At 37.9% G+C, this 144,179-nt stretch overlaps 2 protein-coding genes across 5 annotated transcripts; one reads left to right on the top strand and one right to left on the bottom strand.

The window, feature by feature from the left end:
* Nucleotides 1–3,417: 3,417 nt before the first annotated feature.
* Nucleotides 3,418–53,521, bottom strand: SYK (spleen associated tyrosine kinase). 2 transcript variants are annotated; one of them, XM_086869386.1, is made up of 15 exons: nucleotides 53,083–53,506; nucleotides 40,095–40,303; nucleotides 35,554–36,006; nucleotides 33,894–34,054; nucleotides 24,884–25,022; nucleotides 23,401–23,482; nucleotides 22,292–22,338; nucleotides 17,974–18,042; nucleotides 11,870–11,960; nucleotides 11,028–11,205; nucleotides 9,636–9,845; nucleotides 9,034–9,223; nucleotides 7,586–7,726; nucleotides 7,261–7,373; nucleotides 3,418–5,693 (listed from the first exon to the last, which is right to left on the bottom strand). In XM_086869386.1, exons 3-15 carry the CDS (start codon nucleotides 35,965–35,967, stop codon nucleotides 5,621–5,623), a joined length of 1,908 nt encoding a protein of 635 aa, XP_086725512.1. In that variant the 5' UTR covers nucleotides 35,968–36,006; nucleotides 40,095–40,303; nucleotides 53,083–53,506; the 3' UTR covers nucleotides 3,418–5,620. The 2 variants fall into 2 exon arrangements, with proteins under 2 accessions (XP_086725512.1, XP_086725513.1); XM_086869387.1 differs by lacking the exon at nucleotides 40,095–40,303 and having other exon boundaries at nucleotides 53,083–53,521.
* Nucleotides 53,522–70,039: 16,518 nt separating this feature from the next.
* Nucleotides 70,040–118,101, top strand: DIRAS2 (DIRAS family GTPase 2). 3 transcript variants are annotated; one of them, XM_023944886.2, is made up of 3 exons: nucleotides 70,040–70,381; nucleotides 72,103–72,186; nucleotides 114,035–118,101. In XM_023944886.2, the coding sequence occupies exon 3, from the start codon at nucleotides 114,074–114,076 to the stop codon at nucleotides 114,671–114,673; it is 600 nt and encodes a 199-aa protein (XP_023800654.1). In that variant the 5' UTR covers nucleotides 70,040–70,381; nucleotides 72,103–72,186; nucleotides 114,035–114,073; the 3' UTR covers nucleotides 114,674–118,101. The 3 variants fall into 3 exon arrangements, with proteins under 3 accessions (XP_023800654.1, XP_023800653.1, XP_086724096.1); XM_023944885.2 differs by lacking the exons at nucleotides 70,040–70,381; nucleotides 72,103–72,186 and adding an exon at nucleotides 101,459–101,666; XM_086867970.1 differs by lacking the exons at nucleotides 70,040–70,381; nucleotides 72,103–72,186 and adding an exon at nucleotides 101,747–101,849.
* The last annotated feature ends 26,078 nt before the right edge of the window (nucleotides 118,102–144,179 follow it).

Below are 144,179 nucleotides of genomic sequence, written 5' to 3' on the forward strand. Positions count from 1 at the left end.
GGGGTGTGTAGGGGTCTTGTAACACCAACATAATCTGATAACAAAGATCTGTACCATTTTGTATTTACTGTCTTAAAGAGGCTGTATCGTCTAAAAGAAACAGACATGCTGGGAGAAGGAGGTTGGGAACCTTCCTCATGGTGGTGGCTGAACTTTATTGTGCATCGCTTCTCTGTATTGCCCTTTGATCATCAGAGGGAGCAGGAGGGCTTTGGGAGAGGACTGTCTGCTGGTGCTCCTGTTTAACTCAAGCATGTGTTTGCAGAGCAGTCAGAAGAATGAGGCCCGTGGAAGCTGCTAGAACAGAAATGTAGCTGTATGCATAGAAACAGCCCAGTTTGGGGCATTTACTGGCAACAGAGGAAATCTCGCTGGAACAAAATGACATTGGTAATCTAGGTTTTTATAACCAACTATGGGTATAAAGATGTGTCACTTCTGGGGAAAATTCAGGAAACATTGACTCTAAATATATATCTTTTGGGGAAAGAAACATCATACCTAGCCAAACAGTCAATTTACATCTGCTCCAAAGTAGAGAGGGAAAAATGCCCTGAAGTGCTGCACTTTGACAAGATCAGTGAGCTTGTACCTCTCATGCATTTCTTGATGTATCCATGCTGTTTACTTCCAAGCAGTTTTCTTGTTATCTTCTAGAACTATCACTGAAAACCAACATTATTAATTCTTGCCAGCTGGTCTCAGCCTCAGATTACTGGAGGTGGAACCTGATACACCAGTCAGAAAGAAATTGTTTGGTAACACTGGTGAAAACTGCACATAAATTAGAACAAGACATGAAGATACAGCTACAATGTCTACACAGTAACAACTGAAGAAAACATCATTATTGAACTCAAGTACGAAATAATGACAAGAAATACATGTGCATATGCGCATTAAGTGTGTAATATTTTTAAAGGAAAGTCTTCAAGCTGTTCAAGAGACAGCTATTAAAGTTTTCTGCTACCTGTTCTGATGTTCAATCGTGCAATATAATCTTGACACTCTTGCTGTTGCTGAAACCGGCACGTTTTCTCTCTATTATAGCAGGAAGTAGGAAGAACAGATGTTGATGTCAATGCAGCCACTGGCAGGTGACAATGTAACAGGACAGTGTCATCGAACTGTTCTTTGCAAATTTTTTTCCTGTCGTTGCTGACATGTGTTGCATTTCTGACATGGCAGGGGCACCGGGAGCCTGGCTCTCGGCTGACTGAACCTCTGACACGTGGAGTGTGCTAGGTAGGCACTGTAGCTGCAGGTGCATGGCAGTGGCATTCCCCCACAAGCACTTTGACACAGTTAAACAAGACCTAACAGTTTCTTAACGTGACATTTTAAAGCATTTGCAATGGTGGACAGACGAGGGCAGTTAATGATCTCTGCACATTTACAGTGGACTGGTCACCCAGGGACTATTTACATTTGAAATAATGAATTTTAATGGACAGTACTGTAATGCTTTCCCCAGCTGCCTCCTGTTTCCTCTCTTCTCTGGTTACCAAGAAATGTGCACACCTCCACTGTCGCAGGGAAGCAGTCGTTATACTCCACGCAGAGTTAATATTATGCCAAGGAACCCAGTGAGTCTTTGTCTCAATTATCACATAAGTGACAGAAAAGAAAAGAATACCTATTTGGAGATATATGCACAGCTCTAGCTTGGCTTCAGGGAACTCTGAGTGACTGGAGGACTGTTCTCAGGATTTGCCTTACATCTCTCAGACAGGCTTTTTTTTTTAACAGGAATCTATTTTTTTCCTTCTTCTTTTGCATGCCTGGCAGTCTTTCTGTCCCCACTAAACTTAGGGCTGGTAATTACAACTGCTTGCTTAATGTTTCCCTATATTATTCAATCCACATGCTACCTTCCCTCCCTTCTAGGCACGTGTGGAGCATAGTCTGTATCTTTCTGCGTGCACTCTCTCACTGCTGCGATCACTTAAAAGACAAGGGCACACCGAGTCTCAGAAGCCTTTGTTAATCATCCACAGCTGACTGTTCACCATATAAATAAATGATGATTCGTCCTCACATGCAACATTGCTTCACAGCAAGGAGCAAAGAGAGTGTGTCCTCCGTAACACGCAGGCACAGCAACAGCCGGGGCAGAGTGGAGAGTGCCAGAAAAGGCCAGAGAAGTGCTTCACTCCAACCGTGTTCAGGCATTGCCACCTCCTGGCAGGGCTGGGCGAGGGAAGACACACTGCCTTGGTGCACCACCTGGCTGTGCAGGCCAGGCCGCTTGCAGATGGGCTCTCTGGCAAATTGGCAGTGCTAACTGTGATGATTTCAGGGGTGAAAATTATGGGTATTTCTCATTGTCATTGATTAAAAGTATTTTTTTTTTGCACATGGCTGACTGAGGAATTTAAAAATAGTACCTCATTGCACACTAGAAGCAAGGACAGGCTGGACCAGGGCTTTTAAGACGTTTGGGTGTGTCTTTATGGAAAAAGGCACATGCTTTCCTTACTTCAAAACTCAATGGTTTTGTAAATTTGAGTCCTAACCAAAGGTGTAAATACACCTTTGTTTTCCTCCAGTGAAAAGCCCTCTTAACACATTATCACCTGGTCTTTTTTCTCCACCAGCCTCCCTAAGGACATGTTGCAGTTTTCTACCCCTTAACTCTGCCATGTCAATCACCTGGGGGCCTACACCACCAAGTGGCATTTCTGAGACAAGTCAATCTAAATGTAGACAACCAGATCCAGACAGCCAAAAGACAAAAAGTCCCTTTGTATCAGTTGATGGTACAGCCCCGCAAGTGGGAAGGTGCAGCAATTAGGCCAGATTTGCTATACAGGAAAACAACCACAGCGTAACAGAAACAGTCAGTCACTGACTGATCCCCCCAATACCTGCTTGAAGAGTTGTCTACTTTTCTGCTTTTCTTGTTTATTATTCAAGTTCTCACACACCTAACCTTAGCTTTCCTGAGAACCTGAGCATGAAAAAAAGCTAAATGGAAGACTAAGATGTTGCTGGTTTTACTTCAGAATACTGACAACAGCTGTCTGCATCTGAGGGAGGCTCCATGTCATACAATGTGTTAAATCCTGCATAGCTGACATCTGTAAGGCAGAAATTCTTGTCTAGCTGATACACTGCACTGACTCCTGGCATCTCTAACTTTCCAGATCCAGCACAGTTTTGTTGCGAATCATTTTGAAAAGACTTAGGTGAAACAACAGCGTGCATATTTTGGGAATTTCCTGCTATTCCTGAATTGCTCCAAAAGCAGCCCAGGCTTGAGTGGGTTTAGCTATCCTGTTTTGTACCTTTCACTGTCAATAGGAAAATCTCAGTCTCCCAGAACAATCACAGAGCTCAGTACATACACAAACTGCACAGCATCAGGATTTTTTACAAAGCATGTAATTATGAAAGGATTCTTGTTAAGACAACATATTTTGTAAAAGTATCTTTAATTAAAATGTTAAAACCAAATCAATTTATTTCACAATACTTTATATTCTCATTGTAAACTTTTATTATGTAATAGTGAAGCTAAAAATAATCAAGTAACTCCAGAAAGTGATGTTGACATTCACTTGGAGGAGAGGAGAAGAAATAATCCTCCAGGCTTGTTGTAGCAGACATCACTTTTAAAGAGCATGAGAGATATAGAGGAATATATCTCCCATTCTGGGAAATTGAGTACTGTCACTTGCTGGTTCATAGAGATTTGTGCAATTTGTTTATAACTAATATCCCCATAAGTGTACTAATTGCACATGTAGAGATAACAACTCTCTGCAACATAACTGACAAAACACCTATATGTAACTATGGCTAACTTCTACACAAGCTAGTTTTGTAGAAAAATGTTTCTTAAAAACAAAACAGAAAGTAAATCATCTTCAAGGTAAGTCATGCTTGGTCACATTTGGAACACGGTCAATTGCACTCAGTAACTTCCAGTAGCCTGTGGTGCCTTGCACTGGACAGTCAAGACTAAACTACCAAAAGGCACCAGATATTATTAAACAAATAGACCGTAAACTTAGTAAAAAGGAAAAAAAAAAAATAAAAATCCAGTAGCTTCTACATTTGTTTATAGTCTTGTCTTTTATGAAAATTATTTCACCCTTTCTCAGTTAAATTGCTCACACAATTTCATTACTAGAGAAAAAAAATACCACTGCATCTCTAAAAATACTCTGTTCACACAAAAATCAAACATGTATACTCTAACCAGCCATATTAGATATAAATATATCTAACTCTAAATCTTATTCTTCATATTCTTCTAAAATCTCTATATCTAACAGAAAAAATGTATGTAGGTTCCTGAGATATAAGCAAATGAAAATAAAGTAGCTGCTTGTGAGTAGTAAGTGATAGAAATGTTGCTATTGATAATATTTAAAATGATATTGAGCAAGCAAAGCATAAGGGTAAAAACAGAATCAGAAGTTGATTACATTATTTGTTATTGCTCTACAATACTTCCAAGTTAATGACACATGCTGCTTTACAGAGGAGTGATGGGACAAATGCCTTTTCCTGAGACCCCCACAGGACAAATAAAATATTAAGATTTTGGTGCTGAAAAAGTAATCTTGTTGTCCATATACCCATTATAAAATATTTGAACTAGAAGTGAAATTTAACTTTGGAGGTGATAAGGTGTGGTGAGATTCTCAGATGCTTTTTAAGAAAGGTTTGAAGAAAAGTTAGAAATGATTGCTGCTCAAAACATAATACAAGGACCTATGGTATACCCAAATAGATGCATAGAAAATATATGTCTGGAGAAGGATGAAAGAGAACAGAGAAAGTTAAGTGCTGCTCCATCACAGGTGTATTTTCAGGAATGCAGTGTTGGAGTCTATGTTAAAATATAGAATCATCTTAGGTGCTGGTATGTTTTCTTCCAAGATGAGATCAAGCCTCTGAGTTCCCAGTTGTCACTGGGGAAAAAATAACTCCCTGGGGAAGAGCTGGGCTCCACACATGAGATAAGGAACAAAAGAAGATGGTCACATTTGAAGGATGCGATGATGTTAGACAGTCAGAACTCTCAATTCCCCTCTGCTTACTCTGCTACTAAGGATATGATTTGCTTTAAAGGGGCTTGGTGATAAAATCAAACACACTGTCAGTCAAAGTGTCTGACACACTTGCACAGTGAATTTGCTTCATAGTGAGAAATATTTATGCTATTTTTCCTTGAGGAAAAGGAAGGCTGGAACAACTAAATAGACTTAAAGGCTAAGAATATTGATGATAAGACTCTAAATTCCAATCTGCATTCCAATATAGGAGAAGAAGACAGCTCAAAGTCGGTAAACACGTTTTACAGGACTGCAAAATATGATGCAAATAAAGCTGTAAATAAAATGAAATGAAATGTAGCAAAAGTATAAGTATCTTATCTAACATCCTTGCTGAGCACTTTGAGACCATTACAATGACAGTTCCAGTATTTTTTTGGGGCTGGATTTTGTGCAGAAGGTAAGGAAAGGCAATCTTACAGATACAAGGCTCAGCTTTGAGCTTTGCAGGTTGAAAATGGAAGTACAAAAATCAAGGTTTCTTGGCTTTGGAAAATGAGCTGCCTCTCAGGGGGTGTTGGCTGGAGACGAGGAAGCTGCTGCCCTCCGCGCTGTTAGTGGGAAATGTCATAATAGTAGTTACGCAATCTCATCTCGACTGCAACAAATCCTGGTCGGTCGTCAATGCTGTGGAGAGATGACAAGTGTCACTGTGCAGAAAGGACAGAGCTGTCAAGATTCATGGGCCTTACAGCCCTCAAAACTCTACCTCAGTGACAGCTCATTTAAATATTTTAAGGCTACAAAAATAACAGTACAAAATTAACACCAAGTGCCAAATGCTACTACAGAGCATCCAGTCAGTGGATTTACTATCATGCCTGTTACTTTGTGGTTGGTGAAGGTACTAGAAGAAAGAAGTGGTAAATCAGCTCCATTTAATTTTCTACTTAATTTATCTTAGTAATAATCTGGAGAAAACAATATTTGCCATGCAATATATGCCTTATAATGGGTAGTACCATCACACAGAGTGGTTACAAGCACTCAGAGGAGCCTACCCACACATTATATATGACTGTACCATCTTTCTTTTATATCTGCAATTGTTTATTTGGAGAACACAATTAAACTGACAACAAGCCCTTACAATTTTACATTACATATTGGGATAGTTACTCTGCCTAACCTGAACCTTCTTTTTAAAATTTATTTTTTTCCAATAATAAAGATATTTCAGTACAAAAAATAAGAATCATCGTGCTTTATGATATATTTGTTAGTAATAACAAAACCCAATCCCTTTCACTGTAGAACTGTTACAGCATTCCTTGAGTCAAACCAAAATGCAGGGATTACTTTTTTGTTGCATGTTCTTTGTAGAGTTTTAGGTTTAATAAAGCTAACAAAGAAGCAAGATACCTAAAAGTGAATTACCAAGGCTCCTTAACCTTTTGGACAAAGCTATTCTCCAGATGGTCAACTGGAAGAATGAGTGATATTGCAGTCATTTCAGGTGCTTTCTGGAGACTTCCTACAGTTAAAAGTAACTTCAGCAGAATAGTTTAAGACAATAAATCATAAAACGGTTTTAATAACTTTTTACAACACACTAATTAAAAAAAATCAGGTAAGCTTTATTTTTTTCTATAGTTCATAATTCTAATTTCTAAATGGTTATGAAACAGAAAAAAAGCTTCTAATATATCAGGTATGACCTGAAAAGATGGTTTGTCTCTCACTGATAAGAAGTTAGTGTGGGATCCAATTTGAATATAGTCAGTTATGAGAGAAGAGATAAACAGCTCAAAACAATTAAATATAGAGGAATAGAACAAACATACTGGCAATATGACTTTGAAATTTCAGTAAAGCTAAAGTATTGGAAATGAAAACTAAATGAAACACAATTCAAAATGAAAAAAAAGTATTTGCTTAATTTCAAACATTCTTTTCAAAATACATTAGACTGACCTTTTTCTGGACTTAATTTTTTATGATACCCTGTATTTTGTATATAGTTATATACGGTTTGAATAAATTGTTCTACAAAATTGGGTTTTTGTAGTACACTCTATAATTCAGAGAGCTGTCACCTGAAAGTGCAATTGACTCCTTAGCTTGCAGTACAGTTGTAAGCTAAACTCCAATTGAAAAGATGTATTTAGAAGTAACCCTTACTCACGCCCTTTCTGGCTATTAACCATGTATACTAAAATGTACTTCTATCAAAAGAGCATCCCTTGAAACTCACTTGTATGTCCAACACAATTTCATTAGACTATAGACTTCAGCTGGGCAGACTTCAGGACGTTCCATTCGCTCTCCTCTTTCAATCATCTGTGCAACTTCTCCACCTTTCATTCCCTGGAACAGGGTGACCAGAACAGTTGCAAATGATTGCAGCACACATGACAGCATAAATCAAATAGAGGCCTGGAACTTATTTTTGGGCTATCCTTTGACACATTTGTCAACAACTCCTCAGGAGAAGCAACTCCTTTTAGTTAGGAAAAGATATTCGTTCAAACTTGCTCTGAACTATTAAAGAAAAAGCATTGCCAAATATAACCACTCACCTTATATGGTTTCTGTCCATAAGAGAAGGCTTCCCACATTAAAACCCCAAAGCTCCAGACATCACTTTTGCTAGAAAATTTGTAGAAATTCATGCATTCTGGAGCATACCATTTGACTGGCCATTTTCCATGACTTTGTGCCTAAAATATGTCATAACAGAAAGGAAAAAAAGCAGACTAGATACAATGGTAAGTAGTAAACAACACCTGAATGCACATAATTCACATTTACTTAGATCTGCACACATTTGTACTAAGTAAATAACATTTCTGATGCAGTTACCGTTAGAGAGAATGGGTAACGGTTTCCTCAAAAGTGTTACAAAATTGTTCAAATCTTCCACTTTCAAAATAATTCATTGAAATGAAATCTATGGTAAAAAAAAAGACTAGCTAAATGTATTTGAGCTAAATGTATCCTTTAGTGGCATTTAATTTAAAGTTGCTCTTCAGAATCTGTTTTTTCCATTTGGCTCTCACAAAGCGTAAGAGATGTGTCCAGATGGTTGAAGTGGGTGCTCCATTTCAAAGCACAGTGACTGCCTTGTGGCAAGCCATAGTTTACCTACATTATGTCAGAATACTGCATTATGACCATTCAAGAGTCAAGCTATACCAGCACAGTGCTGGATATAGTGACAGGATCCTACTGCATCCTGTGGAGTTGCAAAGAAAATGGACTTTGATACTAATTCTTGAGGCCCTGAGACTGGAATTGACAAGTGTCTCTGGCCAACCTAGTGGCAGTGACTTAAGATGCCTTTTCTGGCAGCAGTGACTACTGTTCCTATACAGGAAGGGCATCAGAAGGGAGCACATGCTTGCTTCTCCTCTGCAGTGTTTCAGGTTTTGGATTATTAGTTTCAAAGAAATGATGAAAGGGAATAAGCAAAGAAGTAACTTGAATCACAAGAGTGATATATCAGGAGAACAAATACAGGCATGGTAACAGACTTTGTCTCCCACCTTTTACCTTATTGAATGTTGCAATTATTTTAATCACTTGAGGTGTACAGAGGTCTAAGGAATTTAAAACCAAGATTAACAAATTTTGTTTAGGCTAATTTATTATTTAACAATGGTATTCTTTCAAAAACCTCCCCTAATTCTGTTCTATAAGACAGCGTATTAGTGCTAGCCTACATTTTTCTTGGACATGATGGACACGTTTTCCCCCTTTTATATAAGGTGGTATCTCATTCTCACAATAACTTTCAATCTTCTAATGACAAGTTTATGAAAAGTAAATGAAAGTAGACAAGTAAAAGGAGGGACAAGCCTTCTCTTCCCTACATGCCTCTTAATGATGATATCACATATTTTGAATTTGGCAATCTAGTATCAGGTTATAAAATAACAAATGATACATATTATTTCTAATTTTCAACTGATAATATCGTTATTAAGCTATGTTGCTAGACACTTTTCATACTGTGTTCAGACCTTACCTTGTAATAATTTTCATCAGCACTAAGAGCTTTAGAAAGTCCGAAGTCACTAATTTTGGCATAATGTTGGGTGACTAACAGCACATTTCTTGCAGCCAGATCCCTATGAACAAAATTATTCTCCTCCAGGTATTTCATCCCCATAGAAACCTGATGCACCAGCTCTGTTATATTCTTCTCAGTGACATGTCTGAAAATCACAATTGAATTTTAAAGAGGTCAGTAGTTAATTTTCATAACTTTTAATGGAATTCAAATACAAATCTTTGCTCTGAGTTTGTCTGCATTACACTGGGAACCTGATTCACTTACATTTAACCAAGCTTCAATTAGAAAAGGCTATCTAGGCTCCTGTCCTGTGCAAGATGATGTGATCACATCAATAAAGGAGAAGTTGAAGGATATGTGAAAAATCTTTCATTTATTTAAAATACTTTATTTTGGCAGAAATACGTGACAGTTTGGAGACATGTTCCAGTGAAAAATAACTGTAATCATTAATTATTACTTTAACAACATATCAATTTAATTGTTCTTAAAGAAAAATTAAAAAATAAAAGAAAGGAACTGTATCCTATGGAATGGAATCCAAGTTTACATACCTATTTTTTTGCAAAAATTTGTTCAGTGGCCCGAGTTCAGCCATTTCCATTACTAACATCCAGGCCTCAGCTTCACATATACCTATCATTCGGACAATATATGGGTTATCCAGTTGCTGCATTACATTTGCTTCTCTCAATAATTCATCCTTTATGGCTGGATCATTACTCTCATTCTTCAGAATTTTTACAGCCACAGGCTTGGCACCCCTGCAAAAGAGAATCCAGTTCTGGGACTGGCTGATGAAAAATCTGTGCACTAATTGCACACAATATTCATCAGATGTTTCCATTCACCTAGTACGAATTATGACAAAAGAGAATTGACACTCACAGGAGAAAAAAACCAGCCATAACAGGAACATCTCTCTATCAAATGCTCAGAAGACAGCTAAGCAAAAGAAAGAGAATGAAAAGAACCTGAGAAAATTACAGATTGTCATAAAAATGCCTAAGGAAGTCTGAAAAAACCCATACTGGACAAAATTTTCTTGTCCACTATGGCAAGGATGGCATGAAGCTCTTCTAGCAAGGAAAGCTATAAAGAGCTTTCTAAGCACTGTAGTGTTTTGGGGGTGAGCCTGGAACATGCAGCATTGCCAGGTGCCAAGGCAGTGCTCTGAAATCCTGAGAATATAAGCCTGCTTCTGCAACCTTCCATTCATACAGCAAACTGAAAGAGTGACTGATGAGATCAACATAGCTCAAGTGTGAAACAAGATTAAAATATACACAAGCTGAGATCAGAGCCCTTCAAATCCCTACAGCCTATACTGGAGAAATAGAAATCCTTTTTGCCTCTGAAAACCTCGGTTAAAGAAATGCCTTCAACTTCAAGAGATGAGAGTGTGTACTTTATCATTCCATGCACATAAACTGCATGCTGATAACATTTTACTATGAAAATGCCATGAAGAGTCAAGTATCAACAGGGTCTGTTCCTACTAACATGACATAGAAATGTCCTGAGATAGAAAATGTTACATGTTCTGTCTTCTTGAAAATCAACATTCCAGCTTCAGGAAACTGGTATTTATCACACTTCAGGCAAAACTCTCTTTGCTATAGGTAAACTGTCCATGGCAGTCTTCACACTTTCTGATAGAGATGAAAATACTGTGTAGCAGTACTTCTGCAAACCATGGAGGAAGGCAGTGGAATGTCCACCCTACTATCCCCATCAGGAGAGAAAAGTCATAAACAGCACTTTCCCACTTTAAAGACATATATGAGAGCATAGGTGTACATAGAAAGAGAGCAACTGGTGAATATTAGCTCAAATTAGTTACAGTCTGTCACCCTAAACGACATACAATAATTACTGCTGCTCAAAAAAGTAGAGGCTAGAGCTTTTATATATTAGATTCCATGAAAATAGAAGGTAACACTCACTTTTTCATCTTATAGAACCCTTTCTTTACAGTACCAAAGTTTCCAGACCCAAGTTCACCTTCCTCCAAAGTCAACAGTTTCCTGTCAAGAGTGACATTTTTTGGTTTAATTTCATCTGGATCAGCATACGGACTTTCATAGACCTCAGTATCCATGGGTAAGGCCTCTCTCTGATCACCTGTAGTTCAAACAATGAAAAAATTAGACATTATTTCAGACATTTTTTGCTGCCACAGCTAATACATTCACCTTTTCTATGTTCAAGATCATCAGTGTGTTTGACTTGCAAGAGCATTATAAAGAAACCACATGCAGTTCATCTCTATGCATTTTAGAGCACATGGAAAGACAGTGGCCTCCCCCTGGTGACATGCAGTAACTACTCAACATTTGTGCAGGGTGAAGCCAGGAGGTTCCTTGACAAAAGGAGGGTTAAAAGTTGGCCCTTCTCCTTAGTACTTCCCATTAGTTACTTCACACAATTCTTCTCTCAGAATGCTTATTATATGTACTTCATTCTTAGGCATCCAACTTTAATTGCATTATGCTTGGCACTGTGGATGCAACAGGGCACAATTCTTTTTGTGATTTGCAAAGATATAGTTTTTAGAGTCCAGAAAATAATTCACCACTTCAAAATGCAAAAAGGGGTTTCTGCTAAATTATTTTCTTTATAGATGGTGACATCTGGCATCTTCAGCTACCAGGCTTGAGTTATGATAGAGGCTCTACCAATACATAACAGAATGCGAAATATATGCAAGAAAAAAGAAATAAAGATAGGAAGAGAGCTCTGCCACAAGGAAGAAAATTGCATTATTGATATACATTATTCTGCCTACCTCTTTCTGCTCCTGTTAGACCTCTGTTCCTTTGCAGCACATAAGGATTAAAAGGTGCTTCTTCTGGTGAGTGGCCGATAGTTGACTGAAGCTGTAGCACACAAATTAAGATTTTCTGTTTAACAATGAATAGGTGAGTTAAAAGCACTTTCCCCCCCAACCCCAAGAATTCTGGTATAGTGTTTACAAGAGACCCATAGGTGAAAATCAGAAAAAAGGGATCCAAAAGAGGTGATTTCATTCTGGAGGTTATTGTTAGAGAAGGCCAAAAGCACAGAAAGATATTACAAACATTGCAGAGCATTAGACAAGAGAGAATTAATTCCAGTGGATCATGCACAAATCTTATTCTACAGATATTAAGTATACATGCTCTTTTCAAATTTGCCATGTAACACAAATAGTCAAAAGGATTTCTCCTTAATCTGTCCTTCCTCCTTCTTCAAGTTATCTCTCCCCTTGTTTAGGCCATAGAGAAATTACTAGCATAAATGAAAACAAAAACCAATTTCCTCTTTCTCTGGTGGATATTACAGAGGAACTCTATTTTAAAGAAGTGGAAGCAACTGTAGTAAGAAGTTACTACTTTTATAGGCTTGTGTAACATCAGGGACAGACATAATGGACCAGATATTAGGCTTGTCTGTCTGCTCTGAGGAGGGACAAGATTACTTAATTAATTAAGCATCTGGTTCAAGTACAGTTCCTCTGCCTTTACTCTTGTCAGAGAAATAATACGGAGTACACAAACCATCTCATCCATTGTGTGTTCTGGAGCTCCTTGCCTGGGTATGGCACAATAAAATATAGAAGAGAGAAGCTACTGATTGGTTGCTTCTGTTTGTGAGCTGTTGGGAATATGGAATTACAGAACCTATTTCTGCAAGTTAGTTTATTTTCTAGAAAAGAGCAAAGAGAAACAAAGCTCTAGTGGATGCTGTCCCTGCTGATGGCAAAGGGATTGTAATGAAATAATCTTTAAGGTCCTTTCCAACACAAACCATTCAATGATTCTCTGAAGTTTCCTATAGTGAACTATTGGATGCAATAGAAGTTTTATCATTTGGAAACTGCATTTAGTAGGGGAAGTGCCTGACCTGGGAACTACAGACTTTGAAATCATAATGAAGTTATATGCTCAGCTGGATGAAATAGAAAAGGTTTCAGTACATAGATTTTACTGCAAACCTTTTGTAGGAAGCCAGCTTTCAGCAATATTTTGCCCTAGTAGGATGAGCACATTTACATCAGGCACAGTAAAGGTCTATTTCTGACTTGGAACAGTGTTAAAAGGCCATTTGCTGTGAAGGCAAGCCACAAAACCCCTGAGACAGTTCTGGGATATGTAAAGGAACAAACTGACTGATGTTCCATTCTCAAGGCAAACAAAGGTATAAACCAAGACACATAGCTTTAGTTTTGTTCTTCTAGACTGATTCACTCTGACAGCTTTCTAAGACCTGTGTCACTCAGTTTCACACAGGCAATTCACTAATCCCCATTAAACTCCCATTAAGACTGGAAGTCATAACAACTCCCATTAAGACTGTAAGTCAACTGGCATACTTTGAACTGGCCAAATGTAATTAATGTACACAAAATTTTGTACACCTCAAGAATCCATTCACCAGTGAAGAACGGCTGGTAAAAACATAGCTCTGGCCAAGACATAGCTGAGTCCTCAAATTAGACACAAGAGACATTCCTGCTCTTTGCAATTCAAGAACAACAACAACAAAAAAAAATCAGAAAGGATTGTATACACTTGCTCAGCAAGTGCATTAAAAAAAAATACATCACTTCCATGCTGTAAATAAAGCTCTGCAGGTGTGAACTGGCAATCACACACCAGATATAACAAAATGGGTTTTCTGTCTCAGAGAGCTGTTCATGTTTAAGAAGAATCATAGTGTCTTATTTATCACTACTTAGCTTGGTTAATACATGTAGAATGCTATTTCTGAATGTTTCAAATTGATTAAATAGCTGAGTATTGTCTTTTTCATTGATATTCCTTCTTTTTTCTCTGGAAGGAGATGGGAAACCTGAACACCCTGGACAAAAAGAAGCCTGAGGTTCTCAATGACTTCCATACCTTAGTATTCAATGGCAAGTGCTGTAGCTACACTGCCCAACTTGAGAAAGGAAAATGTGGGGACTTGACAGATGAACACCTTAAGTGCGCTGTAGGAGAGGATCATCCTTTAGATGATTAATGATCATCTAAGGAACTTGAATGTGCACAAGCTCATGGGAACCAATGAGATTCATTTGAGGGTACTGAGGGAGCTGTCAGACAAAGTTACTAAGCCATTGCCACTTTTGAAAAATAGTGGCAGTGAGCTCAATTCTCCGATGATTGGAAAGAAGCAGGCATGACCCCTGTTTTTAAAAAGGGGAAAGCAAAAGACCCAGGGAACTACAGACCTATCAGTCTTTGTACCAGGCAAGGTCATGGAGCAGATTCTCCTGAAAACTAGGCTAAGTCACATGGAGAAAAAAAGGAGTGTTTGGTAACAGCCATAATGACTTTACTAAGGGCAGATTATACCAAACAAATTTGGTGACCTTCTATAGCAGGACTACAGCACTGGTAAATGGGGCAGAGAAGCTGACACAGTCTACCTGATTTATGCAAAATGTTTGGCACTGTTCCGTATGACATCCTTGTCCCTAAATTGGTGAGAGGTGGGTTTGATGGATTAACCACTTGGTGGATAAAGAATTGGCTGAATAATCACACATGAAGAGTGGTGGTCAAGGGCCCAATGTCCACGTGGGAAGTGGACAAATGGTGTCTGCAGGGGTCAGTACTGAGGTTGATGCTGCTCAGAATCTTTGTTGGTCACACAGACAGTGGGAACAGACAGTGGGATTGAGTGCAGCCTCAGCAAGTTCACTGACGACACTGAGCTGTGGAATGCAGTCACACAGGAGGGAAGGGATGCCATCCAGAGGGACCAGGACAAGCTTGAGAGGTGGACCTCAGTGAAATTCATTAAGTTCAACAAGTCCAAGTGCAAAGTCCTATGTCTGAGTCAGGGCAATCCGAGACACACCTACAGATTGGGCAGAGAAGTGATTGAGAACAGCCCTGAGAAAAGGACTTGGGGGTTATGAAAAAGTCAATATCCAAAGCAGCGTGGCAAGCAGAGTGGCCAGCAGAGTGAGGGAGGAGATTCTGCCCTTTAACTCCACTCTGGTGAGACCCCACCTGGAGTGCTGCATCCAGCTTTGGTGCCCCCAGCATGGGAAGGACATGGAACAGGTGAAGCAAGTCCAGAGGAGGCCACAAGGTTGATAAAGGGACTGGAGCACCTACCCTAGAAAGAGAGGCTGAGGAAGTTGGGGCTGTTCACCCTGGAGAAGAGAAGGTTGTGTGGAGATCCCATAGCAATATTCCAGCACCTGAAGAAGGCCTACTGGGAAGCAGGAGGGGGACTCTTCATCAGGAGCTGTAGTGACAGGACAAGGGGTAATGGGTACAAACTGAAAGAGGGAAAAATTGATTTAGATAATAGGAAAGAATTCTTTCCTGTGAGGGTGGTAGGGCACTGGAACAGGTTGCAAAGGGAGGCTGTGGATACCACATCCCTGGAAGTTTTCAAGGAGAGATTGGATAAGGCCTTGAACAACCTGGTCCAGTGGAAAGGGTCCCTGCTCATGACAGAGGAAGCTGTGACTAGAAGTTCTTTAAGGTCCCTTACAAGCCTTAACATTCTGCGACTCTATGATTTCTGGGTGAACTACAATTTAATATTTCACAGGCACATTTTCAGCTCCTATTACCAACTTGGGAAAATTGTTGAGCACTCAGAAAACCTCAAATATTTTTCTTTAGTCCTTCCAGTCATGTATTTATGGCATGTAGCAGCCTGTATAACTTTGAAAAGGATTTTCTACCAGGAATTGGAATTTTTTTCTCTTAAAGTTAATCACAACTGACTAGAAATGGGGCAGGAGGTATGCATCCTTACATATGCAGTGATCTGAGTGACAGTAAAATAAAATTTCCTTTTCATTTTACTACAATTTAAATGCAGAGTCCTTTCTTCCCTACACTTTAAAAACAACAAATATAATTCTGCAGATCTTTTTTGGACAAAAGGTCTTTAATACATCTAAGGTATAGGATAAGTGATTACTTCTTGTATTCTTAAAAGAAACAGAGAATGGGCAAGATGAACCATTAAAAATTAATTAAACCATTAAAAAGTAATACAACAAAACAGTCCTCTAGAGGAGCCTTTAAAAAATGTGATGTATGAATGAAATGGCTCCAACTACTCTAAATCTGAGTTTTACAGTGATGACTATAAGTTTATAGAAATAGTATAGTAATATTCTCATGAAGAAAATTTTTACAAAAAGTGCAATATTCTTTTAGGTTAATAACCTTGATTTAGAAAATTTCAGACCAAAAAGTCATCTTATTTTATTAAAAATTAAGAGCTAAATACTGCATGACAAGTATCTCATGAGCCATGAGATGAGTTTTGGCTAAGGCATCTCAGTTGCCACTAGGTGGCAGGATTTCACTTAAATTGTCTAAATTGACAATTTTACACTAGTAAAACAGACTGAAAAATTTTGACCTGGATCCAAAAATTGAATAAAAATAGCGCATTTGTGAAATTTAAAAAAAAAAAAAAAATCCCAAGAATGAGTAAATATAACATAACAAATAATATATATATATATTTTCTGGTTTACAGTCTGAAAGCTTTTGACATAGTAGAAGCAATTGCATAATTAACCAGGTCTAAAGTAAACTCTGCTCTTTGTGGTTAACAAATGATAAATCTTAGAATTGTTCAGAGCACAAATTTTGTCTAGAGTCTAAAATCTGGCAGTATGATATGGATGTGAGTATTCAGGGTAAAGTACATGTAAATGGTGATTGAATCATGTTTCTGAAATTCTTTTCTTTAATGATTTTACTCTGCCAAGGTGCTTCAGTCTCTACTCTGTGTATGTTGCCCAGAAGGCAGGAAATAGGTATTTGACAGCAGAAAATGACTAGAGCAAGACATAGGTTTTACCATGTTAACAGACAGCAGTGTGACCAAAAACATGTCTACAAAGTTCAGACCCCACATACATTTTAGCAAATCAGACCAAAGTGTGTGCTACTTTGGCATTGTACTTCAGATGGTTGAGAGCAGATCATGAGGCTGTGTCTGCATTTGTGTATGATAAACACACACTGAAAAAGAGGTGTAGGTCCTGTAGGGATACACAGCTGACAACAGCTGTTGGTACTTCAGTACCAAAGTGAACTGAAGCTGTACGAAAAGAATATTTTTTATTTATCAGGACTATCAAATACAGTATATATCAAACCTGGGTTTTCACTCCGATCAGTAGCACATCATGCCTGCTCATTTTTCTTGAAGAGCAACCGGAAATAAATCAATAAACAGAAAGAGAGACTCACGGATCGAATAAGGGCATATATATTATTCTCAGCATGCAAACAACCTCATAGTTACATGCTTCAGAGCTACACAAATTACTGGACAGCGCCATTTTCCAGCCATGCAAAAGCATTTACACTAGGACAGGGCTGGGCTCCCCTTGGTTCCCTGGCATCTTTTTCCCAATTTTCCCATTCTGCTTGGTCTTGTGACATCTTACGTTTGCTTGGATATAAGTGAACGCATAACAAGATTTGTGCACACAGGTTATGTAGGTATGCATTTTTGTTGTTTTTATTGTTCCCTAAATGTGTTCAGTAATAACATAATTGTGTAAGCAAGACAATTTTCTGATTAGGAAGGAGAGTAGAAATATAATTTTCTTCTGCAATAACTGAATGATTTTGAAAAATATTTTATCACATTTCATTTGTAGAAATGTTGAGATCTGCATTATTTTGGTATGCCAGAAATTAAATAAAGAGTCCCTCTATTTTTAAAACTCCTTCAAACCATTGCTTCAGTTATAAAATCAAGCCCGTAATTATGCAGATGATTAGGACAGATGCAGAAAGCTTACAAAACTGTTAGTAGTCAAGACAGCAAGCAAAAAGAGGGGGACAAGAAAGTGAAATTAGTTAAGTATTTTTAACTCAGTCAAAAACCTAAAAAAAGTATATGAGGCACCTTTTTGCTGCCGGCCTTTGGAAAGGTGTACGATTTGAGTCTTGAGATAATTCCACCTCCTGCCCAACTCTAGAAACCACAACGTCAAAGAGGAACAATAAATGTGTCATGAAAATAGCTAAAGGTATTTCACAGAACAAAAACACTCTAAAAGAAAAAAAACACTCTAAAAGAAGAAAACACTCCCAAACTCTCTGTTGCATGTGCCTACAAGTACATATATGATGCATCAAACAAATGCAGTACAGGAAATCTTAGTACTAAATTTTATTTCATCTATATTACTGTCAAATTATCCTGAACCTGTAACTTAAATATCTTAAGGCATTTTTTAAATTCAAATGCACTGCCTTTTTTCCAGATCTTTACTTACAGAGTAGGTTGTATGTTTCTCCTGCCTCTGTCACTGAACTTTAGTCTCCCTCCCCCCACCCCCAAACATATCTAGAAATCAGTGGATAACTTTCTGTCTGGAAGTATGAATAATGTATCAAGCAAAATTTGAAGCACACTGTGGCCATACAACAAACAATGTAGCTGTTGAAGCAGAAAGCACACAAGGTAATATTAATTCCAAACAAAAAGGAACAGCCTCTACATTTTACGCATATGCTTATGTTGCTTGTAAAGACACCTTTAAAAGATGTGCAAATATATTTTACAAGAGCACATTAACTCAATTAAAAGTTACAAATTAGCATTTCTAGTGGTCACTGAGAGATCATACCTGACTATTAAAAACTGAGGTGAAGCACTTATTGTTCAAACATTTACACTGATACTGAGGCTAAAACAATAATCTGAGCCACATTCTCAGTCACTTTAAACAGCTTTTGAACTCAGATGTTCTGAACATTTTAATAGCTCATTTGGACTTATTTTCTGAAAAGACATCTTTTTTAATTGATAGAATTAGTATATTTCCTCATTTTCTTTTAAAAGAAAATGTCTGATTTCACATTAAAAAGATGTCTTCTGTTTCAAGGCACCAAAGGTAGCCACGTGGTCCCTGTTGCTGCTGGAAAAACAGAAACCTTTTTGACACTTGACATTCTTCATAGCTATGATACATAAAAATTCAGTATACTGCATATTGAAAAAGGTTACCGAGTCAGTTATTTTCTTTTAGTTCATGAAATTTTAATTCCATATTGGGAATAAATGAAACCTGAAGTACTACTTAGTTACAGTTCTGCAACAGATTATTTCTCTAAGAGGTCAAGTGCTCCTTTGCACAAGCTGAGCATGGTTCTCATTATACTTTTTCAACAAGTGTATCTCCCAGCACTGGAGTAAGCAACCTCCTGTAGTGATGTTAATACTGCTTAACTCACATTTTGTTTACAGTTTGTATTAGACCTACAAATGCACACTGAGATGAATTCTTCATTAGGCATGGCAACTAGTTACATTTAGGCTACACTCTTAAAGTTTAGGTCTATTATTACCAGCTGAAACACTGTGACTAAACAAAATACTGAGAAAGGTTGAGAAGAATTTGGGAAATGGCCAGAATTTGGCAGTTTCACTATAATGTCATCAGCTGGAGAACTGAACTAAAGACTCATTTCAAAAGCTCCTCTGCCGGTTTAAATATATATTGGGATGGAATAGATGTCAGGGAGGAAAAAGTAATTTAAAAAATGGAAGGAGTCAAAATCACCTTAAACCTAGCCACGGTGAAAGGCAAGAAACATCCCAGGTCATGCATGTTCTGGCAGAAGCAAGAACAAGCAACTCTCCATATTCTGCATGGAAAATTATCTTCAGTACAGACATTTAACACAAAATTCTTCTTTTGCAGAGGAAGTGTATCAGTATGACTAAAAAGGAGATGTCCATATTATAATAAACTTAAGCATTTTATTACTCTGAATTTGCCCATGGAACAATAGCAAATACTAGACAAATCTGATGTTGATTTACATCCCTGATGGAAATTTTACTCCATGCCCTTATATAACCAACAGTTTACAGATAATCACTTGGGCAGTCTGCCTTGCATATCATCCACCAGGTCTTTCTACATTTCACACACCTTCTTAAATTGAAAACAACTTCAGATTGGACATGCTATTCCACTAATACTTTGGAATAGCACCACTGTACTTTAGACTGTAATATATATAGAAAGGAAAAAAAATATTGAAAAACTGGTCTGGATGGGAGCATCAGTATTAGATTGTTGCTGAGAACTGGCCATTATGTTTTGTTCCTCTACTTTCTCTCTTTTGGTTCTTTATTATAATTAATCATTTTTCACAAGTCATGATCATTCCCGTTGCCTTGCTTTGGATTTTCTCCTGTTGGACAACATTCTTCAGTGCAGTGTCAAAAACTGGTGAAAGTCTTTCAGCTGAGACCTTGCCAGTGCTGAACAAGCTGGGAACACATTGGTGTTTCCTTTTTACTCCACCAGCATGGTGGTTGCTCATCCTTGTTCCCATTCTGATTCATTGCAGGCATAACATCCTCTGAAAAGCTGTGTCTGCTCACTATTCTGTGATTTATATCTGACTACCAAAAGTGAAATACCTTGCACTAGTTTCTACTGAGCCTTATCCCTCTTTTTTCTCAGGACATTTCTCGAATTCATTACACTTATTTTGATACCAAATTTGAAAATTCATTATTCCAGTTTACACATTTTGGCAATGTTTTTCATAAATAAAAAAACCTGTGCAGAATACTAGAAATATCAGAAACTCCTAAATGTTAATTATCATAGTGTAAATAATATGAAGATAGATTGTACATCTTTCACATAGGATTGTGTTTGTAGTATGTATGGTTGTGACTGTATTCCTTCTCCTCAGGCTGGTTTGTTTTTGTGTAATCTGAATAATTGTATTTCAGGCATATTAAAAATCTTCATGAGTTACTGTTTTTGCACGAAAGTATTAATGTGCGAGAACCTAGGAATATTAAGTGAGGTCTTTGAGCTCCATAAGCAATAATAGTTATTTAAAATTTTCCATTTCTATGTTTTATAGTACAGGAAAGTAATTTAGCAAGCTCATTTTTAAAAAGTCCTAAAGAAAACACAAAATTCAGATTTCAGTTTTAAGAAGTTAAAAATGTCAAATATATTGAAGCTTAAAACAATGTTTTAGTAGAATATTTGCAAAATATACACTCTCACTTAGCTGTGGTGACTTTCTTTTTAGTTATCATGACAAGTCTTAAGCACTAGCAGTTAAATTTGTACTTATACTGTGAATTTTTCTGTGGAAATTATGAAACTTACATAGTATTACCACGCTAAATGTGCTTACCCTATCTCTGCAACTGTATGTATACCAGATGATATACATATGGTCTTGTGTGCTTAAACTTCATGGATATCCTCATAAATGACACAGATCCATGTCTCAAGGGGCAGTATTTTATATTTAATTATTTTAAATTTTAAAAATATTTTTATTTTTAATAATAAAGCATTCATAAATATAAAAATATTTTTAATTAAAAAGGGACTGATTTTGGTTGCTTAATTTCCAATTTTTTAAAAAGTTACCTGATTTCCAAAAGAGAAACTATGAGAGTAGTTGTTCACAGGCCTGGTAGGAGTCAATTGTATGGAAATAGACGTAATTGCTTATTTGAATAATTTTTTTTCTATAATGTGGGACTGCATCAAGATAATGACCTAGATGATTAAATTATGCTGGGAGACTAGAATTAACTACCTATTTCAGATGAAAGAGGTACATTGATAAAGATAGTATTATGTGATTCTGTGGATGTATCACATCTCAGGTGGCTTCTGTAGTCAATGGCCTTTGAGAACTTAGGTAATTATAATAATAGGTGGACTTGCTTACTCTTCATGGAGTGGATGAAAGAATCAGCCCTAATGCAGTGTATGAGAAATTAAACCCTTGTGCAAAATCCGCAACTGCACAGACCAAATATGAAAATAAATTGAACTTCCATTTCTGCTTCTGTCAGCAGATTCTCAAAGTGAACAATGTAAGCGATGTAGTATCTCTCCTCCTAGTGTTGATACAATCGTTATAGAATATGACCACCATTGATGCATCTTGCCTATGTAAAATACTGTTTTTTCACATACATTATACTAATGTTCACATACATAACATGTGCACAAAATTAAATTATGATTAGCACATCCAAAACACTGATTAAAGCAATGCCATGACAGAATATGTTACGTTTCTTCTCAATTCACTGTTTATAACCCTAGAAAAATAGACTGGCAGATGAAATAATAACCAAGAATTAGGATTCCCAGAACAGTATGTGACTGCAATCCTACTCAAATGAATGCTATTGCTATAATACCACCTTCACTTACCTTAGGAAGTGTTCCAGAAGAAGGATGAGTATTAAAACCAAGATTATCTGCAAAAGAATCAAATGTAAAATTTGATTTAGAATAGAAAGGTGAGATATTAGTGTAAGAACACAGAATTTTACAGAGGGGACCACCTATCTAGTTTTCAGATCACATTACAGTGTTTCTCTTGGACTATCTTCTTTACTTTTGTCTCATATGCAGCAGACTCTGGTACTTCCAGCCACAAAGACAAAAGTAAATGCAGAGCCTAAATGATTGAAAAGAGAAGGAAAATAATGGTGGAAAAAGCACGTAGTGCTTCAAAAGAATGGAAAAAGTAAAAACTTTGGGGTTAGGCTTGATGATCTTGAGTGTCTTTTCCAACCTAAATGGTTCTATGATTATATTCTATTATTCTATATCCTCACACCATGGCACTGGTATCCAGTTAGAATGACAGAAGGTGGCCCTAGAGAAAGAAAACCAGTTCTGGAAGAGCTGGAAGTTGGACACAGATTAGTGAGATTAGTGAGATGCATCGCTTTTCCCTTTTCAGTCAGGGCAAGATGGAGGACAACGTCTCTTCAGTGTGACATGACATTAAAGAAGAAACAGGATAGAAAGCACACCCCCACTTTTCCTCCTCATCCTCTCCCACATGGTGTCAAGGAATGCCTCACTGACCCCATTTTCAGTGCTGGGAGGAGCCAGTGGCTTGTTCTGCCCTTCTCCCCCAGCATGGGAGTTCACCTGTTGGGTGCATACCTCAATGCACCCAGCCTGAATTCCTGCAGCAGCACTGCTGCAGGGCCTGCTTCAGCTTGGACCACTGGAGCAGTGCTGGGAAGACCACCTTGTTTGTGCTTGTGGTCCAAGTAACACGCACTACCACTTTGAGCAGCAAAGCACATTTCTGATCCAACAATAAATTAAACCCAGCAGTAATTTAGATTTGGTAACCTTAAACTACAGGATCTACCTCCACCATGCACAGTCTGGCAGACATCACCTCATTTGAGAACGTGCAAAATCTGCACCCACCTATATGGCAAGTGGAAAAAATTCACAAAAATTTATCATAATTATCATGTCTTTTAACACATATAAAAATAATAGGAATAACTCACCATTTTCTGAGCCATGTTGTGGACAAGGAATGGTAAGAACTCTTAATAACCCATCTGGTTTGTATGAATAATGCTCAACTAACTAGCAGAAAGAGAGGGGAAGAAAAAAAAAGAAATAATGAGAGAAAAAGATATGAAATTATCAAGATGGTATCATTAAATATATTACGTCTTTAGGAATGTGTGCATATGTACAATAGTCAAAATATATTACAAAAATGACCTCGGAATACAGCAGATCTTTACTGCACATGTTGTTTATTTTATTTCTATTTAGCAGGGGTGCATGTTTCTGAAGTAACCTTGTAGATAGATGTACAACATGATCCAGAAATTGGATTTGTAAGGGTCAGGGCTCTGCTACTAAACATCTTTGTAACTCTAAGCAAATAACTTATTTTTATGTCTCTGAATTCCCACTCCCTCTCTCTCCTCTCTCTTTCTCCTTTTTTTTTTTTCTTCTTCTTTTTAATTTTTGGACATAATTACAGTGCAAGAATTTCCCTAATACGCAATGCTTTCTTTGGACCTCAGAACTACAATGGAATGTACACAGTTAATAAATGTATAGCACCAGAGGTTGTGGCCATTTGTGCTCCCGAATTGTCCTCTCCACATAACTTTCTACAGGTTTGTCACTACTATTTTCCACTTGGGCGTAAAGGAGAAAGTTTGTGAGTGTATGAGTTGCAGACATGTTCACAAAAACTGTAAGACAGCAGAGCTGCTTTTAAATTTCCAGTGACATCAGGAAAGTAGTACATAGGACATTTACAAAAATGCTAAGAATTTATATATGCAAGCAAAGATTCATATTTTAAACCTGTGACTCACTTTATTGATTTTAATAGATTTTTAAGCAAGAGGACATAAGAGATTTCTGCAGGGATTTCAATTCCCTTAGTATTTTCAATTTACACAGTCATTTCACCAGTATTCAGTTTTAGAATCAACTATGACAGAGTCAGCTATGGACTTAATTGCTTAATCTTTACCAGGGTTCAGACATATTATGGTGGTAAATCTCAGCAAGCCATGCTTATCAGACTTGAAGGTAGAGAATTTCAAAGGTAAAGGCTGCATTTTGTGTGCAACATCTTAAACCATCTTCTTTGTGCTTGCTAGAATTCTGTTGGTTGCTGTCATAAAAGACATAACCAAAAGACTAAACCAAGCATGGTTACTTGCATATGCAAACAGACTTTCATTCTAGAGAACTGAATAATTAATCGCAGTTTTGAACTTGGCCAGGCTGCAGCATCACTTTGAAAAATTATCTACACTCACACAGCTTTCCATATTAACAGGTATTTTCTTCATGTACAGTAACCACACAATGTTGGAAACATATGACAAATAACCTGCCAAAACCTGTTGGTTTTAGCCAAAGACTATTGTCACAAGGCAAAATAAAACAATGTTGCCTTGGTCAGTTACATGGAAATGTGATGACAGATATCCCTATGATACAAATTTAACAGACCTGCCACAGGGTGTCAAATCTTTTTCCATCTGGTATGGAGAGCTTTCCTGTCTTATCTCTGTCAATACGATAGTGCAGTACTTTTCCATCATTCAGTAGGCACAGGGCATAGGAACCATTGCTGTCCCTTTCTCGGATACTGTAGAAATAAGAAAGATTTTCAGAGTTACCTTTTACCAGGAATAAACATTCTTTTTCAATCACCCCTTCCTTAAAGCTTTTGAATTAAAAACAAAACAAAATCAGCACTGAAACTTTTGAAAACGTTTTGTTAAGCCTTTCATTTATTTCTTAGTGTAAGTAATTTTCTGATAGATTGCCTAAAGTTTTTTTTTTTTCTTCCAAAAAGGCAACAGACGGAAAAAAAATAAATCAATGATATAAGGCACTTTTAGGCAGCTACAGAACACTGTACACTGCATAAAACACTCTTTGGGCAAACAGACATTTTAAAGCTTCTGCACTACTGGCTTACCTCTCTTGTAACTTTAATTTTTAAAACAAAGAGATGACAGTAAGAACAGAAGATAAAATTCTAAAAGAATGTAATGTGAAAAGGCAAAATTTTTGTGTTTGAAATAGCTTGTTGTGTGGGTGGGAATGTAAAGAAAATAATATATTTCTGTCATCATAAATTCTTATAATTTCAGGAAAGACATTAATGTTTTGTTGCAGATTTCATATAAAATTCATATGAAACTTCACATGGTATTGAAGTGCACATATCTCATCTGAACTTTGCCATGGAGAGATCGCAGAATGTAATATAAAAACTTAGTCTTAAATTCATAGGTAGGATGATTGCCTTCTCCCAGGAGACCTGTGAGTGCCCTCTGAGATGCCTATAAAGCATGACAGAGTTGTTTCATGTGTGCTCAGGGCTAGCTGGCACTGAGACCAAAGTGTTCTGATGACTGGACCCAGAGTAGACAGGAATTTGTTACTAGGTCCATCATAGCTGGTGCAATGTTTCTGAGTTTAGAAAGAAGACCTTTTCTTTCAGCAGAGTTCTCATGCTCACTTAAAACTGACAGTGTGATGGCAATAGTTAGAATAAAATTTTCTGGCTTTGTTTCTTTTATTTTAATGAAAAGCCTGGATTCTGGAGCACTAAAACATTTCATTTTCTGGCATGCACAGAAATCTACTTACTCTCCCTCTAATTTTTGAACACCCTTGAAAAGAAATATAGCAGTAAATTCTTACTAAGGTATTAAGAAGCTTTGCTGGTGCAACACTGGTACCTGCTGTTATAGCTCAGGAGATTGCAGAGCCAAGTATTAAATTATTCTCCTCAGCTGGCCCTCTCAAGGCTGAAGTAAAACTGTTCTGTCTGAATTACTTATGCACCTTTTTCTTTCAAGTAGAGTGATTCTTGTTGCCTAAGATGTGAACAGGACACTGGCTAAAAGAAAAGGGAAGTAGGGTCAGTTTTTTGTTTTCTGAAACCAAAGTAACTTGTGTAAGTCTCTAAAGCAAATTGAAATACATTGTGGTTTTTTCATGGCATGTAGATATTTTCTTAGCATACTGATTTCCTGTGCTGACTGACCAGTGAAGAGCAACAAGCTCTGCTAAAATCAAGAGTGACTTTTACTTTGTCTTCTAACCTGCTCTAAGCAAACAAAGCTGAGAAATATATTTTCAGAATAGAGGGCATTATTTCTAAAACACAAACAAATGGCATTTCATTATAATAAGGCTTCTGTTCAGAATAAAGCACAAATAAGACTATGAAAATGCAGTGGACTGTTTCTTAGTAACAAATATCTCTCATGTTTCACAGGAAGAAATGGAAGCTCCAGTTCTACTGAAACTGGTTCTCATTTGCAAGAGAGGCATTGCAAACATTTCTTGAGAGCACAGGCACCCATGGGAGAGGAGAGAGCTGATTTCTGATGACCATGGCACAGACCCAACCAGCTCTATCACTCTTCGGTGGATAGATGGATTTAGGTGGAGTTCTGGTTTATAAGGTTGTAATTGCATTCCAGAGCCTTTCCTTCCCCTAACCCAACAGCTACACAGCTCTGGAACCATCTGCAGTTCACAGTCATGACACCTTCCATCAGACAGCTCTATCACTGTGTATCCTAGAAACACCTTCATCCTAACACACGATTAATCAGGGTCCAGGGGGAGCCTTGTTCCCTTAGGGTTATGGAGCAGCTGGGTTTTAAACTGTAGTCATCCAACTTCAGCATAAGCTAGACCCCTACAAAAGACAAAATCACTACCTGGATCCCCACAAAACATGAAACCAGCAAATACCATCTTTCCAATTATGTCTGAAAAGCAGAAGTATTGAGTGCATTGAATTGACAGCCTAAGTCTTAGTTTTGGCAAAAAGAACCTTACTGGGTGACATGCCTTGCCCAAAGCCACATTTCACATCATTTTGGTTTCGCAGACTGTGGTAATGGCTGTCTAGGTTAGGCTAAGCCCCTAGAACTGCAGCTGGGTAACAGTATCCCATTCTATGTCAGAAGTTGCTGTAAAAAATAGAATGAAAGGTAAATGCTTTTCAAACTAAAAGGTTGTAAACTGAAACCTTTTTGAATTAAAATAGAAGTTTCACATCTTCTTGATGGTGCTGCCCTGTGTTATCCTTCACATCAGATCTGGGAGCTCTCTCTATATAAGGAACTTTCCTTGTATGAAAAGTAATGGTTTTCAGAATGTTGAAGAAAAAAAGACAAAATTCCAAATGCACTCTGCTTTAAAGTGCTCTGAAATTAAACACAATATTTACTGTTCTTCAACAAAAACTGCTAAAAAAAATATCTTAACTTTAAAATTTTGGAAAGGAAGGAAGCCAGCCGTGAGGTATCACCTGGTCTTCCATTTCACGCTATTGCAGAGAATCACAATGTACAGAAGAAAAACATAAAGAAAATAAACACCTGTAAACAATCAATGCTATCATTTCATCCACTGAGATTAATCAGAAATATGAATAACTTCATTGAGAGCAGATTTGAATGCATAGCTATATTAGAAAATGTCAAGGTATGTGGATTTTTTATGACATACATTTTTAAAGCAGCAGAATAAGGAACGTAGACATTAAAACTGTTACCTGATACAATTCAGAGAATATTTAGGTATTGATTTTCTATTTCATGCAATACATGCTTGAGTATATTTTGTGGTTTGGGGAGTGCAACCCAGATAGTAACCAATAACAATTTGGAGCATTATTACAGACAGTGTAAATAGCTATCCATTCCTTCCTTTGTAATTTTCATTTGGAAGCAAAAAGAGCAATGTCCCAATATTTTCTGTTTCCATCTGAAAACCCAAATCATCCCTCTCTTTCTAAAGAAAAATATCCCTGAGGGTCAAAGAAATAAATTGCTATTACAACATGCCTCATTGACTGTGTAGAAAAAACAGAAGTTGCAGCATTCTGCAGTGGAGAATTATGAAGAAAATAAACAAGTAAAATTCTTGCTTTAGGAATGATGTGACATTATTCTTGCTCCCGAATCCCAAGACATGCTAAATTTTATTCTCAGCATTGCTTTGCCTTCTCAACAATCACAGCTTTGTTGATGCCAGCGATATTGACATTCCCCACTGCTGATGGAGCTCCAGCCATTCCCTGCTTGTCTTGCCCTCATGACCATCTCTCTGGTGATGCTATTAACAACATGGTTACTCATTATCTCTTCAAAGATCTGCTGCACATTGCATATGTTCCAAGTTTGAGGGTAATAAGAAATGAACTTGGTGCCATCTGTACAAGAATTATAGAAAGGGCAAAACGGACTGACTGCTGTCTTCATTTGCATCATTTCTCCTCCCCTGTTCACAAACACATCCAAAGCTGTTTCAGAAATGTCAGAACACCACAGAATTTAGGAGATATCTCAGCTTCACACTATTGCTATCTGCGATGAAACCCAAAAATTCATCTCCTGGTGAGTCTGCTGCACAGTTACAAAATGCTTTTTTGAGAAGGATTGCATCACATTAATCTATATAGTTTTGTTTTTTGGCAGCAAAATACATCAAACCCCTCTGCGGTAAAACTGCACCTGAAATAGGGGATCTTCTTAGTACAACTGTCTCAGTTAGACCACAGTTTTTCTTCACACCTCAGACCCACTCTGCTGTTGAAGCACCCAGTGTGGAACCCATCTTGAGAAGCCACAGCCCTGCCACACTGGGCTGCAAGGGACACCTAACACATACCTAACTGAAGATCAGTAAACTGCTCTCCCAGAGAGTCCCGAGTATCATCCAGGCTGCTGTGGAGAGGAAGACAGCACCTCCAGAAACACAGTTCATTGTCTGTATATTATAATTTATCTTGAAAAATGTTTATGGTCATCTAATCCAAGCAACTGCTTGGCACTTTCAAGAACTTCATCATTAATTAATATTTCTGAATTAAAGTCACATTTAATAGGATTGTTTTCATTTGCTATGATGTCAGCAATGTCCTGTTCGTTCTATGGATACAAACTTAATACTGAGAGAATTATCTAAAGAGTTCTCTACAAGGTCAGAAAGATTACCTAGCTCATTATGTGGTCTGGTAGCAGCAAACTCCTAGAAGAAGGTAGCAACATTAGTGTAAATTAGTATTTACTAGTATAGCACTAGCATTAATGCTACATATACCAGAAACAGAAATTTTTGGTCAGACAAGAAAACTCTTACAGACAACTGCACTTCAAACATTATTATTCTGAAATACTGCTACTAGTATTAACTATTGTGATAGTAAGGGACAGTTAGTTTCCAGTTGTCATGGAATGTCACGATATGGCATATTGCTGTCACTCATTATAACTGTCTAAATTAGATTTGTCCCCTTTAATATTCTCATTATGTGCTGAAGACGCTCTTTTGACACCAAAATAGTTTTCTACTTTCCATTTATAGAACTGATCATATTTTATATGAACTAAATACATCTATGAACAGATGTAAAAAGATTAGATAGATGAAACTTCTAATTTACAATGCCTTCACTCACAATTTCTCTAATATTGATATTTTAAGTTTAACAGTATTTCAGAATATTCTTTATCCTGCTCCAACTTTAGAACTTGTGGTTTTTAACACATGCTTGTATAACTTAAATGGTCATTACTGATGGTAAGATATGACAACCCTTACCACATACCAGATGTGTTTCATATGTGAAACTACAGAGAAAACTGCTGTTTGCTTCTAGCAAAGTTAGAATTTATATTTCAACTCTTCCACGCATGCATACATGAGCTCACATAGATATCAACAATATTATAAATATTTAATGACACATGATTAATCAAAATACTATTACAATATTAATAAAAGTATTGCCAGTATTAATAGATTGATCTATGATCAGCGTTCCCTACCAGGCAAAATGTAATAAACCCCAGAAGTCTTGTCAAGAACCATCGTTCAATATAGAATGTAAAATAGTGTTAGTCAAGTGGGGCTTCAGATATAAAGTTCTCTATTTTCAGTTTCTTTTCAGATAATTTTAGGGATCTTTTACTTCTATTCCATTATAATTTTTTCCTGCAAAGCTCATGACTAGAATAGCAATCTTATATTCTTCACAGAAGAGGTAGAAACTACTTCCCATTTCATGTCATTTTATGACATGGTTTCTGAGTTTGGGGTTGGAAACAAACTCTCTAGCATCCACATACATACTTTACTAACTTTTAAGCCATTAAAAAGACTTTAAAAATAGTTTTGAAAATTCCCTGGTAAAACATCCACATTTAGCTCAGAATTTTTCCTTGGATGCATTGTAGTGTTATTTTTATGGTGATATTCATGATATCTTGAACTGCAGTCAGGAAGCTTTTCTACTATTTCCATATTTAAACCATTAAAAATAATTCTAGATTTGATAATCTTGTATTGCTGCAAAGCAGTGCTAAAGAAATCTATATGTTAGTAGTATTATTACACAGACTGCTGTACTGAATTTTGTTTCAAGGTAAGTAGGTCAGATGGATAGCAAATTTCTGGTATAATGAAGTTTTGGAGACCCTTGTTAAAAATATACAAAAATATTCTAGCCTTCTAATATTTCTTTTTTTCTCCAAAATAAACAATATGTTTTTTGTCACATACAAGTATCCCCTTGTGGACTTGCTAAATAGTCTCAGAACACCCAATCTCTTCAAAAATCTAGCTGCTCTCATTGTTCCCAGGTTCCATTTCCTACCTCAAACACCACAAAAAAAAGCAAACACCTCCTAGAGATTAAATGTTTGAAAGATTTACCTTTCAGTCAGCTATTGGGCTTGATTATCTTGACCAGTGTTAGAAAAATACTGATTCACAGTCACAACTTCAAAACCTTCAATCCAGGGATGTACAGAATATTCTGACAAGCAATGCTGCTGGGTAAATAAAACTATGTCATGCCTGTGCCTGAAATGTAAAACAATGAACCACTCTCACACTGAACAGTTTTGCTGCTCCTGCTTCAGTTAGCCAGAAATGAGTGGTTTATTTCTCAACACTTGCTGAGCAAGCCCATGTTAGGCAACCCACTGCAGAAAGCAGTAAACCCCTCTGAATTAGACAGATCTTCTGTTATTTATGATGAACCTCTAAGTCTATGAGTGTGAGACGTAGATCAGCTCAGGAATGTAAAATAGCAGATTTCAACACATGAACAATACATTATTTCTCTTCTTGCACTGGCTACTGAACAATGGGGTACATGAAGTTCTCTCTCTGTGTCTTCCCTGAGACCATAGGAGCAAATGGCAGCTGAGTGGTTACTATACTCTAAAATGGCCAGATAGGAAGTCTGATAGCAAGAACAACTAATACATGAGAAAACATCCTACAGATGCACAAACAGTCTGATCCTTAATAAGAGGGACCCAAGATCAACACACTAGTAGTTCATATTACTTAAGTTCCAGTGGCACTTCTCATAGTTTAAACAGAGCCTTAAAATTAGCATTTTCTCCTCTATGGGAGAATATGATATCTCCACAATATGAAAGCAGCCACCTGAGTTCCATCAAAACTGTGTAAAATATGGATCCACTGACATAACCAGTCCTGTGGAAGAAGGTCTGAATGCTCCCCCACAACTCACTGAGCATGTCACTGCAAACAGCATCACATATGCCTCCTAGGCCATCTTTAAGGAACACAGGAAAATGCTGGGAAAATTCCAGTCAAAGAAGTAGGAATTCTTAAAGAAGATTAAAAAGATACCAGTGTTCATAATAGAGGCTGAAAATGTCAAGTCTCTTAAAAATTTTACTCCCTTACTCCAAAACCTATCCCTGTTGTTAGAGAATTTCTAAGTAATGGATCCTTTTATTTGAAGAAAAGCTAGTTTACTTCCCCTAGTCCCCCCTCCCTGCCTTGTCCCAAAAAGAAGTACTTTGGCCACAGAGAACCCAACATGTGCCTGATGCAAACTGGAAATGCTGCCAGTTTTAATATATGATCAGCATCATGACTCAGCTGATACAAAGGTGGTTTGGTAAAGGTGTTAAAACAGAAAGCAAAAAAGCAATATATTTTAGGTGTAAAATTGTCATTAAAAGAAAAGATTGCTTTTTGTTCCAACTACTAGACCTTGTGTCTAAAAAGTAGCAGAAGAAACCAGCAAACTCACAGGGCAAGAAAAAGGAAAGGCTGTGTGGTGATGCTGGGCTGGTAATTGCTAACAACAAATAGTTCATCAAATCCTATAAACTCTTTCTCAGGGGAAAGAAAGATATGGATCCACAAATTTTTTGTAACTTTTGTAACAGGTTTTTTTTTACTACAAGTATAACAAAATCAGTAACAAGTTTATTAGAATGTTTTTTCACATGTGGCATCAAAGGCAACTGGGTAAATGCCCCTCTGGATGTGACCCCCATCAATAGGTAACATGAGGCTGAAAATAGGCATGGATGGCTACTTGGGTGAGAGTGGCTATGAAACAAAAAGAATTCAAGAACCAAGGGAAGAAAAGAGAGTTCAAGAAATGAGATGTCACTGCAGTCAAAGTGTTTGTGCTTAAGACCTCACAGGAATTCACTCTACTGGGAATAGGATTTAAAGGAGTTACTGGTCCCTGTCAACTAAGGCTGGAACATGGAAATACGCGAGGGTTGCACTCATGTCGGCAACTAGTATGGCACAATTACAGAAAATCAGTGAAGTGAAAGAGTTGGTACTGAAGAAGCATATCCTTCCTGTACTTGTTTGTGCGGTTTCACTCTGCACTACCTCTAAAAAAGCCAAAGAAGGCCGAGTGCTAAAGAAAACTATATAGATAGGTAATGAAATTTCCCTCAGAAATTATACAGCTCTAAGTGATCCTTACTTGGCCATGACTCTTAAACCTAATTTTTTCTCCTCATATAAATATTTTATGGGTGGTGGGGTGGGAGCAACAAGAGACACCTCTGTTAAAACACCAATATTTTTCAAATGAGGACTCTCAAAAAAAAAACAAACCCTGTCTCTAGTCCTCACAAAATGATGATTGTCAGTCACTATCCCCTAATGACACATATTTGCTCAGAAAATATAAGATCATTAGGCTGGGTAAATTCAAAGGGTAAGCAGCAGACACAAAATAGTGCTGTCATTCTATTGCTTAACTACAAAAAAAGCTCTACCCCTGTCCCTTGGAGACTTGACAGATAGAGATCCCAACAGCTGCTAATATGGGTAGTATGTCTCTAATTGTACCAGTTTAATAAGCCTGTGTATTGGGTGCAGGTGGTCAGGCTTTGACAGTCAGGCTGCAAAGGCCAGGGGATGCTATGGCCTGTCCAGGACTGGATCCAGAAAGCCCTAGCAGACACCCTGCAGGTGTTCCAGGCTTTTGTTACAGTTTTCCATCTCTAGTTAAGTGAAGGACTTGCTTAGGGCAGGAAGCTTCATGTTGTGTAAATTGTGCTGAACTAGGTGCCCTCACTGTGGATGAGCCACATTTTAGGGCACAGTCTCATTTGTGATTTATTCAAAAGAGTGTACAGTAACTCTGAAGGCAAGCAGCAATACCACAGAAAAATAAACTCACAGAAATTTTCCATTGCTTCTTGACCCAATGAGGATACGGTGTTCTGACTCCTCCCGAGAGATCCTCCCATGGAACCATGGCATCTTCTCATGGGCTGTAGTGGCAATCAGCTTCTCTAGCTGAGGCTTCTGACTAATGATAGCTTGTTCAAGAGCATGCCCCTAGAGAACAGTGAAAACAGAGTGAAACAGTCAAACTATCTTCTGCAATAATAAGATGACAGGTAGACTCACAGTCTTTTGGGACTTTGGCTTTGGGACATCCAAAATCTGCATATATTTGTTGTGTGTGAAGGCATGGTTGCCGTAAAAATTTTAAACCAGAAACTAACATATGGTAATCTGAACATCAGACACAAAACCACTTTCTTTAAAGTTCTTTTAAACGTTCTCCCTTTACCTCTAAGAAAAAGAAGGAAAATTAACCATGGATAAAAGAAGCATAAATAAAACCATGGATATATCAGTATTTAAACTTAAAATAAAGTAATATTATTATGCTAATGAGACAGAGCTAAATAGAGTTAGTGTCAGTCTGAGATTTCAAACATACCTCAAAATTACATATCCTGTGGCAGTGTACAAAAATAAACTCAATGTGCTTTGCACTGTTGCAGCATGTCTGTGTCAAAGACATCAATGCAAATTTTCCCAGACAGAACAGTCCCCATTATAGAGTAGCTTATTTCGAGTAATATTAACTTAGACATTTCTAACCTTGTCTACTACCTACCACTTCTAAATTGGGCCCAGAATCTGAGGGCAACCCCCACTGGTTTCACCAGCGTTTAACCAGAGTTCATCAACTTCCCTCTAGATTGAGTTCAGACTCATCTGAAAAGACACTGTAAACCTCAGCAGTTACAGAAAATGTTGTATAAGTTTTGGGCTTTCCCAGTTTGGGGGTTGCTCCACATATTTTAAAGAACTGAATTCATAGGGTTACTTGCTAGCACTGAAAGGGATTAGAAACCTAATGTAACTTCCTGAGTTCATAAAGGTAACTCATGTCATCTCAAGGTGAAATAATATTCCTTTTGCAGCCTCCCACACTGGTTTTTCCATGCTAAGACTGGCTTCTTCATAGTCATTCTCAGGAAAAAAAATTCAACATCTTGTCCTCCACATGGAAAATTCCTGCTTGATCCCTGCAGCACTGAAGATGTATAGGCAGTGCTCTGCAGTGTAGAAACTGTTCTGTCGCAGGAACAATTTCTGTTTTGGACATAAACTAAATTAGCATCAGAGAAATAAGGCCAACTAAGAGACTAGGATGTAAAACAAGTCATCATGTCACCATGCCTCCTTGCATATCAATGCATAAATAAACAGAATTAAAACCAATGAGACAAACCATTTCTGTATCTTGTTCATTACAAGTACTAATCTTTGGTCCAAATCTGATGACATACATTAGTGCAGAGGTAGATAAGATTGTGCTAGCCCAGGACATTGTAGAAATTCTAAGGATTTAAATTTCAGGGTAACTACACATTGCCAAGTTACTGCATGTACTGGGGAGGAAAAAACCCTCACTGTTAAAACTCAAACAGTATGATTTCATTGTGAAAAAATACTATCTAGCAGCAGCAACAGCTGGAAACAAACACAGCGGTCTCTTTTTCTCCTAGCTCAAAGATTAATTTATGGCGAGATTTTACCTGCAAATTCCAAGTTTGCTTGACATACTCTCTGATGAGATTCTCTTTCAAATCTTCAAAGGGTCCTGTTTTGGGTTCAACGCCTGGTGGCCGGTTGAAAGGTTTTCTCAGCAGACAGATAAGGCCATCCGCTTCCCCTGAGTGATAGTTAATGAGTTCAGCAGGACTGGCATGCGACTTGCCTCCTGCAATAGCATATGAGCCACTCAGCTCCCTCTCAATTGTATAGTGGTGAACCTTCCTCCCATGGGCCAAGGATAGGGCAAAGCCCCCCAAGTAATTCCGGCTTTGGCGGAGCAAGTATAGTCCATCACTTGCTCCTCCCTGCATCAGATACTCCTCGGCATCTTCACGGGTGATATTACCAAAGAAGTATGGTAAATGGTTAGCAGGGTTTGATGTGCTGGAAGCCATGTTTTTTATTTTCCAAGTAGCAGACCCAGAATACTATATCTGAAAATACAAAGACATAGACATGAACGTCAGTAGAGGAAAGAGGATAAACCAGTAACATGGCAGTTTACCTGCAGCATGTTTGCAGAATCACAGAATGATTTAGGCTGGAATAGACCTCTAAGATCATTGATAAACTTGAACCAATCACCACCTTGTCAACAAGACCATGGCACTGAGTGCTGTGTCCACTTGTTTCTTGAACACCTCCCGGGATGGGGACTCTGTCACTTCCCTGGGCAGGGCATTCCAATGTTTAACAACCCTTTCTGTGAAGAAATTTCTCTTGATGTCCTACCTGAACCCCCCTGGCATAGCTTGAGGCAATTTTGCTAATACATTTGTTGGTGATATATATATTGACAATTTTTTTTTTTTTTTTTTTTTTTTTCAAATCAAGACCCCATTTTCATTTTTATCTTGTTAGAAGTTGTCTTTCTAAATCCCAGCAGCTCTTTTTTCCTGCTTCCTAGCAGCTTGGTTAGAAGTGGACAAAATGATCAGAAGAACAGTTTTTGCTTCTATTGTTGTGAAGAACATAGGAGTTAAAATATGAGTCCTTCACAATAAAATGAAGCATGATTTTAGGGATGCCAAGAAGCAATCTGTGGAATCAGCATTAAACAGTTCAGGCTATATGTGAACAGGGTTAATACCACATTTGTCTTGTAGCTGGCCAAAGTCTGCATCCAAGTTACATGAAGAAAAGTGCAGAAGAATTTATGGGTAACTATGTATGAACAGAGGGTCCATAATACAAAAGTGTAAGCAAGGAATGGGAGTCTTAATGTAGGGCCTTTTGGCACACAGCACGTCAGACTGAAGTGACTGCCAGCTTCCCTGGCAGTCTTGCAGCAGGCAGAGCTGTTTGTGCCTACTGCTTAATTCATATTTGATCCATCAGTGCTGATTTGCTATCATGTCTGCTTGTGTCAAAAAACAGTAGAGAAACACCTGTGCTTTGCTGTGGATACATAAAGGGTTGATGCAGGAAGGGAAAGAGGGAGAGTAACACCAAGTGAGATCAACAAAGTTCACACTCTAGTATAAAAAAATTAGACAGGCCACAGTCATGACAAACGACATGCTGTGCAGGTCTTCCAGCCTTCTCCTACTAACCCAAATAAGGAAGATATAGAAGTTGCAAAGATATTGCAACCATACAAAATAGAGATTTGCGCATCATGTTACTTATTACTCTTGTGGTCTGCAACTAAAGGTTACTGGTTTAAGTTCCCATACTAATCTACTAATGTAACTTTTGCTTGTTAATTGCAAAAAATGAAAAGCTGTAACTGAAGACACAGAAGGTAGTCCTCAGTTAGGCATCACCAAACATTTATTTTGCATGCAAAATGACCATTCTGACTCTACCAGGCACAGCTTTCTTCAAATAGAATAGATTCATTCAGTAACTTAATGCAGGGCCAGGGGACTGCTATCAGTAATACAATGCCCATTTGGAGGTCAGGTAATAGTATTGTAACCCAGGATCAGGACTGGGGTCAATATTATTTAAGATTTTCATTGCGGTGGTAGACAGTGGGGAAAGCACAGTTCCAGCAAGTTCACAAATAATACAAAATTGTGTGGTGGCTAAAACATCACAGGGCTGTGATACCATTCAAAGGGGCCTGGAAACGCTAAGGAATTTGAATGAAAGGAATTTAATGAAGATCAACAACGGGAAACATCCTGTGGAACAGACTGCCCATTTTGGAGCATCTGCCTTCCTGGCTAGGCGGTGTCTCACACCCTTGTGATGTTACCATGGAAGGAAGGTCTGTGACCTGCTGTTTTTCAGCAGTGTCTGTCTGCCCACAGTTTGTCCAGGAGCACACACAAGGCACACAGGCTCCATCAGGACTCTTGGCTTGCTCTACAAGCTTTGGCACAGGGGACAGCTGCAGGTCTGGCCACTGCACAAGGGCAGCCCCTGCCGGTGCTTCCCTTCCCCTGCCCAGCTGCACAGTGCTGGGGGTTCCACAGGAGCCTGTCCTCGAGAGTGGGTGCAAGAGTGCCAGTGCATTGGTAGCAGGGAACACTCACAGAAAGTCCCTCTTTTGTCCCTGACCGCCTCCCTGAGCTACTCTCTGCTGAGCTGGTGGTGACTGGGGGAAGGTATGGGGCATTAGGGCTGTGGATACACAAGTTCTTCTCCCAAGCCCTCCCGGCACCTTGTCAGAGCCTACCACATGCAACATACATCTCAGCCTGAGCACTTGGGAGGAGTGGAGGAGATCAGGGCTTTCTTCCTGCTCTCCACCTCTGCCATGCCTCCCCTTTCCTTCAGCGGGGTGCAGACATAGAGGCACACACCAGCTGAGCCCCACATCTCTCTGCCCTGTCCCAGGGCAGCAGCTGCTGCTTTTAGGCCTTCAAGAAGAACCATCAGGAGGCTCTTCCATCATCTCCCATCTCCCATAGCCTTCTGATGCCACCCTGACTTTTCCACTCCTAGCACAAGGCATGCCCCATCACTCTGTATGTCTCTCTTGGCAGGACATAGAATCAGGCACCTAGGAAGGCACAGGGGAGAGCAACTCTGCTGCAAGGGACAGTGCCATGGGCCAGACACCCCAGGCAGGGCTGGAGTCAGTCTCTTCCTATTTGTGAGATGATGAGAGGAAGAAGCCTTGTATAGTACTGAGGAGGTTTAGATTGGATGCCAGCAAATATTTCTTCACGGAGGAGGTTATCAAGGACTGGAACAGGCTGCCCAGGGAAGTGTTTAAATCACCATCCTTGAAGGGATTTAAAGACCTACAGACTGGTGGTTAGGACACAGTTTTGTAGTGGACTGGGTAGTCTTAGGTTTACAGTTGGACTTGATAATCTTAAGGAACTTTTCCAACCTAAATATTTCTATGACTCTTTGATTATATTTTTCTGAAAGTCATTACAAATATGGATGTTTTGAATGTTCTAGCTCCTGTTCCCTTCACCCCTGCTTACTTGTTTCCCTCATGCACCCCCATGTAATGTTTTTATTTTTTTTACTCCACTATGCACCACACATATTGCTGCTTAGGAGGTGAGTACACATCACCCAGCTACTAGCAAAACAGCGCTGGAAGGTAGGGTCCAAGTCTTCAATACCACTTTCAGGAATGGTGGAAGAAAACAGATTTATGACTAGGTTTTTAGTAAGAAAAGAATTTGGATGCATGACTGATCGACACTGGCTCCTCACCAGCAATATACAATTTGGAGAAAAGGACAAAATAATCCCATAATGTGTAGCATGCCAAGAACGGTACTGCACTGCAGTGCCTGCTCAAAACACTCCAGTAATACATACTGAACAAGTATCCAACAGAAAAATATTACCACACTCTTCATCTGTAGAAATTTATTTTCATTAATATAGTCCATTAAAGTTCATTTTTTTACCATACTTCTAATTTAAGACTTCAGAAAGATAAAGAACTTTAGAACAAAAAAACCCAGCTAATAAAATAAAAGTTGAGTGGGGACAGGGTTAGAGGGCATAAACACATCATCCCGACTACAAAAACCTTTATGGCTAATGAAATTTTAATTCACTTTAATTCTGATGTGTTTCAGATCAGGCTACTCCTCAGAGTATTGTTTTGTCTCAGATTAATCTCAGTATTTTCTACACACTCTTCAGGATGATTTGGCCAGAAGCAAGATCTTAAAAGGAAGGGTCTGTGTGTGTGTGTGTGTCTGTGTGTGTGTGAAAGATCCACTGGTTGCAATTTAGATGAAATGTCACTGTTGGCACTGGTGAGGGACTGTCTCTTAAATCTTCAGAATGAGAAGGCCTGCTATACAGCAAGTTTCTAAAATAAGAAGAATATTTCTCAGTTATGGAAAGAACAGCAGAAGGATTCTTATAATCTCTTATATTTCACAGACTATTTATTTATAATTGTTTCAGAAAACAATAGCCTGATTTACTTGCACAAATAGGTTACCATTGGTATATTTCAGGCCAGGTTTCTCTATCCCATTTTCTAATATGTGAAGAATATTCAATGTTTTGCAATAGTACAAAATGTTTGGACTGATACAGCATCTCTCTGGCATTCACAGAGGCAAATAATCACAAAAAAACTTCTTACCAATTTTGGAAGAATATCTGAATTTGAGATGGCTGTTCTCTTTGGTTGGAATTTCAAAATCTTGCCTTCTTTTTGGGAATGTAGTACCCTTCTAGGATCAGTAACGGAGTAGAAGTCAATGCTTGAATTCGGTTTTCTCCTCCTCTAAGTTCTTCCAGGTGCACAGACAGTGCAGTGGTTTTCAAGCCAGTGCAGTCAAAAATGTGAAGCTGTAAAATGGAGATTAAGCCCCATAGGGTTGAGTGTAAGGCTTCACCCTTAAATGTGCTGAAGGAAGTGCAGCTGGCTGCCCAAGAGAGGTGCTTGAGCATAACAGCAAAAGAGGGTCTTAGGTGCAGCTCTCCCCTTAGTCTTTAAATTTGACTTTTAAGGAAGCTACAAATGCATGCAAATATCAGACTTATCCTACATGAAAGAAAAAAATATTACGCAAATACGTAAGAAAAGCAGGCACCCACTTCCCCTCAGGCAGCTTCCTCATCAACCCAGCAGGGTACTCCTGACATAGCACAACAGTTTAGTACCTCATGCATTTCATGCATACTAGGAAGCAAAACATTCAGCACAGATGAGCAAAACTAAGGAAAATTCACCAAGAAGGTGTTAGAAAAAATCTGTGCTAACCATACTGCTACACCTAGCTTAATTCTATTTCACTTCATATGTAGACAAGGATGAAGGGATAATAATTGCTATGTTGAAAAGTTTGCCTAGCAAAGAGTATAATATTACTGAGGTAGCGATCTCCATTCCAACATAAAAAAAAAATAAAAATAGGAATACGGATCTTTCTAAAAAGACCAGACTGTAGTGTGGTGGGAGACAAGCATTTCTGATTGATTAATTTACTCCTTCATGTAAAGTGGAAAAATGACTGAAATGTGATAGAAGATCAAGAGTCTGTAGTGGTGAAACAGTGCTACCAAAAAATGTTCCTTATTTGACAAGTTATTTTTTTACCTTTTCTTGTTTTTCAAGGTAATATTCTGTGAGCAGAAGTAAAGTAGCATGAAAATAAAGAAGCATGGCTTAAAGCAAATGTCTTGCATGCATACTTCTGTACAAGGCTCATTAGACAGTGCTGAATGATGAAAATATGCTTACTGAAACAATTTGTTCCAGAACAGAGTGATATTTTAAGCACCTGTGGAACTTCAAATTATACACAGGAAAACATTAATAACAAAAGAATGTGCATTTTTCTGAAGCTCCTAATTAATTAGGATTATTGGAATCAAGATGTGTGCCTCTGAGAAAAGCAGTAAAAGTTTCTTTAAGATTCATCCCTACATTTTCAACTTATGTAATATACCTGAAAGCTAAAAGAAATTCAGCATGCATAGAATTGGAAATACACATTTGATGGTGACTCGATGTACTATATTAAATATTTTGGTAGTTTCAGGACTTAAGAAGAACCTTAAAGGTATACTCCAAATTGATGTACACTTTGACATAATTAGCATTGAAGTATTATAAATCCATTACTACTACCTCACTTTTAAAGAAACTAAATTTGAAGAAGTTTAACATAGAAAATGGATTTGAATTCCTAGTCTATTCTCATTTTTGCAATGTGTGTAGGCAGCTGAATGGTGGTCTTAATTTGATCATCAGATTACCTCTAAATGTCTCCTTTACCTTTTTGCATAAACATGAAGACTTAATTTCTATCCACATCTTAGGAGAGGAGTTTTTATGAGCAAATTATGCAGAAACAAAGGAAGATCACAGCAAGTGTCTAAAAGGAAGTCATTAGGGTAGGAAGTGAAGCAGAATATAACTTTATCAAGTAATTCAGACAAACTAGAATTTGATCAGGACATTAGAGTGAACTTACTGACCTACTGAACAACATTTGAAATCCTGTGTAATTCAGCTGATAATACTGGTGATTTTGCAACTTTTGTAGACATCTTCAAACAATGTCCTATTCATCACACTGAAGGGGATGTACTGTTGTACTGTCTAAAAGGGAAAAGTGACACATTTCTTTGAGTTGCTGACCTTCCTCAGGGGAGTGTCCTTGTTGAGTACTGATGCTTAGGGCACTGTGTCTCAGTCTGCACCTACTGTGTCTCAATTCAGCTTACAGCCCTACAGCGACATTTCCATCACTCACGCTTGGGCCTCCTTTTCCGTGTGTTTTCTCCAGCTTTTCAATGAAAAGTTTTCCTCATACAACCAAACACTCATCTCTGAATTCTGTAACCTTTTACTGACAATCTAAGCTATGCTGGTTTGTTTTTCGCCCTGTACTTCAGACTAAAAATACACCTTCTTCATGTCCAAAGACTTTGCTGCTATTCCACACATGCTCCTGGCCAGTGCTGACAGATACACAAAGCATGTGGTAGTTTTTAGCAAGTTTCATTTTTATTATTTCTTCAACACTGGGGTCTTTGCTTAGCACTTCTATATAGCAAAAAAACTTGTCTCTGGTGTCAAGTTCCATATTTTACTTTAACAGTTCAGTTTCAGAAGCATTTCCTTTCAGATATTTTTGATTTTTTGTGATGCTTTCAGGGTGACTGATGTTTCTGCTAAGGTTTTTTAAACACTGAGATGTACTCTTTACCAGAAACATAACTTAATTAAAATCTCTCTGGGAAAATTTGGGAATGTAGTAGCTTTGTCCCAGAAGACTTTTCGGATGGGGAATTCAAAACCTATATCTAACGATATGATCAGTGAGTTTTGGGATTGCCCAGTCTGTAACAGGTTCGTGTTTTATCATTATTATGATAGTTAGTGGCCTAGCTAGCATCTTTCTCAGCTTAAGAGGAAACAGTTTATGCCCTCATTCATGTAAATCCTTAGCATTTTGGCCATATCAAAACAAAAAATTGCCTACTAAACAGGTGGCATTGGTATTTCATCTACTAGATTTAGGGAAAACACCTTTATCTCCATTCCTGTACCAAGGAGCCATTCATAAAATGAACTGAAAAAGAGTATCACATACACATCTAAAATCATCATTAGTTTCAAAAAACTGTGATTTAAAAAATATTTTCCTACAGATTAACTTTCTGGAGTCATCTTAATCAATACTGAGGACAGATAGATAGATGTGTTTTTCTCCACTGGAACATGCCAGAATTGCCCTCATTTACTCTAAACTGCATCTGACATTCTGATACCATCAGACTACTCCAGGCACTCCAGCTACTGAAACATTTCCTGAGGAAAAACTACTTGACCTGTCAACACAATTACTGCCCTATTATAAGGCAAACAGATGCTTAGAAAAAGTACCACAGCATTCATGTTCTGTTCAGGGCTTTTCTATAAAAGCTTCTGTTCTGAGCTCATGCAGGAACATTCATAAGTAAAAAAGCATCCTTCACTGATGCTAAGACTCTATTGTCTCTCTTATACAGCACCTTTCTTTTGGGACTCTCATGTCTTTGGCAATCTTTTCACATAGTTTTCCTCTACTAAGGTTTTTTCTGCTTTCATCTTTTAAAAAGCTCAGAACACTACTGTGAAAGAAAAAAAAAAAGCCACATGTTTATAGATTACAATAATTCTTTCCCTGGAAGCAAAAATCCTATGATTTTCACACAAATTAAAAATAGAAACAAAAACCCAAAACCAAACCAATTTTTTTTTCTCCTTTTACAAAAAGAAAAACCAAAACCACTTACACAAGAATATGAACATTATCTTCAACATCTTTACCATGTAATCATCCCCTTACCTCCTTTTCCACTCTTAGACTGTCACAAATGCAAACACTGCCTCTTGCTAAACATGTCTCTCGTCAAAGCAAGAATTTCAGACCTCAAATGGGTGGCATTATTTGTATGGGGAAGCTTGCTCCCTTTTGGACAAAGTACTCGAATGTGATCGGTTCCTATTCAACCACCCTATAAATAGTGGAACCACTGGGATGAGACACATCAGCAGGAAAACATTTCAGATACTGCAGGCAGACCCCTTCAGAAAATCTCCCATTTTCCTGCTGTGACAAGATGTGAACAAACTTCTGTGGGCACAGACAGATTTTCACTAAGTCCAGCCGCAGCTCTGTAGAGACTGCAGAATAGTTACAGGTATAATTGCTTCTTTCCAAGGCTGGGGATAAAAAAAATCGGGGGGAGGGAGTGGCGGGAAGCAAGACTGTGTTGAGGTGCAGTTAGAAAAGTCTTACTCAGGCATCTCAAACTACCTCCCTTTGGGAACTACTGAGACATACATATATAAATTCACACACATACACATATATATGTATTGTTCCTTTATGGTTTTCTTTCAAACATATATTTCCTTTCCAGAACTACAGTAAAAAGTAAAATTCCTTTACATTCCATAGATCCCACTACGGCTGCACAGAGGGAGCTGTGACATGACCTTACAAAATCAGTGAAAATATGTGAAGAGCAAAACAAAAAAAATTTATCATCTTTCTTGCAAGAAATCACTAAAATCACTAAAAAGAGATTGAACTGCTTAATCGACGGCCTGCATATTTTCAGGTTCAAAGTTGCAGTGACATTAAATATGACAGCATAGCATGTTGCCAAGTGGAATATATTTTCATTTTTACAGAAGAGTTTTTACAGAGATAGCAATAAAAAAACTTATGGACAAGATAGTGATAGCACAGTAAAACAAAGACACATCTAACTATCTCTAACTTTCCCCCCAGCCCCAAATTACTCCAAAATCTTCTTTCAAGGTTCACTATGATCTATTGCTTTCCATAACTCAGAAAGAAGTTTCCAGACAAAGATGTATCAGAGTGTTATCCCAAAAAACATTTAAAACATTCTTCTTTTTCCAGGAAGGTGGAACCTGGATTATCTGTCCAATTTCCAAACACATACAAAAAGGTGTCTTGGGCGGGGAGCTGATGGCACCCTGTATTTTCATTATCATGAAAACTGAGAAAGGCTGGCTTCATCCAGAAGGATCAGTGTGGATGGATCCACAATCCATAACTTTGTTTTTCCTTTCTTGTGACATTTTTAGCAAATTTGCTGGTATAAAAGACATCTCAGAACTAAAGCATCATGAATTCTAGAAGGAAGTTGCTACAATCAAACAGAAGTTGAATGAAAAGCTTCATCCACTAAAAAAAACAACCCAGGAGAAATTAAACATTATTATAGTAGTCTCAAAGTTTTATAGCCTTACAGGACTAAGACAAAATGCTACATTTCATTCAAAGTTTCAGGTAAAGACCACTGTGGTCATACTAGACGGTAGACCCAAAAGATAGGTTTATTTTACATTCCGGTGAGTGTCTTCATTTAATTTTTTAAAAACCAATAATTGTTGCAGGCTGGCATTTCCAAAACGATTATGAAGGTATTAACTCCCTTTCTTTGTGCAGGTCTGTCTCTACTTAGTTCCAAGTCTAGAGGCTACAGATGATCTTAGTTTCTCAGCTATGAATATTAGCCTTCACTAAGTGTTAAGCACACAACAAGTCAACAGCACTTGGACCCCATCATACTTCATTCCTTATCTGACATTTACTGGTCTATCTTTAGAATTGCTGAAATCTTTGCTGAATAGATGCCTCAATGGCTGGCCCCATGAGTCAGAGTGGCAAAATTAGGCAGGTTCCTCTTTCAGACCAAGGTTATTTTGTTGTCTGAAACAGTCTGCAGAAATATATATAAAGTCTGCTTTATATATAAAGCACAGAAATTATTTCGGGAACAAAAATAACTTGCGTTTCATACTCCTGGAATAGGCAAGCTCTACAGAACTGGCCAAGCCTTCTCAGTGCCACTTCCTAGAATCTATAAAAACCACGCCATGTTACCTTTTTTTCGAAAAAAGCTCCTGCTAGGAACACAGACCAGGTAAATGTTCTCCTACAGACACACCGTAAGCACCATGTCTTAGTGATGAAGATAATTATACTCAGAAAGAATTGACACCCACACAGGTATGGAAAAAAGGCCAAGTATTTCTGTTTTTTGAAAGGAAGATGTGATACTAGCTCACACAGCCAGGCTGACAACATTAAGAATCAGTTTCTTAAAATCTATCTAATAATTAGAAATACAGAAACATGGCATTTTTTGGGTTAGAAGGCACCTTAAAGATCACTTGGGTCCAACACCCCTATTATGGGAAGAAACACCTTTCACCAGACCAGGTTGCTCAGAGCCCAATACAATATAGCCTTGAACATTGCCAGGGATGAGGCATCTACAGATTCTCTGGGCAACCAGTTCAAGTGTCTCACACTCCCCCAGTAAAGCATTTTTAATTTAACAGCATTTTTCTTAGGAAAGGAATGCCTCTCTTAAAAAGTACTATCATCCAACAATTGCACCAGCTCTTCCTGACTAGGGTTTATGAGGATACATAAAAGACAGACTGCATGGCAAAAGAGACTATCCATAACACAGTGCATCAGCCAATCACCCATCTAGAAGACTAAGTCTGTATCTCTCCCCATATCAGCCTTTATCATCAGGACAAACTGCATGGATAAAATATACTTCTCATTTATATAACTCATTTTAGTCAGCAAACGAACTGAAACCTAACCTCTCCTCTCACATAAAATACAGAATGTTCCAGAAACACTACACAGAGAGAGAGAGAGAGATAGGTGTTAGCCTTCTCCTCCCATCCTGCAAAGTAAGCCCATTTGTAACCCCCGGACCAACTAAATACTCTTGACAAGGCAAATTTATCAGTCTGGGCAGAAAGAGGATGCACCTGGCCTCTGTTTGTTCTGGGCCAATAGGCAGTATTTCCCTATCTCTTGCATGACAAACTGCCAGGCTGGAAAAAACAGCTCTTCGACAGGCCTCTTTATTCATGGTGTGTTCTCCACACAGCATCAACAGCTACATCTCTAAATGGTCCATTGATAATTGTCACTATGGATGGTTGCTATGTCAGGATAAAAAAAGACACCTCCATTTGGTGAAACTTGTCTCTTGAGAGTCGGAGGCAAGTGGATTTCACACTAGCAACATCCTGGCCTCAACACAATGCTGCTTCCAAGTGAACACAGCTCTGCATCCTCTTCAGAAGGCATGTTCCAGTGGGTTTGAGTTTACTCATCCCATACTGGGGTGTTTCCCCTGCACTTCTGTGCATAGAAATACCTGCAGACCAGATCTTTGATGCATTTATTGGATGATGACTGTCACACAGTTGTTAAGGGCAGCTGAGGCAGCATGAGATTTCTTGCCAACTGTGCCTGGTAACTGAGGACGGAAAGTTTACTCAAAGCCTCCCTCAATGACCACCTCAACTCTGGAGTGTCAAAACTGTTCAGAGCAGTGCTCTACCACTTTATACTTATTTTAAGTAAGTGATCGTTTTCACTTCGGAGCAGCAAAATGCTCACTGATTCAAAAGACAGTTAATCCAGTTATCTGATTTACAAAAATAATCTCAAACACCCTGGTTGCTTTACTAACTCTTGAGCAAAACACTGTGGAATTCATATGAATTCTATGAAATGCAGCAGTGTCATTTATAATTTTATGCCAAAGTGTACAATATTAGTGCTGCTTCCTTTGCTAAACATTCCCCATATTTCAGATACTGAGCAACTGGGTTTAACAAAAACTGTCCCTGCCCGTGGTAGTGCAATTGAAGACAATGATCTTTAAGGTTCCTTCCAACCCAAACCTTTCTGTGACGCTGTGATACCAAAGATTACCACCTTGACAAAATTTTAGGTTTGGAGTTTTTTGGGTAGATTGAACTACTTGATTTAAGTTATCAAATTTGGTCTCTTTCCAGAGTAGGAACTTAACCATAAGAAACTACTTATTACACACATACCAGCTTCATTTTCTATGTTCTCTCCATAAAAAAGAATGAAAACATTTTTCTTTCCTTTCAGTTGATGCTTTTCTGTAATGCACTTTACAAGAATTTTAGGGGGAAAGGATTGTCTTTATAGTATATTTCTAAACTCAGTTTTTGAATTTAGATGAAGAAAATCAACTTTTCAGGCAACCCTATCAAAAAATAAAGAAATCCATTTTGTGAAAAATATGTAGACATTATTTTAAAGTGAGCCAATTTTGAAATTGATACTAGAACTTTTAAAAGCAGAACTAAATACTAAGTGGTCGGCAGCAACACACATTTTAGCATTTAGATCTAGCATACCACATGTTCTCAGTCACACTGGCTTTAGCTAAGACACATACTGTCTCTATATGTTCTGGATTCTATTTCTTCTATAGGCTCTGGTCTTAGAAGTTTTGTGGTTTCCTCCTCTTTTTCCCCCCAGTAATTTACTTCATTATTTTATACAAACACAGGAGAAAAATAAGATAATGTCTCTGCAAGAGGCTAGGGATAGGCTGTGGCTCATGCATGAAATGGTGACACCCTACTTATTTCATTGAATCTGTTGTTTAAGATAAGGATTTGTGATATTAAAATATTTGAGCAATTGCCTGTTTTCTTGCTACATATCCTACTCTAACACTTCCTGAATGTGTTTTCTCTAGTTGCCTCCAATCATGATTGTATTTCCTGTCAATTTCAACTCCACCCCTAGCCTAGATATTGTCTCAGGAATTTACAGGGTTGGATTTACATACTACCATGCCAAAAGTCCTGCTTCTTTATCAAAGCTTTTAGCACCTCATATCTTACTTCTGCTCAGTGTCATTACCGAAAAATTTCTTCTGCTCCCTCTTTTTATTTTTAAAGTTGTTGGAAATTTTACTGGACATTTTGTCCACTCAAGACACCCAGAAATCCATATCTGTTTGGAGGAATGCTATCTCAAAGCAAATGTGGGCAAAACTGGAGAAATGACTAAGCAGCCCTAGCTGGTCAACCAACATATTCCAACCTCAGTTTACTACACACTGAGTGATAGAGAAACTGGACAAACTATCTGTAATCATACTCCTGTACACTGGTTATTTAGGTTCTAATACATGTAAATTTTAAATTATTTGCTCTGGTACCTGGTATAAAGGGAAGGCTTGCAGCATTTTACATACCACAGAATCATAGGGTGGCTTTTGTTGGAGTGACCTAAAGATCATCTAGATCCAATATTCCTTTCATGGACAGAAACACCTTTCACTGGATCAGGTTTTCTCAGAGCCCCATACTGAGGGCCAGCCCCAGCCTGGCCTTGGACACTTACAGGGATGGGACATACACAACTTCCCTGGGCAAACTGTTCCAGTGCCTCACCACCCTCATAGTAAAGAATTTCTTCCTAATGTGTAATCTAAACCAGCTCAGTTTTACGCCATTCTACTTGTCCTGTGGCATTCATTGTCCAGTCACTACAGGCTCCTGTAAAATATCTCTCTATCTTTCTTGTGGGTTTCCTTCAGGCTTCAATTGCAAGGCTGTAACCACGTTATCCTAAACCCTTCTCTCTTCCAGGCTGAGCAGTTCCAATCCTCTCAGCCTCACAGAAGAGGTGCTCTGTCAATCATCAATCTGTTGATAATCTTTGTGGCCTCCTCTGGACTCACTCCAACAGCTCCATGTCCTTCCTGTGCTGGGACCCCAGAGCTGGATGCAGGGTTCCAGGTGGGGTCTCACCAGAGCAGAGCAGAGGGACAGAATCCCCTCCCTCCCCTGCTGCCCACACTGCTTTGGATGCAGCCCAGGACACGTTTGGCTCTCTGGGCTGGGAGTGCCCATGGCTGGGTCATGTCCAGCCTCTCACTCACCAACACCCCCAGGGCCTTCTCACAGGGCTGTCCTCCGTCTGTTCAGCCCCAGCCTGTGCTGATACTGGGGGTTTGCCCTGACCCAGATGCAGCACCTTGAACTTGGTCTTGTAAATCTCAAGTTCCCATGGCCCCACTTTTTGAGTTTATCCAGGTCCCTCTGGATGGTATCCCAGCCTTCAGGTGTGTCAACTGCACATCTCAGCTTGGTGTTATCTAAAAATTTCTCGAGCATGCACTTGATCTTTTGTCTGTCATTAATGAAGATATTAAATAACACTGGTCCAAACATAGATATACTGAAGCCACTTTATAACATTAGGATCTCTGTGAGTCTCAAAAGTTTTTTTACCTTTTATTTCATTTTTAGAAGAGCCCCTCTTAAGAAGTATCATTAATGATTGTATGTAAAGGCACAGGAAGTTATAACCTAATTTCAAATTTGCAATGCATACACAAACTACAAAATTTTATTTCATTTCTATGAGGTAAGCAATATTTCTGTGTCAAACACAGTATTTATTAATTAATTATCATTTGCTACAGCAAATACTGTATTTTTTCTTTTTGTTTCAGGGGCATACGGGCTCCTTCACACTTCTTGCATTTGCAATGCTGATGTTTTCCAATCACCCCAACATACAACGAAGAAGTCAGTGGGAAATGTTTCCTTCTGCTTAACTGTATGCCTTCACATTACTCTGTGTCATGAAATTAAAAGGTAAACAATATTAGCTATGTACCCTTGCTGCTGGAACCTTAAAATAAAATGCAAATACGAAGCAAGAGGTTTGTGATCAAAATTATTTTACCATGCCTCAAATAAATATTAATAATTGTACACTGTACTATCCTATGCCGTACAAAAGATTAGGGATACTGCAAAGCCCAAGGTTTCTTTCTCTCATGAGAATGGTTGAAAGGTTTAAATCTAAATACAGAAATTAATAATGTTTTTCTGTAAAAGCAGTACAGATATTAAGAAACATTTTTTGTAAAGGCATTTTTAGAAATGCCAGCTGAGACATCTAGTGAGCTGCCCTCTCCTCCTCCACCTGCAAGTCCATCTTCAGCTCTGTAACAGATGCTTTGGGTGGGGTAGGTATCCTTGCCCTCGTGGAGCAACTCACTTAAGCACATGTTTACATTCAAGAAAAAAAGAAGTAATTTTTAGAAGCAGCTAGTGGTTTGTGTCAAGCACAACATAACAGATTAGAAGACTCATTTAGAATGATTTTTCTGTGACTATTACTCACATTCATAGATAACTCTTGTATTCCTTGTAAATATGATATAAACCCGGACAAGTTCCCCTTTTCAGCTGTGCTATTCTGGAGCTAAACACATGCAGCTGAAGGCAGATTCTGGCACAGTCTGTGTACACAACAGATCCTGGGCCCCGACCCAAAAGTCTACAAAGTTGGAAAAATGATAACACTACCTAGAGTTTTAAGTAGATTCAGATCCAAACAGAATTTCTTACACTCGTAGTGTTCAAACCAGCAGTGGCATTTGACTTACTGTTTTCTGCGAAATATTGGATCTTGGAAAAGGATTAGGAAGAAAAGAAGAAGTGTAATTTCAAAAAAGGAGAAAATTTTCATTGAGAGACCATAACTTCTGTACACATCATGCATTTCAGAAGTGATTTCTCCCATTTACAATACTTCTGTCCTAACAGATCCAGAAGAAAAGATGGGAGACTAAAGAAATTACTCTAGATATTTTCCTTTTTTTTTTTTTTGGCCATTGGTATCTTGAAAGGTGCTTAAAACAAGCATATAACTTCAGTCTTCTGTACTGTTATTTTGTGCTCAACATAAACTGCTAGCTAATTCTGAAAATAAATTTGTTTTTGTCTTCTGTAACTTCGGATCTAATTCTGCTCTTGTATTAGAATCGCAACAATGTGCAAAAGGGAAAGCTGCACAGTTCACCCTTGCTTAGACAGAGTGCTAAAATTTTTTAACTGAAGAAAAACCAGAACATACCACCTGTATTTCTCATGGTATTTTGTAGTGATTGCAAGAGATTGTGAAAAGTAAAAGAATTATATACTTTTATCTATTCCATCCATTTTTTAAGAATCACAGCTTTCAAACTCTTTAGTTAAAATATACATATCTATGACTATAATCTTTCTCCCTCACAAGATAACTGTGACAATACAAAGAACATTCAAACTTCCTTATTTATCTCTCAATGTTTAACAGAAAAAAAAAAAAAAAAAAAAAGAAAAGTCACAGTTCCTCAAAGGGAACTGTCTCAGTCTACCCTGCTACTCTGTATGGCCTTCAAGCCTGTAAAATTACAGAGCTTTTCATGCTGAAACCTCATGCATCTGTACTGGATGGCTGCATCCGTGGATTACTCCGTGGATTCAACCCAAGGACTCAGGAGATCTAATATGGATAAAAAGAGCATGAAAGAAACCTAATGGAGAAAAAACCAACATTAAAAAAATCCTATAAACTGTTAATGCCCTAAAAATTAATAATTTCATTTTAAAATTACTTTAAATAATTGTTTTACAAAATATCGAGTAACTTGGCCAGACTAGGACTCAACCTGCCACTCTTATAAGTGACAGTTTCATCTAACAATAGTCCAAATTTTGTCCAGAATAACATCAAACTAATCTAGACAGCTACAACATAAAGTGCATGCAAAGATAACTGCAGAAATAATGCTGGCAGAACGCAAAATGAAGTGAAATTTCTCGGGCACAAGGCTTGTAGAATCGACTACTTTCAGCGCTTCCAGTGATACAATAACCATAGTTGTTTTCTTGGAAACAAAATAGGGAAGTTTGGTAAGAAAACTCGCATTTTAAAAGGTTTTTTCCAGGCACAAATCTTTCACAGGCACCATTCAGCCAGTAGCCCTACTTTTGTGTACACTTGTCTCTGTCTAAAACCTGCCACCGCAGTAACGTCTCGAGACAAAGCAAAATCAATTTTCTTTTGCACCTAAGTTTTAGATTCAAACTTCTGAGACGCTGGGCTGGTGGTATTTATTTTTCGAAGCACTTCAGTACGGGAAGGTTTCAGGCTGGTGGTGCGTTTCCAGCCAGCCGCCCGCTCCCACCCCGACACGAGTGCCCCTCTCTGCCGCCGCTCCTTAGGACCCTCCTGTGTCCAAGCTCTTCACCCTCCTTCCCACCCGATACTGAGCGCCCCGGCTCTCCTTTCTGCCAGTGCCCGCGACACCCCAGCCCCGCAGCGGGGGCAGCAGCGCCGCCCGCTCCATGGCCCCGTCCGAGTCCCCGGCGGGGAAGGGGCGGTGGCGCCGGGCCCGTCGCTCTCGGGCTCCCTGTGCTGGCGGCCGGGGCCGCTACTCACCGCTGCCTCAGGGCCACTCGGCTCCGCGCCGCCGCCTCCTCCCGGCGGGCAGCCCTCGGGCGGACGGCTGTGCCGTGCCGAGCCGTGCCGAGCCGTGCCGAGCCGTGCCGAGCCGAGCCGAGCCGAGCCGAGCCGAGCCGAGCCGAGCCGAGCCGAGGTGCCGCCGGAGCGGGGCCGGACCCTCTCTCTCTCAGCGCCGCGGGACCCGCCGCTTCCTCGTTTTCGCTCGCAGCCGCAGCCACTTCCTCAGCGGTGTGGGCGAGCGCTCCCTCCTGTCCAGCGGGCGCGGCCGCCGTGTCCCCGGGCCCCTCTTTCGGGCGGTGGCCACCACCGCTGCGGCCCCCGGAGCCGCCGGCGAGGGACCGTCCGTCTCCTCCGGAGCCCGCTGCTCGGGACGCCGTGAGGCGGGCCCTTGGTGCGGCCTGAGGCGGCCGCCCTCGGGACCCCGCGGTGCCGGGTCCCCTTGGGACCCCAGGCTCGGGCTCCTTGTAGCGCCTCCCGGACATCTGGCTTTGGAGGATGGACGTGTCCTTGCCCAGCACCACGCTGGGGACACAGGATCGAAGTGTGTCAATTGCGGGCTTCTCGGAGGGGAAAAAACGAGTGTGTGCGTATTGGTGCACACACGAATTGAGAATTCTGGAATATTGAAGTGCTGTGTCCTTTGGTGCATTGTGTGTACTTGCCGAGAAAAGGACTCCCAGAGGGTTTCCTTTTGGAGCAGCACAGAGGCTTGCCGTAGCACAGTATCACCTTTGCTGCTATATTTCACACAAAAAAATTCTCCCATGTTTTGATCAAACTTTTGTAGCAGCTCCACGTCTGAAGGGAACTCCAGTGTCCCAGACAGTTAACTGGAAGGAAAGTCTCAACTCTTCAAGGCCTCCTCAGCACACTGTGTGATGCAATTAATTCCTGTGGAAGATGAGACCACACAGCCAAAAAGTGCCACTATCCTTTGCCAACGACAGCCCAGGGACCAACTGCTCCTGATATGGGTCACACAGGGCTGGGTGTGAGGCATGAGGGCCTCGGGTGAGGCCAGAGTGGGCAGGTCTCCTTCAGTGGTGACTGTGCTGCATGACACAGCCTGGTGTCCCGTGATGGGCAGTGCTTGCAGCAGGAAAAGTCCGCTTCCCTCTTCCCCGTAGTAAATCGGTGTTAGCGCTTAATGTGGGATACAGGCATTATTTTCAGTCAAAACACTTTTTTTCCTTATTGTAAAATGGTCTGTCCACCTGATATTCAAAGTGATATTGATATTGATATCAACCTGATATTCAAGGTGCCAAAGTACAAATCTCATATTTCATGCCATTTTAAAAGGTCTCTGGTTTTGCTTTGTTTCAGTGAGACTTTTAGCAATTGCTGTAATGGCAGTGCATTATTTATTGGTACTTTAATGCACTTATCACTGGTACTGTCTCCGTGTTAGAGAAAAGAGAGTAAGTTAGAAAACCTAGTTCTTAGACCTGTTTTCATGGTATTGTTATTTTCATATGAACATCCAAGTGTGAGCAGATCTGCAGAGAAAGCTTTTGAAAAGTCATTACTGGACCGTGAACTGCTCTTTAAGAGGCAGTCTTACCTTAAATTGGTGAAAAAAATCACCAGTAGTGCATAAGCAATTGTACTGGACCTTGCTGGGAAGGAATTAGCTTTCATTATTGCAGCCGATATGGTGCTGTATCTTTGATTTTGGCTAAAAGAGCATTGATACTATGCTAACAATTTGTCTGTTCCTGTATGGTACTTGCACAGTGTCAGAGCTTTCTCCATTTTCAATCACTGCTCCCAGTGTGTAAGGTAAAGGTTCACAAGCAGTTGGGAAGGTACAGAGCTGGGACACTTTCCTGCGACTGAACAAAGAGATAGCTCTTATCATGATTAGCACTCAAAACTGGGGATAGATGAAAAAGGGTGGAAGGATGTGGGTCTCTTCTGAGGCAGCCACCAATCTGATATTTGCTGGTCATCACTGCACTTATGGGAGGTGGTGTGTGACCAGCTCTGCATCATTTGGTGTGGTTGTGATCTTGCTGTTTTTCCCTTCGCTTATTACATTATGTTTATCTTGACAATGGCTTTTTTTGATCTCCCTACTCTGACATCAGTCCTGCTGGGCAGGGGTAGCTGAGCATTCGGCTGTGTGGGTGCTTGGCTGCTGGCCTGGGTCAGCTTATGGCAGTGGAGGGGAATTCTAGTAGGCAAAGCAAAGAATTTTTAGGCTGTCCACAGTTTACTTTCTCTTTCATTTCATATGAGAATTAATTCAAATAGCTGAGTTCTGCCACACAGATTTTTGATAAGGTGCTCACAACACTGAAGTATCTTATTTTATCTGTTACGTGTAATGTTGTATATTAGCATATCCTAACATACATATTATCATTCTGAAGCTTTCCTGAGATGTGTGGCCAGCTCTGTTTAAGGCCAGTAACCAATGAAGTAAAATAACTCCTCCTTTTTTTCTGGAAACATTTAATAAGTGTAAATCTGGATTTTATAGAAAGATTCAGTAAACTTATGGATTTTCCTACCCAACATGAATATATGCAGTAGAAATTAATAATTTTTACACGGTGTCCAACTAGTTGTGCATAATAACTGCAACAATTAGCTTTGTAATGCTCCATACTTTTTGAAAATATCGGAGGGAGTTTCAATGCTTTCGCTATGGCATTGAATATTTGAAAGACCTCTGCTTTCAGCAGTCATGGTTGTTTTCTTAAATGATTTATTAGAATATTCTCAAATCTCATTTCTTTACTATTCTTACTCTAAGATCAGTAAAACTTATAAGAACAAATTATGCAACTGAGCCTCTCCAAAATTTGCAAATCTGTAGTTAAAAAGTGTCTATTCTGTTGCTTTCCTACTGCTTCTGTTGCTTTTCTCCTGTCTTCATCCTTACAGGGACTGTGTGGTTTGAAGAAAATACAAGTAAGTATGTTGAAATAAGACTTTCTTCAGTGACAGAAGTGAAATTCAGTGAAGCTGCCATTCTGAGGCATTATTTTTTATTTCATTCTCCAGGAGGGAATTTTTAGGTTGGTTTCTGTCCTACAAGTGTAGGCAACTTTTGCAGACGCTGTTTGGCCTGCTAGAATTCTGCTTGAGCACAAGGGGTATTACTGTGGCTTACCCTTTGCGTAATTACAGGCTGAGGGTGGGTGTTTTCTGAAGTGACATCTTCATTTCTATAGCAGGGAATGCTGAAGATAAACTGAAGCTTTGTTGTTTGATTTAATGTGAGATTTCCTAAAATGCATAGCAACAAGAGATACAATGCCACTGATGGGCAATTTTATTTGAGGTTCAAGTTCTCAACGTGTGACCATATGTACAGCTAAAAGTAAAGGGTCTCTATGGTCGAAGAACTTAGTGTCAGTAAGATGGGACTGTACATCTCTACAAAAAGAGTGCAGAAGTGACTCATTTTACTTAAGGCATATAAAATTTCTGCATGGATCATTGAATTCCATCATGGCTTGAGCAAAAATATGCACTGTTTGGGAGTTATTTATTATCTGCTTCATTTTAATTTTGATGGAAACAGTGATTCCATGTTAGCACAATAGCAGTAAACAATATTTAGAGAAAATCAAGAGTCAATAGCCTGAAAGCAATATTGTGACACAAAAACAAATGCCATAGAATCATAGAATCATGGAATGGTTTTGATCGGAAGTGACCCTAAAGATCATTTCAACCCTCTGCCACAGGCAGAGACACCTTTCACTACAGATGTCCTGCACTAGAATCAGAAAAACTGAACTGAATCAAAAGCTTCAAAAAGTAAGGACCCTAATCTCAAATCTTTTGGCCTCCTTCTGTAATCCAAGGAATTGCAAAGATCCCTATTTTATATAAAGGACTTCCTACAGGACTGAAATATTTAATGGATTTTAAATAACAGCTGTATGTTTTCCATAAAATTTCCCCTTACTTATAGATCAATTTAAGTGGAAAACACTAGTGGCAATCCCTACGGGAAACTCAGTACAATTAAACAGAAGTAAACTGGGGGAGATGTCCAACAAATTAATTGAATTGCCTGCTCATTGTAAGAATCTATAAATTATGATTGTTGTGTTTGCATACTAATTTACTGTTTTGAACAGTCAGTAGCAATATTCTCTGCTATACGAAATCAAGACTAATATGAAAATTGTGGGCTGTGAAGGTATTTGCTTTATGAGTTCACAATAATTGTAATTATATCTGTGATATTTTATATAAATATAAATATAGCTATTTTAATACTGTATTTTTTGCATGCAATAGCCACATTTATCACCTTTCCTCTCTATTTTTACCTCAAAATAAGAAATGTGTCACACTTAAAAGTGTTGATAATTTTGCTCACCAGCGATTAAGAGTAGTTGTTGTATGTACTTTTTACACATTAAAGAGTGTGATATGAGAAGGTATGATGTCTAAATTTAAAATTTTAAGATTGTAGATTAGTTGGAAAAAGATGTGTTCTGAGCCTAGATGGCTTTACAAAAATACGTACTTCCATGGAAAGGAAGATTTGGGCTAGTCTGGTCTTTATGACTTCCTCCACTTCATTCCCATGACTAGTTACTGCTTCTAGCTTTTGTTGTTATAGAAATTATGTGTCTGTTTAAATGAACATTAAAGAATGGTGCATTGCATGACGACAATGGCTGAAAGAAGTGAAAGTGTATACAATAGCAAGATATAATTGGGAAAAAAAAAGCACAGGGCTTTTTAAAAATTAAATCTTTCTGTAAAATAATTACCTAATTGTGGCGCAGAAAATACTTTTAAGAAGATTTGAGAAAAGTTCTTAAGAAGAACTTATTAGAATTAGTAGTGTCCAGTTTGAATGAAAACCACATAAGGATGAAAAAATAAAAGAGGGAGAACATGTAATCACCTTTTAACTGTCGGATGACTGAGTTACTATGGGGGGACTCTGTTTCAGCACCATTTCCAGAGCACTTCAGTCTGTAAAATGCTGGATATGTATGTAGCCTCTGACAGCCATCTTGGACTGTCATAGTCAGCAAAAGAAGTGTTGGAAGGCCTTGTGTCAGAGCTCATGATTGCATTCACATGTAGTTACACCATCAACAGAAACCTTTTCTTTGTCATCACTGGTTGTGTACATAGAGCATGGAGGGCACATTTTCTTCATCCTGTTCCGTTTGTGATTCTCCCTGATTGCACAATCAGTTAATGGATGGGGTATTTCACCTTTCTTCCTCTTGGGTACTGTAATGATTAATGCCTAGATGGGCATTCCCCTGCTGCCATCTTAGAAATGCAAAAGCAGAGCAGTACTGGATGGAAGCAAACTGTGAGGGGGGACTGCACTGGGCGAGACGTGCAGTATTATTAACTGTCATGCCTCCTGGTCATATGCATTGACATTTAAGCATCTCCAATTCATTCCAAGGCTATTATATATTCTTATGGATAATAAAAGCAGCTGCATTTATACTGAATCAAGGACATAAGTAAATAGAGACAAATGGGTGAAATATTCAGGCCCTTAGGAGATGCAGAAATGAAAATAGTAAAAAAATATTCCTATTATAAGCTCAGAAGAGGTACACAAAACTCCTGATTTTTTAGTTTCAACTGAGACATGGTTGTCTGAGACTATAAATAGTACAAGTTATTTCAATGGTTTTATATATCTATATATCTATATCTGTATCTATATATATAGAAATAAATTCATAATATATAGAAATATACATATATATGTGTGTATACTTACAAATAGAAGAAAATTCAGTTTATTATCTATTTATATATTATAAATTTATAAATTATAAATTTATATATTTATAAATTATAATTTATAAATTATCTCCTAAATTCTCCTGTCATGCCTTTGTCAATGAGCCCCTCTCTAATCTCAAGAACAGTGAGGAGGCATGAGAGACAATTCAAGAATCAGCTTGGATGCAGCTGTAGTTTTATTCTCTGTGTAATATTTGTCAGCTGTTTCCTACAGAGCCAGTCACTCGATCTTTGCACTGTGGTCAAGGATCTTGTATTTGCTTAAATGCAGTGCTGGCACAGGCTGCATCTGTGCATGTATGCTTTAGTCTATGAAACACTTGTAGAAAATGAATTAGCTGTCACCCATAGTGCTCAGAACTAGCAATCTGAGATGGACCCACACCGCTTTCTGAAGAAGCAGAAAGGGTATACCAAATAGCAAGAAATAATCTTTATGAGAACAAGTTGTGGAGACACACAGTATGTCTTTTTGTGAAGCCAGTTTATAATTGTTTCAGAACCTGAGTGATGCACAAAAGGCAGATATATTATTTCTGGATTGTGCCAACTCTGGAAGAGCTATGAAGCATTTCCACATCACTGCACCTGAACTAATGAGTCCTGCCAGATCTGAGCTGACCTTGCATCCCAGTCATAAATATCTTCCAGCTGAACAGCGTGGGCACCTCCAATCCAGGATTCACTGTCAAATGAATCAGGCTACACAATACTATAAGATTAAAATCCAAGGTATTAACTGTCTGCTAACGTGACCAAAATTCCTGCCTTTACAGTCAGAATAAATATTTAGTTAATATCAGTCATCATGAACAACTTAGTTTTAATTCATTTACTGCTGCAAGGTACCTGAGATCTTCATGCTGAAGTAATATATCTGAGATTATGTAGTCCAATGAATATCTTGAAGTTGCACAAATTACACTTTTCAGTCTTCCATTGTATTTTATTTTCTGAGACTTTATTTAGCAGTGACTAACGTTTAACTTTTCCACAGCCTGTCTCTGCACAGAAACTACACTAAAGTGTGTTAAAAAAAATAAAAAAATCTGAACTCTTCCAGATACTTTGAAAACCACAATCTTATCCATGATGGAATTGATTTGGGAATCCTTGGATTGCAAGAATGTTAACATTCCTTTCAATGTACAGGAGGAGCAGAAGTTTGGCTATTTAAATGAATATGCCATTTACACTAGTACTTGTTACCTAATTTTGTGCACACAAAAGACTTTTACCAGAAAGACACCATACTTCTAACAGCTATAAGAATGCATGTCATCAAGAAAACAGATTTTCTACCAAAAAGCAGTATTTCACAGTCAGAGATTACTAATCCTGAAATTTTAGTCTGGTTTCTAGTTTTCCTTTAGTCCAGACAATAAGAAGGAAACTTGCTTGTTCAGGTCTAATAGCATCTTTTTCACTGTAGATGTACAAATACACATGCACACACACACACACAAAATTTTAAATGTATTTAAACAGTCTCTGATGTTCCATCTTGGACTAAATCAGTTTGAACTCAAACAGTAATTTAAAAACACACTTTCTTATAGAACTGTGCAAAGCCTTCAGAAGGAATTTAATCAACATAATACCTTTGGTTTTTTGTTGGTTTTTTTTTCCCATTGTTTCACCACAGAAAAGGTGCAGGTGCTTTGTGCAAGAATGGAAGCATTACATGGCCACACAAAAGCTTTTCAGCTCTAGGGGACAAGACAGGAGCAATATCCATTTTTTAAAAAAACTAAGGCTTAAAATCATGAATATGGGAAGCTGAAAGATCTTTTATCTTCCCTGAATAAGAACATGGAAAAAATAATCTCAACCAAATTTCTGTCAAATTTGACCCAAGTGCACACACAAAAGCATTTGTAGCACTTTGTGAACTGAAACTGCTTGAAATCTCATAGTTTTGAAACAGAAAGCAGAAGTTACCTTGATTTTAAACTTATTTACATTTATGTTATACAACAGTGACTTCTCTATGTCTGGTACACTTCTTAATTAATACTGTCAAAAGTTCCTTTATGCCTGTACTGCATGTTTTTTCTATCTATTTTTACAGTTAAACAAAACTCTTAAGAAGCTGCAAGAGAAATGGAATGAACAAACCTTATATGAAAAAGGAACATTTTTCTAGATTATTTTTCAAATGTAGACATGTGCTTGTGACAAAGAGAAAAAAACAAAAAAGTTAAAAAAAGCAGCACTTGGGGCATTTAATCAGACACTGTATTGGAGGTATCCTTCATTGGGATGGAAGTAGAGGCACTAAACATTAGCCTTTCAACATTAATCACATATGAATAATGTCCCTCCAGCAGAGTCATAATCACAGCACTTCTAACAGCAATTGAGGGGTAAAGAAATAAGGCATGCTATATGTGAAGCATCAAAAGCTGGTTCTTTCTTTTTTTAATTTTCTAGTTTTCTGTCTTCTTTTTTTATTTTTTAAATATATATCTAAATGTGTGATGCAACAGGCACAAATCATTCAAATAAAACAGTTTGAAATTCGGAGTTACTTAAAACAATAGATTTCCTTTGCCTTTCTGCATCTGTGGAGCAAGATGGGGTGGTTTTGTCAAGGGTTTTCCGTGAGCAAAAAACCTCTTTTCTGTATATAACATTCTTCAAGCGCAAATCATGAAAGTCTATGTGTGATGCTATACATATTTTCATAGGGAGAAACAGACCTTGTGTTTAAAAACAGGTACACTGTGGGAAAAGTTTGGAGGTAGATGTGCTCAAAAGACTCCAGGTGGCTCCAGACACCCAAATAACATTCAGACCTGGTCTGGAGTGTTGGAGCCTCACTGCAATACCTGGAGACCTGATGTTTGTTTCGTAATCCCTACCTAGCCTGATTCATCTCTTGCAAGTCAGTGTAAAACTCAGTGCTAAACCAAACTGTGTATATGACCCCTACATGATGTGCTTGCAAAGATGGAAGACATTCACTGTGGAAAACAGAAATAGTTGAATTTCACCAAGATTTTAGAAAGACACTGTAAATGGATACTATTGCCCTAGATTGTATTTAGTTATTCTTCCATCCTGCAGTCCTTCAAATACATTGAAGGCAGCTCCACGATGGCTGCACTTTTTATCAATCTCATTAGCCATACAAGAAAAAGTTTATGAAAAGATGGATGAAGGAGATTGTGATTGCAAGATGATAGTTAAGAGAAATATTTATACTGTAACAATTTTCTTTGGACTCTATTTTGAAAAGGTATTTTCATTGCCTCATTTGTGAGATGTATTGTATTCTTGCTGGGGACTGCACACTTTTTCAGACCTCACTTTTAGGCCTTCCAAAATCCATCTAGAACATCATTCTGTTTACATTTCCCCCCTCACTTATTCTTATAAAATACCACTTTATCTTAATTAATTATTTGTTTCTCTTTGGGGGCTGCAGTAGTTAGAGCCAAAGTGCGATTGCTTTCCCAGCTTATTCATACACTTTTTATAGCTTGAAAAATGGATCAATAGAAGCTGAGACAGGTGGTCCTAGTAGGCTTTTGATCTAAGGAACCACATAAGTTGTGAATTTCATTAGTTGGGTAATTCAGGGAATTCAGGGCATCATGAAGCTACCTCCAGGTTTCTTAATTAAATGCATTAAGAGAAATGGTGAACTACTGAGGTGATTTTGATTACATGAAATAAGCCTTTCTCATGAGAGTTTTAGAGAACTTTGAGGCTAGCCCTGTGTTCATATTTTTAAGAGCTGCTATTGCCTTAGTTTATAACATTTATATTGTTGTAATTTTCATTTTCTATGTTTCTGTTAGTATATCTTTTCTTATTCATGTTTCAGTGCTTAGAAATATGTGATGAGCATTGTTTTGAACTTACTAGGATCTCAGCTGTGTGTATCTATATTGTTATAAGGCAGTGGTAGATCCATGACCATAGGGAGAAAACATTTACTTTCTAAGATTCTCTACATCTGTTCATGCACATGTGCAGATTTAGAGCTCCCAGTGTGCTTCTCTCTCTCTTCCGTCTCTCCACAATTCTTCTTTTATCATGTTAGTGCTCTTGAACAAATATTTTCCAGTAAAGTAAATGTCCGTGAAAGGGCAAGCATGAGTTTTTGAACAGCTTGGTCGTATATAAATACAGGCTGCAAGTATTACTACCTTTGAATTTTCATCTCCTTAGTAGCACCATGTGGTGCATTAGAACAACTAAGGCAATATAATTTTGTATTGAACACAATAAAGCACAGAAAAATTGTCACAGCTTCAACGGGAATTCTAGAAATATTTCCAGGTATCAAAGAGACATGAGCAGTTGATGGTTGCTAGAAAGGTATTTATTGTATAAAAGCATCAGTCTCAAAGGCAAAGAGTTCAGAGAGTTAAAGTCTTTGCTAACAGCTTTTGGCATAAAGTCCCGAGTTCTGAGCAGCAGCTCTCTGATATAAGGTCCCAATGTTCAGGGCAGCAGCTTCTCGCATGGAGTTCCGTTGTCTTGGGCTGCAAAAGCGGTTGGTGATGATGATGGTGCTGCTGTTCTTCTTCTTCAGATGGTTTTTTTTGATCCCCAGTACAGGGGATTAAATTCATAAATCATGCAATCAGCTAAAAACACGCTTCTAAAACAATACTTTCTACACCAATCTGAACTTAATTCTAACAGACAAAAGCAATGCTCTTTTGACCTAAATCTTAGGTATAGGGTATTATCTGTTTACCTGAATAATCCTATCTACTCTTATCCAAGAATGCAAACTATATTTTCATTATGTCTAGAGCTCAGTTGAATCTGTGAAGGGTATTAGCACTGAACTTTAAACTGGAGAACAAGGATTTTCACTAGCTAACACAGATTCTTGGGGCACTTAAGCTGTACTTTTACCTACTTAAAACTAAAACCTACACTTTTACTCTGTATCTATGGTTTAATGTATTTTAATTCTTTTCTCTCTCTGAGGAACTCAGAGATGTTGCTGGAGATTTTGGTCTCCTCAGGGCTGAGCCCCTTGGGATACTCCCTTATGGGGAGTTACCCTTATCTCAGTTCTGTTTCAGGAATTATTCTCCAAAGGCTCATTAGGTTCTTGTTTCTCATGTTTATTAATATATATCAAAAGACTTGGCAGGTCTTCTCCAGATTTCTGCTCAAGTTCAACCCATCATCGCCTGGCTCAAGTTGGCTCGAAAGGCACAAAATGGCCTCAAACTACACAACTCTTTTACCTTTATACTTATTCTCACCCAATTAACTATAGACACGTAATTTATTTTTCTTAGTGATCCGATGATTTAACACCTGTGTGCTGTATTATGGCATTTTCTATCCAATCACTTACTGCTACCTAAAAACCTCTAGAAGAAGAAGATGAAGAAGAAAGAAGGAAAAGAGATGACACTCTAAACTCTCCATCTTGTCTTCTGTTCTCTAAACTAAACTCTAATCTTTAACTTCGTTACCCAGTGACTTAAGAAAACTCTCTAATCTACACACACTTTTAGTTTTTCAATTTAAAGTTAACAGTTGTTTTCATGATTTTATATGAAATTTAATGTTTTCTTGGATGTCAGAGCTAGTCATTAGAGACAAGGGCCCACTCTGTGCCTCAGACTCCAACAAGAGAGGCTTTTATTTTGGATTCCAACAAAAAATATTATGTCAGATCATCAAATTTATTTTTAATTTTACCAAGTCAATAAATACTGGTGTGAGTTGACACAGGTAGGCAGCACAAAACCATGGAGGAAATGCAAAGAGTAAATTTATTTCATTACCTCACTAGTGGGAGGATCCTGGAGCAATACCAGGAGGTGTTCAGAGACGCTCAAGCAGGAGCCCTGTCAGGCTCAGCCCACCCTAATGTCTGTCAGGACTCTTGTTTATACCCATTAATAAAGGACTCATGCACCCATAATTTAACACCCTGCTTTGACCTCCCTTGTACCTTTTAGTGATCTCTGAGCCTTGATCTTCTCTTTCCCAAGGAAGCATGTCTCTGAAGGCGCCTTCAGGCCTCTCCAAAGACCAGTGTTATCTGCACAGAAATTCTTCTTCTCAAAACAGGCAAAACAAACAGTAGTAGGCATAAAATATGGCTTTTCCCACATTATTATTTTCCAGGCTTTGGCATCCCCAGCTGCAAGGTTACTTGAGCTAATATATCACCCTCCTCACCATTCTGTTTTTAACCACTTCTTCCCAACAACATCGAAGTTTAACAATGCTTCATACTGGGACTTCACAAGGTAAGTTTCTGATTTCTTTTTTCCACTTATTAGTATTTATATAACATCATGGAGGTGCATGACAATTTAGGGATTTATAAGGCAAATCCCCACCCTGTGGATGTAAAAACAAACATGACAAATAATGTTAATGTGTGTAGATAGAAACAATATGAAAATAAAAAATAAAAAGAAAAAAGAGAAGATACTTTGCCTAAGGAACAGTATGCATTGATATGCACATAGAAATAATACAATGAAAGACCGTTGAGGTCACAAAATTAAATATTTCAAGGTAAGAAATGCTAGAATTGAAGATCCTGTGTAGTGTTTTAATTCATCCTGCTTGACTGCATCTCTCTTCTGAAATTGTATGACCTATAAGCTGTCTTTTCCAGGAACCCTGACTCAGAGCATAGATAGGGTAGTGGTGAATCAAGTTGGATAGACATTTTTTAGAATTTAGAATTTTAGAATTTTGCTGATAAAATTAATGTGTTTTTTTTTTTTTAGCTGGACTGGGCATTATTGATGAATGAGGATTTTTCCTAGGAAGGAAGTGCTAAATATTATATACATATGGACTTTTAAAGGAGAGTAATTTTGCACTGAGCCTTCTCTGTGGTCACTCTTCACCACAGCTGAGAGTGTTTTTCTGTGTGCTGGTTTATTGCTCATTCAGAGAGGAAGGTCCTTTCTTCCATCTGCCTCCCCCTGTACTGGGGGGTTGTCAGTGACTGCCTGCACAGGGGGGTTAGGAGGACAGCTGATGTCCTGTCAGCCTGGATTATAGCCTACTGCACTGCACATGGTAGATGAGCATTAATAAAAAACCCAAAATATTGGTTTATGGAATAACTGCCAGTGCCCTCATGAAATGAATGAAGCAGGGGTCTTGCAAAAAAACTGTGTTTATACAACTAGCAGTTTTGTACTATACAGCATGCACATAGTGGATTTATAGTCTCTTATCTTTTGGGATCCTAGCTTTGTAACTGTAATGCATAACTTAGCCAGACTAATCTGAGAAAACCATTAAATTTCCCATAAAATATCCCTTAACATTTACTGGATCCTTATTTCAGTTATTTTAAAAAATATTACAATTCATCACTGAATAGAAGAATAGCAAAAAAACCCCTTTATTCTAGCATTCTGAGGGGAAAAACAAGCTGCTTCTGATAATGAAATGAAATTTAAATGAAATTATGAAAGATCCAATTTTATGCAGACAATCAAGCTTGCAAAAAATCATAGTTAAAGGTCATGGTCTGATGAAGTTATAAACAGCTGACATCAAGGCTTTCTGGAAAGGTCATGAACCTCAGTGCTATACAGTGTTACAACTCCATCTACAGAATTTGCCTTTCTCTATGTTTTGTTTATATTCTTTTTTCCCAATGGGTAAAAATATTCAGAGATTATTTCAGGACTTGACTGTGAGAAGGAGGAAAAGCTAAGTAAGTCTTTAATATGACTTTCTTTTTTTCAAATGTTCTTTTATGTTTCACAAATGTTCTTGAAAGGCCTCCTTGTAAATTCAAGGGCCTACAAGAGAATTTGTGAGCTGTGTCTTCAGCTGAACTGTGTCTTCCCAGGAGCTCAAACTGAAGAAAGGCAATGTATACATCAGGTAAATATGAGTAACAGGAAATGGATGGTTGATGACTGGTGGTTTGTATAGAGATCTTTGTCTACTTGAAATAAATACAGTATCTGCAGAATGAAAATCATTACCTTTACAAAAGGTATTTAACTGATACCCCATTTGTTAGTTTTGAAGAAAATAGAGAATGATGGATAGAGGGATCTGCATATACTGCACACTAACAGCAATTGAGTTATCTGAGGCAGTTTCTTTGAATAGTGTCACCAAGCTGAAATGATGCTTGTTCTGTGAATCAGGCATTTTTATCCCATACTGTCAGTCTAGTACTAGTAGTTACTGCTACGTCCGTCCACAGTTTCTCTCCTTTTGATTTGTTTACTTAATGGATGGCAGTGCTTGATCACTTAATAGGTACTTGGATGTTAAATGCAAAAAGAGTGGATGAAATAGATTTTGGGATCTAAAACTGCTTTTGGAATGCAGTCAATATGAGATGACTGTATATAATATTTAGTTATGCAAATATTTGTTAATTTAGAAAAAGCAAATATCAATGAAGAAAAGTCAGCTGGTGTAGTGAGGAGGACTCCTCTAATGTAATTTTGTCCTCACCATAAGCATTACTCAGTCACAGAAAGAAAGAATCTGCCTTCTCACTGTGCACGCATTCCTTGACTAAAATCTGGTGCGACAAAAGGATCACCTTGAAAATGCGAGTGAGGAGAAGAGCTGTACAGCACAACAGCACACTTAATCACAAAAAAAATCTCTGTCTGCTGCTGTTTCATCTTTAAAATGTGGCAGCTGAGATAAAGAAGTAGTTGGGATAAAAAAGAACACAAAAAGCCATAGGGTGGTTCAACTGCGACAACTTCTAGGTCCTTATCTCATATCCTTAGAGAGGTGTGGTTGAGTACATAGTTACACAGAGCTTCAGGCTTTTGCTCACATGACAATGGAGCTCTTTGCATTGTCATTTTTCTGCACAGAGTATTTATCCAATTATGCCTGAATATGAATTGTATTTAGTAAAAATTGTGGGTGAAGTGAAAATGGAAGGCTTGAAAGGTTGGAAAACAGTATTAAATTTCAAAATAGACAGCAGATTGGAAGAATGTTTAGGAAAACTAATTGAATTTTTGACATAAATACCAGAAACTACATGTAGGAATGAGTATCAATAGCACAAATGAGGAAGAGTCAGCTAAAGATGTGTTGCTCTGAAAGTGATCAAGATGTTACATTTTACAGCAGCATCTGTGTGAATTTATGATACTACTAAACACATTGTATTGGAATTTAAGAGACGGACAACAACCATAAAGGCATCTGGAATTCTTCTACTCTAAATAGCATTACTACAACTGTGTCTGGAGTGCAATTTTCAGTTGTGAGCACATGTATTTCCAGAAACATGTAAAGATGCTGTCTAGTGCAGAGTGATTTAGAGGTAGTCCAGACCAGTCCACAGAACTGGCAAGAGACACAGGAGCCATGACCTGTGGGGCTATTAGCATGGACAAAAGACTGAACTAAAGAAAATGGCCTTTATGTAACAAAAGGAGTATGGAAAAGGAAAAGAAACAATCTATCCAGTCTGTCTGAAAAATAGCTAGGATGAGAAATAATATGCTTATAATATTAAATATTAAAATGCAAATAATATTTTTAAGGTACAGCAAAAATGTCCAGGATAAAAATAAGAAAAAAACATTTTAATAAGGATGGCAGTGAGTAACTGCAATAAATAACATGGGCAGGTTGTGGAATCACTCTCTCTTAAAGTCTACAGAAAATTCTGTGGCATATACCTCATCTGATCCTCTTCTGGGAAAGAAGCCTGACATGGAAGACCTCTCGCTCTTCCTTCCAGGTTTCATTTTCTAGTATTAAATTTTAGTTCTACAGTGAATTTGAGATTAATAGAGATACATAATAGATTTCTTTTTGTTTCTAGCAGGCAGACCTTTCTAGCAGGCATCTTATAGCACTCCTAGCACCAGCCATAGGCAAATGTTCACAATCCTTAGATGTTTCCTGACTGCGCATGGAGTAATTTTTTTGTCTTATTTTGCCAAAGAGATGTAACCTAAAAAATACTCTCAAGGTGGTATTTTGGTATCTGGAAGTTACAAATTGCATAAAATAAACTGGAAGGTGTTTCAGCAAACCCTATACATGTACACTGGTAACATCACTTTTTTGTGGATTTTTTCAGTTATCATCATATCTTCCAGCAATGCTACTGGAATAATGCATTGCTCCATCTTTTGGAATACCATGCCTGGGTGAAAATATGAATCTGTTGGGACAAAGTTCTGAGAGACAGAATGAGTGTGTCATTCTTGGAGGTAGTCTGCTTGAACAGAATGATTTGTGATATGTTGTGATACAAATTTACAGTTGTCATGGTTTTAAACTACTAAGAAAATTACTTACTTCTTGCTGTGAGATATGGATTAGAATAAGAGCAAAACAGGCATACAACTTAAAAGGGAAAAAAAAAGAAAGTTTATTGACAAACCACAATAATAAGAACACCAGAATAAACTTCCAGAAAAACCTTTCCATCCCCTATCTACCCACTATTCCCCTGTTCACATGACAACAGAGACAAAAACTCTGGAACTCTGATGGTTAAAACAGTCTCAATTCTTGCTAGTATTTTCACCAGTCTTTATAGAGAAACAGAAGTTTCTTCCTGCTAATTTATGGAGTTTCTCACAAGAAAACTACTTTTGTTATAGTTTTCTATTGCCCTAATGTTAGCTGCCCTGAGCTACTATTATTAGAGTTCACTCCTCCCATTTTCACATCACTCTGAAGTATGTATGGGCCATGAGTCTAGAGATAGCATTTTTAAGGATAAGTTATTCAAAGGCAAAAAAGTCTTCTTCATCTGTTTCTGTGAGCTTCACTAGAAAACAGTTTTCTCATTGCCTCTCAGGGCTTCAAATCTCCCAACAGTTTTCTCATGGCCTCTCAAGGCTTTTAATCTCCCAGCACTTCACTATACTATAATTACTCTTTACTCAAATTTACACTTTGAACACTATTCCTCTCTAGATCCTATATCATGAATTAAAGGAGTTCTTTTCAGGACTTCATTGTCCATCTCTATAGTTTTAACAGGGAGATATTTCAGCTTAATTAAAGCATCTTCTTAATTCTCTACCTTTCCTGAAGCTTCTTTTCTTTCCTGTCACTGGTAGTTTATAAAGTCTCTTTTCATGTTCATCACTCTCTTTTTCTCTCTCTGGATAAAAAGATTAATCCGCAAGTCTCATCTGGGTAATGAAAGAGTTAACATCTTGCCCAGGCTTTTGTAGATGGTTTGGAGATCTCTGCCGAACAGGAGCTGGAGCCGTCTGCAATGGAAGGTTCCTCATAGCTGCTCTGGAGAGTGTGGTCACGGCTCCAGCCTACAGCAAGTCCAGGGCCGCTCTCTTTCTTCACTGGGCAGTTTCTAGTGAATTAGTTACAGCAAAACCTGCAGCCGAGGCAGAGATCGGCTCGGCCCGGGGAAAACCTTCCCCAGGCCCCCCCATCTCCCGGCCGGGAGACGGGGCAGGCCCGGCCCCGTCCCCGCCCGGCCGCATGGCCTGGGCAGGGACGGGAGGCCTGGAGCTCCGCCACCCTCCACAGCCAGGAAACAAAGAGAACCCAGAGAGCTCTGCTTTTACATTTTAAGGTAGGGTTCACAAGTTGATCCCACTTTTCAATGGCCTAAACTGCTGTCAATTCCCAGCAATGACCGATAATTGGTCAGGAGAAAAGATTCCAAGCACTTCCCAGCAACTCCAACTCCCTTAAAGGTAAAGTAACTCCATGACAACAGTTCATATCCTGCATGAAGAATCCATGTTAATCCACAGCACACTGGAAGGGTGTGAGTCATCTCATCTAATTCCAGACATCTTTCATATGCATACCTAAATGGTATGCATATCTAGGAAAGACAGATAATCTCGAATCTAACAAAGAAGAAATGCTGTGCTGAAAGATGACCAGTCACTTAACTGGAAAAACTGATCTTCTGCTTACTTTATTCTTTTTCCCTCTGAAAATTGGAAACAGTTTAGGCTAAATATCTAACTTCTAAAAGGCTGAAATTATGTGAGTGGTGATTTCTTCTTTATTGCAATTGATGGATGAAATTCTAACTACAGGTTTACCTGCTGAGCCATCTCAGTTACAGTGTTTAGGAAGGTAGATCACACTGTTGGAAGAATACCCTACTAAAGTTATTGGACATACATATTGATACATGGGTTTCTCTTATTCATAGGCTTCTAAAATCAAGTCCTAACATACTTACATTTTTTTATATAAACAACTGAGGAAAGAGACCAAAATAGAGGAGTAAATTAATTGTATTTAGATAGGGACTTGATTAAGACAAAACTGCAGCTTGCTTGAGTTTATGAGTTAATCTCTTTCAGTGAAGTGTGGGACCATTCCCAATAATTAAATAAATATGCCTCTTCTGTCAATTATGTACATTCCTGTAAGTGACTACAAACATTTAAATATTTTTTTAAAGTTAAGGCATTAATTTATCTATAAGCTAAGCATTGATATTAAATATTGTATGATAAATTCTTCTTAGTATTATCAGATGTGAAGACAAGAATGCAACTACTACTTTAAACAAAGGAACATATTGATTTCTTCAATGCCCGAGTTAATTTGTATTGTCTAAAAATAAAATATTAACTTCTGCTTTGGGCTACAATTTTTGCAATCTGAAAGAAGGTCAGTGTACTTTTATGAAAAGTCAGATGGGTTTACAGAGTTTGTTTTGACACTGCATCTGCTTTCTTGGATGTCTTAGCTAGGAGGTGTGTCAACAACAAATAGGGATTCAGAAGACTCTGCAGGAATTAACTTGACAAGGTCTTATTATTTCTCTACTTTTTTTTTCCCTTAATATTTATTTTTTAACATGAATAGGAAGATCACTCAGCCAGGACAGCTGGCATTGATTGAACAAATGGATATTCCACACCATGTATTGCTGTGCTCAGCAGACTAGGGAAGAAGTTGCCATGAGGACTGCTGCTCAGAGGCTGGCCAGCCTTTGGTTGGTTGGTGTTGAATAATTGTTTTCAGCTTACCAAGTGACCTATCAAGTGACAAATGTCCTGTTTGGCTTTTATCGCTCTCTCTTTGTTATTTCCCTTTTCACTAAGGTATTATTAGTATTAACATTAGTATTTGTATAATTTCTATTATTATTTCATGTTCATTATTAAACAGTTTTTATCATTACTCTCTGGTTTTCTTACTTTTACCCTTTTGATTCTCTTCCCCCTTCTCTTTTGGGGGGCAGTGACTGAACAGACGAGCATGAGATTAGTTGCCAGGTGGGGTTAAACTATCACACTGAGTATCACTGTTTCTGGTTTACAGGGAAAGATTCTTATTCAGAGTATTGTCATACACAGCATGATAGCCAAAGTAATCTGAAATAATCAGCAAACCACCAGGTAAAGGGTAAGTTCTAAAGCAGTATTATGGAGTGGTCCTGTAGTATGCTAGTGAATTAATAAGAAATACTTGCATATATTATCCATAGAATAGAACTGGGTAAAGAATCAAAATATCCTCAATTCTCATTTCCCAAATGTAACCTCAGTTGCAATTTCACCTTCTGGTTTACAACTCTTCTAATACTCCTGCAAGTCCATTTTTGTTCTGTTCATCCCTCTATTGTTACATTCCACAGCAGCTACCAAGGTCGCTTTAAACCCATTTTAAAGGTCACTACCTTTATCTTGGGAACTACTGCTTTTGATGCAGTATCTTAACTAACATTTCACACTCTGTAGAAATCACTACAATAGCAAACTGGCACCTAGAAGGCAGCTTTTACAGACATAAAATTGTTGCTATTTAACTCTTGTATTAATCCACTGCTTCATATTGTACTCCACAAATTGTTTACCTCTTCTGTGAGCATAACGCATATTCTGCTGTGTCCATTAGCCTTTTAACAACATTCCTTCAGGGAGATATATTGATGGCTGCTATTCAGAAAAGGCTTGAAACGAGGACTAAAAGTTCTCAGTTCTAAAGGTCATTTCTTTTTTCATCTGGGTTAAAAAGTACTTCTACAATCAGATGTCTGTAACTGTTGCATGCATACACATATTTTATCATACTGTCATCAGTGAAGTACCACTTAATGGGCATCATGGTGTCTCCATCTTTCCTCACTCTCAGTGGGGAAGCATTTTCCTCAAAAAATTTTTTCGGTTCCTTTGTATAATTCCTTGTGGGGGGTGAACGTAAGCTACTATTCACGCAGGGGACATCATACTGAGATTTCTGTGGAAAAACTTCAGTGCGTTACCTGCAGCATTTTTATTCAGTTACAGCATTTTGTAGTGGCTGTATTCAGTCAGAATATATCAGTATTGTTATAAAGCATGACAACTGAAAATACAGTCCATTTACTTAATCCATGCCTTACTATTGTGGGCTGGTTAAAAGGTGAATTAATTTGCTAAATAAAGCTCTATTCAGAGCATGATAATTTAGGTTTTAATGTCCAGAAAAGCAGAAGTAATCCTTTTAAAATAAAAAATGCTTCCTAGCAAATTATACTTCAATGCTGAACAAAACTTGGCACGATGAACACTTAGTAAGCTTTAGCAGGAATAGGATGTCAGACTAGATAGCAACGAGGAGCTTCCCATTCACTTTAAAAAGCACAGGAGTCCATTGCAAGACATCCTATCCTTTTCCTGCTCCATGTGTCTGCACTTTTCTTAGCAGCACCACAGAGACAGATTTTTTTCACAGTGTTTTCAATGTCCATTTGATATAATTTAAGTACTGTGAAATCCTTTGCCAGAGTGGCTATAGAATCTGTTACTGCATTTGATGTCTTGCAGGAACAGTGTTTTCCTCTGGTGCTTCAGGGGGATTGTCAGAGATCTCAAAAATGTGTTGATTGAATGCATCGTTGTGACATGAGTGTTAGGGAGCAGATTATATGGTCCCTTACCTCCATTCTGCCATGCCAGCTGTGTGCACTGGGATTTAGCTCACTAGTTAGGTTTACAAGGCTATTGCAACATGTTCTCTTTAGTGGTGTTGGATCTCAGTTCCTCACTCAGAGTTAGATAAATACAATACTAAATGAGAGGTAAGCAGTTTGTGATCTCACTTTAAGCAAGCCTCAGCAGAGGAAACTTCCAGCGCTCCAGGCCTCACTGCCTCCAAATTGTTCCTGGTGCTGTAGGACTCAATAGCATTTTAAAAAGTTCATACTTCTTCCTTTTTTCTCAATTACAAGACTTCTGACATAGTCTTCTCTCACCTCTTGATTTTGGCTTCAGTACTAATGACATACAGCCTGAAAAAGCTCAGCTTGACCTGGTTAAATGCAAGTGTGCCCAGGGATTCCTCGATGGCATCCTCTGATACACTCCTGAAGTCCTGCTCCCTGGTGCACTGTTGTCACGTGGGGAACTGTGAGTTCTTTTAAAAATAGATAGTCTAGAAAGAAATTAAGTCAAATGAGACAAACATTGCATCTGAGAACCATTTATTGGTAACGAAAAACAAAAAGGAGTTGCCCAAAACAAAAAGAGCTGAAAAAAAAGAAGACAGAAAAGAAGGAAGGAAATGAAAAAGGAATGGAGGGGCAGACAAGAGCCAGTGAGGGCAGGAGAGCCAAAAGCCAGGCTGGGGCCAAGGCAAAAAGCACAAGACCCCAATAACTGCAGGCCAAAACATAGGTCTCCAAAAGCCTCAAATACAACTCTCAAAATGCCTGGTCACTAAGCCCAAAAGCAAATCTCAAAAGCCCCCAGAGCTTGTTGTGCACTTCCTTTTATGCCCCCTCTCCCGTGCTGATGGGAGACTGTTGGTCCAGCCCAATGTCCCACTGCAGTCCATAGGTGGAGACCTTTTCCCATCCTATTGGAGAGCCTTTCCGGAGGGCACAGTGTTCTTGGTGTTCCCGTGCTGACTGCCTGTCCCATGTGAGATATAAAAAGGCTGCCAGGCAATCTCTCCCCACAGACCAGGCTTCTTCCAGTTGCCTCTGACACGTGCCACATGTGCACCCCTGCTCCACACACCTCTGACAACCTGTGTTGGGACAAATCTAAACTAAATTGGCTCTTCATGACTGTGCAGTGAGATTATCTTGGGTTCTGTGAATTGTGAGCACCTGAACCAGAGCAACTCTATTCCACTAACAAACCTAGCAGTCTTCTTGTATACACAGCAGCAGGTTCAGTAAACCAGGCTGATAAACAAGCTAAAAAAATTTAATTGCTTTCATCAGCCTGCAGTTCATGTATCAGCATAGTCCTTTAGGATTCTGTTCCTGCTTGGTTTTTTGGCTTCTCTTCTTCAGTCACATGTCTAACAATGAAAGGTCTCTCTCAAACACTGCTTAGATAGATGATATAGAATATAGTCTGATCTGAATGTTGACATGAAGGAGAAAATTAGGGTTTCCAAAAACCTGGACAATAGTCCCTGTAAAAAGTACATCACAGAGGAGAACTACAATCTCAAATGGAATATGATATATACATTGAATATTCAAAATAAACATTAAATGGAATTATTTTGTTTCAATTTTACAAACTAATAAACTCTTTCTTTGAAAAAGAAAAGGGTTTCCTCCACTATTGTGCACATGTTCTAGAATAAAACTTTAATTTCATTCTCTCTATAGATCATGTTATAAAATTTATGTTCTACATCTGATCTATAATATAATTTTGTAAGGTCTGCAGAGGAAGCTGTGTCATATATTTTTCTTTTGGATTAATTCTCATTTTTACTTGGCTTTTGTGTAGTTACAGAATTATTAGGCTCTTGGTTGCACATATGTTTATATCATCAAAATAATATTAGGTGAATTTGCACATTGATGTTTATGTATGATCTATTTTTTAATTACATTTCTTGATTTTCATTTACAAGAGTGATATATGGTTTTTTAAATTTTGGTTAGTTCATGCCAGAAAGAAAATTCTTGTTCTACATCAAGAGGGTTTTTTTTTGAGAAAGTGATTTACCAACCAGAGACTTAGTGACAAAAAAAATCGTTATTTTATACACGTAGTCTATAATGACTATGCACTTCCACAGCACATGAATGTGTGTTTGTGTGGGTGTGATTACATCCTAAATCACTTGCCAAGGTTTGATGAAATCATGCAAGAATTAGAAGAAAAATTCTATTTGTTATATTCCATAACAGGAGTTCAGGTGGCTCTCTGGCTAGAAAATCAGAAGATAAAGTAGAAAGAAACATTAAAAGTAGATTCTGAGGTAAATTGATTATGACATTTTCTGTCTCATGGTTAGGTAGGTCAGGTAGGCAAGCACAGACTTTATGATTTTGTTTATGCATTTCTGTATCACTTAAGGGGAAAAAACTTTGGCTAAAAATAGCCTGGTTATATGAATGTAGAAAAACCCTTCTATTTTGCCACTTAAATGTTTTGTGCTGGGTCCTTATTTTTCATTGAATTTGTACTTTAAATGCAGCTGTTTACGCAATGAGAGCTACTGCAGTGAAGGCTTCTATCTTGAAAGCAGTAATTAAGATAGAGAGGAAATCACTAAGCCTCTTCAACCTAGCAAACAGTCAGACAGGAAAGATGTCATAGAGATCTATAAAAGATTGAATTGCATAGAATGAGTAAGGGTATCAACTGATGTTGAGAGGACACACTCAAAACAAAGGCACTGCTCTTCACAAAGTGTCGAACCTTGGAGCTGCAGGGAACCCTGGTACATATTGCTGTAGACTTCAAAAAGCTGGTTCCAGATTAAAAGGAAAATGGCCATGCTTAAAAAAGAGAATTCTCTGAAATGTTTTCAATACAAAAGTCTTCCTGCCTGAAGATACCATGTCTGAATCAGGACATCCCTCAGATTCAAGTAGTTGACAGTCAAGAAACTTTCATCAAGTCTGCCCTTTTCATAAAGGCCCTTTTCTTTCTTTGCTGTTTGTGTTTAGACATTGTTGTAATCAAGATTTGGAACTAATGTCTTTTTGCTCTTGTATATTCATCTTTTTAAAAACTATGAACTGCCTTCTAAAATACTTTTAATAACAGAGGGAAGCCTGACAGTCTCTGAATAATTTTCTTCTAGCAGCAGAACTTTTGAATGAGTAAGAGAGCTTGTAAGTGAAGATATATGGCCTGAGAATCTTGAAAAACAGAACACACATACAGATTTTACATAAATGCCAGAGCTGTCTACAACACTGCAGTTGGGGTCTCACCAGAGCAGAGCAGAGCAGAGGGGCAGAATCTTCTCCCTCCCCTGCTGCCTACACTGCTTTGGATGCAGCCCAGGACAAGTTTGGCTCTCTGGGCTGGGAGTGTCCATGGCTGGGTCATGTCCAGCCTCTCACCCACCAGCACCCTCAAATCCTTCTCATAGGGCTGTTTTCCATCCCCAGCCTGTGCTGATACCTGGGGTTGCTCTGACCCAGGTGCAGCACCTTGCAATTGGTCTTGTTAAATCTCTTCAGGTTCCCACAGCCTTATGAGCCAGGTTCCTCTGGATGGCATTCAGGTGTGTTGACATCACCATTCAGCTTGGTGTCATCCAAGGTTTGTCTGAGGGTGTACTCGATCCCTTGCTATGTAATTGATGAATTTATGAAATCACACTGTTCCGAATTAATTCCTGAGAAACACCACTTGTCATTGATGACCACTGGGATTCTGAGCTGTTGACCACTACCCTCTGGATACCACCTCCAACCATTTTCTAATCCATCTAACAGTCCATTCATCAAATCCATCTGCCTCCAGTTTAGAGACAGAGATCTTTTGGATGACCGTGTCAAAATCTTTACAGAAGTCTGTAGCCTTTCCCTTGACCACTGATGTTGTCCAGCTATCTCAGAAGGTCGCTGCGTTTGTTCAGGCAGGTGTTACCCTTGGTGAAGCTATGCTGACTGAACTGAATCAACTCCCTGTCCTCCATGTGCCTTGACACAGTTTCTAGAAGGATGTGTCCATGGTCTTCCCAGGCACCGAGGTGAGGCTGATGCTTTGGTAGAGTCTAAGGTTCTCCTTTCTACCCTTTTAAAAGATATGTTTCCCCTTTACCAGTTACCTGGAACTTCCCTGACTGTCAAGGCTTTTCAAATACCATGGAGGGTAGTTTGGCAACTACATCAGGTAATTTTCTGAGAACTCTGGGATATATTTCATTTGGCCCCATAGTCTCATGCACATTCAGGCTCCTCAAGTGATCGTGTGCCAGGTCTTTACTTAGAGTGGGAGAGACTTTGCTCCCTTGTTCTCCATCCTGGTTTCCATCCACTTGAGAGGTGTGGGAGGAGTGGCCCCCATTGAGTCAAAAAAGTTGTTGAATACCTCAGCCTACTCTTTACCCCTGGTTACTACTATTCTGACATTGTTTATGAGGCAGGTTCACCTTCTTTGACCTTCATTTTCTGGTTAGCATCCCTGTAGAAGTTACAGGTTCTTTGTGTCCCATGCTGGGCTCAGCCCCAGCTTCGCCTTGGTCTTCCTCACCCTGTCCCTGCACAGCTGAACTTCATCTCTATACTCCTCACAGGTCACTAGTCCTGCCTTCAACTGTCTCTGCATTTGGTTCATCCCCTTTAGTTTGACCAGCAGTTTCCTACTCAGCCATGCCTGTCTCTTGCCTACCTTGCACAATTACTTGCTTCTGGGGATTTCTTGTGCTCTTTGTAAGGTGTCCTTAAATCTCTGCCAGCTCTGTTCTGTTCCCTTGCCCCTCAGGGCAGTCTCCCAGGACAGTCCACTGACTCACCTCCTTGGGCAGCTGGAAGTCTGCTTTCCTAAAGTTCAGGAGCCTAACTTTACTACTTACCTGACCCATACCCTCAGATCTGCAAACTCCACCAGTGTGTGGTCACTGCAACCAGGCAGCCTCCAGTTCTGATGTGCCTGGTTCACTCCCTGACCTTGGTGACCATCAGGTCCAGTATCACATCCTCTCTAGCAGGGCTATTACCTGGCTCAAGGAGTTTTCCTCCATGCATTCCAGGAGTCTCCTGGATTGCCTACAGCTTGCTGAGCCACTTTCCCAGTGGATGTCAAGGTGGTTGAAGTGTCCCAGCGGGACAGGAACCAGCAAGTGTAATGTCTTCTGTAGCCTGAGCAAGAAGGCTTCTTTATTAGGCTCCCCTTGATCATGAGAGATGAGTTTGCCTCTGCAATATCTTGCACACAGACTATCATGAAATGTTAAAGATAATGGGAAAAGCTGTGATTTTTCTTTATTTTAAGGTTATTTTAACTGGCTTTCTCATTCACAGTAATTTCATCGTGGAGCCTGTTTATCATATTAACTATGCATAGAGGAGAACATAGGAACAGGAGGAAGATTTGCAAAGAAAGTTCATCAGCCAAGAGTAAGACTCAAGGAAGACTCTGTGGGTCCTTTTCTGCTTTTTTTTTTTTTTGTGAACAGCTCCTTTTCAGGGGGAACTCCTGTGAAATAAAATAATCATAAGGAGAGAAGGAAACACATCATGTAAGGTTTTGCAGCTTATGCTTTTGACATTTTGAAAAGGAGTTTGAAAACATAGTGAAGGACAGATTTTATGTAATAGCATATATTCAAACACACTGTGAAAAATCAAGTTCCTAATTCTTAAAAGTTCATGAATTAAAAGGTACTTGCTCATTTCTTCCTACGATTGTTTTGTTTTTTTTCAATTTTGGCTTTTGATTTTGTTCTGGGTATTTTTTGTGAATTTTTCTTCACTAAAATACACCATGATGGGTTTTTAGCACAGAAATTTCAAATTCTGAATAGGGGAGGGATTACGCGTTGCTTTAAGTAGTTGTTGGAATAGGTAGGTGTTTTTTGTGCAACACTTTACAGTCTTCTGCTGAAAACAATATTTTTAGTATCTCATTTTCCTGATCTCCTAAGTCTTATTTAATACCCTGCAGACAAAAAGAAAACAAAAGGAAATGTTTATCTGAGTTATAATACTTAAAGAAAATATGAAATATAGCAGTTTTAAAGCAAGGAAGTCTATCAATAAATTTTATTATTGTTTTACCATTTGGACAGACTTTTTCCCCTGTAGAAACTCTGGTTTGTCACTACTTTTATTGGCTGTTTCATACACTGTAATTTGATTGGGGAGCCTTTGTATCATATCTTCTCTTGATACCCATATAATTTTTTTAGAGTGTATATGTTATGAAACAAAGAATTATTTCTTTTTTCCCCAACAAGTCCAGTTTAAAATCACTGTTTTCTCCTATTTTATTGTACCCAAAGTGTTCAATTGTGTTCACATCCTACTTTCAGTTTTTGAGGCTGTTGGAAGTAGTTCTAGTTCAGACTAGAACGTTCTAATGTAGTCTAAGTTCTAGACTAGATTAATCTTCAAAGGCTTTTTTTTTTATGGCAGGGTGGGTTGGCTATGCTTATTCAACATCAGATATGCAGTATTGCATACTTAGAAATCATAGCACGTAAAGTCATTAAATAATGTATTACAAAGAAGTGAAATGATCCTTACCCATACTGTACCGGTGTTTTAACCTTCTTTCTTCTTTTACTTTTCTCTATACAAAGGTTCAAATGCTATTGTCTGTACTGCTGTGTTATTTTCCACAATTAAGTTGATTTTTAATTTATTTGACACCAATGTCAAACTGTTGCTTCTCAAACAAGCCAGAAGAGTTGCTTTCAAGCTGTGGAGGAAATGATTCATCATAGCTTTGATTATTTGGTAAAAAACATGAATGTGAAGGAACTCAGTATGGTTAAAGATGAATGAATGAAGGATTCCTCTCATATTTCTACATTATAAACCTATAGACAAATTTTTAGTATTCATCACTGATAAAAATTTAGAGACTTTTTAAAGCATCAGTCTGATACAATGACTGCATGCAAACCTTCTCTTGTCCATGTCCATCTGAATGGATGTGTCACAAGCCTGTATCTTGCCCACTGGCCTCTCAGGCTCTCAGCTGATCCTGATTTCTGTCACTAGCCTTGCCCTGCTCTCCCTTCCTGGCCACTGACTGTCCTGTTCTCTTTCTCCCATCTGTGCAGCTCCTTTCAGAGCAGCTGCTCTTTCCTTCTCCTTCATTTTTAAAGGAGAATTGCATGCACATATCGAGTACTAACTTTATTAAGGTTCTTTAAAGCCTTCTATGCAACCATCTGTCAGAAAAGACATGCTTGTCAAAGGCCAAATCTGCTGTCAGGAACTGCTAATGAAAAATAAAATATTAAAGGAAGAAGCCAAACTCTGCTTCATTAATGCCAATTTTCTTTGCTACTTGAAATAATATAACAGAAACTTCTGAAGAAAAATGACTGAAAGACTACATTCCACAATCCAATAACAGAATATTCCAGTGACTTTATAATTAGTTTTATAATTAGCATAATTATAAAGAATTTATAATTTTTACTTGTCTGTAGAATTGTTCCTATTTTGTTATTTTGGTTTTTTTTTCTTTAAGGTTGAAAAAGGGGAACAAAAATAAAAGAAGAAAATGAAAAAATGAAATGGTAGGAATTCTAGAAAGAGAGTTATCTAGTATAGAGATATTACAGAAGTCTTCAAAGAGATTTGCCAAGATTTCCTTCCATGGGTATTTTGATTAAGCAAAAAGAAGTTGCTGGAATCTAAATCTATGATTTTAGCTTTGGTATAAATGAGTGCACAAAAACTTACTGTTCAAGACATATCACATAAAAAGGAATGTACTTTAAAAATAATGGAGATTTGTATTTTTATGTGAGCTCTTTCTTGTTCTTCCTCTATTCCAAGAACTCTTCCCAGGAAATAGTTTGTCTCAGTATGAAAGCAAAGATGCTGCTGCTTTCAGTGCCCTCACACAAAAATATGTGTTTTGGTTTAGGAACGGTATGCCCACAAGTTAGTGTCCCCACTGAATTACTCCAAACCATGGACAGTTCCATCATTCCCCACTCCTTATGTGCCCCTGCAGTGGGATAGAGAGGAGAACTGGAGGCACAAAAGGTAAAGATCATGGGTTGAGATAACTACAATTTACTGGAAACAGCAATGAGATAAGACAGCAAACAGTAACAACAATACTGATGACAGAATGTACAAAAATAAGGTGAACAGTTCACATGTGGTTGCTCACTGTGGAACACCTGACAATAGGGAATACCCAATTGCTCCCTCTGCTACACTACATGGCCCAGAAGGGATCCCTTCCCCCGTTCCCAGAAAGTGATGTGAAATTGTATAGAATAACCTCTGGATCCTCCTTGATACTGCAAGAAATATCCTAGTCCTAGCTGGAACCAGGATAATGTGGGATAAGGGAAAGAGGCATAAAAATTCCTGAAGGTATTTTGCCATCGGTGACCATGAAAATCTATCAAAGTATTTTGTAATCCTCTACTCCCATGTGAAGGAAGAAAGACATCTGCTGAAGAATTAGTGTCCAGATGGCTACTCCAACAGTTAACAAGATGGCTTAATCAAATGCTAAAGGTGAAGGATGCTAGAGCCAGAACTGGATTTAATTCATATGCTGTCACAATGAATAGCTTGTAGAAGGGCCACTTGCTTAAATAATATGAAAATACGGCTTGCTAAAATTCAGCAATATATAAGTCAAGAACATAATTGGATGAGTGCTCGAGAAAGTCAGCTTTGTGGTTCTGCAAGTCAAAACCAAAATCATGTGTGAACACAAATAACATAGAATCATAGAATGGCTTGAGTTCCAAGGGATCTTAAAGACTATCTAGTTCTAGCCCCCTGACCTGGGCAGGGACACCTCCCACTAGTCCAGGTTTCTCAGAGTCCAGTCCAACCTGACCTCGAACACTTTCAGGGATGGAACATTGACAACTTCCCTATACAGTCTGTTCCTCACCATGCTCACAGTAAAGAATTTCATCTTAACATGCAATCTAAACCTACCCAGTTTTAAGCCATTCTGCCTTCTCCTATCAGCATGTGCTCCTGCAAACAGCTAGATAATCATTCCAAGACTCTTGTAACTATTTGTTCTCCATCCTTCCTGTAAGTTCCCTCAGGTGCTGGAAGGCTGCAATTAGGTCACCCTGAAGCCTTCTCACTTCCAAGCTTAACATCTGCAGTTTTGTCAGCCTTTCCTCATAGGAGAAGTACTCCATCCCTCTGGCCATCTTGGTGGCCTGCTCTGCGCTCACTCCAACCAGTCCTTGCTGGGGATCTAAGGCCTGAATGCAGGACTCCACGTGGGCCTCTTGACCTGCTGGTTGTGCTGCTTTTGATGCAGCCTAGTATGCAGCTGGCTTTTCTTTGTCTGTTTTGGTTTCATGCCACTTGAAGTCTCTTGGATAGAATCAGATAACTAATGTCCCTAACCTCTGCCAGGGCCTGCCACAAATCTGTGGATCAATAGTAGACTAAAGTAACCTGTGACTAGTTCCACTAGCTGCTTTCATCTAATGCATTCTAATATTTATGGAAGACACGCCAATAAATTCTATGAAATTCCTGGATGTCAGAGAAGACATCTTCAGAAAAGATAACTTTGATCTTACTAAAACACTGAGCGGATTATAAAACTAAAGAGTAGGTCCAAATTATTTTACACACATACACAAAAACAAAGACATAAAAGCATTCATCAGTATTTAACTAGAGAGTGGGGAATACAGAGGATGAAAAGATGTACCACAGCCTTGCTCAAGTGGTTTGCTGAAAGCAAGAGAGTACTTTTTAGTATCTCTCATCTGCCTCCTAAATATAATATGTGCTGGGACGAAATGTTGGGACCTGCAATTATTATTGCAGCTGTATTCAGCAAAAGATTCCCACCAATATTTCCAGGATGTCAGTGAAGAGACACTGTTTGCCATGGACAAGTAAGGATCAGGAAGATAGTGGTGACTGAGTGCTCTTTGTCTTAACAGGCAATGTTTTACCACTGAATATAGTGTCCTGTGATGTCATTGTAAGTGTGTTAGGCAGATGGAGGAGATGGAGGAGAAACAGGAGCATTTTTACAATCTGCAGTAGCACAGCCACAGCCATTGATCCAGAGACAGGAATATCTTTGTCAACAAGACACTTTTTAACAGCTGTTTATCCAGATGAAGCAAGAGATTCCTTGCCAATCCCTTTCTCTTCTCATAATCAGAAGTGGAGGTAGAAGTTCAGCTTTCTGTGGTAGTAGTTTCTTTTGTTTTTTGAGGGTGTTTCGGGTTTTGTAAACAACAGAATGAAAATGTTGAGAATCAGTAACAGGCTTTTGTGCATGGAAATGAGCAGAAAAGCTTCCTTTAAGTGAACAGAATAAGACCGGGATCTAACCGTAACAAAGCCATTAATTATTAACAGCAACAGCAAACAAAACACTCATGATATGTGGAAGTAAATAAAATTGGTCCATTTGCCTTTTTGGGTTGGTAAAATGTTAGTTCACTGTGTTTCTCTTTGGCTGGCTTTCCTCTTTAGCTCTGACTCAGTAACAGGTAAGCCAAGGATGAATTTGTTCCAGCATATATTTATGACTCCTCTTAATATTTTCTTGAGAAAAAAGAGGTGTGTTTTTTCTCTTTTACATCTTGATTAACCCATTTCATAAAAGCAAAGAAGTTTTCCAAAATATCATTAATTTCTAAGTAGCACTTTGGCAACTTGATATCTTGCTTAAAGAAAGCTGTTTCAGAGAGATAAATTTTCATTTTTTTGGTCTGGATTTTTTATTTTTTGTTTGTATGTTATTTAATTAGGGGAGTAAATGTCACTTCCCTTCTACCTGCTTACAGATTCCATCACAGGTCATTATGAACTATTATTCATTAGAATATGATAGAACTGTTTTGAAATAGAAGGTAAATAAATTTTAAAGAATTCTTAATTTTATTTCATTAGAGTTAATAATTTTCCATTTTCTCTGGACATAATCTTTTCTGGTTCTGTAAGATACCAGTAGGACTCATATGTCCAACTTGATTATATTCAGCATGACAGAGCTGAGCTGATATGAGATGAAAAAATGTATGCCATTTAAACAGTTTGATCTTTACAATCAATATTTTAGAGAATTCAAAGCTTCTTTGATTCTTTTTGTAACCATTTCTAGTGCTTACTCCATCTCTGACATGCAATGGCAATGGCTGTAAAAATAGATATGCAAAACAACTGACTCAATCTGAAACATGCCTGTTGCATGGGTTTGGGGAAGATTTCCCTGTTGCAATGGGATAGTTACATTTTATTCTGGTCACAGAATACGCCTGAAAGGGGGAAGGTAACATTAAATGCCATGTAGGATCCTGAGAATTTTCCAGTAATTGCAGTTGTAGGTGGGTGAAGATGAGAGTTTGTCAGAATGTTCACAATTAATTGGAGGGATTGGCCTGATGCACTTTAAGACCATGTTAACTTTCCAGCTCAGAAAGAGCATTCACCTTCAGTAACCTCAGATGATGAGATGAAAACTGAAAAGCACAAATTTGTGCTGCAGACTCCCATCTGACTGTTCAAGACTGACTATTCAAGACTAAATGTTTTCTGCCAAAATATGCAAATAACAATGAGAGTAATACATTTATGGATTTATTATTTGTTCATATAAATTTAGCTTAAATAGAGAGTGCAGTATGCTAGGGAGTTCTGACACACTAGTAGCAGCTGTTTTATATTAAAATATCAAGCGATTAGTTGAATGTTTCTTCATCATCATCTTCATAATCATCATCATCACCATCATCATCATAATTTATGAAAACCTGTTCTTCCCCCAAGATTTCTGATGTTCCATACTCATAAGTAGGCTTGGTATAAGAAGATCATGGTGATGGGCTTTGATACGAAAGTATCAAATCAAAAAGTACTTAAATCTATTTTCTGCATCTCCTATGCAGGGTTGATTTTGGGGTTGTTTTTGTTTAATTTATTTATTTTATTTTATTTTAATTTTAGGGCGGTTTTGCTTTGCTTTTTATGTTTTTTATTTTGGTTGTATTTACTAGGCAAATTTCCAAACCCTCAGGAAATGTTAGTTTATGTGGGTTTCAGTTCCTAAAAGTGTTCACATGTGATCAGTTTCAGAAGCACATGGTTGGCAGCAGCCCACTGGTTTCCAATTCAATTACATCAGCCATGTTACACTGCTTGAAGCAGAAAAAGACTTAACACTGCATTTTCTTACTTTCTGACCATCCTCTCAGATGATGAAAAGACTGTAAGGTCTTTTCTAATTGCATCTTCTGGACAAATTTTAAAAATTGCATTAACCATCCTTACAAAATGTGGGACTTTTGCATTGGTTGGAAGTTGAATATATAAATGCACAGTATCCAGTCCCTCCAATAGGTACAATCACTGTGATGTGGTCAGTAATCTGCACAGATTCGATGATCACTGTAGCTGAGATTCTCAAAAAAATCAGGCAGCAGCGTGTATTTAATGAATGAGCAAAAAGATAATTTAATTTAAATGTCTCTGCTTGCCTTGAACTTTGAAATGGAGGTAGGGAACCAATAAAAATAAACATGAATACAAATAAGTGGGGCATTTCGTACAGTATTTTGAGCATAGTATGGTCTGTTTACTGCCTGAATATACTGTAGTACCAGCAGCGCTGTGACACTCATTGTTGGAAATAAAGAATAATTATTTGGCTGATATATTAATTTCTACTATATGTACTGTTACTAAAAAAAACCAAACAACTGTTTTCAAGCTTTAAATGTACACCTAAAAAAATTAATTTATTTATATGTATACATGTAGTTACATACAGAGACGTACATATACAGAGAGAAATAAATGCATCATTTTAAAATGCAGTGTAATTAGGACTGAAAAATTGCATAGATATGAAGAAATTATTGATTCTGTGTTTGAGATGTCTAACCATTACAATACGTGAATGTGAAAAATAAGTCTGTTCTGAAAAACAATGAAATTGGTGGAACATAGAGTACAATTCTGCTTGGTGACATGTTGTGTTCACCTAAAACTGTAATTCAGACAATTATGGAGAAATTCTAGCTGTAGTAAAACAAATGCTCCCTATTTTGGCCTGCAGATTTCACTGCAGTGTAATAAAAAAAGGCAGCTTTTATACCAAGGTCCTTTCAAAGTATTTCTTTATCATCTGTTAAAATACTGGTAATCTACAACTTAATGCACTTTTGATACACTTTGTTAGAGGCAGAATGACCTTTACCACATCATTCAAGTCAAAGATGTTATTTTAACTTTGTTCCTGCAGTCTTTGTCCCTCAAAGGTCTACAGATACAATAGTTTTCATTTCCCACTTCTATTTCATTTTCTGATTGTCCTTTATCACATGTTCTCCTGTTCAGTACATTAAACTGGTCTTTCTGGGAGATGGATCATGAAACTCTACCTTGTTTGAAGCAATTTAGCCCTTCCTTTTCCTATTATGTAAAAAATTGATTGTATTTAATAGCTTCTGACTATTTCTGTTCATATACAATTAAAATCCTCACACATGTAAACAAAGTAGATGAAAAAATTTAATGTAATAAATAATTTTTGGGACTAATATAGAAATTTTATGATTAGGCTTTATCCATCACTTGCAGTATTAGAGGTGGTGTATATTTATAGAAAACTCACTTGTGATATTCTGTCAGTGAAAAGAGCTCTGATATGATTGCTGGTTTAACTTGCTCCACTCTAAGGTAATTTGTTATGTGAAAAGGCAATATAAAGATAGCTAAAATGAAAAAAAATACACTCTGATATATTACAGACCTGATTCATTTTCTCAGCTTTGTTTTTTCCTTATTTGCAATGCCAGAATTTTCACAGAAGGACAAAAAGTGAAAGGATCACTGAAAGACTAAATGACTACAACATTAGCTTAATTTTTTTAAATAGGATGCAAAAGCAGGAAAAAAAAACCCAAAAAAACAACAAAAACCCCATAACCCAAAGCACACCTATTGCATTAATGTAGGCAACACCCCTTAAAGACAAGAAATAAGTGAGGGTGCTGACAATCTTCCTTGTTGTAAAACAGGTACCCTATTTCACAATCTGAGTTTTGGGTCAACTGTTTTGACATCAGCAAGTAGTATATGCAAGAAATGATTTTTTGAATGATTAACTGTTATTTTCCCTGCTTCTGTTCCTGCAGCACCCAAGGAAATGCAATTAATTCAGTTTAAGTTTTTAGTGTTGCCTAAATTTTAGGCAACAAATGTAATATTGTCTTGAGCCATATGTATTTGATTTCACACAGACCGCTGTATTTACATGGACCATACTTAAAATGACCAGAAAAGAAGGTGTCCTTGATAATAATATTTAAAAACTACTAAAAAAGATATCGCTGGAGTCCTAGAGTCATATATTTGGCCTCATTCCACATCTTGTATGGCTGTGTGGTTAGAAGAAAAAGTGTTAGTGTTAACTTGGTCTGTCATAGGCCTGGTGATAAAACACTCCAGTGATGGTTAAAAGCTGGACAAAGTTACTAGTGTCGCTTTTGCAGCCCAAGAGATCCAGCACAGGCATCATAAAGGGCCTAAAGCAAGAAAATTGGATGGAGAAATGATCCAACCAGCCCTGCTGCTCGGAAGGGTAAGCTAGAAATGAGGTGTAACATCAGCATGTGTCACTCTGGCACTGTCTATACACCTGGTCAGGCACCAGCTAGCAGACTTTTTTTGTGAACTGAGCAGTCTGCAAGGCTTCCAAATGCAGTCACACTACTCCTGTGTCCCTTGCAGAGCCACAGCCAGCTGCTGTGGGAGACTCCACCTGGCATAGACCTGGCACTGACAGACGCCGTGAAATGTATTCCATGCATTTTGAATCCCACCTTACAAAGCGTTAGACCAAAACCAGACAGCCTTGCCCTTCCAAACCCCAGGCAAGAGGGACATCTTTCTGTTCCCACATTGCCCATATACATAATAGACATATTATGAGATATGAATACTCATAATTCAGGCTATTCAGTCAAACAGAAGTTTTATGAAAGCAGAGTCTGAAGAATCAGATCTTGATTTGCTGTATTGACTTGAAAGGAGGTATTTCTGAAATACAGTTTGAAGGAAGTACTGCAGTGTGTAAATCTGCTCCTACGTACCAAGAAACTCTGAGCCAGAGTAGAGTGCTAGTTGATTTGTTGCATATGGACCTCTGTCCTCACTTTCTTGGCTCTAATATAATAATAACATAATTAGTCATAATGTTATTACAGTAGAATATTTCTGGTTAATTTACACAATTGTTAAGAGATGGAACAAAACCATTAACTGGAAATATCTAAGCATATCAGCATGCTACAAATCCTGGTGATAGTAGGGCGGTCTGGTGTCAAAAAATACGCTCTTCAGGAAAGGTGGACAATGATACACCCTTAAGTGTTTTCTATATCTCATTTTATCTCCATAGCAAATATATTTTAAAAGAATATATTACTTATTTCAATTAGTACTTTTTTATTTTATCATTTCTGTTGGCTACCCAAATTCCTTTTCAGTAACTTTCAGGAACATTCAGCAGCATACTGCTGTAGTACATAATTTCTATGAGTTTTCAGAATACTGGAATTTCTATGGAATTTCCAGACACTTCAATGTTTTCAAGAGACAGTGGAGAAATATTTCTGGTATAACTGTGTAGTACAACATTAGGTCATATAGTACAGTGCAATAAGTTATCAAATTTATGCAATTTTTAGCAATACATTTCTGTGTTTTTCTGATTAAAAGTATTTTTCTTGATTGTGCTCCTGGTTAGTCATTCATTTGTCTCATAGGTTTCTAAGACAGTGTCAGTATTTTTGTTTGGGAGTATAAAAAGTGGAAATTAAAAAAAAAATCACAAAAACAAACCACAATTTATTTTTAAACCACTAAAAATTAATTTTAGCCTTAATGATACAGAAAGTTTGATAACAAGATAATTTCTATAAATATCCATTTTGCCTTTTCTGTGCTAATTACACTTTTGGGTAGTGTTTTATATATTTGTAAAACTATTTATGTAATATATGCTATGGGATAAATTTGTTGCTAGAATAAATAATTTTAACAGCATTTGTTTCAAAGGAGCTGCAATTGAACTGTTTGTAACATTGTCCTTTTAATCCTTTCTTAGAGAGGTAGAACCAAAATTAATATCTTCTCAAATATGACTTGGCAATTATAAAAAAAAAAATCTCCCTGAGGCTTACTCTTGTTCAGGGTGAGATATTTTCAAATAGATTTTTTTTTACCTCTGCAGCACCAGGGGACAAAGAAGGTTGTCATTATTGGCTAGACAGGCACTGATGAACTGCTGAAAATGGAACAGACAAAGAGGTTTCACTCTGTGAACTCTAACAAGGTGTAAACTAAGACATGGTATAAGCTTTCTTTCACAGCTCTCTTTAGGGTTTGATAAGAGGGGAATCAATTCTGGTGGCTTTGGCCTCTCTCAGTGTAGCTTCCTGTACTTAATTTCCAGACAGACGGAGGAATATCAAAAGAGCATTTATAAAAACGGTATTGGTAATCTCATTGAGAGGCTTCCTATTCCTGATTCTTGAGGTAAATTCCTGGAAACGGTGCTTCTGGAAATTCCTTTAACAGAAAAGTTAGAGCAACTTGTGTTGAGCCATGTCCAGCAAAGCCTGCATAAAAAGACTACAGTACAACTGAAGGCAGCCATGACCAGCTTGTTGAAGCCACCTCTCCTGAACAGAACAGGACTGCACTCAGATGCTGAGGCCAGCTTTTCCCTCTTGTGAAAGAGTTATCTCATTTTTTCATAGCATGAGGAATCACACAAGGCATTCATATTTAACATTCATATCCTGAGAGAACACCAACAGCCTGGGAGGGGAAGCTTTCAATCTGCAGATCTTATGCTACTTTCATACTGAGGGTACAGGAAGTTCAGTGTACTTAATTGTAGAAACTGTGTTATAAAACTTTGTTTTCAGCTGCTAAAGTGAGCTGTGAAGAGCTCAGGCCATTTGTGGTGAAGTTTATTGCCTTAGTAGTGGAGCGATAGTAAGGACCTCATCAGAATTTTAGATCGTATAAAGGCGTCACTGAAATACTGATTAATGCAGTACTTCTGGGAAATGTACATCAGATGTGCATGACTTTTGCAGACTTTTGAGTGTTGATGATGTCAGGGGATGAGTACAGACCTATACAGGTCAGTATAGGCACAGACCTATACAAAAGTAAGCAAAGAAGGCAAGGCTAGTGAGCACAGAGTAACCCTACCACTAATACTGTGAGGCCACAACATGAACACACATAATGCCTTAGTAAAAGATGCTGACTTGTTCAAGACTTAAAGGTAGTAAGTAATATTTTATTTATTGTTGTTTGGTTGGTTTATTTTTGTCTGGGGGGAGTTTTTTGGTACTTTATAAAATGGTAAGTAAAAAAATGTGTCTTTGGCCCAGGCTATTCATGCTTTTTCCATGTTACTGCCTCATGAGGGTGAGATTGGAAGTGCTGAGCCTTGCTGACAAGAATTCACACTTGCTCAAACTCCTGAACTGAGTTCTAAGTTTTACTGTGTGGAACTATTGTCTTTTGACACTACGACAAGGTCTCCAAATCTGACACTGCTGGGCCAATATTTATTTTAAAAACCCAAATGAACAATCATGAGATTACTGGTTTCATTATGAAGGGAGAATTGTGACAAAATCCAGATAATCTTTTGGCAATAGAAATTTAGTGAGTTTGGGGTTATCGCGTGGTAACCCCGAATATGGCCCTACAGATCAGAAGATCATGGTAAAGCTTTGTAAAGTAATGATATAAGCCCAAAACCAACAGAAAAAGAAGCTGGCATTTAGTCAAATTCCCTGAAACAAATAGGCATGTATATTTAAAATTGAAATAACAAATTGCAGACTTACATGGAGCAGCTTCTCTTTTGCAAAAGGGTACATAAAGAACTCCAATGAAACCTTTTAAACTATTCTCCTTTCTTGCTTTCGCTGGTAGCTTTCCTCCCTAGGGAGAATCCTTTGTGTTTAACTAGAACAGATTAAGAATCCATCTCTAAGCAAATCTTTTCTATGCATAGTGTTTCCAGCCAAAATTTGATTTAATAAAATGTTTGCCTGATTCCAATTTGTATTCATCAACATAGTTCTTCCTGAAATGACAATAGGAGTATTTTATAAAATGAAATATTTAATGTCAATGCAGCAATGAATTAGAGTTCATCTGTGAGGTATCAGCAAATTTAGCAAGGGAAGAGCATTTGCTCGATTTAGTGAGATTGTTTTACTCACAGAATGATGAAGTGGTAGTAGTTAATGCAAGTGTATTCTCTCTGTCTATGTCAGCACAAAGGATTTGGGCAGAATATTCCTGCATTCATCCTTGTTCCAACACTGCAGCAGCATTACAGGATAGAGGGGGCCCATTTATTTAGAACCATTTTGCTCAGAAAGGATCAGAGTCTTAACTCTGCTAACTAGTGCATCTTGAAGTCAAATTTTGATGAAGATAGGCTGCTACCCACTGAGTGGGGCTCAAGTTTGCTTTACCTCTAACAAAATAATTTCAGTTTATTCAAAGAAATCCAATTTTTCAGCAAGTTACAGTGAAAAAAAAAAGAAAAAAAAAAAAAAAGAAGGGTTACTAGACAAATTCTGTCCAGTAGTTAAGTGGGCTTTCAGGAAAATTGTTTTCTTATGCACACCATTTATATGCCTGAATGGCTTGAATGAGTGCAGTAGTGTTAGTGGCATCTATAGTATATAGTATATAATATATATAGAGTAGTATTGTATGTCTACACAATATGTAAACTTCTTTTAGCAAGACAAGTCTTTACTTTTTTGGTCATTGTGTAGGCTGTGGGTTCTTTGGACACATCTACATGCAGGATATTATCTGTGCAGCACAGGATCCAGGCACTAGCAGAGGTCTCAGGTGTGCAGGCGCTGTGTCACTGAATTGCACTGCACTTTTCAGCAGAATGAATTACTTTGAGAGAACTGATGAGCCAAGATAGTTGTACTGGTTTTGACTTTGCAGCTCATTTACCCAGCACAGGCTCAAGTTTCTCTGTACCCTCCACACTTGAGACACATTCTAAATGACCTGTAGCCTAAAAACAGAAGTCATACACCCACCATCCAATTCTACCACCTTTCTTCAACAGAAATGTTCAAACAACTCAAGTTTTGATTTAGTAGGTGCCTAGCCGGTTGTCTGCACAAAGACTCTCATGGCCACAGTTACAGTCCAGCTTTTTTGAGGCTTTAAAAGCTTCAAGCAAATCCATACTTTTGTACATTGATAAGAATAAGTTTTACAATAAGAGTGGCAGAGAAAAGGGAAGAATCAACCTGCATATGGTGGTATAATTATTTTAATTTCTTATTTCTTTTTAAAACACTAATTTTCTTAAATAAATATGATTATGCTACCCTGAAAGTGCTGCACAGTAACATTTCTTATTTCTTTCAGGGAAAGTAAATTCTGTCTATTTCTACATGTTGCGCTGTATAATGGCACGCAGCCCACACAGTGGGTAATTTGAATGAACAGCAGGCCTTCAAATTACACTAAAAGGGCTGTTATATTTCAAGCAGGGAACATTTTTATTACAGTCACATACTTGACATCCCACAGGATGCATATACATTTTTTCTTCTCTACTGATATCAGACCAACAGGCAACTAGCTGGAATAAACAGGCATCTCGAAATACCCGTGAGCAGTTTACAAATACAGGTACCTCTTCCTTTTTGATGCTGGGATATTTTGTACTGAAAGAAAGCTCTATTTTATACTCAGGAACTGTACCATGAATTGCATGCAGGAAGCCTCATCACATACAATCAGTGATTCACAGTTTCATTCAGAGCAGACAGCTACTAATGGCATTATTCACCCCAGTGAGCAGGGATTTGTGTAATGGGGCTTTCCAAAAGTATTAACACAGCAGTGAAGGGAGGTGGCAGCTCAATATTTTCTATTAGTGTTTGACCTTTTATCATGCTTTGGACCTTGATACAGCCTTAGCTGCTTCCCTCTTTCTTTGGAAAAACCGTATCTTTTTCCTATAGCTATGCAAGGGCTCAAACACATGGTAGACCTACACCCATATCTTTAATCTATGTTTGCTTTCTCACCTCGTTAGCACTCTCCTTCCTCATCCTCACTGTCTCTTTCCACTGCAAGACTACAGAAACTGTAGTTCATTATAAAGAACTGCAGTTCATTAGCGGTGCTCTCCCAACCATGGAAATTATTTTCTAAAGACCTCCCACCCAAATAAAGTGAGATAAAAGACAGGGAATTTCAGAGTGTTCAAATGACAGTTTGAAAGATCTCTATCTAAAAAAAAGAAAACAAACACACCTTGTGACTCATAAAAATGCACACATTTTAATGCACTAAACACAGGGCAGTGTAGCTGTCTAGGCATTTTTTTAATCTTTCAGTGTGGCTTAGGTTGTGTCTTTACTGTCAACTGATATGCAGCATACATGTAGTCAAGAGAGTTATCCATGACTTGTGGAAAGGGCTAGTGACAAGAAAGCTCTCTAGGACTCAGCAAAGTCTATTCTTAGCATTGCTGCCAGCAGAGTCTGTGAGCTTGGACATGTGAATTCACCTCTTCAGACCTCAACTCTACTCACTGAAGTACAGTGGCATCTAGATGTCCTTGGGTTCAGATATGTAAGTGGGAAAGTTTTAACGCCCCTCTTATTATTAACGCTTCAGGGTAAGTGAAAAACATGCAAACTCTGCTATAACCTATTCAAACTTAGGCAGTGTTCTAAAAATTGAAGGTCTATAGAGTCAATTACTTGGCATATTGATTAGAAGGGTAAATAACTTCTGTCAATGAATGGAGTTCGCTCCAAATGCATGGAATCTCTGCCAAGAAATTTTGCTTACTCAAAACTGTCTTTTGGGAAGTTTTACCTGACACCTTGGCTCACATTGTTACAAAACTGACTTTGAATTTTGTAATATCCACTAAGCAACCTTCCCTTTTCACATTGTCTAAGACAATTCATAAACAATAAAGAAAAATTAGTAAATATTTTAATTAATCAAGCTGTTTAGTATTGCTTGCTAATATTGTCAAGCTACTTAAGTCTGTTGTGGTTTTCTGGTCCACTGTGGCAATTCCATGTTTTTGTGTGGCAAAAAAATTTACTCAGGATTGTGTAATACTAAGGCTAAGCAGAACCATTCAGAAGAGAGACTGTTTTTGCAAGGAGGATAAATGGGTCTGACCTGTTGGCTTCTGCAGGGAGTCTACAGTGACATGATGAACATGGATCAATGGCAATTGGTAGGAAGGATCAGGTGTCATTGGTGCCATGACATTTTGTATGGCTCTACAGATACGCATAACTGTATAAATAGATGCCAGCAAAAGATGTAAAAATGCTAATACATCTCACAGAGAAATATGTAGTAAGGCTCATGGAGGAAACTGAAAATTCTTCAAAAAATAAAGGGCAGGTAGAAATATTTCCATGACTTACGTGGAACTCACAGAAAATTTACTAATAAGGTGACAAGGAGGAATCTGATAATAATGTTAACAGTTTTTAATTCCCATTATTTATACGAACACAACCTTTTTCTTGACTTTGGTTGGCAAATGTAAGGAATCTTAGAGGGGAAGGGGTGGATCCCTGTTACACGACGTAGAACGAGGCTCCTGCCATTGCTTACAAACCCTCCTGATCAATGCCAGGAGGAGGAGTATTCTGCTCAGCTTTCACTCTGACAAGTGTTAGCTGAGCAAGCTGCTGCAGAAGCAGTGAAGAACACAACATGCTTTCTGCACAGATTGTCAGAGCTGCTGTCCTAGCCTGCGTGTTCTAGTCACCCGGGAGATTGTAGCAGACTTGCCCAACCATGCTGGAACACAGACAGGTGGCTGTGGCATTCAATATCTCTCTTTCAGCCTTGACAGATAAAAATTAATTTCACTTGAACAGGTAAAGGGCAGAGTTTCTTCTAGCTGAGAGGGAGTAATCTGTAAAATCATCAGCTATTCTTGGCAAGCTGATGGAACACTGCTTGTTGAAAGATTTCTAGAGACACACAGGATCTTTGCAACAACAGAAATGCTGATGAGAGTGTTGATTCAATGGTGAAAAGGGCTGACACAGTGGGACAGGGAAAGTGAAGCAGGTCGGTCTATCACTTTATCACTCTATTATGTGTCAATGAAGAAGAAATAGACATGTTCTTAAACTTACTTCATGCCAAATGTCTTATTCAGGGTCTAGTTTCTGATTGATGTTGATTTCAAAAGGTTTGTTCACTGTATCAAACAGTCCTGTAGATTTTGACATTTCCTGACACAGTGAGGAGAGCAATCCACCTGGTGTTCAAGCAGTAAAAGACCATAGGGCTCAACTTAGCAGATGCCATTGGCAGGCAGTTAATTAATAAATTAACTCTGTTAATTTATTGTCAGCCATGAACAGAGCTAAGATCAGTGAATGACATGTAGTTAATGTCATTCATCTACACTTACTAAGTCAAAAGTTTCTTAACCTTCCTCCTTCAATTAATTTTCCTTCATGATGACTGTCTGATTATGAGTCAATCATACCGTGGGGCTTAGTGCGAATAGTGACCAGTAAATGAAAAGACTGTTCTTAACAAACAAATTTATATCCAGTATATTGTGCCATGGGTGCTTATACCTACTAATAAAGACAGAAATACTCTGATTTTCTACAAAGGGTTCTTAACATGAATTTAGAGATTCCACCAACTTCTAACAATTTTACTAATAACAGTAAATATGGTTTATGGATTTCTAATAAAGCTTACTTTTTTCTCCTCAAATAAGTTGAACATGACCCTTTTTATGCTTACAACAAAGAAATTTTCTGTTCCTCTGGTTATTATAAATGCCATCAATATTTCTTTTTAACAGTCTTGTTAAATACCGAGCAGTGCTACACTCTCTTACCCTTTCACAGAAAATCAGGTTAAAAGCAGTTAGCTATCAATTTTCAGTGACAATTACACTCTCTCCTGCATACCCCAAAAAAATATTAGAGAATGCACTCAGTGGCCTATCTCTTTCAATCACCTTTTTGACATTTGACATCCCAGAAGCCAACGAGGTTTAAACTTTGTGTTGCTTTCCCTCTAAATCAACAGCAAATCTCTGGCTCTCAAGTGTTCAGAAGCAAGTTCTGGAGTTGTGACCCTCAATACAGACAACAAGGCAAAAATGTCTTGTTCCATTCCGTTTATCAGGAATGAGATTAAAACTTAGAAAATTTTGGTTCAGAGCAGTACAGTCAATAATGGAGACTGCAAGTCAAAAATGTGTATTCGTCCTATTGAGGCTTTTGTTGAGAAAGACTGGCTGAAAGCCACTGAAAGCTAGCAGACACACACACAGACACTCTGGAATCTGACAATATTTTCTACAAAACTACTAATTTCATTTATAGTCTGTAAAGAATGACGTCTTGCAATTTTGCTGGAGTAGCTGCTTACTTTTATTGCAAGCTGAGAGCTAGGCAGGATTTTATTGCAACAATATTTTTTTAAATTCATGTGTAACTTTTGTGTGCAACACAAATTTTTTCTTCAAAAAACCAAACAAACCAAAAACCTAGAAGTCCAGAGTTTGCAAATGCAGTGTTTCATCTATGGCCCACAGATAGATGAAAATAATACAGCATAATATGCCCTTCTCCAGAAGAATAGCTTTCTCTACAACACTAAGCAACACTGGTTGTCAGATAAAAATTTGCCATTTAATCATATTGGGTAAGGACACATCTTTCTAATCCAATCAAGTCAAGAGGTAGTCTGAGTCCCTCCAACATAAATGAGAACCTCAATTACACCCAGGAAGACTTTGGTCCCATCATCTCATGGTTTGGGTGTAGACAATTTACAGCCTGATATACTACATATGTTTTAATCACATTTGATTCACGCAGAAGATGTAATTCTACAAGATGTAGTCACCTGCTCTAGTGCATTGTAAATTGGCTATGATGCACTTATATTAATTGCTGAAGTACAGTAAGTAATTTTTTATATCTTTTAACTATACGCAGTAGTTTCTTGATAACTTTTTTTTTTTTTTTAGTTTTTCAGGTTTAAAGCAGTATGCAGGCACTAAAAATACCATGAAAATTTTATACTTGGTTTACAAAATGGTGTAAGTTGCCTAGTATTCAGATGCAGTGCACAAATACAAAAATGTTTTTTATGATAAGCTGTCCTGTACCTCCTGACATATCATGGCAGGGGCAGGAGCAGGAATCTAATTACTGCACCAAATAAAGGACATTAAAAGATCCACTGCTGACAATCAGCTGTCCTGGAAAGTCACTCCTAATAATTTTTTTTTGAAGACTAATTTTTCCCTGTTGGGCAAAAACTCCAGTAAATATTTCTGATGCTAAAATCTTTTGCAATGTCCTCCATACTGGTGGACAACAGATTAGCTAATTTTTTAGTACAGCTAAATAAAGTATAGGAAGATACCAAAGTATTATCATAAATTTACAGTATTTGCCATTTTGTAGGATGGTTGGAAGGAAGAACTAAATTTCTTTGTGACATTGCATAACTAAGACATTAACTTTCCAAACACGCAGTAGAAGAGGGATATATTTTAGCCAGGCTGTGGTTTAGTGAAAGCATTCCAGAGAAACAGGTTAACAGGAGGAAAACCATCCTAGAACAGAAAAAAATGAGCTTAGTCCTGCTTTCTGCTGACTTCTCTTTGTCAAGATTTTGTTCTGCCTTGGAGAGAGAAAATTTTTCCATGTGAGCCAGTTTTACATCATAAACTTTTACAGGGAAACTGAAGACTTTCTCATTTTCCTATGCCATATATAGGCCACAGATTGAATTTGGACTCAAAAGCTGTACTTTCAGTGCTCATGCAGGTTTGTGCTAAATGTGCATTCAAGCTTTAGGCAGCTCATATTTTGCTAACTAAGCAGATCTCTTGTTCCTTAAATGCCCTCTCTAGCTTGGAAGCAGCACAGAAACCTGACAATCAGGTAGCTTGCCTAAGACTTTCCTTTGTGAGGGAGGCTTGTAAAAGAAATACTCTGGTAGAGCTTTGTGCCCTTGCCTGCCCTTTCCCTTCTGTCCAGTAAGAGATGATGCACACTCCTATGTATTTTATGGAGTGGGGCTCTGTGTTGCCACTGGCAGAAGGGAAGATCTTCACTGCAAACAGACCCTGTTCTTTCTGCCCCACATTCACATGCATCAGCACCCAGAGCAATGCAACCTCACTGCAGCCTGGGGTAGGAAAATACCCAGCTGCACCTCTGCTGGCCTGTGTGGGACTGACCTGGCTTTAGTTCTGTGGGATTCTCTGCTGGGACCACATGTGAATAATATTATGAGGTGAGGCATGCCCGAGATTTTGGAAGTTTGTCTTGCCTGGCACACCTGAACAATGCCATTTAAAGCAGAAATCTAACAAAACCCTCATTAAGGGCGGTAACTGCCATGTTAGTTTTTGGCAGAGATAGTCAGGGAAATCCCACAAAAGAATCCTCTACAGTGAATTATAGCATGACAATTCAGTACTGTGCCTCTGATGAGAAAAATCTCCTGATGGTTTTGGTGGGATAGAGCCTAGGTGGAAGCTGTAGAAATGGACATTTTCTTTCTCAGTGAGGTACATATCTGCAATCTGTACATGAAAAATCTCAATTCTTTGGACAGGCAAAGAAAGACTGAAGACAGGCTATACCCATACTTTTATTTGAAATAAATTCAGTTTTGGAAAGAATCAGCAATTTGAAAAGTATGTTTTCAACGTCTGAATACCCATCCTGTTGGGATACGGTGCAAGAACTATGTATTCCCAGATCTGTAATATGTACTGAGTGAGAGAAAGTTGTGGCAAGTCATGACTCTAAAATTCTACAGATGCTTCCACTGTTTTTAAGGAAAAATTGAAAGGTGTATTCACAATAAGGGTGCTCTCACTGAGGACTGACATCTTCAACCTTTGAAAATTATTGAGAAGCCATATTCTTTGTAAATGCAAGCGCAATTTGACTTATTAAATAAATGGGTCTGGATTCTGAACCCATGCTACTATGAGCAGAATCGGGAAAAATCACAATCAAAATCCCTGAGCAATATTATAAATTTTATAGCTTGCCCTTTCCTGTGTTGCAGTAATTATACTATGATTTTTAAGTTATAGTACAAGTTCCTTATTTTGAGACATTAATTAGCTAGTTCTCCATGCACACAGGTTTAAGATATTGCTGAGAAGGGTTCACAAAGGCAAAGGCAGGGCTTTGCTGTCAGACTCTGGGAGCAAGCCTGCTGTACATGTTTTGTTCCACAGTTTGCTGCCCAGGAGCCTGTGGAAACAGGGCTCAGGATTAATCTGCAGCAGAACTGCATGTTAATGCAAATTATTTCCTCAGGCCATATTTTGCAGGTCATCATGTATCCTAATAAACATATACTCTGTAAGACACACACATAGAGGAGAAACATCTTCGTTTCTGTCTTCAGCAAAAGCATTAACACAATAAATGCAATCAAAACATAATTTTTTCATAAAAGCAATCAAAACAAATCCATTTCTAAAAAGCAAACAAAATATATTTTAAATGACACCAAGGGTGCCATTTTTAAAATTATTGCACCAGCTGTAAGAAGCTAGCTACTCAACTGGTCAGTCACAGCAAGCATGAAAACTGAATTTTTTCCTTGCTGCTGTGACGGGTTCTGGGTGCCACCAGCCATCCACAGGGCAGTGCTCCTCCAGATGGGCATAGAGCCCTTTTATGTCACAACTCAGCTACCTGGGTTGGCTACCTGCCAGTTGGCAGCTGGCTTAGAGAAACCATAGTCCTTCATATCCCTGCTATTTGGTTTTAAAGGTAGCATCTCAGAGATCACACAATATTCTGAGCTGGAAGGGACCCACAAGGATCATAAAGCCCAGCCCTTAACATATTTGTTGTGGGATTGAACCCACAGCCCTGGTGTTTAAAGCACCATACTCTAAACAGCTGAGCAAATCTCAGGGTCCACACACCTTCCCTGGGGATTCACACAGATTTGTAGGGAGACCCTGAAAGGAAGCGTAAGCTTCCTTTCTGCAGTGACAGTTCAAACACCTTCAGTAGACATCACTTCTAGCCTAGAAAGGTGTTAGAAACTGCTTTAAAAATAAACAGCAGAAGGAAACTTTGGACTTTGCCGTTGGATTTTTCACCAAGGAACCCCAAAACACAAACAAGCCCACAAAAAAACCCCAACAACAAAACAAACAAACAAATGTAAAAAACATACAAAAAACTGGACACCACTAAAAGTGGAGAAAACCTCTTAATTTATGTTTGTCCATAAACCTTAGCAATCCTGTTACACAGTGCTTTCAGGAAAAAGATTCTGATCTGTTTCAGATGAGTGAAATTCTGAGAGTCTATGTTGGACAAAAGCTATTTTTTAAGGCATATTTTTCTTTCTACTGTGGTTTTTTTTTGGTTTTTGTTTGTTTTTTCTTTTTGTGAATAAATATGAGACCTAAAGGATTAAATTTCGAAGTAATAAAAATCAGCACTGCTCCGTTGATCTGAATAGGGCTGTGCTGTTTTTTGCCCTGGGGATTAGCTTCACCAAAGGCTTTGTAAGCTGTTTTAAGTTAAAGAGACAGGCTCGTTCTCTGTTTTAGTGCTGAAAGAAATGGAGAGTTGCGAGCGCAGATTAATGTAATCTACAGCTTTAAATGATAAACCACAGGATGTCTGGAGGCTTTAGAGACTAATTGTGAAAATCTACTACGTTGGTTGAGAAAACCAGAACATTACCGCTTCTACGCGCATACACCTATACATATACATATATATATTCCACAATTATTCAGTAGGTGGCAGTTAAAAGCCTAGATGAGCTTTGCAGTCGCCATTTAGGCAGCAGCACTGGCAGGGGCTGGAGCCAGTCGGTCCGTAAGAGCAGAGCGGGGAGGGCTGCGATCCAGGCGGGAGCAGCAGCCAGGAGCCAGGTACCGGGGAGCGGCGGGCGGGCGGCGGGGCACGGGCAGCGGGGCACGGGCAGCGGCGGGAAGCTGCAGCCCCCTGGCTTAAGGGGCTCCCTTCTGCAGGGAGCCCAGGGCAGAGAGGGGGAAGAGCTGGTGCAATGACAGGCAGAAACTGAAGAGCGTTTGAAGCTTTTTGTTCCTCCACAGGTAAATTTCTTCCCGTTGTTTTTCTACGCTGCCTTGCACAATAGGCAAAGGTTTGCGTTGAATTTAGAGGTCTTCATTTTCTTCAGCCAGAACGCACGGTGCTCACTTGGGCAGAATTTCCTCTGAAGTCGATAGAGTTTTGCCTGAGTTACAACTGCAAGATGTGCTCTAAGCTAAGATCTTGTGTAGAGAACATGACATGCTGTAAACTGGGGCTAGCAAGGATGCCAGACGCTGGTCATGGACACACTGGCTAGTTAACTATAATTTTCCTGTGTGCTGGGATGCTGGTAATGACCTTTTTTTTTTCAAGCTGTCTTTCATTAAAACTCAATGTGCTGAATTTTGTCCTAGTTTATAGCACTGCCACTGCAGTGGCTTAAGGAGAGATTAATTTTTCATTTCTTTTAAATGAAAGCTACATTTTAACTTAGCTGATGGAAGAATACAGAAATGTGGAGTATAGAAGAATACAGAAATGTGGAGTCTGAATAAAATAACACAAGGTGTTTGTTGCTCTAAGACAGATACAACTTTGCAGCATCCCACTGACAGGCAGGATTTTTTTCTTTTTTTCCTTAGATTCTCCCTCTCCCAACTGAATAAAAGAAAATAAATCATGAAAGACCATTCTCAAGTGCCTGTGAGCTGATGAATTCAGATTTGATGGCACTTTATCCCTTGCTATCTTCCCCATGAAATGTGGAATGCTCTGTGTGCTGCACCACTCAGAAGGGTGAGCATAGAATGGAGCAACAAAACTGGATGCATTTTAATTTCAAAGAATTTTCTGAATATCCTGTTCTCATGAGTACCTAGTAATTGAACTCACATATGCCTGTTTATAAATGCACAGACAGCTGTGTATGCTGTGTACAGCTAGGTACACCCCTGCTCCTTTAGAGGTAAACCAAGCTGATGAAACTGATTGTTGTATCTTCGCCAAGCTTTACAGTTTACCATTGTCTAGAATGTTTGCGGGTCTCAACATATTTAATTCAGGCTTAGAAGGCTGTCTTGGCTTGCCACTCTCCCTTCCCTTTTTCTGACTAATGGACTTCAGTTATGCTCAGGAGCTGCTCTCTGGGGCCCTTCTGTCATTACTAAACGCAGTACTGCCCAGTTCATGCAGAATGGGTTTTGTGCCATTGTTCTGGAGCTATGAAATATGATATTCCTCCAGGCTTTGTGCTCTCTCTCACACCACACACATTTCTGAGGCTATTGCACGAAGAACTGTACGAACATGGAACAAGTTCAAGCACACAGCTGCTAATCAGTGGTCCTGTGGATCTGGAAGAATGATTGTGATGTACAGCTATTTATCTTTATTCCTGGTAAGAGAGAGGAATGAATTGGTATAAATGAACTGTGAATACACTTAGGCTGGAAGATTTCAAACCATTAGAGCAGCAAGGTTCTTTAATTACATTCTACTTGAAGTAATACATAGAAAACGTTTTAAGTGCCTTTTAGTTGTAACTTGATGGAGGGATTATGTGAAATGGTTGCCTGCAAATGCAAAGCACTGGGTTTGATAATCCAGAAAGTCTCTTTCAGTACTAAGTGCCATTTTCACTTTTCTCTGGAAGTTGCCTGCACTAAAGAGTCCCTTTGCAAGTGAGTCAAGGTCTTCGTAAATACAGTTTTTCCACGTATCTCACATCAGTCAGATGAAAGCATATTTCTGCTCTGTGCTGCACTATTGTTTACACCAGCAGACTCACAAGCCCTGATGAACCTCAGGCTGAACAATATCCCTTTCTCACAGCGCAGAGCAGAGCTCTTTGGAAGTTGATTGGACTTCAGAGGCTCCTTCTGGCCAAGTGGTCATGATTATATTACACCAGCACTGCAGTCTCTGTAGTACCAATAAAAATAGCGGACTATATATAAACTGATACTGCTGTTCCTGAAGTCATTACTAGCACTGTTTCTAGTTTCCTTTGAGGATAACCTGACAACTTTGTTTTCTGTCCTTCTCTTGTGCTAACCAACACAGCTGCTAATGTAGAGATCCAGCATCATGTGTAAAAAGTCAGACTTGAACTTTCTTTGAGACAGAATATGTGATATTGATTCCAAAATTAGATTTTTAAAATAAATATATAATAAATAATATTCTGGCAAAGATGCTCCCACAGAAAGACTGCATTCAATTCTATATAATCCCTTTTTCTCTCTTTTTTTATGTTTATAGACTTATCTTTTTTCTTCTTTTGTTTTTTTTTTATGGTTTTGATTTTTTTCTACATGGGATTGCATTCAATTCACAGTGTTCCTTGGTAATTCTTGTAATACATAATAAGCATTTGAATGTTCCCTCTCCCACTCTTTAAGTGAGATTCAGGACATTTGTACACGCAAGCTGAAACACTGTTCGCTGTGGGACATTTCGTTTGATACCTAGACTGATTCCAAAAGTTTGTTAATTTCCCCTTAATATTTAATGTTACCAGTAATAATTGAACAATAATAAATATTAAATAGAGGAGGAAAAATGGAAATTTTGTAAAACATGGATGGGTATTACCAATACTAATTTCCCTTTAAAATGAGCAATTTCCAAAAATGTACCAGGAGAAAATATTTCTGGAAAATTTATTTTCCATTTGGTATTTTAACTTTAAATACAAATATTTCTGAGTATCAGCAAACAGATACTTTCACTGCTTTCTTATTGTGACATTAAAATTAAAACAGACATTAAATTATCTTACCTTACTGCTGGAAAAGCAGTGAAAATGACCCCCTGAGTGTCACTGCAGCTGTACATACTAATTGAAGCAGAACATACTCTAATTTACCTTTTTGAGAAAACAAATATTGATTACTTTTCAACCACAAAGTATTGACAACAGAGTAATTCTTGAGATGGGTATCAAAGAAAGACAAGAGGAAAATGTGAAAAAGTGTGTGTCAAGTCTGTGACAAAAGCACTTTTGACATACTGGAGTCAGCAACACCTCCTCTTGAGAAATTAATGTTAAGCTGAATGTTAAGCTTCTCTGTCTAAGATTAAAATTAGTCTCTCTGGCTATGCAGGTCTGCAATATGCTATGGCAGGAAAATCCAGTCAGCATCAGCCTGACTGCAGGTAATGACATTGGTTTTAGTTGAATCTGAAAAGGTGTCTGAAAAGTGAAGCTATGTCAACCTTTCAGTTTCCTCATTCAAAATATGTATATATTAAAGAAACCATATGAAAAGGGAAAATCCATTCCTAGACTGTAGTTGTTTCCTTCCCAAAAAACCCAGTAGCTCTTACTTAAAGTTAATCTGATGCAAAGATCACTTGTCCTTTTTTACTGATACTTGTATATTTTTTATTCTTCCCTGAAAATTTAAACTGACAACTTTTATCTCTTCTGAAAGATTTAATCATTTAAATAATCAAATATTAGCTACTATCAGTAGCTATAATAGTAACATTGTGTTAATAGTATTAATTGTGTTAATAATAGTTAACACAAATAAATAACATTATCATGAATCTAGAAATAATCTACTCTTATGGCTAAACATACCTGTCTTACTTCAGAATTTAAAGTATTGCAAGTTGGGGTACTGAACATTTATAAACTATCAGAAAGCTGCTGTTACTGTATTGTTCTTCACAGTTATAATTTAATTGCTGGTTTTCAAAATACTCTGATCTGCAGAAAAATTCCAGTGGAAGAACAGGCTTCTTCCTAGTGCCTGGAAGCATAACAACACCCATATTACATTGTTTAATTAATTATCAGAGATCATTTTGGGTCCTGAAACCCACTGCATTCAGCTATTCCCAAAGTATTGCCCAACAAACCAGTGGCAAAATGTTCTGTTTAAGTCATTTTTTTGAATTAGATATTTCTTGGGCTGTGTGAGGGCGTCAGAAATATTCCAGTGTTCAGGATAGCAGTCTAGCTATCCTTCCCAGCCAGGCAAGGAAAATTAATGACAGGAATTATAGCATAAAAAGAAGTCACAAGCACTTAACCTTTAATAGTTTTGCTTCTTCAGAAGATTTACATAAGTAGTCTCAAATTAACATTATGGAACTGAGAATTACAGTGAAAGGCAAAATGGCCACCAGTCTTCTGAGTTTCCTCAGCTGAATGGAAAAGAGGCTTTCATGAATGTAATATTCTTCTGTGTAAATATACATATTTATATGGAAATAGTTTGTTGTCTATGCTGGGATTTTTGTCTCACAATACTGGGATTTATGAATCTCACAATATATAGAATCACTGACAACTTCTAAAGTAAAAGGATTGCTTGGGAAATGTTCTTTCTTGCCTTGGGGTTGTTTTTTTTTGGGGTTTTTTTTGAGCACTTAGTACTTTTCCATTCAGGAAAACTTAAAAAACCATACCATTATCCATAAGGCAGAACCTATTTTTTCCAGTGTACAGCTGGGGAAGCAGAAGTTCACTACAATATGTAAAGTCATTGCTCAATACCAAGAAATGATTCTACTATTAGAAACCAGAGGGAATGAAAATTCATACTGAGCCTCTGATCCTGCATTTGCAGGAGTGACAAATTCTGGTTTATAATCATACTGCTCTGTCCAATGGCTTTATGTCTTACTTGTTGAAAGGCACACATACAATGTTCATGCATGAACAGTGAACATTGAAAGGCACATGTACAGTGTAGATCTTTCCATCTTTACTTGGTTAAGTTAAACCTATTGAAAATTGAGGAAAAACTGCTGTATTTGGTTAGTTAAGTTGGGAAGAAAACTTAAAAAAATTAGTTCCAAAGGGAGCTGAATACAATGCTGCTATTTTGACATTTTTATTTCTATGTGTGCGTTAATGACTACCTAACTACACGTATGGAAACTCTTCAGAGTAATTTCTCTGAGTTTTGATGATAAGCACTTAGAGATTAAGACACTGGTTTACCAAAATACTCAAATAGCTAAATCAATGAAGTATCTAACTTACATAAAGCAGAGCCTGAATTTAGACAGGAATTTTCATTAAATTCTCCCTTTTAAATTTTAAGATGAACTAAGCCACTAAATAGGAAGGAACAACAAGAACACCTGTCCACCCTGGACAAGCTTAGCTTAATATTTCTGTTTCTGCACAAAAGTAAGGTTTTTCATGGGATAAGTGCATTCACCCGTCCATCCTGGATAAATTTAGCACAACATTTCTGAGGCTGAATGAAAGTAAGGTGGGGTTTTTTTCAAATGATAAGTGTGTTCAATGAAGCTGAATCTTGCTTTCCAGTAATGGTTCATTAGTACATATCTGTTACTAAAGGGTTAGTTCTGAAAGCTCTCAGGCAACAACAGAGCAAACAATTTCAGTGTATCCCTATGTGCATCTTTGTTGGATCAGATCCAGCATTTTCTGCACATGAACCCTCATCAGGGAAGGGAATCAACAGCTCCTTCTGCGTCATTCATTCTTCTGCCACTGTCCTGCCTTCTTCAACAAGTAATGCCACTTTAGTTAAGCCTAGTTCCAAAAATCCATGCCATCTGTTGTTCCTACAGGAAATATTGTCTGTTTGTCTATTTGTTTTTCCCTTTTTTTCCAGTTCTTTCCTGCCTAGCGAAACTCTTTCTGCCACAACATCCACTGGCTGTATGTTAGCCAAAGAACTAGTAAAGATTTTGTTACAGTGACAACTATGCCTGTGGGATTTCTTTGTTTTACCAAGGGTTCCATAGGGTTTCCAACCAGTTTTGAAAAGGCATTGTTTTGGGAATGAGATTTTCAGCGTAAGCATGACAACAATATGACAATTTGCTAAAGTAGAGAACAGCACTGTGACTACAGGACAGCATGGAGGCGGGATTCTACCCCTTTTATATACAGATGCTCTCAAGACAATAGTCTCCTGTAAATACAGAAAAAAAAACCTGCAAAAAATTTATCTGAAAGTCTCCTTTTTATTTCTCTTCTGTGTTAGGCCAGGAGCATGAAGGAAACCCACAAAACCTCTTAGGGAACTCTCTGAAAGGCTTTGTAACATTAATTTCAGTTTAAAGATTCTAAATTATTAATTTTCCATGAAAATTCATACATTTTCAACATTGTAGAGAACCTAGCTCTAAAATGAAATCTGTTTCAGTTTAAACAAATTGAATTTTTAGTTTGAATTTTTGCTTTCTATGAATACACTGAATAAGAAAAATATCTGATTTTTTCCCTTACTTTCAGATAATCAAGCAAATTTTACAATAAAGACAATGTGTTAGAATAAAAGCAGATTTATTACACAGTACTTATTTTCTGCACAAGATGCCATTTTCTAAGGAAATCACTCTGGTCATCTTTCTATAGCTGGAAAGAAAAGCTATAAATGTTTTTCTCTCCAACTGTAGTTGAGAAAAACATAAATAAAAAGTGCTACTGCATTTATGCAGTGAAAAAAAAAAAATCATGATTTAGACTAGCTGATCATCAAGAAGCAGACTTTCAAAGAACATTTTGTTCCACATGAGAATAAAAAAGTTCTTTCCATGTGGATTAGAACCTCATATTGTAGGAAAAAGCTGTTTTAACAGTTATCATTTGGTCTCCAAATGTGTCCAACTTTCCACTGTCTTGAAAAGACCAAAGAATACAAGCAAAAAAATAGACTGAAAAAGCAATTCTTATCTTAAAAGATGAAGGCACTGGAAGTAGGAAAGCCCCCAATCCTAAAGTACATATTCATTAGCAGATAAAGTGAAAATACTCCCTGAGAAGTGCCTCTTTATATGCACAAGAAAAGGTTCCTTGCAGAGCTCTCTTTCCCTCTTTTATATAAATAATGTGACATTTTTCACCTTTGGTATTGGGAAATGGACATTAATCTTACAGCCATGTTGAAATCCATCTTATCTATAGCTACATTCTTCACCTTGCACCTTGTATCCTTCTATCGTGGTGTCATTACTGGATAGCCTTGTGTACTGTTAATTTAAATTTAAATGAACTAAATGCATTGCCTGCACTTTATTGGTTTTTCACAATAACAATGACAATATAAACAGAGACATCGCCTTAGAGCTTGAAAAAAAGAAATTGAAAGAAAAGATATCCATGACTGACATTAGATGCTTTTATAGCTGAGGGAAAAAAAAATATCAGGAAATTAATACACAGCATCTAACAATTGCTGAATTTCATATCAGACTGGCATCTCAGTAGGACATCATAAGACCTCAAGAAACTGGATCAGTTAAGATGCAATCAAAGCCTCTGACTCCAGAAAGCAAAGGTAACGTCACCCTGTAGAACTGTAAAATTAATGCTACACTAAAAGATACAGTCTAGTAAAAAAGTGTCAACCAAACTTAAAATTTGTGATATTTCCTGGTAGTCTTGCAGTGGAAACATGGTGAAAATCTTTTGCAACAAAGCCAGGACTGGGAACATTGGAGGTAGGCTGATTTTTTTCTGTGCTTATTTTCAAACATAAACTGAAAGATTTCACCAGCTGTGAGAGTCTAATCTCATATTGCTCTAAGGATAGATATTCAAGTAGATTAGTTTTAAGAAGTTATTTTTCTGCCTTCCTGTACCTTTCTGCCTGTTATTGCATATGCTATATAGAGCTTAAATACAAACAGGACAGGCAAGTCATAAATATGAAGAGAAAAGTTAGTCTATAAAAACCCAATTGATGGTAAGAGAGAACTGTGGAGATCCAGTGGCTAAGTACAATATCAGTGACATTGATTTAGTAAATGCTAATATACCCATATGTAATTAATCAATCAAAGAACATTAGGTATTTCAACTATCAAGAACGTAATTTGTAACAACAGGTTACTTTAAACATCTAAAATGCATGTTTTCCCCACTATGTTATAAAATGAGTGATTTTGTGTAATAATTACTCAGACCTTGAACTGTATCCTTCTGTCAGAAAAACATTTCAATTCTTTCACCAGCATATCAGAAATCTCTAGGGAAAGCATGAAGACTAACATAAAGGTGTGCAGCTGAGTTTGACCTGGAGGCAGTGGTTTGCCCCAGTAAATAGCCCATCAAGCTCACCTGCAGCAGCTGAACTAGAGAAGCTCCAGCCTTGTGCTAGCAGAGCATCTGCAGAAAACATATCTAAGTCAGCAGAGGTATAGACTCACTGTTTTGCTGAACTTTGTAACCAGACAATTCAAAATGAAAGGTATGAATTGTATGAAAATTGCTTGGGCTTTTCCAGTAAGGATAGTGTTGATAAACTGACACTTTAGAGGATGATAGCAAGTTTTCACTGATGTAGTTTGTGAAAGTAGCAAAGGCAGCAAATGAGGCTTCATTGCAGAGTAAGTCCATCCTAACATGTAAAAACCAACTCTTTTTTTCTTTGCAGATTATGAAAGACTGGTTTTCTGAATCAGAAATGATCTTGTACATCTGAAAAGTCAGACTTCCTTCCAGTTAATTTTTTCCATACCCTCACTGGCCATTATGCCACAAGCTGATGAAACAATGCCATACTTTATTTTGCCCTCCTGTGTGTTTCAGTTGAGACATTTTAAGAGAAAGAAACATCAGTAAGGTAATAGGGTGGTATGAAAAGCATTAACAAATGAACACTTGTGTGCAAGCACACCACATTCATAGAGAATGATTGCAGGAGATTGTTGGACCAGATCCACACAGAGAACACTATGGGGAATCCTTTCTCCAGTATGATTGCGCGAGTTGTTTGTTTGGTTTGTTTCTTTTGGTTCCTGAGCAGGACAAGTTTATAAAAATCTGTAATTTTTATTTTGGCAAAACTGAGGATCTTTAGGACTGACAGACCAAATAGCAACTGAGGTTGCTGCTCCTTTGCAGTCGCCCAGGCTGGAGAGAAACAGCTCGGTAGAGAAGGTGCTGGTCAGTCACCTGGTGATGTTCAGCTGCAGCAGAGCCCCCCGGTGCCCCGGTGTGTGTGAGCAGCAGCATGGCCGGCCGGCCGAGGGAGGTGATAATCCCCCTGTGCTCAGCACTCACGGCACAGCAGCAATGCCGCCTGTCCGGTTTGGGCAGCCCCAGCAGGGGAAACTCATCGATAAACTGGAGCAAGTGCAGATGAGGGCACCGAGGTGTCCAAAGCTGCGGCGCTGCCCTGCTCTGCAGCCTGAGGGACCAGGGCCAGTCAGCCTGGGAAAGGCAGAGGTCGAAGGACAGCAAAATGTAGCCCTCAAAACCCGCAGGAAAGCCATCAAAAAGGTGGAGTTACACTCTTCACAGTAGATGCTGGGAGGAGAGACAGCAGGTATGAGCTATTTTAGATTAGGTATAAGAGGAAAAAAAATCGTCCTGATGGTAATTTTGCATTGGAGTATGTTTCCCAGAAAGACTGTGGGAAAGATTGGGGTTTTTCACATCTGTACAGGACAAAACAATCTCCTCTGGTGTCATGGCTGACCCAGCTGTGATAAACAGTCTGGACCAGAAATTTACTCAAGTCACTTCCAGCTGGAATTATCCTTTGATACTATGGTAATTTCTAAAAAAAATATCTGCAAAATCTCCCTATAAAATTAGTCTGCTATTCTTACCACTGTGAAGTTTTCCTATTGTCTAATGTGAATCTCTTCGACAATTCTAGCACATAAGCTCAATTTTTTTTCCACTATGCTCTATGTCTTTGCAGCAACTTGCTATGTTTTGAAGACTGTTACCATGCTATTTCAGGACCGCTTAGAATTTTTCTGTGTGCGTAATACTTCAGGCCATTAAGTGCCCCATTTCAACTTGTTCTATCTTTTGGGCTACCCTCTGTGTCTGTTTTCTTGGAGATTCCTGAGTATGTTTAGAGTATGCAGTGTAATAGACCAGGATTGCACTCAGCTAGATTTAAATTTTTCTCTAGTCCATATTTCACTGATTTTCTTTGTAAAAGTTTTCACAGTGCATTTTTTCTCCTAGTCCTGTAGTTCCTAGGCTACATATAAAATGATTGTGCAATGCTTAAGCTGCTTCTGAAGTGAAACTCACAGATTTTGCTCTCTTGCCTTTTTACTTACAAGAAATGATTAAACTATAATTATTATGGTAACTCATTCTGTGCAGCCATCCACAACTGTAAGCCCTATGACTGTTCCAAATTTGCATGTCTGCAGCTCTTACGTACAAGTTTATTCTCAGTGGAACAGCATTAAGCTATATTCTTCCTTCTCCTCACTTTTTTTCAGCTACGTTTTTTCCTTTCTTTTTTAATGAGCTTCTCACTCATTTTCTTTGTTCCTCAGAAGGTTTTACCTCTTCTATAAACACAAACATGAGCATTTTTTCTGAGGCTACTTTTTCTTTCCATTGCTTGAATTCTGCTGTCAGAAAAACAATTTTACTTCAGTGCCTCAAGATGAACGCTCTTATTTATCAATCTTTTCTATATTTAAACAAGCCTCTTAGAGTGACAGTGAATGTAGCACAGGAGAGATTGAAGGAGTGAAGCTGCTTTCTGCCTGAAGCCAGGCTGGGTAAACAGAGCTATGTCAGCTCTGCACTTTGCCTTGGGATCAGCATCCCCAGTTGCACTGGTTATTCTGCCTATGGTATGGCCAGATGAGGAAGTACGACTCTTTCATCCAACATATTACGCAAGGACAGATGTTTTCAGCTTACTCAGACATTAGAATTAGGACACTATAGGATGCCCTGTACAAGAAAGATAGCAACATCAGGATATGAACAAGAAATTGAAGACATTAGTATGGCATGTGTTGCTGTAGCTGAAGCCTAACTGGCATAAAGAACAACAGCATCAAAATGTGGAAAGAGAAAATATGGAATGAGCTTGCAATTGGAATAAGGGCATGGGGGGGTCCACTAGGATCCACACCTCTAAAGCATCAATATTGCCCTGCTGCTGGACAGGTAAAACATAACTTAAAATCACCCCCTGCAATGCAGTCACTCCTCCTTCTGCATTGAAGAAATTGCTTGGAGGCTTTCTTTCAAAAGGGAAGAAATTCTTTGGGTTGTTCTGGATTTACTGCTACCCAGGCAAAATTACAACAGGCAAATTCAATCACGTGGTGCCACTAAGGCACTTGGACAAAGTTCCCTATAAAACCTACCCATTTTCTTCAGAACAAGTACAGATGCAGCAAATTTTGCAGTTTTTTCCACACATACCCCTTATATATATATTGTTTTGGTCTGAAAAGTCACAATACCCCATGTTTACTTCAATTTTTAGGGTTCTTTTTACTAATCTCACTAAATATAAAAAGAGTTGTATGTACTCTCTGCCTATTGAGCTGCTACTAATGGGAGGACAAATTAAACTTCATTTTATTTAAGTTAATTCTAAAACATCTACATCTTGTAAACATGTGAAAATTTTACCATTTCTGTTATTTGGCAATTATTTTAATATTTGTGATCCTACTACATACAGATGGGTTTTGTCAAGGGGAACTGACTGCAGGAATCACAGAATTTTGTGACCTTTGACCTATGCCATTGCCAACCTTGGAAATACAAGCCACTAAATTGTTATGAATATGTCTGCAGAACCTCTCTGATAAGTATAGCCAGTCTCGTGCCAAATATCATCTGCTGCAAGATAAATATTGGAATAAAAAGGCAGACTGAATGTGAGCAATCTGAATTTATCAAAATGTACTCTTTAGCCTGAAATGCCAGTGCCAAACCACACTGAAGTGGGACATAGAGTCCCATGGAGTTAAAAACCAAAGCTCAGTAAATGCTGTTGCTGAATAATCTACAAATATATCTTAGTCGTCACTCAGAACTGTAGCCCAGTCATAGTGGAGATAAATTCCTTAACTATTGAAGAGCTGGAACATTCAGAGTAATTGACTATCATGCACCTGCAAAATGATCAGTTTCAACAATTATCTTAGATCTATTTTTGATATAGAACAATAATTCCCTGTCTACAATTTGTTCAGGCCAAGGCCTTGTTGAAATTCCCAGGTGGAACTTCTTAGTTCTGTGAATATTAGTCCAGTAGGAAGAATACTGAAACACACGATGTTAATTAAAAATCAGTCACAAAGTGACAAAGATGGTATTTTGCTACCAGTCCAGACTGGTTAGAAAACCCCAATTTACCACTAAAATAAGTTGTTCTGTAACATCTTGCAAGACTTCTTAAATTACTACAAGTAGTAGGCCATCATTTTCATTTATTTCTCTTATTGGGAAAGATATCACAGCACTCTACAAATCTGCCTGTACTAATGTCTATCTCCTTGGTTTCGTTGTTTTCTCTCCTAGGTTTTCTCTCTTATCTGAGCAAGTGAAACACTGAGAAACATGCCTGAGCAAAGCAATGATTATAGGGTAGTTGTGTTTGGAGCTGGAGGAGTGGGGAAAAGTTCTTTGGTCTTGAGATTTGTGAAGGGCACTTTCAGAGAGAGCTACATCCCTACCATTGAAGACACCTATCGGCAGGTGATCAGCTGTGATAAGAGCATATGCACTTTGCAGATAACTGACACCACAGGGAGCCATCAGTTTCCAGCCATGCAACGTCTCTCCATTTCTAAAGGACATGCTTTTATTCTGGTTTACTCTATCACCAGCCGACAGTCCTTGGAGGAACTCAAGCCAATCTACGAACAAATATGTCAGATAAAAGGAGACATAGAAAACATTCCAATAATGCTGGTGGGGAATAAAAATGATGAGAACCAAAATCGAGAGGTAGAAAGCAGTGACGGAGAAGCCATGGCTAAGAAGTGGAAATGTGCCTTCATGGAGACCTCAGCCAAGACTAACCACAATGTGAAAGAGTTATTCCAAGAATTGCTAAACCTGGAGAAACGCAGGACTGTGAGTTTGCAAATTGATGGCAAAAAAAGCAAGCAACAGAAAAGGAAGGAGAAGCTGAAAGGAAAATGTGTGGTGATGTGAAATTGCACAGTCAGAAATCAACTGTGAAGTCTCATCTGACACTACGCATGTACAACCCATAGACAGCAAACAACCATGCAAGATCCTATTTCTTAATACCTGTTTTAAAAGAAATATTTGTAAATTGAAAAAAATTAGGTACTATGATTACTATGAAAATAACTGAAAAATGAAAATATATGTACTCTCACAATTAATTTAAGTAAATCAGGAAGAAAACAAAAGATGTCCCAGAAGACCTTATTTTGTAATTAACAAAAAATAGAAGAATTTTTATCATTCACATAATATGAAAGATCTGGAAAATCAACTTAATATTATCTGCATTTGCATATAATTGCAAGAGAAACCAATGCATAATATCAGAAGAAAAACAAAGAAATGGTTGTGAAGAAGCCTAGAACATACAATTGCATGCTGGATGGTGTTAATCATTTCCTTCAAGAATGCTGTGGATGAACAATTCTATTCCATTTCATTACTGACTGGTAGGAGAGTGTGCATAAGACAGCCTTGGATCACCTGAATAAGTGAACTCTTGCACAGTTATAGGAAGTGTGGGGATAGCAGTTAAATGGAACAGATGTTGCCTCTATCTCCCCACGTGATACTACTTTCTCGTGTGATGCAGTATTTTAACTTAAGTGGAAAAGCCAATCCCTGCAAGAGAGTTGGAGATCATCTTTTCTGGGCTCATTGCTTCAAGAATGACCTGAGTTCCTGCCCCATATATATTTCAGAAGAACAGACATCTGTTTGCGGAGGCTGCCAGATGGAATGGTGTAGGTATAAAAGCAGAAAGCTTCTCTGGGGAGAACTGACTGGGAAGTTCCCTACAAAAGCCTCTGTGGGAGAGACTCAGTTCTAATGCTGCTGCTGGTTAACTGAACACGTGGTGTGGTTAGTGAATGAATGGAATGTCTTTTGAACTGGTGGTACCCTTGGAGAGGGGTTGGCATAATATACAAATTATCAGATTAGCTGAGTGATGCTTCTTTACATTACTTTATTGGAAGGGTTTATGTTCATGCCCTATGAGATCTTTTGCCTTTGTATTGTCTGAAGTATTTTATATTTGCCATTTAAACTCATGATTTGAACTGCTGTGACTATTTATAGAACCAAATATATGTCTGAAGTTAGTGCCCATAGTCTTTAAAAGGATTTTTGGGGGTAAATGCTACAGGTTCTGGCATATTAAGAGTTGCAGTCAGGACTGTGCTATGGTGCAATACAAAGTTCAGAACAGAAAACACATTATCTAAAACATCCTGTAAGGGGAAACTGCTCTTCTCAAAACCTTTGAAAGGGGAAAAACACTAAAAATTGTGAGTTTTCCTGGATGTCTCTCCAAAGCTTTTGAAAAAACTAATATGAATGACTGAAGTATGTGTCCTAGTGATGACAAAGGCCATATAAGATAAAATAAGCACATACAATTTTTAAATGACACATTAAAATTGTGTAAGTCACAATTTGTACCTTAGGAACTGCTTTGAACAAATAAAAAGAGCCTACCATATTTTTAGTAAATGTTTATGTCAAGAAACATGGCAAAATGAAGTTGAATACTAATATTATTAGCCTGCATGCTAGTGCATTATAAATATATTCCAGGGGATGCTCAAATGCAGTGGTTGCATTAAAAATTGTTACCTTGTTCCTTTCAGAGTTATTGCTTGCTTTCCTTCCACCTTTCTAACAAATGTGCAGACATTTCAGAGGTAGAGTAATATCATACACAAGAATTGCTACTAGAAAGGAGCACAACTTCTGTCATTCAGTCAGAAGAAATTCTGGCAACAGTAGAATTCAGTGTGAAATTCCTACTGATTTCAGAGACCTTTTTTTTTGTGTTTATTTCATTGCATTAAGAAGAGAAAACTGGAAAGAGCATGGAAAAAGCTAATGCTCTTCATAAACAGTAAATTCCAGGCTCTTACACAACACTCTTTCTTCATAAATCTCAAAGCACTTTGCAAAAATGACAACATCATTTTCTTAACTTCTCAGGTGGTGAAAGTGAGGCACAGAGGGAGGTAACAACTGCACATAGATTGCCCAGCAGGATAGTGACAGACCCAGGAACAAAAGTGGATCTCCTCTGTCACAGTCCAGTGCTCATTCTGTGTTTTGTCAGACTGTCTCCTCACATTCTTAAATAATTCCTGAAACACAAAAAGGAGCCTGGTTTGACCTATCCAGCCAAGTGCATCTTTCTTGACAGTCTGTCAATAGATCAAAAAGTATTTCCAGATCAGGGATGCAAAACACTTAAAAGCACTATGTTTAGTAAGACTTTTATAAATGTTTATACGTTTAATCTGTTTGTAAGAAAACTTGCTGATGATATTCAATGTCACAGCAATGGATTCCATTGATGAAGCTGTAAAATCAGAAAAATGATCAACTTTAAGGCATAATGGGTCACATACAGAGGTCAAAAGTAGAGAGGTTGTCCTCAGATGCTAACACACCAGTGCCAAAGGTCATCATTTGTGGCACATGCCTTAGCAGCCAGCATACAATTATGAAAGAATCTCAAAGAGAAAAATAAAAGATATATATAGAACCTTTTAACATTATTGCTTGAACTGGGGGAAATATTTACATAGTAAAATATCTTGCAGAAGTACAATATAGGGGATCTGAATTACTTAAAATGTACTGACTGCAAAGATATTACAGGCTGAAATTTTGCCCTGGACTTTTTTTTTTTGAATGTGCCTCATAGCAAGAATAGAATAATTGTATAGCAAAGATGGAAATTAAACAAGTAGCTGCCAATGTTAGGCTTGAGGACCATATTTCTTTAGTTCCCAGCTGAATCCTCACCTGCTACATAATAAGCCATGAAGCATTTCATGGACTTGCATGTATCAAAGCAAGGCCAGAACAGAAGCAATATTACTCAAGGACCACAGACTCAAAAGAGAGCATATTTTATACCCTTGCATTGGCATCCTAGTTTCTACTATTAGATTTTACATATCTTGCAAATATGTGAGCTGGTTTAAAATGTTTGTTTTGCTATTACATATAGAATTATTTTTTTTAATATGGAAAAAAAATAAGCTAGATCAAAAATATATAAAGCTTTATTACATTTTGTGTTTTATTTGGGAATGTGGTATCACTATAATAACCTGTTTAAAATGTATATACAAAATGTTTAAAACATGTAAGTTCTGCAGTGAATTTTAGCACCCAGAAAAGAAAATCTAGCCAAAATGAATCTTTAAAATGCATGACTTTTATATGTAGATACGAAATATTAAGATATAGTGTTGTCATGAAAATGTGTTGCTGCAATTTCTTTAGCAAATATTTTGTTTTAAAACTGGATAGGAAATCATTTGTGTCTACTAGTTTCCATGTTCGTGGTGATGTTCTGAGTATTCAAAATAAAGTTTTAAATCTTAACACAAGTTTGGAAGAAGTCTTGTTGGCACCTGCACTTTGTTTGCTTCACATTATATATTTTTTAAAATTGTAAAGGTAACTCTCAAAATCAAAACAGACTCTCAACATGCTAGACAGTGTCCCAAAGTCCTCAGCTATACAAATCAGTTCTGAAAGAACTGGAGTGGTATTACCTTAGCTAATACTTACTCTTCTTCTGTTTTACTCTGGCAAAGACACCCCTTTCAAAACAGTCTACCTTCATAAAAAAAAAAAAAAAAAAAAAAAAAAAAAAAAAATCCAAACCAAACCAAACCAAGCCAGCTTCTCAGTGGGTGCTCCTTTTGGCCAGTAAAAAGCAAAATAATTCTGGAATCTACTCTATATTTTATTATTTGCTTTAAAATAATGGCAGATAGGACTGTGTGCTTGTGAAAAATTGATACTTTAGGTATGGATCCTGCTATTCCTGCTCATTTCTAAAAAATCCCTAACGTTCTTGCAATACTTCCTACTATTGCATTCTATATTACCAGCTGTTGCAAAAAATGTCCAAAAATAATACTTTATTATTTCTTGCAATTCAGAAGATGGAGCCACAGTAGTTCAGTTAAATAATTAAATAATTGCTTCCATTTCCAAGCAATAATTCAGATTCAACAGAGGAAGGGATCAACAATCTGGACTACATAGACAAAATGATAGGTATTTGAACCAGTGATGAAGTATAGAGCAGTTAATTTCATGTCACTGTGAAGTAATTGCATTTGTCAGCCAACAAAGGTTTTTATTTTTAGTAAAGAGCTCTTACTAATTCTTACTATTCTTTTTTATTTTTTTCTTTCAATATGCTATAAGTTACTGCTCTTGTCCTAATTCTAACACAGTCTATGGTAAAGCAGTGGATGTGCCAATTTATTTTTCTAGGTTTTACAAAATACAGTCCTAATTACTTTATAGATGTTTATTATATCACATTCCACAGAAACACCAGAAACATTACAAAATTCTCCTGTTTGTTTTTTTTTTTCCCCATTGGTTACTACTCTTGTTTCCCAGTGGAAAATATTTTAATTTTTAACTCATACCCTCATTCAAATCTGTGAATATCTGCCACACTTATTTCACTGGCATTTTAACTGACATGTTTCGTCCACCTTCAAAGCACATTTTCTAATTAATCCATGAATTTATTTCATGTAGTCAAGTGTGTCTAAAGTTTATCTCCACTACAACTGCAAAGAGAGGGAGAGCAGAGCTTTGAAAATACAAATTGGATGTTCCCTGTGAATGATGCAGACTCTTCAGTAAATTAACCAGATGTATATGCAGTTTAAAGAAATCATTAAAACTCTTTTGTTTCATATAATTTATCTTTGTTGAGTATGCTATTTTATAATGAGTCATAGGGGTCCCACTAAAATAATAATAAAACAAGTTCAAAGGAGTAGTTGTTATTCAGTCTGATGTATTTATTTCAGACTCAGGTGCCAACAAGTGGCCCACAACAGACCCTACAGGATCATCTCTATTCTCGGATTCTCAGATCATCGTGCAGCTGGCAAGGGGAGGGCAGGGACACAGCACCACAGTCCACTCCAAAACTAAAGTCACCTTCTCAGCCTCTACACCTGGTTCTCTAAAAGCTGTGGATGAGTGTCTGTCACATGGAAATTACCACTGTATTTGTATTAATTTCAGTGGAGAAAGCAAGAGAAGTAGAATTGGTATTCTTCCATAAGAGATATATGGAAAATATTTCTTCTGATATATAAGAGGAAAAAGATTGTTTTACATTATCTTTCAAAGAGAGATGGGGTGACCATTGAGGGGCAGTTCACCCTGATGTATATCTGGTTTCCTGCAAATTCTATTCAGTGTTATTGTAAAGATGCTTTGCCTTTGGAATTTCCCTTCCTTCTTTTCTTGCTGCTGGTCAGAATGGTCCTAAAAAATTACTCTTGACATATTTATTAATTTATAATTACAATAAAATAATGTTGTATGCTTAAGCACATGATACCAGATTTCTCCTGTAGGCCTGATATCTCCTGTGCAGTGGGGTCATTGTAACGAAGTAGGAGAAAGTAGGAGAATTATAATTTGGAAGGGAAAGTAGACCCAAAGAAAATGGGAATACCAGAAAATTTTACATTTTACAGAACTAACTATTTTTCAGAAAATTCTGAGATCATCAAGGGCTCCTAAAAATATTTTCAAAAGAAAAAGCAATATTGACTGGTCATGCTGAGCTGCACTAATGAACACGACTCTTTGGAACATACTAGGTCCCACAGGGACAGCAATTGCTTCTCCATTTTGAGGGAGAAAAAAACAGTTGTTTCTTCCTTTTCATCAAAAGTGAGATCACTTTTGATGAGTGACCTCATCAAATCTTTAACTCCTTATAAAAGCAACTTTACTCTGGATGACTGACTTACATGCCTGTATGGGAAAACACACTTTATAGCCGCATGGTATTAGCTCTCTTTTTTTCCCCTCTTGCACTAGTTTTGGCTAAGGTAGAATTAATTTTCTTTGCAGTGGCTGTTATGGGTCTGTGTTTTGGATTTGTGCTGAGAACAGGTTTGATAGTATAAAGATGATTTTTGTTATTGCTGAGCAGACTTACATGCGGCCAAGGCCTTTCCTGCTTCTCATACTGCATGGAGGAGGGTAGGGGTGCACAGGAAGCACAAGAAGCTGGGAGCAGAAAGCTGATCCCAACAGACCCTGCCAAACCATATGGCATCCTGCTCACTATATAAAGCTGAGTGACGAAGGAGGAAGATCTGGGACATTTGGAACGATGACGTTTGTGATCTCAAGTCACTATTATGTGATGGTGCCCTGCGCTACTGGAAATGGCTGAACACCTGCTTGCCCATAGAAAGCTCTGAATTAAATCCTTGAGGGGCTTTGCCTGCACAAACAGCTTTTGCTTTACCTGCCAATCTATTAATGTCTATCACATACCATCATTTTTTTCATTTGTGCTTTTACAACTCTCTGTGATCCCACTGGTTGCAGGAGAGAGGAAGCAGCTGCTATGGTGATTACTTGCCTGCTGGGGGTAAGCCATAACACCTATTTAGTCCAGGCAGTCCTCTTTCCCACTACATGGAGAGAGACAGATGTTCTCCACAATGAAAGGAGATGACCTACAGCCATGAACGCACCCTTTTCTTCTACAAACCTCACACTGAATCAAGGCTTGCCTTTTACAATGAAATTAAAACCCAACTAGAACAACAAAGCCTAATGCAGAAGCAAGGGAAAGCAAGATAGTTTTATAGAAACATGTCTGTAAGCATCTAATAGTGTCTTTATATGTAGTTCTAGGAAGTGCATGTTCACGTGCCAACAAATGGTAGAAGATTGTGTTAGAAGAAAGAGGCAGAATTATGGACAGCTTTTCTGGGGATGCTGAATGCATAGAGAAGGTGAATGTGTTTTGTTTCAGTGGTAAGATTTCAGAAGATGTAAAAAAAGGAAGAAAAATCCAATAATATATCCTTGGAATTATCCTAATAAAATCCATTAGGTCACAGAAGAATCACTCAGAGCAAGTAGCAGCCAACATGAACCTCAGAAAAAGACTGGGATAAAAGGAACAGTCTTAAATCCTGTGCTTCCTTTTTACTGCCATAACCATATTTGTCCATGGTTGCTCTCCTGTTTCTTTTCAAACTCAAATCTGAATCTAAGACTGCTTAATTCTGAAAGTTTCACATACACCTAATTGTTTCATTACCTTTTGTTTGCTTAGTGAAAAAATCTTAATACCATTTTGAAAAAACACCATGTTATGCCACTGTGGTAAAGAACAATTAAATTTTTTTTATTACTTACTAGAAAACAGTTCAAAACAAAGTATTATTAAAGTAATCAGAGTGGTCAGTAGGGAGCCACTCTGTTAAATCCTTCCCATGAAAGAAAAAAAAAATCCTATCAGTTATGTAACTGCACATAAAGTGTGACCAGATTGTAGATCTGGAAAATACCATGAAAGCCAGATGGATGCAAATTGAGAATTTTATTATGGTGGGATGGGGGGGCTGGCAGGCTGGAGGGAGGGTGGGGCTTGGAGAGGGAAAGTGCATCTGTCTGTCTCCTTTCCCTGCCTCTCCATGCCCTGGGAAGAGCAGTCAGCCAGACTGCCTTTCCCACAGCCAAAGCACTCCCTTCCTGCTAGAAAAGATTTATAGAGCAGAGAGAAAAATCCAAAGAGCACAATTTGCAGTCTAAATAAGTGATGCTTGTATAATGTTGGCGAGTATGGTGATGTGAGGGGATTCAAAGATTATGTGAGTCAAAAGTAATTAACATTGTGGTATGGCCTCCATTGGCTGTGTATTAAGACATAGCTCTGCATCTCGCAGAAGTTACCATGTTGAACATTTGGGTCCATTCAGTTACGCAGCACCACTTTTAACTATTTGTGGAAGCCAGATTACTTAATTTTAAAGAATCAGTTGCAGTCAAGAAAACATATTATTCTGTACTATGTAGATGTAGGAGTTTACTCACAACTATTCCTGTTGTGATTTTTTCTACATGTCAGTTGTATTTCATCAGGAGCTTGAAATTAGTGCTCTTCTACTGGGTCCTAATATGAGTTAGGTTGGGAAAAGAAACTCATATTAACATTATTTTCAGTAAGAGATTTTTAGATGACATTCAGTGTCAATTAGAATTTGTAGTTCAACAGAAAAATTTAGCAATCATTTGTAGAGACATAATTAGTCATCCTAAAAATACAGTTTTATGGTCTGAAATGTCACTAAAACAGGTATTTTAGAGCACCAAACAGAAGTTTGAATAGGAACAGGTTTAGCTTGTATTTTAACTTTCAAATACATGGAAGTATGTGCAAGTTCAAATTTTTCTAAATGTTTGGGACCAAACTTATTCTTGGTCTAGTTTGTAAGAAAATCATTCTGAAGTTTTCCCATTTTCATATTTGTTTTCAATACCACTCCATTTGGTGTGGTCACAATGCACTTGGTATGGAAGCAATCAGCAGGTTTTTTGCACTCTATGATGATTTATTGGTTGGTTTTTTTTGTACGGGAAACTACTAAACCAAGAGTTACCATAGGAGACTCCTAGGAAATGTTCTCCATTTCTGTTTTCTAACTCAAACTTTGTTTGAACTATAGCAAAATACTAATACACACGCAAATTCCTTTTGTACACAACTGCAGCAAGTTGGTTTTTTTTGTTCTTGAAGTTGCAGGAAACTTACAAAGCAAATAAAGTGAAAACTGCAATTCTTTATGTCTTTTGAGTAAGTTTTATGAAATAGGTGTCAATTTTTCAATGCCTATTATCTCTTCCAAACTTACAGAACAGGGTGAAAATCTGTTCCCTTTGGATACCCCAGTACTTACTCCCATGGTTCTCATGTTCAAGTTTTGTTTAATTTCTAAAGTATGGCATAATTTATGTAGTCTTTGCAGAAGATTTTCTTAAAAATAAAAATTAAAAAAAACCCAAGATGAAAGGTCATGTTAGATGAAAGCTTTCTTGAACATTCATTTAGCTTTGCTGTGAAAAATAAAATGGAGTTCTCATCTCAGCCTCATAAGGAACAACAACATAAAACAATTGACTTCTGCTTTCATTGACATGATCATCTTTGCATATGAGAAGACAGAATAAAATGACAAAATGTCTTAATTGCACCATGGTGTGAGAAAGGGAGAAAGCAACTGAATGGTAAAAATCCCCTGGAGGAGATGATGGTGTCTACTGATTTTGCTTTTACTGATTTTGCTTTAAATCCATCGTCTGTGGGAAAAGAGGCAATATTCCCATTGGAATCTTTGAGTTGTAAATGTTCAATATTTTGAACATTTACAAAATGTTAGATTTTCTCATTGACTGGACATGGGCATTTACTGACCAGCAGCCCTCTTTGTCTTTGATAAAGACAGCCCATATTAAAAAATATAAATTAATAGGTACCACTCCTCTTATCCTATGACTTTGTACAGGATTATAAATAGAAAACCCTTAAATTAGTGAGAACAGGTCAGCTTTCCTGATTTTTGGAATAACGTATTTCCAATTAGCAATAGTAGAATTTCCCAGATATACTGGGAAAGCTTTCAGTGTTTTTTGACACATCCAACCAGCTGGCTTTCAAAGACAGACAAATTAATGAATCTGAATGGGTGTTCTTCTGGGAATAACAGTGACCAATGACCTTCAGTGAAAATTAAACAACAAATATCTTCTCTTCAGTTTTTTCCCTTTTGAACAATATCAGACATAAACAATTTCTATTGCTATATATTGCTATAGTTGAATGAGATATGAATAGCATAAATACTTTTATATGACTTCTTCCAAAAACAGACCAACAGAAAAATTAGTACTATTTAGTACACAGGGAAAATATCACACAATGGCTTGGTCTTGGTTTACAAACTGGGGAATGGCCAGATGTAATTCAGCTTTTCTGTCTCACTGTAATGCTTTCACTCCAGTGGAGGCAATAGCTGGGTTGCTGTGCCCAGCTCTGACCTCCAAAGTACCAGAGAGACATAGTTCAGGTTGGCAGCAGCGTGGGCAGAAAAATCCTGTTTCACTGCATTTCTCATCTTTCAGTTCATCATTGCACAGAGAAGAATTGTATCTGCCAGAGGATTACTTTCTGTATTTTTTTGTTATCTTTTATATTTCCAGATATGAGGAAAAATAGACTGGATTTAGTCATTTATGAATCACAAATGTGTTTTCCAGCAAAAATGATGGCAGATTTATTTTATGAAAAATCTGAAGCATGGATGAATACAAATCTTAGTACTCTATAAATTACTTTAATGCCATATGGGCAATACGATTAGTATAGCAAGCAACCTCAAAGGGAGATTAATCATGAGAGATTCATTGAAAAAAACTCACCAAACCAGTAAAAGCAGCAAAATAACTGATCTACAAAGTTGAACAATTTTCAGAATTGTTGATAATTGAATAACTTAGTTTTTTGTGAAACGATTCCTTTGTTTCTTAACATCTTCAAGCATTCTTGGAAAGGAGATTATGCCTGAAAGGGACATGGAAGATCCCAATGGAATTTGAGGATGATATTTTTTTTACTTTTTAGCTTTAAATTTTAATTTTTTAAGCTTTATTTCAGTGAATAAGAAAATAAAGGTTTTGATTTACTGGCTTGGTCCCAATGTTGTTTTTTTTTTTCTCAGCTGTAAATAAAAATTCTTTATGGACTTGAAAAGGGCAGGTATTGTTTTAGCACTATATGTGGCTTCCATGTTTTAATGAGCCTGCACATTCAAACACATAATGTGATACTTTGAGATGTACACTACTCCACTTGAGACTGTGCTAAACAAGGTAGCTTACAGGATTGCAGATTAAAGATTTTCCATTTCACAAACAGTTTTTTTTATTATTATTTTTTATAGAGAGCAATAAAAGCTAGAGTACATAAATTTGTTATTAGTTCCTATTAAAACTCATTTTCTGTTACCTATATTTAGTTACAATGGGCTATTAAATATAATTACCTAGTACTTTTGAAAGTCAGTTTTCTGTGGAAAAGTAATGTAGCTATTAAATTACAATTTTTTTTAATGTACAGACTTAAAAGCACTATCTAAACTTTAGAAGTAAATAAGAGCTATACCATGGTCCTCAACATACATGAAATGCAGGGACTCTTCTGTGTATATTACATGAGGTATTATTGATACCTAAAGAGGCAGAAAATCATTAATATCCAGGTTTTGTTTCATTTTTCTGTGCCCTGTTTTCAGAAGACTTATTTAGAATTAGATTGTTTCCACCATTCACTGTGTACTGCCTATCTGAAGATATTTGGTCAGGTATTTTCTAAATTTGCATGGAACTACAAAGCTGAGAAGATTTACTCAGCTCAGAACCAGGAACACAAACATTCAGGACCTTCAGGCTCGAAGGCTCTTGCTTTCTTATTCACTCCTACTTGAGTGTCTGGAGAAAGGCTTTTTCTTTTTTTTTTTAGAAACTTTTTCTAGTTTGGTAATATCAGAATTTGCTGAAATAACTACTGCTTGAAATGTCACCTTCAAGTACAAATCAAATGTTATTTAATTCAGAGTTTCTAGCCAATTACTCAGACTGCAAAATAATTTAACATCCAGATTCAACTCTTCTAAAAGCATGACATTTTGTGGATTTAGGGTGAAAATTACTCATAGAATATTAGAAAATAATTAACTGACGAGCTGTCTTACAAATATTTTTCAAAAGTCACTAACTGATAATCAAGAAACACACTGATAATATAGGTAGCAATATTTCATCTAGGTAAATATTGGTTTGCTGTTTTCATTTGATGACACACAGTGTTACTATCAGAATTTTTCTCAACATAAACCCCCACAAAACCCAAAAATCCCACAAAACAAAACAAATTCCCCCATACCCCCAAAAAACAAGAAACACAAACAAACAAACCAACCAAAACAAACACACAAAAACCCCAAACAAGCAAACAAAACCCCCAAAAAACAACAGAACAACCAAGAAAAAATTACTTTAACAAAAGCAGAGGAAAAATAAAAAAGCCAAACACTATGCCACTTGATAGAAAATTGAAGTTTTTGCATGGGTTAGGCCCAAATTATAGATGAGATAATTGAATCTGACTAGATTGTCTTCCTAAATCTAGATTCATGTTTCTGGACAGCATGACACGTAGTTGACATGTCTCACAACACAGAGAAGCATATCACTTGTACGTGGGGCGAATAAACCCAGTCAGCAATATATTCTCCTGGGATTATTGTCAGTGACAGAATATACACTGCTAACAACTGTCATGCTCTTGAAAGAGTGCTCTTTTACAGCCCTTTAAAATACTAGTTTTAAATTCACAGACAGATCCCAGTTTCATGTTAGGAATACATCATCATCAACCAGCCCAGACTTGTCAAGAGGCAAGCAAGAATTTGTGTTGTTTAGTACTCTGCTTTCACTGGTCAGTGATGCTACTTTTTGTTAGCTCATTGACAGGTTTCCTTCACAATCTGAGATAAAGTCATTTTTCCTGTTGTGGAGGTTTCTGCCTGAACTCCTTTCCTGGGGGTGTACTGAATAGGAAGCCAAGGCATTGCACAATGGCTGCCAGCTGTCACTTAAAAGTTTCTCCTCATGAAGAAAAAATGTGCTTCCAAATTGAAGAAAACCAACAAGTTTGTGAGCCATTTGCTGTCCAGATATCCTTGATGGGATACAGTTGATCTAGCCAACACAGCCAAAGGAAGGTGTAGATTTGAGGGACACTTGCAGCAATTTCCAGGACAGCAAGCTCATCATTGGCGTAGGGAAGTAACTACTAAGGTTCAAGAAACTTTACAGAGATTTCTTCGAGGAAACCTTTCCATATCCTGAGTTGTGGATGGTGACTTCTTCAGGGAAGGAGAGAAGTGGAGATGCAGCTGCACCAGAAATGAAACTTAAGGCATTCGCAAATGTGAAAAATTTATAACTAATTATTTTCTAAGAGTCTGTTTACTGACAGATGAATAAATACAATTATAAAAAGTTTGGCTGAAAAATACTACCACTTGAAGTCATGTCCTATTCAATTACGTGCCATCAAATCAAGTGGAGAGCTGACAATATCTGACATGCAAAAGGTTGTAGCCAGCAAAGCATAATACCAAATGTCAGGGAAAAGATAAAATAAATCTGAAATCTGTTGTATCATATGGAAAGGTAGAATTAAAACTCAAGGACATCCAATCATCTATTCCAAAATCTTTGGGAAATACAGTGTATGAATGTAACTGTTATCACCCAATTAAGTATATTTTTATAGATTAACTTTTTTTAACCAACAATTTTTAGCTGGTTGAGGTGATGTGAGATAATACAATTATTGGTAATATCAAGACAAAATAGTGGTATCTGCCACTTTTAAAAGGGAGCCTGGGCTTACTCTGACGGAGGGGGATCCACACAGAAGATGCCTCAACATCTAGAGACAATTGGTCCAGTTTGCCCAATATCCAGCAACATTTTGTATCCCATTGCAGGCTGATGGTTACCAACGTCAATCCTAATCATCACAGCTCCATCCCACCCTGGCAGAAGGTATGTGTAGGGACATACACACAAGACCTGACTATCTTTCATTGTGGTCACACCATGTCCCAAAGTGCGCCAGCCTAGACACCCTTAAAACACTTCCAGGAAGGTGATTCCACCACTTCCCTGCGAAGCTTGTTCCAATGCTGGTCCACCACTGCGGTGAGTAATCTTTTTCTAATATCTAATCTAAACCTCTTCCAGTACATCTTGAGGCCATGTCCTCTTGCCCTGTCACTACTGCCTGGGAGAAGAGACTGACCTCCACCTGGCTACACCCTCCTTCCAGATGGTTGGAGAGAGCAGTAAAGTCCCTCCCCAGCCTCCTTTTCTCCAGTATAAACATCCTCAGCTCCTGCAGTTGCTCTCCAGACCCTTACTCAGCTTCATTGCTCTTCAGATTATAATATGGGCATAGTTCTTGATACACAGACAGTAGACTTACATGCTCAAGTTGTTAGAAAGACAAAAATGTGATTATTTTTGAATAACTTTACTCTGGAAATTTTATGTACAAATCTCAGCACTAAAATTAAAATCAAATATTAAACACAAATATTGGGAGTACTTGCTGTTGGTATGTATAAATTCTCTGATGAGAGGGGACCTGATTAGTACCTTTAGTTCTTATTGTTGTTTGTCCTATATTTTTATCACTATATCTCAGCAGTTAGAAAATGTCTGGTATGGAAAATTTTCATATTTTCTAAAAATGGATCATACAACTTTGTTGCTTTTATGGTAAACTCTTGATGATTTTTTCTTAAATTGACAACATTAAAATCAAAAGCAAATTGACAACATCAAGAAATGCAGAGGAAAATATTATTTCATATAGTACTTGCAAGTGTTCATTTTCTAGTAAATAAATTATTGTATAATTCAGATTATTAGAATGAATAAGGACATCTTAATTGATGGTAACTGATGTAGGAAAATCAGACATTTGTATATAAAATCTGAAAATGAGTTATTCATTAGAAACTCACTTAAGCGTACAGTACTGCTACTATGCTTAAAGGTTTAGACTAAAAGTTTTCAATCTTTAAACATGAACAATAGCGAAGTAAAATACAAGTTGAATTTCCTTTTTCACAGTGATACTAACTAATTGTGTGGTCTTCATAACAGCATCATTTTAAAAGAGACAAAAGAATGTAATAGCAGAAATTAATTTCCATACCCAGAAAGCTTGGTGGATAATCCAACATAGGTATAATCCCAGATTATTGATGATTACAGACTGCAGGATATTAAGCAAAATAAAGAAAAAGACCCGCATAACATTTTTAAAATTAATACTCCTGTACTAAAATTAACACTCCTATATTGCATGCACCAGTCAACACATTTAAAAGTTGCTATGGCAAATAAATTTCAAGGATTTTAAAGACTGACAATCTTTGCCTTCACCACTGCTTCAAGGCCAGAAAATAATTTTCTCTTACATTTGAAGTGGGTGACACTGCCTTACTTTACAGATTGCTTTTAAAAAAATACTGTAAAACCCACAGTGACAAATCACATGATAATCAGCTTAGTTTAGATTTTTCCCGTATTTCAGAATAATATATTTCTATATGCTAAATACAGATGATAAGGTTTCATTTTTGAAACCAAATAAATCAGATACATCCTTAAGGAAAATCACTCCCTTTAATTTTTTTCAGATTAGTTTTTTTCCTCTTAAATGTCTTTGAGATTAAAATATGTTAGCATATGTGACACAACAATTTGTTCATATTGTTGACTGTCCAGGGACAGCCATAAAACTACGGAAATGTAGATAAGGATTTTGACATAGAATCTGGAATCGTGCAATGAGTATTGCTGGCAGACTTTTAGTGTTGAATCACCACAAGATCATAAATTTTGTGCTAGAGCTATTAGATACATAGTGCTTTTCAGACTAAAACTAATGTTATAGCGTAGCATGTGTGTGTGTGATTTTTTTTCTCCTCACCTTTCTGTTTATTTTTTCCCATTCTCTATCACCTTATTATTTAGATGTCTAGAACACAAGTCAGAGAATTTAGCTGGAGGAAAAAAGGAGGCTTTTTATTCAATTTGGAGGAAAGAAAATAAAGTATAAAATAGCATTAGACATACTCATAAAGACATCATTTATTAATCATCTATTAGCAAAAAGAGGAAGTGAATATATACCAAAAATATATACCATGCTATTACAGCGTCTCTCATAGCCCCTTCTACTGAATTTCACTTCCTCATTACACTTCCTCACGAACAGTTATGAAGGCCAGAGGACCAGCTGACACAAGCAAACTGTATCAAAGGCAGAATTTTATCGACATGATGTAGCTAGTGGCTCGCTAATTAATTGTACTTAATTTCACCAGGGTAAAATAAAAAATAAAATAAAATTACAGCCACGCTCCAGCTCTGGGTGGACTACGGTACCACAAACATTTTATCTCCCAAAAAAGATGACTCCCAGAAGTAAGTGCTTTGGGCTGTGTATCTGTGTGTCTCTGAGGTACAGCTACAGGTTTAATTAGCCTTCACCCTCAGCACATGTTAATACTGTGCAAGCTGCCTGGGTCATGTACAGCCTAGTCTTTTGTACTTGTTGACACTTAAGCAAAGTTAGGACGTGAGAAAAAGTAGTCAAGGCTAAAAGAGAAGAGCAAATAATTGCAACTGGAATTCAAGGTAAAATTTACTGGTAAATGAACAATTCTGTTTTCAGGGGTTTTTGCTTTTAAATCTGTAAGTTCTGTATAACATTGTTGTATAAGCGTCTACTCAGAAATGTGTATCCCAAGTGGAAGCATTATATGCTGGGCAGGTAATGGCTTCCTTTGTACATAGAGACTGACAAAGGATGAAATTACATAATTTGTGGCCCAGTCTGTTTGTGAAAACCAGATCTTGGCTGGTAGGAGCAGTTGTAATGTTGAAGTTGGTAGCAGCATGCACATGGTAGTAGCATGTGAGCTATGAAAATCTGTGAGATGGGTATGGCAGACGAAGATACCAATACTATCAAAATTTTTGGTTCATCCAGACTGCCACTGGCTGGAGCAACAGGAGTGTGGTTTGAGGATGCTGCAGTGCATAATCACAGAAAGCACTGGTTGGAAGGCACTTCTGGTGGTCACCCAGTTCCATCTCCTGCTAAAAGGAAAAAATCAATGGTGTATTGTGTTAATCAAAACCTCTTTCAGTCAAATCTTCCCATGTCTTAGGTTAGAAGTGCCACAGTGGAAATTTTTTTCTTTTTCCATTGCTGTAACTTAAGCCTGTTATCTTTCATCCTGTTGCTGTGTACTTCTGCCTCCTGGAGTGCCTGGCTCTCACCACACATGTTCACAAACCCAGTACTTTCAGTCTCTCCTCCTAAATGTGCTCCAGTTCCCCAGTCACCTTTGTGGGCATCTTAAAATTTGTCAATATCTTCTTTGAACTGGGAAGCACAAAACTCAGAATAATAATCCAGCTGAAGTTTATGAATCCTGAACAGAGGCAAACAGCCACTTAAACCTGCTTCCAACCCTTTGTCAGTGCAACCTAGTATGCAGTTTGCCTTCAGTACTGCAAGGACAGACTGCTACTCCTCTTCCAATTTGTTGTCCACTAAGACCCTCAAACATTCTCTTAAAAGTCTCTTTCCAGCTGTCATCTGGGTGTATTGAATTTGTTTATCACATGGACATGACTGCAAGTGCTGTTGAATTGTGATTCCTCTCTTCTCTTCAGGTGATAGTCTTGAGACTATTGACCTATTGGCTATAGACTACTGACTACAGATTTTGACCTTAGCTGGTCCCTTTAAACAGCGCTGCTCTCTAGTTTATCAACTAGACACACACAGGTTAGTCTCATTTGCAAACTTGCCATGGAACCACATCCCACCGTGTGAGTTGCTGAAGACATTAAACAGTGTTGGTTTCAGGATCAGCCTCTATCAAATGCCTGACAGCATTTTTAACCCACCTTCCAGCTGTCAGTATTAGCCCTTGAGCATAATGAACCTGCTACCTTTTAACTCCCTAGCAGTCCATTCATCCAGTCTGTGCCTCTCCCCTGTTATGAGGATGAGAGAGACCCTTCTGAAAAGCTACAGTGGAGCTGGAAAATAGCTGCTGCTCTCCACCAGTCAGCTAACACACCAAGTGACAGCAGTAAGGCTGGTCATACACATGACGCCCCTTATAAGTCTAGGCTGAATATTCCATCCTTGTTATTTTTGAATATGTATGCTTTATGGGTAGAGACTGTGTCATGCAGTGGAGCATGTAATTAAATTCCAGGTACCCTGATATTTCCCTCTAACACAGCAGCTAAGCTGGGTGCTTTGAGTGTGCCCCAACAGCTTGGTGCATCAAGGAGCCAGGAAGTAAAATGCCCTCAAAGACATCTGCAGGGCAGTGAGGGTTCCTGCTCTGGGCTGTCAGACCACACTGGGTAATACATCCAGCTATGTATGACCAAGAAGCACTTCTTGCAGTTTGAAGTACTCTTTCAAGTTACTTGGCTTGGCTCATGCAAACTGGATTTAGGCCATAAATCATGGAAGTGCTTCTTTGGGTTTTGGATTTAAAGCCTCTCTTTTAAATGCTGCTGTCTCACACTTCATTAATATGTATAAACAGTTATTTTGATTCTCTATATCTTGTAACATTCCAGTTGCCTCAAAGAGTGCATTATTTTTATATGACCATGTGGAGATTTCATAAGGAGGGTGATCTCACATCCTGTACACATTGCATTTTTAACATACTGGCTGATGGAAAGTGTATTTTCAGCACAGAATTTGGAGCAAGACATACTATATAGATAAGAACAAAATTTACCAAGCTTATAATTATTTTTTTGACTTGAATTGCACTTGGAGCCCAGCCCAATGACTAAAATAAAATTAAAAAAAAAAAACAACAAGAAAAAGGTTTCAAGATTAGGTTCCTTACAGTTTTTTTTCTTTCTTTTCAAATAATGCTGGTGTTCCCAGAATTTCTGTGAAAGGGCTATCTTGCCATAATACAAATTTTTAAACCTGGACAATAACTGCCCTCAGTAAAATTAAAAAAAATATTGCATGGGGTACTTTTGAACAATTAGTCTGTGCTGCTGGCATATGCATTTCACATTTTGTTAGAATAATTGGGTTAGAATGTTTTACAGGGTCAGTATTAAACATTGTTAAAAAGAACATTATTTTTCCCTAACTGCAATTTGTAACAGCTCACTAGAAAAAAGGAAATTGAATTTCATCTAGCAGTGGGATTACCCATCCATTAAAGTAGTCTTCCAAGATAAATGAAATGTGGCATTTCTAGTTTGCAAGGGATTTATCTCAGTATTTTGCAATTTTGATCCAATTTGTCAGAAGATTTTCTTTGTGTATGTATGTGTGTGTGTGTGTTGTGTTTCATAGAATCCAGTCTATAGCTATATCCTAGTAAGAATAAGGAATCTTTGCCCCAGAAACTTTAAGTCTTCTGGTTCTTCAAGAAGGATCTAGGTTACTCAGGATTTAGAGAGAGTCCAATCTAGCCCCAGGAGTCAAAATCCAGAAAGCCAAGAAAGAATTTGAGGAGACCGTGGATTCTTAAACTACTTTTTGGAAATTATAGTCATCATAAAATACTGACTCAAAAAAATCCCCACCTAATAAACAAATCAAATATTATCTTCTATTAAACAGAGGAATCTAAATATTTTTTGGGATTATCTTGGGATGGCTATCAATAACCATGTTTACATTAACACAAAGTAGTCTACACTCACAAAAAAATTTTTACTGGAGACATAACTCCAGAAAGACAACACTGATTTTATTGGGGCAGCAAAGTTAGGGGGAACATAACAACTCAGTGAAAAACATGATGAGCTTTGACATATGCACCACGCATTCCAGAAATGAGTTGTGCAAACCAGCCAACTCTACAGCAGGAATGGGCTAAAGAAGAGAAAGAAATGTGTGTAGCCAAATACCATAATCAGAGATTTTTCTGCCAAATTACTATTGAAGTCTCCTGCCAAAAATCAAAGGCACACTAATTTTAAATATTTAATTTTTTTCATGAAATTGTGTACTGAAATGCATAGAGACATTTTCATTCCATGTGAGAAACAGTTTAACATACCAAAGTGGGAGTAAAGCACTGTAAATCTCCATTTAAGTAAACCAAATAAATAATAAAGGGGTGAATTTAAGGTTGCAAATACTAGAATTATATTGAACAATAAAGTAGTTTGAGTTAGGAGGGATCTTTAAAGGTCATCGTCTTTAAATCAGCTTCCCAATAGATTAGGTTGCTGGCCTCAAACACTTCCAGGGGCTTCCCTCTCTGGCTTTCTTGTAGCCCCCCTTCAGGTACTAACTAGAAGGCTGCAGCTTTTCTTCATAGGAGAGGTGCTCCAGCCCTCAGATCATCTTTGTGGCCTTCCTCTCTACTCACTTGGACAGGTCCATGTTCTTTCCATTCTGAGGAACCCAGAGCTACATACAGTGCTTCAGGTGAGGCAGAATTGAGGGACAGAATCAAGGGACAGAATCCCCTCCCTCCCCTGCTGCCCACGCTGCTTTGGATGCAGCCCAGGACACGTTTGGCTCTCTGGGCTGGGAGTGCCCATGGCTGGGTCATGTCCTTCTCATCAGTGCTCCTTTGCCCAGCCAGAATTATGTTTGCAATAACAAACATAATCCTGATCAAGTTGCAGGACCTTGTACTTGGCTTTCCTGAGCTTCCTGAGAGAACCTTCTTAGAGACCTGACTAACAAGCCTATACATTGGATTGTATCTCTCCCTTACCACATGCCTATTTTACTACACATCTAAAGTTTCAGGAGCAAAAAAAAAGATAAAAAAGCACAGTATCAATTCCATTGGATTTTGATCTGGTTTTTTTACAATTAATAATATTTCTAGAAGAAACAGAAAATTGTAAATTTATTATTCATCTAATCCAGACTGGGGAGGGGAAATCACAAAAGGCTGTGGTCATACCAACCAAAAAACCTGCTTTCAGGTCTGATTTCAAACTGAAGAAATACTTTCTATGCACAAAACCTTTTAAGTTTTAAAATAATTCTGCCATTCCAAAGAAAATGAAAGGGATAAATCCTCAGAGAAAACCCCTCATTACCTTTAAGCAGGCCTATCTGTATTATAGTACTGTGTCATTAAATATCCCAATTTAAGATTGCAATGTGAACATCAATTTGTGGCTGAAGTGAACCCTGTTACTCAACAGAACATTTATGCAATATATGAGACAAGAAACAGAAAAATTATTCTGAATCTATTGTGGAAGTTATCCAAGTGTTCTTACGCAGGAATACTTCATGAACTCAAGTCACCTTAAGGCTTATGAACTCCAAGCTTTTGGTAGCAGAAATAGACAGGAAACTTTGACATGGTATGTCATTATATTTTGTCTCTGTAGCATAGTCTCAGCTCTTGAGCATTTCCTTCTTTTAATGTGACTGAGAAGCTGCCCTGTTCTTTACTGTCCATTGTTGCTCATTCTGTGGTACACTCTTGAAATGCCATGGAGATATTCCTCCTGAGGCAGGAAGCATAAGAGCTCTAATTTTGACAACAATGTGATGTAACCTGACAATGCGTCATTAAATGTCATCCACTATAAACCTGAAAAAAGGCAAATAGCTCTAGCTAAGACTGTGTAGTAGCACAACACAGCCCTTACTCACTATCTAGAGAAAACATCACTATCCTGATCTACAACTAAATGTCACTTTTTACTCTTGCTATACTTACTCAGTTAAGAATACTGAATGTCTTGCTGCCATAAAAACAAAAAAGTCCTGAAAGTGCTAAAGAATGAATGAATTGCTGGTGGAAAAATAAGCACATTCTATTAACAAAATACTTCAACTATAATTAAAACTAGCAGAAGCAAATGCTCAGTCTTGTTTTATCCCATGTGATATGCTTTAATTTTTTTTGCTGTTCATTTCCTATCCTTTTCCAAGCTGAATGTAACCTTTGTGTTTGGTAAGAATGGGAACATTTTTATTTTGCACACATTATCTGTCAGAGGACTTCATTTCAGCTGGAATGAGTAACATCCTGTTCTTATGCACTAGACTACATTTCTCATCAAAACCCCCCCCACTCCATTGTGGAAGGAGGAAAATAGCGAGTGAAAGAGCATATAATTTCCTTTTTGGTTTTTTTCAGTACCTACTGCTTTATTCTTTGCTTTTATGTGGTACTAAGGTTGTTAAAAAGAGATGTTTTATTTAATAGTTTCTCTGATACACTTTAAGCAGCCCAAGCAGGGATTGTCTGGGAAATCTTGCCATAATAAACAGTTTCTCTTCCTATGAAAGACAGAAACACTTTTTTATTAATTCTTAGCCAGACCGAATAATTGCCTGATTTTTTTTTTTTTAATATTCTAGGTTTCTACCAAAACTGGTGACAACTTGAGGAGATCAGTTCCATTTTTATGGTTTCACCTCATTAGTATGTCAGAATTAGGCTGCTGTGTCCATTTGCTGAAATAGTAATTTAGATTAGGTTTTATAAAGATTCATGTTATAAAATGGGAACATAAGGCTAAATGTTTTGGCATGGTTTTCATTTGCAAAGTGGCATTTTTTCTGATCTGTTCAGTTACATCACATAACTGAAGGGTTTTGAAGCTTGGCTTCAACCTAATAAACTTTTACAAAGAAGCAAGGACAACTGCATAATTCTGAAATCAATGCATACCACTGAAATGAAAAGATTGTACAAAGTGCATTCTCTTCAGGCTAGGGAGTGCAGTATCCTTTTCCAAGGAGACACCAACTCTCAATGCCAGACTCTCTCAGATTTTTGGGGTAATGACCTGGCTGGTGCCATCCAAGCTTCTCACCATACTGGAAATTGTTGTGTGGGTTCTGCTGCAAGACTGCCCCGAAACCCAGCTACTGACCTGTCTCTTCGTTTTATTTCCCACTGCTTCTTTAATATTTCCCTTCCCTTTCTCTAGAGCAGGAATGACCCCATGGACCCTAAGTTTCAAAACATCCCTGTGCTTTCTTGCAGTACTTAAGGTTATGATGCTCTGTACTTCAGAAAGCAAGGAAAAGATAACTGTATTTTCTGAGTGCTATTTAATAATTAAATTGTAAAGAAGTATTCATCTTCTTCCTTGGCTGCAACAAAAAACTAAAAATAAACAGTCAAAATGTGAAAAGAATAAAGTTGAAGTGCTAAACTAAAAATATCAATAAATAGATAGGAATTATACAATTTTGGATAGAAATTTAAAAAATATAATGTATGTAACCAATAAAAATTACTTAAAATTAAAAAAAAAATTAATGCTTTCTCTCCTTATGCTTTCCTCTGCTCTCAAATACTGTGATACCTTCTTTCAGAGTCAAATATCACAGGTATCTTTTACAAATATGAGTGAACTCACAATATGTAGCAAATCTATATACTCTTCTATAAAATAACTATTAAGTATAGTATGCTAGAGAATAAATGCCTGAGAAAAAATAACTAAAAATTAATAAAATATTAGCTGGTGAGCAGATTAAAATCTTTTAGAGCAAAATTATAAATAAATAATCACCTAGACAATTAATATCCATCTTTTGTTCTTAAGAAGTTTCACAAGCTAGTGGATCATTCTAGCTGAAGCTTCTAAATATTTTCCTTTGCTTCATAAAGGGAAGACTTCATAAATCTTAGTGATTAGTTGTTTGCTCTAGAAAGAACAAAGAGTGTAGGCATATGGCATCTTCACAGAAGTGCTAGCTTTGAGGAACAGGACTTGAGGTAATTTCATTCAACTATTCATTTCAATTTGAGCAGCACTGATGCTTCATGACTGCAAGAAATGTACTATAAACTTCATAGTTACAATTTTCCTAAAAAGTGGAATTTCTTGTTCAATTATAAGATAGACATATTCACCAAATGTTAGTAAGCAATATATATTGGTATAAAACTACCTGATTAAAGTAATGAAATACTATGATTGATGCAGTATTTGCTTATGAGGTACTAGATATAGTTGACATACAGCTGAATGCATTTTAATATATGTGTGTATATATATATATATAAATATATATTAATATATATAATATACATTATATAGCAATATAGTATTAAAATTTACATTTTATTTCAATTTTTTTGTTAGTCTGAGAAAATTATTACATCTCTTCCTGTGTAGTGGTATAGTGCTGATCAAATGCCAGTGCACCCTCTAGAATGATTTACTCATTACTCATGGATTAGGAGGGAGGAAAACTGGGCTCAAAACTTTAAAGGGTATAAAGAAAACTTTATTAACAGCATTAAAAGAAAAATAATAAGAAAATCTGAATAAACCTTCAGAACACTTCTCCTCCCCCCACACCCTCTTTTTTCTCCCACCAACAACATGAAGAGACAAAACCTAGGACTTTCAGTCCATTTATTAACTCTAAAATAGTATTTCTTCAGGTCTCTTAAGGAGGGGAGTCTCTTGCCATGCCATGAAGACTTCTCCAAAAGAAATACCTCTCTTGTGGTTTTTTGCTTTCCATGAGCCACCTGGAAATCTGCCTTGGTGAAGTCCCTCCCTTCTTTTGCAGCCTTCCCACAGCTGCATTTCTGAGCCATGTCCACTTATTGGGGTGCTATCTTAAGGATGAGGTGTTCTAGCATAAAAATGGCAGTTCTTTTCATCCATCTTTGGGAACAAAGGTTTTCTTTTCGTCTTCTATCCCTGGGGCAAAGTTTCTCATCTCTCTCTGTTCAAGCTTCTCATTGGATTATAGCTACTGCAGCATCTGCTTATTTCAACAGTGGTACTCCACATGGCTACATGAGCTCGGCTGACATGGTTAGAACACTACATCCCCCAAGCATTCCATGAATTACAGGGAAAAAACAAAGTCTGATATATATCAAATGTATCTTCACCACAGCCTTACTGAAGAATTTCAGCCTGAAACAAAGGCATCCCTTCAATTCCCTCCCATCTAGAATTTGGTTCCCTCTTCACTGACCACAGTGTTCCATGTTGTTTTCTTTCCGTGTCTTCATTCCTTCCTTTTCCTGATTCGGGAAAGAATTGGTGTTTGTAGGTTCATTTGTTCTCAAGCTTTGTCAACTGAAACAGTTTTTATAGAGTTCTGCAGCATTGAAAGGTTGATCTTGTCCAGGCCCTGCAATTGAGGAACCACTGTGTGTTTTTTGCTGCCAAACACATGGTCCCTGCCATCACCATGCGAGTCGTGCTGGCTGCCAATGCTACCCTTGTGCCTTTCCTTCATGTGGGGAGCTGGAAAAAGAAGAAAAACTGCTGCTGCTGCTCTTGCTCTTCTGTCCACAGCACAGCAGGCTAAAAGCAGCTAACAAAGCAAACAAAGTCCATTGTGAGTCATGGCGAGACAGACGCAGCCACGCAGTGCCGCCACAGTCATGCCAATTTCAGCCACGCAGTCCCAGCCACATCCCAGCTCCTGGTCCGGTATGGCACTGGCCATGTGGCCACTCCTGGTCAGGTATGGCACTGGCCATGTGGCCACTCCTGGTCCTGGCCACTCCTGGCCTCAGGGCCATGCCCAGCAACCACCATGGGGCCACTGCTGTGCGCTGGTCCCAGCTGCATGACTGCTCTTGGCACCGATAAAAAGGACTGGGATGGAGTGCCTCCATCTGGAAGGAGGCCCAGCTGCCGACTCATCACCCCTCAGAGGGCAGAAATCTCATCCAAGTTGTGCCTCTCCACAAGCCGAGCTGACCTGGCTGCACGGGGCCGGGCCAGCCTGACCAGTTACCTGTTCAAAGGCCAGAAACCAGAGAGAGCTCTGCACAGCCCTGCCTGTCCTTAAACATGTTCTTATAGAGGTGTAGCCAGGTAAGTGGCTTAGCCTGGTGTCAATCTTCCAAACTAGACAGTTGATTGGTTTCACCAGGTTCCCACAGGGAACAACTTTCACAGGTTGTGGACTCCCATCCCTAGCAAAAACCAAATATATATTTACCCATGACATGTTTTACTTACATTTGGAGTAGGGCTAAGCTGTGAGGTTTTGCATCAATGAGAAAAAAGAAATAGAAGAAAAATATTTGCTTGTAGCATGTTTTCAGTTCAAGAGTGAATAATTTGATTACAAACAGTTCTGAGACAATTAGTTATGCATCACCACCTCCTAGTACAATTCAGTATATTTTCTTCAACTCTGTATCTATTTGTCATTGTAGAGGAAGATTAGAAATGACACCTGTACATATGAGAAAAAAAATTATTTGTGAATTTTAAGTTATATTTCTTAATTACTGTTCCTCAATTAATTACTGTTCCTCAAGTGTTTATGTTTAGAGACAATGTGTATACCCTTATCGCCTAATACTTCTAACAAGTCAAAAATGCTGTATTTGAGCTGACTCAGTCTCTGAGTTGGATGATGATAGTCTAAACAGTTAAGTTCTAAAAACATGATGAGAGATAAACCAACACACAAAATCTGTAAAGGCCATGTCAGAAAATATAAAGTCCTATAAAGTCACATCTCAGCTACAATTTCAAGTGGGACTAATTCATTGAAATCATGGCAGCAGCATCATACAGCAAAGTCATTATTGAAAGACTAGCTAAGTTCCACTTAATTCTATTTACTGATCAGATAGAATTCATTATTTTTTTCCCCCTAAATGAAACATACCTGTGGCTAAGAAATATCTTATAAAAGTCTGATTATGATAAGGACTTTGGGAATAAAAAAAAGATAGAGCATGAACTTTTTGCTGTGTAAAAAGAAGTGGAGATTTCTCCTTAGCACACAAAAAAAATCTGACTCTTCTTCTTCACACAAGTTTTATATTAAAGCAATGTCACTGAACTCAGCTAGTCACATCTATGTAGTCACAAATTTATACAGTGGAGTGAAAACTCCTGAAAAAAGCGTGGTTAATGTTTATTTCCTATTTATATTCAGTTTTTGCATCCTCAAATCCAGAATTTAGCCAGGTCTAGTAAGGACATGCCTTACTAGAGTATCTTAATTTTTATCTTAATCTTAATAATTACTTAATCTTAATAATTACTAAGAGTATCTTAATAGGCTCTTCTCTAAACAACTCCACTGTAAACAGCTAGACAGAAAAGAAACCCAAAGAACCCAAGAAAAAAAACCCCAAACAAGCAAACAAACAAACAAACAAACAAACACAACTTTAAATGTTCAACAAAAAGCCAATTAAAATGCTTATGATTTTGTCTTAGATGATATCCAGCTTTTACAGGTCTGTGTACTTCAGCTAACTCTGTGAGCTCTTGAGAAGATGGGAGATGTGTCCTATATCCCAGGTCTGAGAGCTGCTGCTTTATAATCAACTTAGGTAAATGTCAGCACTAACATCCTTGATTCCTCCTTTGGATCTCAAGCCTGAGATCACCTACACAACTTGTGGTCAAAACTAATTGCGAATTAATGACTGAAGCTTCTTTTCTGACCATTGATTGAAACACAGACCACATCAGTGCTTTCAAAGACCTTGGGGTGTCTTGCTGGAAAGTTATAAGGACTCCTGAAATCACAGCAGGATAGAGGCTTTGGAACATAATCTGTATTTCAGTAAAAGCACTCAGACAACTTAGATGCCTAGATGTCTTTTACAAGACGGTGGTTGGACAGATTTTGTCAGTGTAGGATTTTGGCATATCTTGAAAGTACAACCAGCAGCAACTCGAACATGGCATATGTTCAGTCAGTGGGAATCTTTCCAAAGTCAATGAACCTAAATCTGGTCCCATTGCAGAGAGCAGACCTGCAGTACTCACTAGGTTGTGGCATTAGTATCTGCTAATACAAATTAATTGTATTCAAAACTAATGCTTAGTCAGCATGTTTCTGGTGCACAAAACCTCTGAAAATGGAGACTTAACATATATTAACTTCTACGCATTAACATCAGAGGAAGAAAAGAAAGCTTTGCTAAATGCCATGAAACATCAATGGCAATAAAATTTTTAAATCTCTCTAAAAAGGAGGAAGTGGAATAAGAATTTTGTTCTTCCTATAACGAACTATGATGCCACTAAAAATTCACTGAAGAGGAATGAGTAAATGAAGTTCAGTTTACAGTTTTACTCATTTATGTATGCATAGTCTTTTATGTATACTAGTATTTTCCCTAATATTCAGAAAATGTTTAAAAAACCCAATAATTTCTTCCAAGTACGTCTGTATTACCAATAAATAATATTTTTAATGCTAGCAACAATGTTGCTAAGTTATCATAAATTAGACTTAATTGATAGGATTGTACCATTATTTTGTTGTCTCATTCCTCTATTGTGCTGCTATGTCTAACTTATTGTTGAGCACATTTTCTAAGTGTACTGGGTCTGACTGAGACAGAGTTTATTTCCCTGTAGCAGCCCTCACAGTGCTTTGCTTTGGTAGCTGGCAGGGTGCTGATAACACACCAGTGCTTTGGCTACTGCCAAGTCCTGTCCCTCTGACATTCTTCCACCCCAAGGGGCTGGGAGGGGACAAGATCTTGGGAAGGGTCACAAAGCTGACCCAAATTAAGCCAAGGGATATTCCATACCATGTCACACCAGCTCAGACAGAAAAGGGAAGGGAAGGCAGAGGGACAGGTGGGAATTTGTTGTTCTACAATGTTTTCCTTCCAGAACAACTACTGTTTGTGTTGAAGCCCTGCTTCCTAGCAAGTGTCTGAACAGCGCTTGCTGATGGGAAGTAGAGATTGACTTTTCCTTCTGCTTGTGAGAGCACAAACTCTTGCTTGTCTTTTTTTTTTCCTTATAATAAAGTGCCTTATCTCAACCTACTAGTTGTTTTCCATCTAATTTCTCTCTCCCCTGGCCTGCCAAGAAAGAGAGTGATAGAGCACATAGCACGTGGCTCTCAGCCAAGGTCAAACCACTACCTTAAGTAAGTAATGATGAAATATGTGTAGATATTAATATTTTCAAAAAATACAGACATTTTTTTCAGACATTAGAAAATGTCAGTAACACTTTGGGAGACGATAATCTGACTCCTTGCAAAACTATTTTCCAAACATTCTTCTCCTTTCTAAGATACTATCCTCACAACTTCCTTTTTGCATGAGGTTAAAGAAGCAGATTAAATTTATCAGACCTACTGCACAGTATGACATTTTTTCATTCCTATATTTTAAAACAATGAAGCTGTCTTTTTTTTTTTTTAAGTATTTTCTTTTAAAATGTGTGCATAATTCAGATTGGTTCTCTTCATGCTCCATAGAGAAAGACATCACATATTCTTCTGACATATTTTATCATAAAAGATGTCATTATATTTCTATAATATCAGGTAGGCTTTTCTTTACCAGTTTTTCACAAAATGTTGATCTTTAATAAGAGCCAGTTTTTCCATTGTGATAGTTTCAATATCAGCCAGAAAATAAACTGAATAACCCATCAAATAACCCCTTCACCCATCCCTTTCAGTAAGGGAAAGACAAAAGCAGAGACCATGGGTTGAGGTAACAATTTACTGAAAGCACAAAACAATGGAATCAGATCCACACAATAACAGCAGTGTTAATAGCAAAAGATATACAAAAAGAGAGTGTTTTATTTTTTTTTAGAAGGTGTTTTCCATTGGGAACACAAAACCAAGATGGTGGACACCCTCTGAAAGTCTAGTTTACGAGGCTTCCCCACACAAAGGCATTATGGTGACTGTCCCTGCATGCCATCCACATGGCCATTGGGAGCTAAGGCAAGATGACAAGGAGGCTCCCACAGCTAGCGTTCCTCGACCCCCCCTCCCAGCCTAAAACAATGACAAACAATGGCAAATGAGCTCCCCCAAACCTAAGTCATCCCAGTCAGGTCACACCACTGTTCTGGTGGGCTCAGTTCCATGCAGGTGCCTGCACCAGCGTTTTTACTACTTTGCTGCACTGGAGAGCAATGCCATTCTGATGTGTTCCTTTTTTCCAGACATTCTGATGTGTTCCTTTTGGCTTGGTTTTTCTGGGCTCATCTGGGCTCCCTTCTACTTGGTTCAACCATC

Source organism: Cyanistes caeruleus, chromosome Z (assembly GCF_971803275.1).
Source record: "Cyanistes caeruleus chromosome Z, bCyaCae1.hap1.1, whole genome shotgun sequence".
In the NCBI taxonomy this organism is placed as follows: Eukaryota; Metazoa; Chordata; class Aves; order Passeriformes; family Paridae; genus Cyanistes; species Cyanistes caeruleus.

What these genes read in the sequence shown, in the direction of transcription:
- DIRAS2 (XM_023944886.2), top strand. Translation starts at nt 114,074, where the DNA reads ATGCCTGAGCAAAGCAATGATTATAGGGTAGTTGTGTTTGGAGCTGGA.
- SYK (XM_086869387.1), bottom strand. Translation starts at nt 35,967, where the DNA reads ATGGCTTCCAGCACATCAAACCCTGCTAACCATTTACCATACTTCTTT. An exon ending in CTTCTGGAACACTTCCTAAG is followed by an intron (nt 18,043 to 22,291) that starts GTAAGTGAAGGT and finishes TGTGGTTTCTAG; the next exon opens with AGTTGGGCAGGAGGTGGAAT. An exon ending in GGGTTCTATAAGATGAAAAA is followed by an intron (nt 9,846 to 11,027) that starts GTGAGTGTTACC and finishes TCTCTTTTGCAG; the next exon opens with GGGTGCCAAGCCTGTGGCTG.